Source organism: Sphaeramia orbicularis, chromosome 4, assembly GCF_902148855.1.
Source record: "Sphaeramia orbicularis chromosome 4, fSphaOr1.1, whole genome shotgun sequence".
In the NCBI taxonomy this organism is placed as follows: Eukaryota; Metazoa; Chordata; class Actinopteri; order Kurtiformes; family Apogonidae; genus Sphaeramia; species Sphaeramia orbicularis.
The window spans coordinates 59,036,961-59,181,139 of NC_043960.1; the positions used below are offsets into that span (position 1 = coordinate 59,036,961).

At 38.0% G+C, this 144,179-nt stretch overlaps 7 protein-coding genes across 7 annotated transcripts in view; 4 read left to right on the forward strand and 3 right to left on the reverse strand.

Moving 5' to 3' along the window:
- Window positions 1-11,178: 11,178 nt before the first annotated feature.
- LOC115417667 (calcium/calmodulin-dependent protein kinase type IV) lies at window positions 11,179-57,811 on the reverse strand. The gene is made up of 11 exons (XM_030131694.1): window positions 57,221-57,811; window positions 38,669-38,747; window positions 38,311-38,373; window positions 32,941-33,023; window positions 30,218-30,290; window positions 21,277-21,367; window positions 20,471-20,545; window positions 18,613-18,688; window positions 16,574-16,700; window positions 14,005-14,157; window positions 11,179-12,130 (listed from the first exon to the last, which is right to left on the reverse strand). The coding sequence occupies exons 1-11, from the start codon at window positions 57,325-57,327 to the stop codon at window positions 11,621-11,623; spliced, it is 1,437 nt and encodes a 478-aa protein (XP_029987554.1). The 5' UTR covers window positions 57,328-57,811; the 3' UTR covers window positions 11,179-11,620.
- A 3,342-nt stretch (window positions 57,812-61,153) lies between these two features.
- Window positions 61,154-74,561, forward strand: fam174c (family with sequence similarity 174 member C). Its single transcript, XM_030131707.1, has 3 exons — window positions 61,154-61,631; window positions 66,573-66,695; window positions 72,150-74,561. Exons 1-3 carry the CDS (start codon window positions 61,345-61,347, stop codon window positions 72,151-72,153), a joined length of 414 nt encoding a protein of 137 aa, XP_029987567.1. The 5' UTR covers window positions 61,154-61,344; the 3' UTR covers window positions 72,154-74,561.
- Window positions 73,683-74,898, forward strand: LOC115417672 (sporozoite surface protein 2-like). Its single transcript, XM_030131699.1, has 2 exons — window positions 73,683-74,686; window positions 74,750-74,898. The coding sequence occupies exons 1-2, from the start codon at window positions 73,720-73,722 to the stop codon at window positions 74,797-74,799; spliced, it is 1,017 nt and encodes a 338-aa protein (XP_029987559.1). The 5' UTR covers window positions 73,683-73,719; the 3' UTR covers window positions 74,800-74,898.
- Window positions 74,899-81,924: 7,026 nt separating this feature from the next.
- Window positions 81,925-84,830, reverse strand: LOC115417668 (interferon-induced protein with tetratricopeptide repeats 1B-like). The gene is made up of 2 exons (XM_030131695.1): window positions 84,632-84,830; window positions 81,925-83,380 (listed from the first exon to the last, which is right to left on the reverse strand). Exons 1-2 carry the CDS (start codon window positions 84,637-84,639, stop codon window positions 82,066-82,068), a joined length of 1,323 nt encoding a protein of 440 aa, XP_029987555.1. The 5' UTR covers window positions 84,640-84,830; the 3' UTR covers window positions 81,925-82,065.
- Window positions 84,831-101,032: 16,202 nt separating this feature from the next.
- Window positions 101,033-114,588, forward strand: LOC115417676 (uncharacterized). The gene is made up of 6 exons (XM_030131703.1): window positions 101,033-101,140; window positions 108,205-108,350; window positions 109,544-109,666; window positions 110,107-110,131; window positions 112,092-112,133; window positions 113,170-114,588. The coding sequence occupies exons 1-6, from the start codon at window positions 101,101-101,103 to the stop codon at window positions 113,454-113,456; spliced, it is 663 nt and encodes a 220-aa protein (XP_029987563.1). The 5' UTR covers window positions 101,033-101,100; the 3' UTR covers window positions 113,457-114,588.
- A 2,466-nt stretch (window positions 114,589-117,054) lies between these two features.
- Window positions 117,055-119,233, reverse strand: LOC115417669 (interferon-induced protein with tetratricopeptide repeats 1-like). The gene is made up of 2 exons (XM_030131696.1): window positions 119,144-119,233; window positions 117,055-118,421 (listed from the first exon to the last, which is right to left on the reverse strand). The coding sequence occupies exons 1-2, from the start codon at window positions 119,146-119,148 to the stop codon at window positions 117,113-117,115; spliced, it is 1,314 nt and encodes a 437-aa protein (XP_029987556.1). The 5' UTR covers window positions 119,149-119,233; the 3' UTR covers window positions 117,055-117,112.
- A 2,943-nt stretch (window positions 119,234-122,176) lies between these two features.
- The window catches only part of LOC115417665 (protein O-linked-mannose beta-1,2-N-acetylglucosaminyltransferase 1-like), a 22,895-nt gene continuing 892 nt past the window's right edge, over window positions 122,177-144,179 (forward strand). The window contains exons 1-21 of the mRNA XM_030131692.1: window positions 122,177-122,279; window positions 122,478-122,700; window positions 126,469-126,571; window positions 126,723-126,838; window positions 129,089-129,154; window positions 129,399-129,512; window positions 129,600-129,717; window positions 130,375-130,473; window positions 130,898-131,025; window positions 132,571-132,641; window positions 132,722-132,797; window positions 132,890-132,973; window positions 134,588-134,629; window positions 135,499-135,557; window positions 137,934-138,006; window positions 139,891-140,019; window positions 140,189-140,314; window positions 140,418-140,482; window positions 141,139-141,183; window positions 141,276-141,411; window positions 142,378-142,487. Of these exons, the coding sequence (XP_029987552.1) occupies window positions 122,581-122,700; window positions 126,469-126,571; window positions 126,723-126,838; window positions 129,089-129,154; window positions 129,399-129,512; window positions 129,600-129,717; window positions 130,375-130,473; window positions 130,898-131,025; window positions 132,571-132,641; window positions 132,722-132,797; window positions 132,890-132,973; window positions 134,588-134,629; window positions 135,499-135,557; window positions 137,934-138,006; window positions 139,891-140,019; window positions 140,189-140,314; window positions 140,418-140,482; window positions 141,139-141,183; window positions 141,276-141,411; window positions 142,378-142,487 (1,880 nt within the window). The 5' untranslated portion in view covers window positions 122,177-122,279; window positions 122,478-122,580. The remainder of the gene's footprint in view (window positions 122,280-122,477; window positions 122,701-126,468; window positions 126,572-126,722; window positions 126,839-129,088; window positions 129,155-129,398; window positions 129,513-129,599; window positions 129,718-130,374; window positions 130,474-130,897; window positions 131,026-132,570; window positions 132,642-132,721; window positions 132,798-132,889; window positions 132,974-134,587; window positions 134,630-135,498; window positions 135,558-137,933; window positions 138,007-139,890; window positions 140,020-140,188; window positions 140,315-140,417; window positions 140,483-141,138; window positions 141,184-141,275; window positions 141,412-142,377; window positions 142,488-144,179) is intronic.

The window sequence follows — 144,179 nt, forward strand, 5'->3', positions numbered from 1 at the left end:
TTATTAGCCCCTTAACTGTCTGGGACTTAAAGAGTTAAACATCAAATAACAGTGATCAACTCAGTGGATGGTGATCTGCTGATATGTGTCTGGGAGGAATTCTCTTATGGCACAGGTGTCAAACAGGCGGCCCTGGGGCCAAATCTGGCCCACGAGATGAATTTACAAAGTGCAAAATGCAAAAATTACCTTGAAGGTATTAACAGTCAAGGGCATCAAACTCAAAAATAACAGCATAATAACCTGGAAATAATGACTTCAAATTTTCTTCTTGGTTTAATGTGAGAAAAATAATGATATTATGCCTCTAAATAATGGCAACAGCAATGTTTTCTCTTTGATTTATTGCAAAGAACATTAAATTCTGATATCCTTTCACAATAAAATATCAATAACCTGAACAAATATGAACAACCTGGAATGTCTAAAGAAAAATGAGTGCAATTTTAACAGTATTCTGCCTGTTTTGTGCCTGAGTAGATCTGATCCATAATGCACATGTAGAAATCTTAAGTTGAGGCAGAATATTGATCAAATTGTACTTATTTTTCTTCAGAAATTTCAGGTTTTTTTCCAGTTATTCACATCTTTTTTGTTTTGGATAGAAGTAGTTTCGTCATTTAATGTAATTTTTTTACACTAAATAATTTGGAGTTGTCATTATTTATAGGCTATTATGCTATTATTTTATTGGTCCGGCCCACTGCAGATCAAATTTGGCTGAATGTGGCCCTTGAACTAAAATGAGTTGGACACCCCTGTCTTATGGCTTTAAAGGTGGGGTATGAGATCTTAGAATAAAGGTTCGAGCAGCTACATTTTGAAAATACTCAGTTCAGAAGTCCAAACCCCTTTCTTCAGACGTCAATCCGAAGCCACGCCTCCAGAGTACTGGCACACACAATGCTTGTTCCCGAGGGTTCCCGAGCGCTGCACAGCAACAGTTTGCCGGCCGAGGCTCTGCTCCGTCCACGGCTTGGGCTTCGACGCCGTCTACGGTCCGGCCCGGCTCGGCCCGGCCCGGCCCGGCCCGGCTCGGCCCGGCCCGGCCCTGGCCCCAGCTCCGTCTCCTACACGGGCTGAGGCTCCGTCGCCGGCTAAGGTCCCGTACGGCCGAGCCTGAGGCTCCGTCACTGGCTACGGCCCCGGCTGAGACTCCGGCTCGTGTATAAAGTACTTATACACACACTGAAATAATTTAACCAAGTTGTATTTAAAAAAAAAAAAAAAAGACAAAATAATAGTCACAATGTCCCTTCTGTGTCAGAAACATTCACATATTAACCCTTAGTGGTCTGAGTCTATTTTGTCCATTTTTCAGTCCTTTTGATTTTGCCTTTATATACTATAGAAACAAATGTTTACTATACCCATGTTTGGGATCTTTGTTTTTCAGCACAACTTCATTTATTTCATCTGTCTATTATTTTTTCACTTTAACCTACTATAAAAACATAAAAGGACAAAAAAACATAAAAGGACAAAAAAACATATAAAATGTGATTTGAAAAATGTATATAATTTTTTGCATAATTAACACACAGATGCTTAACGAACCTTTTCAAAGACTTCAGAAGTGAATATTGCTTCCAAACATTAGGTGTATAAAATCAAAATTGTAATAAACTAAAACTATACTCAAATATTTGACATAAAAGCAGATCTTTACATAGGGTTTTTTTTCCTCTTTAAGTGCGGTAATCAAACACAGTTATGAGAATTAGAATTTAAACGGTAATACTAACCGTCTGCAGTTTTACTGCGGTTTATCATTATACCGGTAATCATTACATCCCTAGTTTTTACCTTTTGTTATTTTTATTTATTTTTTGTAAAACTAACTAATCTGTCCTGAACATCCCATAATTCAAAGCCACTGTTGGGTGGATGTTGTGTTTCAGGCTCGGCAGCAGCAGAACAAGTCCACATCCAGCAACTGAACCCGGACAAACAGGTACAAAGTTTACCACAGAAGAAGAACCGAACCTCCAGCCGGTACCGGACCCGTCCTGTCCCGTCGGTGTTTGACTTCCTGTTTGTGTCATCCTGTTCACAGTCAGAGGGGATTATGGGAAGAGACGCGGCTGAGACTTCCTCTTCCGTTTTGACGCATGTGTTTTTTCTTTGATGTTTTTCTTGGATCTTCTCCTCGTTTTTTCGGGTTAGAGCTGCCGTATCCGATGGTTATGGCGTCGACCGGCAGCACGACCGCATCTGAGTTCGTGTTCCTGAAGCTTTGGGTTGGCTTCTGTTTGGTTTAACTGTTTTTGAATATGAAATGCAAACACCACCATCGCTTATTAAAAGAAAAGGTGGACGGCTTCCTGTTGTGCTTTTTATGTCTCTGTCGACTTGGATTTGATCCAGTAATTAAGATCCAAAGTTTGTTTCCTTTCAGTTTAACTCACAACAGGTACTTTTACTGTAAAACTGCGATCAAGTGCATATTTAACCATTTCATGCATGAAGTATGAGAACCTTAGTCCAGATTTTTTTCCTGTTTTTTTTATTCCTCTCTAGACATGAAACAAACAATGCAGTTGAATTTTTTTTATGAATCTATTTTTCACAGAGTTCCATAAATGTTCACCCAGCTGGAAGCAAAGAAATATGAGTGTTTCTATTAAACTGGTCCTAAGAACAGGACATGGGGCTAAAAATTCAAACCAGATGTAGACAAATGTTCTGAAGCAGGTTTGGAAGAACTTTGGGTCTATTTTAAAGAAGAAATATTTACTGAGATTAAAGAGAAACTATTTTGTCACGAATACATTACTTGAAATTATAAATGTTATACTTGTTAAATTATAAATGTTGAAAAGTTCTATAAAGTTTAAAAGAAAAAAAACTATTTTTCAGATAAAACACATTTTTATATTTTTTTAGATTTTTTTTTAATACAAAAATCTGTGTGTAACCCCTTAAAAAGGACACGAAAATTACACACTACTATTTTTTAAAAATATCTCTTTATTCTCTCACAGGTGCATTTTGGGAATTGAACTAATTATTCAAGGCAGAGCTTTTCACAAAAATGACCACTGTTGAAAAATCATTCACGATTTATTAGTGTTTAAATGTTCAGGTTCTGTGTGTAACATCAGTGGACACGATGGGTTCCACACCAAACCTGGAATGAGACTGAGATAGATGAAAAACCCACGTGTGGATTAGAAAACCCACTGGGATCCACACAGTGAACACAGTGTCTTTATGTAGAGTCTGTAGAAGAGCATGAAACCATTTTTTCATGAATACATTACTTGAAGTTATAAGTCTTATACTTGTTAAATGAAAAGTTCTATAAATAAAGTTTAAAAGAAAAAAATAAACTATTTTTCAGATTAAATACATTTTTATATTTTTTTATATTATTTTTTATACAAAAATCCATGTGTAACCCCATAAGAAGGACACAAAAATAACACTCTACTATTTTTTTGAATAGCTTTTTTCGTCTCTCACAGGTGCATTTTGGGAATTGAACTAATTATCCAAGGCAGAGTGTTTGACAAAAATGACTGCTGTTGCAAAATCCCTGATTCTGAAGTAAAACAGCATTTTCTTTGTCATTTCTTTTGTTTTCATTGTAAATTGTACCATCACCATCTTCTTCCTCTTCTCTGGGTCCTGGTGGTGGTGGTGGTGGGGGGGGGTAGCAGCCTCAGCAGTGGAGCCCAGACTCCCCCCTCCCCACCCACCCACTTCCTCCAGCTCTTCTGGGGGGATCCTGAGGCGTTCCTAGACCACAGATAGAATCCCTCCAGGAGGTCCTGGGTCGGCCCTGGGGTCTCCTCCTGGATGGACACGCCCCTAACCCCTCCCCAGGGAGGCGTCCTCAGTAGATGAACCTCCTCCATTGGCTCCTCTGGATGTGGAGGAGCAGCGGCTCTACTCTGAGTTCCTCCCCCTATCGCTCAGGCTGACCCCGCCCACCCTGCAGAGGAAACTCATTTCGGCCTCTTGTACTCGTTCTTCCACTCGTTACCCAGAGCTCATGACCACAGCTGAGGGTCGGAACGTAGATCCACCGGTAAATCTAGAGCTTCACCTTTCGACTCAGCTCCATCTTCACCACAACGGACCGGTTTAGGGCAAGGCTCTAATAGTTTGGGATTTTTCATTCTAGTTTAGTTTTATTTAGTTTTGACTTTTTTTTCTCTAATTCAGTTCGTTTTAATTAGTTTTTAGAGCAGGTTTGATCGTTTTTATTAGTTTTCATTTTTTTCTAAATGCTTAGTTGTAGTTTAGTTGTAGTTCAGTCGTCTCTTTTCTCTTCTTCTCTGTGGTCGTATTCAAATCAATCCCAGACAGGACTCTGCTGCTTTAGTCTCCATGTTTCCAGGTAGAGTGGGGACCAGAAGACGACTGGAAACCACAAGTGAACACAAGTGACGGAGCAAAAAGTGTCGTATGGTGCCGCTAGCTAAAATTGCTAGAGCGAAATAAATCAATTTTGTATCAATCTGACGTTGACAAAGATGAAAACGAAGGGAATTTTATCCACAATTTTTATACGTTTTAGTTAGTTTTGTAAACACACAATACAGTTTCAGTTCGTTATCATTTTTTCTTTTATACTTTCTATTTATTTCAGTTAAAAATGTTTTTTCAATTTTAGTTTTCGTCATTTCGTTAGTTTTCGTTAACGATAATAACCTTGGTTTAGGGTCCCCATCACAGCAGACTCCGCCCCGATCCGCCTGTCGACCTCCTGCTCCATCCTACCGTCATGAACAACACCCCAACATACTTAAACTCCTCCCCCTGAGGCAGGACCCCCTCCCCCCCCCACACACACACACACACACTCCACCCTTTTCCATCTGAGGACCTTGACCTCAGACGTGGAGGTGCTGATCTTCATCCCAGATGATGATCTAAACTGGGTCCCACCAGTAAAATAACAGCAGAGTAACTTATAAATAATGACACAAATTCTAAACTGCAAAATGTAACAGTATTCTGTTTGTTCCTAAATGTTTAGTGTGTTTGTAGATCCACTGTGATCTGTATGTTATAATGAACATGTGGAAATGATAAACTGAGGCAGAATATTGTAAAAAAAAAAAAAAAAAAATTGCATGTATTTTTCTTAAGAAATGTCAGGTTGTTCAGGTTATTCATTATTTTTTTGTGAAAGAAATGTTTGTAAATATAGACATTTTAACATTTTTATAATTTAATTTTACTTTTGTGCACTAAAACAAAATTTGGAATTGTCAATATTTATGGGCTATTTTTCTACTATTTTACTGATCCAGTATACTCACTGCAAAAATCTAAATGTTACTCAGTGTATTTGTCTCATTTCTGTTCCAAATATCTGATTACACTTAAAATCAGACAGAATCACCTAAAGAGGAACTGTTCAGTGAGATAGAAGAACTGATTTAGAGACAACAGATCTGGAAAATCTGATTTACACTAATCTGACCAAGATCATTTTCACTTGTTCCATTGGCAGATGTTTTTTGCTCAATTCAAGATTTTTTTTTTTTTGCTTAATTCATAAAATATCACATAAAGTGTGTGTTTAGTTCAATGCAGAAAGAAAAACAGAAGCCGTGGGTGGTTCTATCAACTATCCTTTACTGTACATGTGATGTCAAATCCTGCCTCGGCGTCGAACGGTGTCAGTCGAAGGCGTGTTCATTCCAGACTGACTCCAGATCCGCTGTCGGAGTGGCGCAGGAATCCGCTATGATCCGATATGATGAACAGAAATAAACCCAAGTGAACATGCAGATACCGCCAGCGTATATGTCAGCGTCCAAATAAAAAAAAGCTACGAGTTACTCAATCAAACACAAAACAAACATTTTTACAGGTAGCCCCGCCCACCTCAGACTACACCCCCTCCCTCCCCTCAGGCCACCCCTCCCCCCCTCCCACTTCACCCCACAGGCCGAGATAAATAGAAGCAAAATATCCATGTTTGTACATAATAGTATAGATGTAACTCAAATATACACATGCATGCGTTATCGTACGTCGACCAGTGTGACGCATTTGGCAAGAAGTTCAGACGTCTGCGACCAGGTGAACGAACCAGAACCTGAACCGGGTTATTTAAAGAGGAACCAGCCAATCAGAGAGCGGAAACACGGTCATGTGATGCACCTTTGTTTAGTCGGACAGAGGGAAGAACCTGTTTGTGTTATTTTACAGAAAGGAACTGAGCTTCAGATAAATCAGTTCTGTCAAACTCATTTGGGTTCAGTTCCACATTCAGCCCAATTTGATCTGCAGCGGGCCAGACCAGTCAAATAATGACTTAATAACCTGTAAATAATGACAAATCCAAGTTTTTCTTTTTGTATTAGTACAAAAAATCCCCAATTAAATTATGAAAATATTTACATTTTACAAAAAAGATGTGAATAACCTGAAAAAAACAGAAATTTCATTTGAAAAATTAGTGCAATTTTAACAATATTCTGCCTGGACTTATTATTTCTACATGTACATGTACACACAGTGTTCCATAAACATTTGGTAACAGGCAGAATATTGTTCAAATTTTGGAGTTTGGAACTAAAATTTGAACAATTTCTACAATATTCCATCTGTTATTATGAGCACGACTGCAGATCCCAGTGGATCCATAAATGCACCAAACATTTAGGAACAGGCAGAACATTGTTCAAATTACACATGTCGGGTTGTTCTTATTTGTTTTTATTTATGTATTTATTTGTATATTATTGTGAAAGAATAGTTTTGTAAATTAAATATTTTCACAGTGTAATGTCATTTTTTTATCTTCAATTTTTTCCACATAATTTTTCACAAAGAAGTTTTGTGGTTGTCATTATTTGTGGGTTATTGTGTTGTTCTTTTGACTGTAGATCACACTGGTCTGTATGTGGAACCTGAACCAAAAGGATTTGTTCAACCTGGACTGTTCACGTTCATTTATGCACTTTCATCCTGCAGGGCCGGAATGGAACCTTTGACGGGGGGGCCAGATTTAGCCCCCAGGACGCATGTTTGACACCTGTGCTCTAAAACATAAAGAAGTTTGGAGTTGACATTATCTCTATATTATTCTGTTATTATTTGGCTGGTTCGGCCCACTGCAGATCAAATTTAGCTGAACGTGGAACTGAACTAAAATGAGTTTTTACAGCCCTGCAAATGTGAAGCTCCACCCCTTTTGTCCAAATATGGAAAAAGCTTAAACACAGACTCTGAAACAGGTGTAAAACCAGAGGCTGATATTCTGGTTCTGGTTCTGGTGTCAGAGGAGTCGGGCTTTGACTGTTCTTTCTCTGTTTAGTCTGGTTGAAGCTGTTCTTCTGTGGACCCTCCTCTGGTCTTCTCTGGTGGGTTTTTGGGTTCTGGTTTGGTTCCTCTTTAAAGTAAAAGCTGTTCTGCTCAGTTTAAAACCAGGGATCTGACCGGTGGCCGAGACGACAAAACACTCAGTCTGAGAAAAACTACAGATCTACAGCCGATAGAAGACGTCTGAACACGACACGACTGTTGTGTTTGGGAATGAAAACTGTTTCAGCCTCTTTTTTCTTTCCAACGGTAACATTCTGACAGTTTTAAGATGATCTGTTCAAACCTTCAGCTTTGGGATTCATTTTTAATACGTACAAATGTGGACATATTTGATGGTCTCCTTTAAGTTCCTTTGATTCTCCTGGAAACTGATGAAATGAATGATCTGTACCTCCATTTCTGTTTCTATAGTTTGTGTTAAAGTAAACCGATCAAACTTTCTGGTCAAAACAAAGTGGATGAACTTTAAAAACCTCTTTCTTTTGCTAAATGTGAACAGTACGGAAGAGGATTAGAGCCAGTGAGAATAACAAAATGAATTTATTTGTTATTCTTCTGAGAAAAAAGTTAGAACTCTGAGGAAAACAGAATTGAGACTGTTTTTTTTCTCAGAATTCAGACTTTAATGTCAACAGAATAATGTAAAAAAAGAAAATGAAACAGTCAGAATTCAGACTGTTTTCTCAAAATTCTGACTTTAATCTCAAAACAATAAAAAAAAAATTTAAAAGTCAGAATTCTGTCTTTTTTCTCACAATAATAAAAAAATATATTGGACCTTGATTTTTTTTTTTTTTAAATGAATGATCTATACGTCCATTTCTATAGTATGTGTTAAAGGAAACTGATCAAACTTTCTTGTCAAAAGGAAGTGGATGAACTTTAAAAACCACATTCTTTTACTAAATGTGAACAGTATGGAAGAGGATTAGGGCCACTGGGGGGAAAAAATAAAAATTAAGGTCCAGTATATATTTTTTTATTATTATGGGAAAAAAAGTCAGAATTCTGTGGAAAAATAGGCCGAATTCTGAGAAGAAAAGTCAGAATTCTGAGATTAAAGTCAGAATTCAGACTTTTTTTCTCAGAATAATAAAAAATATATATATTGGACCTTAATTTTTTTTTTTTTTTTCCAGTGGCCCAATCCTCTTCTGTAGAACAGGAATGTTAGTGGAATATTTGTTTAATTATCTCTGTAGGATTTTTCAGAATAAGAGCAAAAACTGGCATATTTGGTCTGTGTAAAGCCCGGTTTTTTGTTTGTTTGTTTTTACTTGAGCAGAAGTTAATCCTTGTCGACAAAATGGAAAAATGTCTGATCGGAGCTTTGTAGGAATTAAGATTTTTCAGAATAAGAGCAAAAACTGGCATATTTTGTCTATGCAAAGATAGTTGGGTTTTTTTCACTTGAGCGGAAGTTAATTCTGGTCAGCAAAATGGAAAAATGTCTGATCGGAGCTTCATAGGAATTTAGATTTTCAGAATAAGAGTAAAAGCTGAAATGTTTTGTCTACATGAAGATAGTTTTTTTTTGTTTGTTTTTTACTTGAGAGGAAGTTAATTCTGGTCGACAAAATGAAAAAATGTCTGATCTGAGCTGCGTAGGAATTTAGATTTTTCAAAATAAGAGAATAAGAGTAAAAACTGGCATATTTTGTGTATGTAAAGATAGGGTTTTTTTTTTACTTGAGCGGGAATTGATCCTTGTCGCCAAAATGTAAAAATGTCTGATCAGATCTTCTGTAAAACATGTCGGACTCGGTGGTTCCCGTCGTACGTACATTCTGATTCTTCTGTTCTTTTTACGATCTCCTTTATCGTAACCACTGGACCTGTTTTTTCAGACCGTTGAGCCTTTTGGACTCTCTCAGCCACCGTAGACATTAACACATAATTTATTCTGTCACATGGGTCTCGACTCGTCTTTTTTTTTTTTTTTTTTTTCGCTTTCCAGAATGATCGGCGCGGTTTTTCGTTTTTGGAAGCCCCTGTACAAAAAGAGGTAGAACGTGTGGTTTCAGATCAGATGAAAGGGTTTGGAAGGTCAAAGGTCAAATCCGGTGTTTGGGGTCTGAACGCCGGCCGAGTGGAGCCGTCGGAGATCTTTAATCTGTCTAAAACCAAACTATTTACAGTGCGTACGGGGCAGTCGACGCTGCCGATTAAAATGTAAACAACACAAAGTTTAACTAGAAGTTCACGAACACAACACGATACTCACTGGAAGCTAAAGACGACGGATCCGACCGTCGCAGAATAAAGTCAGTGGAATGGACAGTAAAGAGTAGAAAGGATACAAAACATGAAGCAGATTGTCTCTTTAAGTTCTCTGTAAAGCAAACGCCACCTGAAATCCTCTGTCTGTCTGTCTGTCCGTCCTCTGGCAGTTTTACAGCAACGCATGCTCGAAAACAGAACGAAACGCAGAAGAAGAAGAAGCAGATAAACCAGCGTCCTCCACACCAGAGGGTCCGACACGTTTACCCACATTTAATAAAATACAATCAATCAGTTCCGGCCGACGGGTCCAGGACAGGAGCGTCCATCTGTCCATCTGTCCATCTGTCCCATAGCGACACCTGGAGGGACGATCAGGACGAGGACGCTTTGAGTAAATGAACGCAACCATGGAAAGACCTGGAGGAGGACGGAAGTGTGTGCAGAAAGAACCACCAATAACAAAACACCAATATGGATGAAGACCTGGATGTCCGATAAAGGCTTAGACCACAGGTGTCAAACATGAGGCCCGGGGGCCAAATCCGGTCCACCAAAGGGTCCAGTCCGGCCCTTGTGATGAATTTGTGAAATGCAAAAATTACGCTAAGATATGAACAATCCTTTAGTTCAGGTTCCACATTCAGACCAATTCAATCTCCAGTGGGTCAGAGCAGTCAAATACTATCAGAATAACAGAGAAATAATGACAACTGCAAATGTTTCTCTTTGTAAATGTAAATATTTTCATGTATTTACACTAAAACAAAGTAGAATTTCGCAAAAAAATGTGAATAACCTGAACAAATATAAACAACCTGAAATGTCTTAAGTACAAATGTAACGATATTCTTCTGCCTGTTCTTAAATGTTCTGTGTGTTCGTAGATCCACTGTGATCTGTAAGTTATAGTGTACATGTGGAAATGATAAACAGGGAGGATAAATAGGCAGAATTTTGTTACAATTGCACTTATTTTTTCAGTTTGTTCATGTTATTCACATCTTTTGAAAGGATAGTTTGTAGATGGAAACCTGTTCATAATGTAAGTTTACTTTTTTCGCTCTAAAACAGAAAAGTTTGGAGTTGACATTATTTATATGTTATTCTGTTATTATTTGACTGGTCCAGCCCACTGCAGATCAGATTCAGCTGGATGTGGAACTGAAGTAACATGAGTCTGACAGTCCTGGTGTAGACTGTTAGTGACCCCGTTCACACCACCATACAAATCTGATCGTTGGAATGATCAGATATGACGCGTTTACATGCACTTCAGAAATAATCCGTAAACCCAGGTTTAGACGTTTCAGTCCAGTCCGTGTATCATCCATGTTCAGTGTTTCTGTTCTTTTTAGGAACAAAACAAAAACTAGTTGTTCATTGAATTAAAATTGAATTTAAATTTTTTTCTGTGTCAAAACAGATAAATTAAATTTAAAACACGGTTTGAGTTTTTTGATTTCGCTTCCTAATAACAAAAAAATAGAGTTACTACTGACAGAAATGGAAAAACGGACCAAAAATGGCTGATTTTTTCATTTTCTGAGACTGGATGTTGTCATTGTTGTGGAGAAAATAAAGAAGTACAGTTCCAATTCTGGGTTTCGGATTGTTTTTTGTTTTTATTCAGTATGGACATAAATTAGGCCTTAAATTATTTTCAAAAATAGTGTTAAAGGTAGTAAAATGTCATATTTAAGCTGCAGAAACCTTGTAAAAGTAAATTATGGAGCAGTTTTCCAGTCGTGCTGAAGCTTTGTATTTGTGGTAAAATCTAGGCTAGGCTAAAGCTATGTTAGCAACTAAAACAAAAGATGTAATTAAATAGAAGATAAACATGGACATGTCGCAGGTCGTTTGTGTTGTTGGTGGTTTCATCTGTGTTCTACGTTCCTCTGAGTGTTTATACGGGACAGTTTATTTCAGTTTTGTTGGAGGATGCGTTAACATCCACAAATTGTCAGATATCTGTTAGCATGTTAGCATCACAGCGGAGCTACAGAACCGGAGAAAGGTGAAAGGTCAGAGATGTTTGGATCTGGTCCCAGTGAGCGGATGGAAGGCTGACGATGATGTTTTTAAGATTTGTGGTGCGTTTCCCAGGCAATCACTGGCAATGGGCGGTCTTATTGGTTGGCTCCGCCCCCGGGGTGAAGCCATTGCTCAGGCTGTTTGGACTTGGAGGTGTGGCCATTGTGGGCGGGGCCACTCCCTTGGAGGCGGGCTCTACCACAGAGCAGCTCTTCTGCGGTAGGCGGGGCTGGACCAGCATGCTTTTGGGGACGACAGACGCCTGCCGCGGTCCGTCCACTCGCAGCGGCGGCCGGACGGGGGCGGAGCTCGTGGCCCTGGCATCAGTGATTGGCGGTTTGGGGCTGCGTGGGGGGGTGGGGCTAAGGGTACTTTGGTCCACGGGCTTTGATTTGTCGCCCTGTGGCGGTTGATCCGGGGGCGGGGCTTCTTTATCTGAGGGGGTGGGGCTTGTGGACTCAGGAGGCGGGTCCTGCTGCATGCTGCTCTGCCTCGATGCCCCTGAGCCCGGAATCTCACAGCTGTCAGTTCGACGCCGAGAACCTTCATGCATCCGACTGGTGGCGACAACGGCCTTCATGGCAGCCTGTTTATACACAAAAATATACACAAAATATGTATAAAATACACAAAAATACACACAATATATGTAAAATACACAAAAATATACATAAAATATGTATAAAATACACAAAAACACACACAAAATAGGTATAAAATACACAAAAATACACACAATATATGTAAAATACACAAAAATATACACAAAATATGTATAAAATACACAAAAACACACAAAATTTGTATAAAATACACAAAAATACACACAAAATATGTATAAAATACACAAATACGCACAAAATATGTATAAAATACACAAAAATACACACAATATACGTAAAACACACAAAATTATACATAAAATATGTGTAAAACACAAAAATATACATAAAATATGTGTAAAATACACAAAATTATACATAAAATGTGTGTAAAATACACAAAAATATACACAAAATATGTGTAAAATACACACAAAATATACTCAAAATATTTGGAAAATACACACAAAATATGTGTAAAATACTCAAAAATATACACAAAATATGTGTAAAATACACACCAAATTATACACAGAATATGGTACATGGACTGAACTTATTTGGTGAATTTTCGACACCTTCATGGTGCCCAAGGTGCTTTAGAAGGCCTCACATTCACCCATTCACACACACACACTCATACACCAAAATATGTTTAAAATACACACAAATATATACACCAAATTCATGTAAAATTCAAATCAAAATATATACAAAATTGTGTAAAATTCATACCAAAATATATACAAAATAGGCACAAAATACAAAAAATATACAAAAATTATGCATAAAAGGTGTAAAATACACAAAAATATACACAAAATATGCATAACATACATAAAATATGCCCAATATACACACAATATGCATTAAATATACAAAAAATATGCAAAACATATATAAATTGCATAAAATACACACAAAATATGCATGAAATATACACAAAACCATCCATAAGATACCCACAGATCACTCACACAATACACACAAAATACAAATAAAAACTCCACATAATATGCAGTAAATACACAGTAAACACCCAGTAAATACTCAGTAAATACCCAGTAAATACTCAGTAAATACCCAGTAAATACTCAGTAAACACCTAGTAAATACTCAGTAAATACCCAGTAAATACTCAGTAAATACCCAGTAAATACCCAGTAAATACTCAGTAAATACCCAGTAAATACTCAGTAAATACCCAGTAAATACTCAGTAAATACTCAGATAAATACCCAGTAAATACTCAGTAAATACCCAGTAAATACTCAGTAAATACTCAGATAAATACCCAGTAAATACTCAGTAAATACCCAGTAAATACTCAGTAAATACCCAGTAAATACCCAGTAAATACTCAGTAAACACCTAGTAAATACTCAGTAAATACCCAGTAAATACTCAGTAAATACCCAGTAAATACTCAGTAAATACCCAGTAAATACCCAGTAAATACTCAGTAAATACCCAGTAAATACTCAGTAAATACTCAGTAAATACCCAGTAAATACTCAGTAAATACTCAGATAAATACCCAGTAAATACTCAGTAAATACCCAGTAAATACCCAGTAAATACTCAGTAAATACTCAGTAAATACTCAGTAAATACCCAGTAAATACCCAGTAAATACTCAGTAAATACTCAGTAAATACCCAGTAAATACTCAATAAATACTCAGTAAATACTCAGTAAATACCCAGTAAATACTCAGTAAATACCCAGTAAATACCCAGTAAATACTCAGTAAATACTCAGTAAATACTCAGTAAATACCCAGTAAATACTCAGTAAATACTCTTGGTTAAAGCCTGCTTCTGTCGTACTGTACCAGGTCCATATGTGGAAGTCTGACCTTGAGTTTGCGTCGGGCGTTGAACTCCTGCAGTTTCCTCTGAGTCGTGTCCATGTGGGAGAACCTGGCGGCTTTACCCAGAACCCAGGGGTGCTGCAGGGCCTCGCGGACGCTGAGGCGTTTATGGGGGTCCAGGACGATGAGTTTACTGACCTGCAGACCACACCCACGTTACAACATCAGCAAATCCAACACAACGCACGTTCAGATCGAAAACAAACGCAGAGAAGAATCTGAGGTTCATTCTTTTGACTCAAAAATCCTCCAGTTTAATAATCTGATCAAATATGTTCATGTTAGTGGATGATAAATGCCAAACATTGTTTCTTTACAGATTTTTAGTTCTGATGAGGTTGGACAAACGACACCATTAATTATAGTTTTAATAAAAGGTGTAACAACATTAAATAAGACAAAAAGTATATTTAATATTGATGAGACATGAGCCTAAAACACTCCTGTAGTCTGTGATTTAATGGTCTAATGCTTATTTTCTTTATTTTGTATCGTCTAATTAATTAAAAATAAAGACAGTGAGTTTGTTCTGAGTTCATAACAACATGACAGATGGTTAGTGTTTGGTCTAAACTCTTCTTTATTTTCAGAACTTGGAAAAAATTCAGAATATTTCACCCAAATCTGCTGAATTGTCATAATTTTAAAACATTTAAAACTATTAAAGGTACAGACCTGATCCAAATCTTCAGACCAGTTGAAAAACAGCTAGAATTTACCTTTTGCACGTTTGGATCTTAATGAGGTTTTAAGTAGAGCTACAATATACAAAAGCAAGAAGGGGGAGTGAGACAAAAAGCACTTTGAAAAAGTCATTTATTGAAAACAACAAGTAAACTGAAATAGGCTGTTTATCAGCTGATCAAAAGTTTAAGACCATCGCTCAAAAAATTACAAAAAACTCTCCAAACCAGAACAAAAAATGTTCTCAGTAGGACTCAGTAATGAGTAGCTCCACCGTTCTTGTTAATCACTTCATAAATTCGTTAGGCCATGCTTGATGCCAGTGTTTCCAGGAGGCTGGTGGGAACATTGCTCCAAGTGGTGAAGATGGCTTCACCAAGGGCATCAACTGTGTGGAACTGATGGCCATTTTTATAAACTTCCCCTGCCATCCATCCCCAAATGTTCTCTATGGGATTTAAATCAGGGGAACATGCGGGATGGTCCAAAAGAGTGATGTTCTTCTCCCTGAAGAAGTCCTTGGTCAAGCGAGCATTGTGACCTGCAGTGTTGTCCTGTTTTTAAACCCAGCTGTTCCCACACAGACCAGGGCCCTCAGTCATGAGGGACGCCCGCTGCAACATCTGCACGTAACCGGCCGCCGTTTGACCACCCTGCACCACCTGAAGCTCCAGTGTTCCACTGAATGAAAAAGCACCCCAGATCATGATGGACCCCCCTCCACTGTGCCGGGTAGAAAACATCTCAGGTGGGATCTCCTTGTCATGCCAGTAACGTTGGAAGCCATCTGGACCGTCAAGGTTCCATTTGTTCTCATCAGAGAATAAAACTTTTTTCCACCTTTCAGTGTCCCATGTTTGATGCTCCTGGCAAAGTCTAAACGGGCAGTTTTGTGGCGTTGGAGGAGACGAGGTCTTTGAATTGTTTTTTTGTTTTTGAAACCCTTTTCCCGCAGATGCCGTCTGATGGTTACTGCGCTGCAGTCGGCACCAGTAAGGGCCTTCATTTGGGTGGAGGACCGCCCTGTGTGTTGACGGACAGTCAATGGGATCCTCCGGCTCAGCACAGGTGTCATTTTTTTGGGTCTACCACTTGACGTTTTGTTCCATAATGCTCAGGATCTGTCCAAAAATGTAGAATGACTGTCGTACTGCGTCCAACCTCAGCAGCAATGGCACGCTGCCAGAGGCCTCGCTTATGCAGCTGGACGATCCGACCACGTTCAAGAAGAGAAAGCTTCTGAGCTTTAGCCATCAGGAGGGCATGACCGTGTGAATGCCCGACAGAAAATGAGAATTTGGAGCAGATTTTGGCTTTTATAGCCTGTGGTCTTAAACTTTTGATCAGCTGATAAACAGCCTATTTCAGTTTACTTGTTGTTTTCAATAAATGACTTTTTCAAAGTGCTTTTTGTCTCACTCCCCCTTCTTGCTTTTGTATATTGTAGCTCTACTTAAAACCTCATTAAGATCCAAATGTGCAAAAGGTCAGTTCTAGCTGTTTTTCAACTGGTCTGAAGATTTGGATCAGGTCTGTATAAAATGTTTTTTATACATCAAAATAAGCGTGTTGATTTATGCAGAAATGAAAACAAGAAACAAAACTGTAAGGCCTGATAATTATAATAATGAAAATTGTATTGTGATATTGATAATGAGTTAATTTAATGTTTAGGTTAAAGGTGAACTTCATGATCCTTATAGAGAAATTCAGCCTCTGCATTTTACCCATAATGCACCCAGCATTAGCATTAGCATTAGCACACATTATGGTCTGATAGAAAACAAACCCTGAAACAAATGATTTCAGTCACTTTGTGGAAAAACTGAGTGTCGACAGACGTTTTATCGGAGTCGTACGAAGAACTCACCAAGTCCTTGGCGTTGAGCGAGACCTCGTCCCACCATGGAGACACGAACTCGTAGTCGCAGTTGAGGATTCGACTGTACATGTACTGGTCCCCCCGAGGGTCGAAAAAAGGCTCGAAGCCACAGAGTCTGAAACAGGACACGGGTGGACCGTCAGAACCAAGGACGAAAAACAGCAAGAAATAAAAGAGAAAGAAAAATAGAGCAAAAGGAAATAAAACAGCAAGAAATAAAAGGAAATAAAACAAAAGGGAAAAAAGGATCAGAAAACAAAACAAAAGGGGAAAAAAAAGCACCAGGACATAAAAGATGAGGAAATTTAAAAAACAAAACAGAAAATAAAACACCAGGAAGTCAAAAATAAATAAATAAATACCAGGACATAAAACAGCAGGAAACAAAACACCAGGATGTAAAAGACGGAAATAAACAAAACAGCAGGAAAAGTTTCTGCTGTGTGTGAACTGTCAATCACATAAAAAGGAAACCTGCACTGAAGCGTCTGTCAATCATTGAAGAATATGATTTCTACTATAAGCCCTGGGCCCCCTCTGCTGTTTGTTTTGTTGTTTTTTTTTGGGGGGGGGGTCCTCCAAAATTTGTTGATGTCTATGTCTGTACTCCTGTTTGCATCCGTGCCTTTGGATATTCTGTAGTACTGATGCCATGTTTGAATATTTTCAATTTAAATACAACACCAACAAATACAACAGCAGAAAAAAAACACCAGAAAATAAAAGCCCATCCATCCATCCATCCATCCATTCTCTTCCGCTTATCCGGGGCCGGGTCACGGGGGTAACAGTCTAAGCAGGGATGCCCAGACTTCCCTCTCCTCAGACTCCTCCTCCAGCTCTTCCGGGGGGATCCCGAGGCGTTCCCAGGCCAGCCCACAGACATAGTCTCTCCAACGTGTCCTGGGTCTTCCCCGAGGTCTCCTCCCGGTGGGACATGCCCGGAACACCTCCCCAGGGAGGCGTCCAGGAGGCATCCCAAACAGATGCCCACAACCGACCGGTACAGCGACTGCATCACTGCAGACGCTGCACCGATCCGTCTGTCAGTGTCACGCTCCATCCTTCCCTCACTGTGAACAAGACCCCGAGATACTTAAACTCCTCCACTTGGGGCAAAGACTCCCCACCGACCCGGAGAGGGCAAACCACCTTTTTCCGGTTGAGAATCATGGCCTCGGATTTGGAGGTGCTGATCCTCATCCCGCTCGCTTCACACTCGGCTGCAAACCGCCCCAGTGCACGCTGAAGGTCCAGGTTCGATGAAGCCAACAGGACAACATCATCTGCGAAAAGCAGAGATGAAATCCTGTGGTCCCCAAACCGGACCCCCTCCGGCCCCTGGCTGCGCCTAGAAATTCTGTCCATAAAAATTATGAACAGAACCGGTGCCAAAGGGCAGCCCAGCCGGAGTCCAACATGCACCTGGAACAGGTCTGACTTACTGCCGGCAATGCGAACCAGGCTCCTGCTTCGGTCATACAAGGACCGGACTGCCCTTAGCAAAGGGCCCCGGACCCCATACTCCCGAAGCACCCCCCACAAGATACCACGAGGGACACGGTCGAACGCCTTCTCCAGATCCACAAAACACATGTGGACTGGTTGGGCGAACTCCCATGAACCCTCGAGCACCCGATGGAGAGTATAGAGCTGGTCCAGCGTTCCACGACCAGGACGAAAACCGCTTTGTTCCTCCTGGATCCGAGGTTCGACTATCGGTCGGATCCTCCTCTCCAGTACCTGGAATAGACTTTCCCCGGGAGGCTGAGGAGTGTGACCCCCTGTAGTTGGAGCACATCCTCCGGTCCCCCTTCTTAAAAAGAAAAATAAAAGCCCAGTGACATAAAGCCCCGCCCCCCAGGTCTAAACATGAAGCCCCTTAGTTTGAACCGTTAATATCAGAGGAAATGAGATGAACAGGAAACAGTGGGTAGGTGTGTGCATATGTGTGTGTGTGCATATGTGTGTGTGCGTGTGTGTGTGTATATGTGCATGTGTGTCTCTCTCAGTGTTGTCGTACTCACAGGATGTACAGGATAACTCCCACCGACCACATGTCCACTTCAGGGCCGTAGGCATTTCCCCGCAGGATCTCCGGAGCTGAGGGCAGAGGAGGCGGTTAGCCACCAGATGGACCGCACAAGCCTGAGCCGCAGCAGCCGTGAGAAATCCCACAGAGCAGCTGCTACAGCGAACGCACCGCCAACTGTCAGCGGACGTCACAGCGTCACAGGTGAAAACAGAACAAACTACAGCTATGGACGAAAGTATGTGGACGAAAGTATGTGGACAAAAGTATGTGGACACACAGGGGTGTTCGTGTTCTAACGGCTCTGGTAAATATAAGTATAATGGAAGTCAATTGGCTTGAGAGTCTGGTTTTGACCAGCTCGATCTGTAAAGTGTCGTGAGATAACTTTTGTTATGATTTGGCGCTATATAAATAAAATTTGATGGATCGGTTGAAGTACATTTATTCATCTCATTTGCATATTCTGATGTCACAAGGCGGCAGCCATATTGGATTGTGTAACTTTTAGTAAAATTGAACTGATTTGAACATATGTACATGGAAGTTTTTTGTGTTGTTGTTTTTGTGTCATTTTATCCTTAAAATAAATGAACTTAAATATTAGTAGGAAGTAAAATGCAGTAAGTTTTTGTATCTTTTTATCCAAATTTGTTCTTATTTATCCAAACTATTTAAATAAACTTTACTTACTAAACCACACCTTTAAACTGGATTTACTTCCTCACTATGAATACAAACCTGCCCTACAGTGTTAGGGTTGAAGGGGCACATGTCCGCCATCTAGTGGTGGGAGGTGGGAACAAGTTTTGGTAACTCTGGAGCTATTATCGCCTGGAATTCAAATTGGTCGTCTGAAATTTCAAGTAATTGATAAAAAAAGTCACATCCCTGTCTACTCTGCTCTTTTCTTCCTCTCTCCCTTGGCCACACCTCCTCATCTCTCTTTGCCGCTCCTGCTAACCAGCCTGACCCGGTCCAGCTGTGGTTCCAGCTGTGGTTTATCAGCTGGGGGTGGATATATTCACCTCCTCTGCTCTCGTCACTTGCCAGACTGTTTCTCCTGGTGTGTACTCTCCAGTTTTATTCTCCAAGCCTGTTTCTAGTTCCTGACCCTGCTCGTTCTGACCCCACCCGTCTGCCGCCTGGATTCGACCCCGCGTGCCTGCCTGACCTCGTCCCCGGTAAACGACCAGCCTTTGTTTCACCTCACCTCTCCGCCAGAACACATTAAAATTTGGTGTTAGAGCACCACCTACTGAACGATGGACATACTTGTACTGGACGAGGGCCTTTCAGTGCCGCTTGTGGCTTTAATTTGTTTTTGATCCTGTAATAGTTTTCTATACTATGTTGCAAATGAACATTAATTTTAGAGGACATTTAGTCTATATAATGTGTATTATTGTGGACGGAGGCAGCAAATCAGGTGTAGATTACTGCACAAAGGCTCAGGATCTGTCCAGTCAGTCCAGCTGGGATTTACAAGGAGGACAATTAATACTGAACAAACAAGAACTGAAACTATGAATTATGAAAGAGCTGCAGCATCTGAAACTGACCACAGTGAACATGTGACAGATAAACAGAACCACAGTGCTGCAGTTTCACAACCACAGTTTGTCTGTTATGGATTGCGATTGTCTCTGTCAACCAACCATATATTTTTATTAGTAAGTTTTGTTTTTTTCTGTTTTTTTCTTACTTTTTTTTAAAAATTTTTTATTTTTATCAATTACTAAATATTTCAGGTGACCCCATTTGAATTCCAGGTGACCCCATGTGGGTACCCGACCCCAAGGTTGAAAACCACTGGGTTAAAATCAGAGTGGGAGGAGCTGACGGTTCCTCACCACAGTATCCTGGAGTTCCACAGACGGTCTTCATGGTCACCTGGTCATCGATGATCTTAGAAAGACCAAAGTCAGCTGGAAAAACAGGAAACAGGAAGATTTTCTCAGCACACACACATATATGTAGATTATGTCTGTCTCTTTTTTTTTCAGATTTTTTTGTCTATTGTCATCAGTTTTTTTGTTTTGTTTGGGTTTTTTTTGTTTTTCCCTCATGGCTGTTGTCTTTTTTTTTGTTTGTTTTGGTTTTTACTTTTTGTTTTTCTTATCAAGTAATCGTATAACATTTATTTTTGCTTGGTTCAAGAGCAATTATAAATACACAAGAGAAAATAAGATATTTCACTTAATAATGAAGGACTGATTGGTTTCCTTTTTTTTTTTTTTTTTTTTACATTTTTTTTAATAATTAACAGTTTTATTTCTTACATTCATATTGTGCATACGCAACAAAATGTATTTTTTTAACTAGAAACATTTTCAGAGGCAATTGCAAATACAGATAAAAATAAATAAAATGTAATTACTTTCAACTTAGTATTTCTTGTAAGTATCAAAAATATAACGCATTCATAAATAAAAAAGGCATAAACATTGCCTTTTTGTGTGTGACATGCCGTGCTTTGAGCTTTACAATTAAAAAAGTGATTCCTCGAGGCAGAGAAAATTCCTTGATCATTTTTTGTAATGGAGGTACTCGAAATACTCGAGGGATCGTTTCACCCCTATTTTTTTGTATCTATCTCTTATGCCTCTTTTTTTTTTTTTTTTTTTTTTTTTCTTGTTGCAGGCGTCTGATTGGTTACCGATCTTCAGTGGTGCGTCCAGCGACAGGTCGGCGTAGAGCAGGTTCTCAGGTTTCAGGTCACGATGGACGACTCCGTTCTCATGTAAATACTGAAAAACACAAAAACCAAATCCTTTTAGTTTGTTGTTTCAGCTGCTGGAGCCCCCTACAGGCAGCACAGCTCATTACACCCATAATAATTATAGGTCATATATGTTGTTATATGTATGTATGGTTTTTAAGAACTTCTTTTTTATCTTATCTTATCTTATCTTCATTTTAGTTTTCTGTTTCAGCTGCTGGAGCCCCCTACAGGCAGCACAGCTCATTACACCCATACTAAGAGGCCAGGTGTGGGGGGGTGGAGGTGTGTGTGTGGGGGGGGTGGGGGTGGAGGTGTGTGTGTGAGGGGGCGGGGGGGTAGGTGTGTGTGGGGGTGGGGGGTGGAGGTGTGTGTGTGTGGGGGGGTGGGGGGTGGGGGGTGGAGGTGTGTGTGTGAGGGGGCGGAGGGGGTAGGTGTGTGTGGGGGTGGGGGTGGAGGTGTGTGTGTGAGGGGGCGGGGGGGGTAGGTGTGTGTGTGTGAGGTGGGGGTGGGGGGTGGAGGTGTGTGTGTGGGGGGGGGGTGGGGGGTGGAGGTGTGTCGGTGGGTTGGAGGTGTGGGGGAGGGTAGAGGTGGTGCTGATGGTGTGGATGGAGGCAGCCCACACTGACACACTGAACAGATCTGAACAGATGGCCTCTTCCTTCCTCCAGCTCCCAGCATGCCCTGCTGCTCTCTGAACAGGACTTCCTGTTCACAGATGAGCTGCAGATTACAGACAGGATCTGAAAGCAGCGGCGGCGGCCTGGCCCGTTCAGCCTCTGATTGGACGGTTACTGCTCATCAGCGGGTGGTTTGGACTTCAGACACAAATCCGTCTGATTCTCCGACAGTTTCTCCGACCGCTTCGCGTTTTGAATCGTTCAGATCTCACAGTTCCACAGTTTGACGAGTGAGTTCACAACACAAACACCTGATGTCTGCTGGTGGACGTCCAACAGCGGCAAAACAAAGACTGAGTTCATAAATATTTGAGCTCCACTTCCACATTCAGCCCAGTATGATCTGAAGTGACCAGCAGAACAACAACAGAAGGACCTGTCAATAATAATCCACAGTTTTATCTGTTTTACTGTGAAATTACAGGATGAAAATGTGAAGAACCTGACATTTCAAAGTGCACTTTCAACAATATTATGTCACAGCCTATTATTAAGGCAAACAGACTCAAGCACAGTTTTTACCCACAAGTGGTTTAATGTGCCCCCCCCACTCCCCCCAAAAAAAGAACAGTCTCCACCCCCAGAGTAATGGACAGTGCAGTACCCCCCCGCCTCCTACTTCCTGTATAGACCCTATTGGTTGGACAAACCCCTCAGACAGTTAGCTTTTGTAGATTCAAATTAAATCAAATTGTATTTATACAGCGCCAAATCATAACAGAAGTTATCTCATGTTTTCTCATGTCGCTATGTTTATGGAATGACTTCTCATGTCATCTCATGATAAGAAATAAACAAATCATCACATTTGTGATTTAATGGAAAAACCGACATTATACACTTCTGTTTTTTCCACATTTAGTAAATATCAGTAAAGTTTTGTGCAGATGTACAATGGAAAAGAGACTAGTGACGATAAAGATCTATTCTATTCTATTCTAGGCACAACTTCCAGATCTATTTAGTACCAGGCAGAATATTATTAAAATTGATCTTATTTTTAAGACATTTCAGGTTGTTTTTCTAATATAATTTTACTTCTTTCACATTAAACCAAGAGCAAAATGTGTATTTGTCATTACTTATCAGTTATTATCTTATTATTTTACTTTAGATCATACTGTCTGTATGTGGAACCTGAACGACACCCTTTTCTGTTCATATTTTCAGTGTAATTTTTACACTGAAGGGACAGACCAGTTTCAGCCCATGGATCGTATGTTTGACACTCCTGCTTTAAACACTCATCTGTTCGTAGCATTTACACCCTTTATTACAGTCTCTAGTGGCTTTTCCATTAGTCCATATTAGTTCATTAGTTGTGATTTTTGTAAATTTTCATGATAATAGTCAGATTATTATTTGTTTGTTGTGCAAAAGTTGAAGAAATCAGTTATTTGTGGTTTTGACGTATTCACAAAAGACAAAAACAGCACAAAAAGTCAAATACATAGAACATTGAAGAGTATCGTCGTGATAAACGTTTTGGTCAAAATTTAAATATATGTAGTCGCTTTTCCATCGTACATCTGCGCAAAACTTTACTGATATTTACTAAATGTTGAAAAAACAGAAGTGTATAATGTCGGTTTTTCCATTAAATCACAAATGCAATGATTTATTTATTATCGCAAGATGACACGAGCAGTCATTCCATAAACATGGTGACGAATGTAAATATGGTGTTGATTTACAGATATATTCATATTTCTGTCATAGCGCCCTCTAGTATAGAAGTAAATCTGTGTCATCAGATTTTGAATTATAAAAGACATGGAATTTGTTGCACTGAATTTTTTTTTGCACTGAAATTAAGTATCTGATTTTTTTTTCTTTTTTTGCAAAAAAATTAAAAAACGTAAAACGTATTCTGGGCTGAACGTGCAGAGCGGTATCAGCAGGAAACCATCACTAATTCTGTCTGTGTTTGACTTTTCCTCGTCTGGTTTGAACGTCAGACTGAGGGTTTTTGACAGAACACAGATCTGGATGGGCCGTTTCCATGGTTACCGGAGCCGCTTCACCGTCCTCACTCCTGACTTTTCTCTGCTTCTTCACAGTATTATTCGTAAAAATGCACGCCTCAGTTCAACATCTGTTCAGAAAATGCACGAATCACTTGAACAAAGTTCCTGATGCTGAACAGAAAACGACGATGTGCCCCCCCCCCCCCCCCCAGGAACAGGGAAAATATGTGGATGTGTTCAGGGGCCGCGGGAAGATTCAGCGCTGCAGATTAACAGCCAACACATCTACTACAACTGTAGAGTAATCCAACACACACACACACACACACACACACACACTGACCAGCACTGACCTACATCTGAGACGCACAAAAACATACGCCTTCACTGTGTGTGTGTCTGTGTGTGTGTGTGTGTGTGTGTGTGTGTGTGTGTGTGTCTGTGTTCTGTGTGTGTGTGTGTGTGTGTGTGTGTGTGTTAATCCTCTCTGGTTTTAATCTGTTCAGGATGGAAGCAACAGTTACATAAGAGGACTGCAACTGCAACTGCTGCTGCAACTGCTGCATTCTGCTGCCACGGGCAACCACGAACAGACAATAAGGCAACTACGGCAACATCTGTATCACCAGTATCCAAGGCAACTGTGACAACTACTGCATCTACACCAACACCTGCATCTAAGGCAACTACGACAACCACTGGTATATACCTGCAATTCAAGCTATTAGTGCAACATCTGCAACTACAGCAACACCTGCAACAAATGCAATACCTGCATCTAAGGCAACTACAACAACAACTGGTTTACCTGCAATTCAAGCTATTAGTGCAACACCTGCAACTACAGCAACAAATGCAACACCTGCATTTAAGGCAACTACAACAACAACTGGTATATACCTGCAATTCAAGATATTAGTGCAACATCTGCAACTACAGCAACACCTGCAACTACAGCAACACCTGCATCTAAGGCAACTACAACAAAAATCTGCAACAAATGCAACACCTCCAACTACAACAAACACCTGCAACTACAACAAACACCTGCAACAAATGCAACACCTGCAACTACAACAAACACCTGCAACGAATCCAACACCTGCATCTAAGGCAACTACAACAACCACTAGTTACCTACAATTCAAGCTATTACTGCAACACCTGCAACAACAGCAACATCACCAACTATAACAAACAGCTGCAATGAATGGAACACATGTATCTAAGGCAATTACAAGAACCACATATATACCTGCAATTCAAGCTATTACTGCAACTACAAAAATAACTGCAACAACAGCAATGACAGGAACAACTCCAACAACAGCAACTATTACAACATCCACGACCACAGCAACAGCGGTAGCAATTATAAGAACCAAAGCATCTATAACAACTTCGGTAATACGCAGAGCTAAAGCAACTATAGCAACTACAACAACTTGTACATCACCTACACTGACTGCAATGATGGAAACAAGCAGCAGCAACTATTACAACTTCCTTGACTAAAGCAATTTCAATATACTTCTATATCTATAGCAACCACAGGAACTGCAAAGACCTGGAGCTATGGCTACTACAGCAATAACAACTGTCTCTGCAACACCTGCAACAACTGATGCAATAAATTCTAGAAACTACTCCACGTACAACTATATAGTCACTAATTGCGAAACCTGCAGCTGCAGCAACTATATAAACTACAGGAACTAAAGCAACCACAACAACGACTATAAGAAATGCAGCCAATGCTACAACAGCAACTAAAACAACCACAGCAATATCTGCAACTACTCAAATGACACACTCTACTCCAGTCACAGTGATATAGTTGCTGTAGTTGCAACTGTTGCAGCTACAACCCACTGTAAACAAAGCAACTATTGTGAAAAATAGAAACATATTCAACACACTTAAACTACACAAAATAACTTACAACCACGAATATCCCTGCAATTAAAGAGACTTCTGCAACTAATGCAACCATGACAACCACTATGATAGTTGCAATTAAATCTACTACGGTGACTACAACAACCACTGAAACACCTGCAACATCTGCAACAACTGAAACGACAGCAACTCCAACTTACTGTAAGTATATTAGACACAGCAACCACAGAAAAAACTAATGCAACTAAAGCAACTACAAGACCTACTGAAACACAGACAACTACAGCAACTATTGAGGATAGAGCAACTACTGCAACACCAGTACCTATGACAACTACGGCAACTTCAAAAGGTCTTACAACACCTGCAACTATTTCAATAACAGGAACAACTTTAACTTAAATGTTTTTCGTTAGTTGAACAGAAGACGAATAAAACCCACAACACGTACGATAATTACACACATTTCCAGTCGATGGAATCAGTTTCTGATTTTACTTAATTTCCGTAGTGATGTCTTCCATTGGTTTGGTATTTTGATCACCACCATCTTAGATTTTGGAGTCACAAGTGACCATATTTGGAAAAAAGGGCGGTAATGTTGAGGAGCTAATGCTAACTCACTGAAGACACCATTGCATCGACAAACCAAGTTATTTTAGCTTCACATTAACAGTAATTTGAATTAGCGTTCCTAAGCTAACAGCTAACAGATCATATATAATCTACCAATGAAATAATGATAATATTAGCTGACGCGGTTATTACATCGTACTGTATCTGTGCTTTATGTCTGTTTTAGAACATATGGGAAACAATAGGATATTAGTTTTTTGTTTCCCTGTTTCATGGATTTATTTTTGCTAGCGCTGTTTGCCATCCACCTTTCGTTGACTGGAAAAGAGGCGGAGTCTTCTGTTAATAGGATTTTTTTGGGCAAATAGAAGGTTTAGTGCTTTTCGGTCTGTGATTGACAGGTGTAAGTTATAAGTATAAGTTACACGAAAAGGAGTATAAAACGACCAACGTTTGATGAAGTTTAAAAGCTAGCATTTAGCATTAGCTCAGCCCCTCACTCTCCTGCAGCTCCACCCCTTTTGTCCATATACGGTCACAATGGTTTCCTGGTTTCAAAATGGCATCTGATGAATAAACAGGTGGTTTCGCTATGGATCTGTTCACTTCTGCGACAATTTATGCAATACTGAATCAGCAGTCGCTTTTCCATCGGACATCTGCGCAAAACTTTACCGATATTTACTGAAGGTTGAAAAAACAGAAGTGCATAATGTCGGTTTTTCCATTAAATCACAAATGCGATGATTTGTTTATTTATTATTGCAAGATGACACGAGAAGTCATTCCATAAACATGGTGACGAACGTAAATATCGTGTTTGATTTACAGATATATTCATTATTATTATATATTACCCCTCTGTCTCGTACTAAATTAAAAAATAATTGGGTTTTCACACATACTGCAACATGTTTCGTTTAAAAGTCTTCTTTGTTTTTTTTTTGTTTGTTTTTTTTTTAATTAACATGACTCTAGTTGCGACAAAAAGTCTTTCCATTGCAATTTTGCTTGATATACCGATTGTGCTACGTCCGGAAAAAAAAACACCTCTTGCCAGCGCAAAAACTTTTAATAAAAAAAACAGAGTTTTGCCGAAATTGTCATTTTGTCCTAAATTTTTATGCGCAAATTATATTCACGCAATTTGAGGGTCAATGGAAAAGCAACTAATGACGTAGCTACATAGCTAACATAGCTGCATTATGCTAACAGGTCAAGTACTATAATAATATTACATTATCATTAACATTTACCTTATTGTTTTTAAAGCCCTTTTCTCTGATTATTTAGACAATTTAAAGAACATAAATTCTAAAGCAAATAAAATCAAAAAACTATGTCAAGTGTATAATCTTATTTAATTTGTAAAATTTCTAATTATACCTCGAGCATTTATACATATATATATATATATATATATATATATATATATATTTTTTTTTTTTTTTTTTTTTTTTTTTTTTTTTTTAACTTATATGTGTTTCTGTATATTTGAAATGTAAAATATATTGTGAAATTTTCTATCCTTTTTTTGATGTATACTATTACATATATATACTGTTCAATTCTTCATTGTTCAAAAAAAAAAAAAAAATTAGCATTTACCTTATTATCATTTTACCAGTGGAATAATTTACCTGAACATTTATTTGAGGAAATAAAGTTAATGAATACATAAAAAATATAACTTTTAGAAGAAAGTTGATGTTATATGAATGGAAGCTAATTGGAGTTAGCATTTTTAGCAGATGTCGTTAGTATTAGACTAATGTTCCTACGGCTTTTATCTCCAAAAAAGACTCTGCGTTCATTCATTTTGCTTATTTTATTGATTACTTTGGCTGTTCTGGTTCATTTTGTTGGCTATTTAATTAATTTTCCTTCATTTTGGTTACATTTTTGGATTATTTTGTTTGTTTTTCCAGTATTTTCTTGCCTATTTTATAAATTTTTTCTTCAGTTCTGTTCAGTTTGTGGATTATTTTGCTAATATTACTCATTACGTTGGCTGTTTTTGTACATTTTGTTGCTTTTTTCATTGTTTTGGGGTTTTTTTTGTGCTTTATTTTATTCATTTTTTTGCTTATTTTTTTAACATTTTTTTTTATCATATTACAATTTTTTTTTAAATTTGATGCCGTTTCCATCATAACTATGGAGCCTCTGAACGTCCAAATATGGTCATATCTGATGACCATGAAAAGATGAAGAACTGTATTTTAAACCAGTTACTTCAACATATTTCTTCAATTTTGTTCCGTTTGTGGCTTATTTTTTTTGTTCTTGTTGCTAATTATTTTCTCACTTTTTATTGATTTTGTTCATTTTATTGATTACTTTGGCTGTTCTGGTTCATTTTGTTGGCTATTTAATTAATTTTCCTTCATTTTTGTTACATTTTTGGATTATTTTGTTTGTTTTTCCAACATTTTCTCTCCTATTTCATTATTTTTTCTTCAATTCTGTTCAGTTTGTGGCTTATTTTTCTAATATTTCTTATTGTTTTGTTGATTTATTGTTAATATTCCTTTCATTCATTACATTGGCTGTTTTTGTTCATTTTGTAGCTTATTTTATTGTTTGTTTGTTTTTTTTACTTTATTTTATTCAGTTTTTTGCTTATTTTTTCACAGTTTTTTATCATTTTATAATTTTATTTATTTATTTATTTTTAGTTTGACGGTGTTTCCACGGCAACTACGGAGCCTCTGAATGTCCAAATATGGTCATATCTGATGACCATGAAAAGATGAAGACCTGTATTTTACACCAATTATTTACACGTATTTCTTCAATTTTGTTCTGTTTGTGGCTTATTTTGTTCTTGTTGCTGATTATTTTCTCACTTTTTATTGATTTTGTTCATTTTATTGATTACTTTGGCTGTTCTGGTTCATTTTGTTGGCTATTTAATTAATTTTCCTTCATTTTTGTTCAATTTTTTATTGTTTTTGTTTATTTTTCAACATTTTCTTGCCTATTTCGTTACTTTTTTCTCCAATTTTGTTGTTTGTCAGTTTGTAGCTTATTTTGTCAATATTATTACTTTGTTGATTTATTGTTAATTCATTCATCTATTTATTTATTCACATATCTATTAAAAAGAACCAAGTATAAAAACATTAAACTTTGCATTTACATTATGTGAAATGTGAAATTTTTATTCCTTTAATCCATTGTCTGTTTTCATTATTTTTTTTACTTTATTCAGTTTTTTGCTTATTTTTCCACATTTTTTATCAGTTTGTAAATTTTTTTACATCAGTTATTTCCACATATTTCTAAAATTTAGTTCAATTTGTGGCTTATTTTGTTCTTGTTGCTGATTTTTTTAAATTAATTAATTATTTATTTATTTTCTTTTTTTGTTGTTGTTGTTCATTTTATTGGTTACTCTGGCTGTTCGTTTGTTGGCTATTTAATTAATTTTCCTTCATTTTTGTTACATTTTTGGATTATTTTGTTTGTTTTTCAACATTTTTTTTTTTTGCCTATTTTATTATTTTTTCTTCACTTCAACTTTCCACCGTTAAACCTGTCGGACAGGCGGTTGATGAGCGGTGGTTTTGGTTTTATCTGCTGCAGATGGCGAACAGACCAGGAAGTGAGCGCTAATCCAATGAGCGGAGGGATGGATGCTCCTGTCGTCGGTACAGAGCAGGACGCCGTTTAATAAGAACCAGAAACTCAGACCGACGACGGGGTTTTTTCCGGACACTGAGAACAGACAGTGAAGGCAGCAGATGCATTTACCGCCACGGCCTCCAGGATCTGTTTGATGACGTGAGCGGCGTCTCGTTCGCTGTAGTATCCTCGCTCCACGATCCTGGAAACACACAAAAACGACAGGTAAAAGATCACATGACGCAAACAGAACAGGGGACACCTGGGAATGGAGCGTTTTTATCCGGTCGGTGTTCGGTCGGTGTGATGAGACAACAAGGACGCACGAAAAATCTGTGGAATAACAGTTAAAAACCATGAAGACTTCAAATAAATAAAAGATCAGCTGTATTCCTGCTTTAACCCTTACAGACCCAAACGTCCACCTTTAACCCTTTTTCTATTTTTAAACTTTTCTTAAGTGATTTATCATAATTTATTCTAATATTCTACTTCGTATTTTGCATTCTTAAGTGATAATCAGGTGTTTTCCTACATTTGTTCTACTTCCTCCTACTCCTTTTCAAAGTCATACTTTATTTTCATGTATATGTTTTTTTCATGTTTTCTTGCAATCTGTTTTATTTCTAACGACTAAGTAGGATTACTTTTGTTTTGAGATATACTTTATTGATTGAAATTCAGTTTTGTTGCATATTCGAAATAAACTAAACTGAAACATTTAATTTACTGTTTATGATTATTGTCCATAAAAGCTCAAATTAAAGTTGAGTAATTATATCAAAAACAGAGGAAATGGAGGAAAAAGTGACATTTTCAGTAAAATATATTATTAACCATATCATAACCATCCACTGTCAGTGATTCCAACTCCATGGGTTTGACTGGGGAATTAATGTTGTAGAAGATGACGGTGTTTCCACGGTAACTATGGAGCCTCTGAATGTCCAAATATGGTCATATCTGATGACCATGACAAGATGAAGAACTGTATTTGACACCAATTATTGACATGGATTGATAGAATTAGTGGATCAACAGGAATTAAACAGTTTAAGGATTAAGGGTTTTTAAGGGTTAAAGGTGGACGTTTGGGTCTTTAAGGGTTAAAGGTGGACGTTTGGGTCTTTAAGGGTTAAAGGTGGACGTCTGGGTCTGTAAGGGTTAAAGGTGGACGTTTGGGTCTTTAAGGGTTAAAGGTGGACGTTTGGGTTTTTAAGGGTTAAAGGTGGACGTTTGGGTCTTTAAGGGTTAAAGGTGGACGTCTGGGTCTGTAAGGGTTAAAGGTGGACGTCTGGGTCTGTAAGGGTTAAAGGTGGACGTTTGGGTCTTTAAGGGTTAAAGGTGGACGTCTGGGTCTGTAAGGGTTAAAGGTGGACGTCTGGGTCTGTAAGGGTTAAAGGTGGACGTTTGGGTTTTTAAGGGTTAAAGGTGGACGTTTGGGTCTGTAAGGGTTAAAGGTGGATGTCTGGGTCTTTCAGGGTTAAAGGTGGACGTCTGGGTCTGTAAGGGTTAAAGGTGGACGTCTGGGTCTTTCAGGGTTAAAGGTGGACGTTTGGGTCTTTCAGGGTTAAAGGTGGACGTCTGGGTCTTTCAGGGTTAAAGGTGGACGTCTGGGTCTTTCAGGGTTAAAGGTGGACGTTTGGGTCTTTCAGGGTTAAAGGTGGACGTCTGGGTCTTTCAGGGTTAAAGGTGGACGTTTGGGTCTTTCAGGGTTAAAGGTGGACGTCTGGGTCTTTCAGGGTTAAAGGTGGACGTTTGTGTCTTTAAGGGTTAAAGGTGGACGTTTGGGTCTTTCAGGGTTAAAGGTGGACGTTTGTGTCTTTAAGGGTTAAAGGTGGACGTTTGGGTCTGTAAGGGTTAAAGGTGGACGTTTGTGTCTTTAAGGGTTAAAGGTGGACGTTTGGGTCTTTAAGGGTTAAAGGTGGACGTTTGGGTCTGTAAGGGTTAAAGGTGGACGTTTGGGTCTGTAAGGGTTAAAGGTGGACGTCTGGGTCTGTAAGGGTTAAAGGTGGACGTCTGGGTCTGTAAGGGTTAAAGGTGGACGTTTGGGTCTTTAAGGGTTAAAGGTGGACGTTTGGGTCTGTAAGGGTTAAAGGTGAACGTTTGGGTCTTTAAGGGTTAAAGGTGGACGTCTGGGTCTTTCAGGGTTAAAGGTGGACGTTTGGGTCTGTAAGGGTTAAAGGTGGACGTTTGGGTTTTTAAGGGTTAAAGGTGGACGTCTGGGTCTGTAAGGGTTAAAGGTGGACGTTTGGGTCTGTAAGGGTTAAAGGTGGACGTCTGGGTCTGTAAGGGTTAAAGGTGGACGTTTGGGTCTGTAAGGGTTAAAGGTGGACGTCTGGGTCTTTCAGGGTTAAAGGTGGACGTCTGGGTCTTTCAGGGTTAAAGGTGGACGTCTGGGTCTTTCAGGGTTAAAGGTGGACGTCTGGGTCTTTCAGGGTTAAAGGTGGACGTTTGGGTCTTTCAGGGTTAAAGGTGGACGTCTGGGTCTTTCAGGGTTAAAGGTGGACGTCTGGGTCTTTCAGGGTTAAAGGTGGACGTCTGGGTCTTTCAGGGTTACAGTTCTCATAGTCACACAGTGGTAGTTCATGGATTTCCTTGGAACTGAATCATAACATACAGTAAATTTGGACGTAAACCAGTGTGTTGACGTCCACAGAAACATCAGGGACAGTAGGAACATGTGGAAGTACAGACGATAAACACAACCGCAGTAAAAAAGTCCAACAACCGTTAATACAGAAACAAATACAGCACAGAAAACAAAACACTGGAAACACACACCAAAAACCCAACGGTTACAGCCTTAATGGACTCCTACAGACACTCAGAGAGCTGGTTTCCATGGTTACCTGTCGAACAGTTCTCCACCGGTGACCAACTCCAGAACCAGAGCGATGTCTGTGTCGGTCTCAAAGATCTCCTTCAGCTGGATCTGAAGCAGGAGGAACCGAGAAGGAAACAGCGGTTTAACCCCAAGGACGACAAAAAAAACCAACAAAAACAAGTGAGCGAAAAATACACACTGACACAAGTAACATTTGACCTAGAACCAAAAAGAATATTTATGTATATGAACCAATGTTAGTGTTAATCATTGACGTATGAGAGGAGGAAAAAATAAAAATGAGTAATCAAATTTTTATGTAGAATTTTTTTCTTTTTTCTTTTTAAGTTTTTTGGTGTTTTTTTAATCCAAAAATATGGTTTGTGTACATTATAAACATGGCCTATAACCTCCTCAGACCCAGCTATGGGGTTTTCTGTCCACATTTGTGGACAAGAGTTTCACAACTGTGTACAAAACAAAAAAGAAAAGACAACTGTCCACCACAAAGAATATTCCATAAAAAATTTAAAAACTGCATCTGAAAAAACTGTTGCATCATGATGTTTCCTGTATAGGCACTGATTTAATAAAAAACAAAAGAAGTTTGTACTTTGTTGACATTTCCTGGGTCTTCAGAGGTTAAAGGGTTAAAAATATGACAGTTATTGAGTATTTGGTATTTTTGTTTATGGCTCAAGTTGATGAAATGTTAGAAAAAAAAGTTGAAAACAAACTATGAAAAACATGTTGACATTACTACGGCGCTGCGTAGATGATGCGCTTTTGGTGATTAGACGGACCTCTGTGGGCGGGAGGTTTGTTTTTACACTGGACCAGTTAACTTCTACATATTTTCCTCTTTATATAAATATGTAAAAACCTTGGGTCATACGGTCTGTGTCGTCAAACTGTTCTAAAAAACAAACGTTCTTCACAGAAAACTTTTTATGCCGTGCTGTTTCTTAATCCTGCAAAACTCACAGACGGACCTCAAACTGTCAGGAAGCATTACTTTAGAGACGTCGAATCAACTCAACATCCTGTGAACATGTCTGATCAAAGGCCTTCAGAGACACATATTTGGACGTTTGAGGACGGACACACACACAGGAGGGTCTGGATATGTCCATGGAATGACCTCCAGTATCTGAGGACACTGGCACACCTTCATACGTCTGAACTGTCAGAGTTTTCAGGTTCATCTGAACTAAATCTGCAGCACTGAAAAGGAGGTGGTCCAGGTCCTGGTCCTGGTCCAGGTCCTGGTCCTGGTCCTGGTCCTGGTCCAGGTCCTGGTCCTGGTCCTGGTCCTGGTCCTGGTCCTGGTCCTAGTCCTAGTCCTAGTCCTGGTCCAGATCCTGGTCCAGGTCCTGGTCCTGGTCCAGGTCCTGGTCCTGGTCCTGGTCCTGGTCCTGGTCCTAGTCCTAGTCCTGGTCCAGATCCTGGTCCAGGTCCTGGTCCTGATCCTGGTCCTGGTCCAGGTCCAGGTCCTGGTCCTGGTCCTGGTCCTGGTCCTAGTCCTAGTCCTAGTCCTGGTCCAGATCCTGGTCCAGGTCCTGGTCCTGGTCCTGGTCCAGGTCCTGGTCCTGGTCCAGATCCTGGTCCAGGTCCAGGTCCAGGTCCAGGTCCAGGTCGTGGACCACATGAAACCAAACAGATAAACCTCCATAACACCTGTCAGTTTCTGCACAGTCTGCGGTTCACATTCTGGTCGTTGCCATGTTGGTGTTTTGAAGCCAAGAAGTGACCATATTTGGACATAAGGGGAGGAGCTGCAGGAACATGGGGGCAATCATAGGTGAGCTAATGCTAAATGCTAGCTTACTGACTGTAAGACATGACATTTTATGAAAAAATGAGAAACAAGATGGAAGATTTTTATTACCTCTGCCAAGTGTAACGGCGGGTTTGTCTGTTTGTTTGTTTGTCTGTTTGTTTGACTGTTTGTTTGTTTGTTTGTTTGTTTGACTGTTTGTTTGTCTGTTTGTTTGTTTGACTGTTTGTTTGTTTGTTTGACTGTTTGTTTGTCTGTTTGTTTGTTTGACTGTTTGTTTGTTTGACTGTTTGTTTGTTTGTTTGACTGTTTGTTTGTCTGTTTGTTTGTTTGTTTGTTTGACTGTTTGTTTGTTTGTTTGTTTGTTTGACTGTTTGTTTGTCTGTTTGTTTGTTTGTTTGTTTGTTTGTTTGTCTGTTTGTTTGACTGTTTGTTTGTTTGTTTGTCTGTTTGTTTGACTGTTTGTTTGTTTGTTTGTTTGTTTGTTTGTCTGTTTGTTTGCGCTGTCCGAGTGCTTCTCTAGTTACTTTAGAAGTGTTTTAGTGAAGTTTAAGTGGTGTTTCAGTGGTGAACTCTTGTAAATAATTGTATGTTTTGTTTTGGAGGTTCTACTCGAGTGTTTTGATGTATTTTTGTCGAAATTCGCTGTTTTCTCGTCTTTTGTTTTTACTGTTTTTATCTGTATTTTTACAGTTTGTATAGCTGATTGATAGTTGTGTTTTGTCTGTAAATATTTTATAAATGTCTGTATATTTGTTTATATGTGTAAATATTCCATAAATGTCTGTATGGAAAATAGGTGAAAAGTTTATTTCTATAAACTCATAAAATTTCATTATGAACATGTTGTTTTTCATGATAAATATGATAAAAATTCCAGTCTGTTTTTTTGTTTGTTTGTTTGTTTTTGTTTTTTGTTTTTTTGCTATAACAAACTGTTTTAAGCATGTAATACATATAATAATGATAATTAACGGACAGATATTGAAAGTTAAGTTCTACCTGAAAAAATGTTAAAAAGTATTGACATTTTCTGACACTTTTGTTGCAAAAAGCGCATAAAGGAAACTTAGTCCTGTTCTAATGGAGGACCTTAAAGGGTTAAGTAACCACAGATACAACGGACAAAATGTGTTCTGAAAAATATTCAGAATCTGTGAAACTCAAATGATCTGTCAACCCAACTTCTGCGACAAATATATAAAAAAATAAATAAATAAAGACTCGAAAAAGTAAAAGTAAGTTATCCGACCACATGTATGGAACGTCCGAAATAGAACTGAGATGATGTCGTTGTTCTCAGCTTCAGATGTGTGTTTGTAATCTGTGCTCAAACCGAACACTGTATGAGCACAAAGAGCTCAGTTTAATGAAGACCATCCCACTGCGGTAATGTAGACAAACTACGGTGGCCCAGAGGGGCAACAGCCCCAGAAATGATCCACTGTAAGAAATACAGAGAACAGCCCCAGAAATGATCCACTGTAAGAAATACAGAGAACAGCCCCAGAAATGATCCACTGTAAGAAATACAGAGAACAGGCCCAGAAATGATCCACTGTAAGAAATACAGAGAACAGCCCCAGAAATGATCCACTGTAAGAAATACAGAGAACAGCCCCAGAAATGATCCACTGTAAGAAATACAGAGAACAGCCCCAGAAATGATCCACTGTAAGAAATACAGAGAACAGCCCCAGAAATGATCCACTGTAAGAAATACAGAGAACAGCCCCAGAAATGATCCACTGTAAGAAATACAGAGAACAGGCCCAGAAATGATCCACTGTAAGAAATACAGAGAACAGGCCCAGAAATGATCCACTGTAAGAAATACAGAGAACAGGCCCAGAAATGATCCACAGAGAACAGGCCCAGAAATGATCCACTGTAAGAAATACAGAGAACAGGCCCAGAAATGATCTACTATAAGAAAAAAAGAGAACAGCCCAAAAAAATTATCCACTGTAAAAACAGCCCAAAAAAATTATCCACTTGCCCAAAAAATTATCCACTATAAGAAATAAAGAGAACAGCCCAAAAAATGATCCACTATAAGAAATAAAGAGAACAGCCCAAAAAAATTATCCACTGTAAAAACAGCCCAAAAAAATTATCCACTTGCCCAAAAAATGATCCACTATAAGAAATAAAGAGAACAGCCCAAAAAATGATCCACTATAAGAAATAAAGAGAACAGCCTAAAAAAAATGATCCACTATAAGAAATAAAGAGAACAGCCCAAACAAATTATCCACGAGCCCCAAAAAATATCCACTATAAGAAATGAACAGAACAGCCCAAAAAAATGATCCACTATAAGAAATAAAAGAGAACAGCCAAAAAAAATTATCCACTATAAGAAAAAAAAAGAACAGCCCAAAAAATTATCCACTATAATAAAAGAGAACAGCCAAAAAAAATTATCCACTATAAGAAAAAAAAGAGAACAGCCAAAAAATTATCCACTATAAGAAAAAAAACAGAACAGCCCAAAAAATTATCCACTATATATGTATAAAATAACTTTATTTTTAGCACACTGAACTCCACTTCCCGTGGGTTACTTCCTTAGCATTAGCCACATTAGCTGAAGGGCTTCAAAATTTTCAGCCTATGTTTTTATTTTTCTGGTGGCCTTAATTTTAAAGCAAGAGACCTTTTGGGAAAACAGTACCCCTTAACTGAAAAGGTGGAGGATTTTTTTTTTTCTTATAGTGCATAATTTTTTGGACTGTTCTCTTTTTTTTCTTATAGTGGATCATTTTTTGAGCTGTTTTCTTTTTTTCTTATAGTGGATCATTCTTTGGGCTGTTTTCTTTTTCTTATAGTGGATCATTCTTTGGGCTGTTTTCTTTTTTTTTAAAGTGGATCATTCTTTGGGCTGTTTTCTTTTTTTTAAAGTGGATCATTCTTTGGGCTGTTTTCTTTTTCTTATAGTGGATCATTCTTTGGGCTGTTTTCTTTTTTTTAAAGTGGATCATTCTTTGGGCTGTTTTCTTTTTCTTATAGTGGATCATTCTTTGGGCTGTTTTCTTTTTTTAAAGTGGATCATTCTTTGGGCTGTTTTCTTTTTTTTAAAGTGGATCATTCTTTGGGCTGTTTTCTTTTTTTAAAGTGGATCATTCTTTGGGCTGTTTTCTTTTTCTTATAGTGGATCATTCTTTGGGCTGTTTTCTTTTTTTAAAGTGGATCATTCTTTGGGCTGTTTTCTTTTTTTTAAAGTGGATCATTCTTTGGGCTGTTTTCTTTTTTTAAAGTGGATCATTCTTTGGGCTGTTTTTTTTTTTTAAAGTGGATCATTCTTTGGGCTGTTTTCTTTTTCTTATAGTGGATCATTCTTTGGGCTGTTTTCTTTTTTTTAAAGTGGATCATTCTTTGGGCTGTTTTCTTTTTTTTAAAGTGGATCATTCTTTGGGCTGTTTTCTTTTTCTTATAGTGGATCATTCTTTGGGCTGTTTTCTTTTTTTTAAAGTGGATCATTCTTTGGGCTGTTGTACCTCTGATCCACCGCTAAAAACCCACAGAAAAGCTCCAAACAAACAGGAGGTGCAGTCTAAATGAGTTTAAATACAGAAACCAGATGAAGTCAAACATTTAATTCAGTGAGAAACTTACGATGTTCGGGTGTGAGAGACGCAACAGGACTCCGATTTCAGTACGAACAATTTTCTTATCAATCTGTAAAAAACAAACAAACACCAGAGTCAGTATTTACCCAGTATTTAAGGTTCTGTTTCCAGCAAATACACAGATCCAAGTTGTGTTAGCTTAGCTTAGCACAAAGACTGGAAATGAAGGGAAACGTTAGCCTCCATCAGAAATACCCACTTTCAGTTCGTACCCTCTTTATTTTCTGTTCATCTCATATTATTCTCATATGACGTCACATCCTGCAGCTGTGCGTGACTTTCAGTGGGTCTGCCCTGTTATGACCTCTGACCTTTGACCTCTGACCTTTGCAGCCTACACGTACCGTTTTCTTGAGGACTTTGATGGCGTACGGCTTCTGCGTCTGTTTCTCCTCACAGCGGTACACGATGGACGTGGCTCCTCTGCAGGTAAAACACACAACACACTTTTATTAATTAAAAAATAAATAATTAAATTTAAAAAAAAATAATAAAAATAAATAAATAATTTAAAAGAAAGAAGAAAAAAACAATAAAATCAAAATTAAAAAATTAAAAAAACACACAAAACACACCAGCTTTAGACATATACACACAGAGCAGGTGCATCATGGGAAATGTAGTTGCAGGCAAGGTTCTAATAGTTTTGGATTTCTCAATATAGTTTACTTTCATTTACTTGACTTTTTTTTCTCTAATTCAGTTATTTTTTTAAAATTTGTTTTTAGAGCAGGTTTGTTTGTTTTTATTAATTTTTTTTATTTTTTAAATGCTTAGTTTTAGTTTAGTTTTAGTATTAATTTTAGTTTTGTCGTATCTGTTCTCTTCTTCTCCGTTGTATTCAAATAAATCCCAAACAGGACTCTGAGAAGATTTTTTTTTTTTTTTTTTGCTTAATTCAAGATTTTTTTTTTTTTTTTTTTGCTTAATTCAAAAATATATATATATATATATTTTTTTTTTTTACTTGATTCAAGATTTTTTTTGGCTTAATTCAAGATTACTTTTTGCTTAATTCAAGTTTTTTTTGGTTAATTAATTTTTTTTTGCTTAATTGAAGTTTTTTTTTTTGCTTTAACTCAAGATTTTTTTTTTTTTTTTGCTTAATTCAAGCATTTTTTTGCTAAATTCTTTTTCTATATGCTTAGTTTTAGTTTAGTTTCAGTATTAATTGTAGTTCAGTCGTCTCTTTTCTCTTCTTCTCTGTCGTCGTATTCAAATAAATCCTAAACAGGACTCTGCTGCTTTCTCCTAACCTTAGTCTCCAAGTTTCAAACACGAAGGGAATTTTATCCATAATTTTTATACGTTTTAGTTAGTTTTGTAAACACACAATACAGTTTCAGTTAATTATGTTTTTTTTTCTTTTAATAATAGTTTTTATTTATTTCAGTTAATGAAATTTTTGGTACAATTCCAGTTTTGGTCATTTGTTAGTTTCGGTTAATGGTATAAACCTTGGTTGCAGGCCTGAGCTCCTGCCTGTGTCCGTCCAATAATCCGTACAGACAGTGAATCCCCCAGGACTGAGTTTAATGACTGAATGATTAAACCTCCATTAGCTTGTGCCGGGTGAATAGTTAATTATCTAATTGTTTCCGGACTGATGTGGCAGCTCCTGCGGTCTGTGGGACGGCGTCCAGGCTTCAGACCACGGCCTGCTGTATGAGCCTCCACCTTTTATTCTATACGTTTCGTTCAGTCGGTGGCCAATCACCGCCTGGTTCCTGTCAGAAGCATCTGATCTACGTCTCAAATGGACAATGTTCCAGAGTCAAACTGTGGGAGTTCAGTGTAGAGGACGCAGATGGAATAGTTGAACACATACAGACCCAGAGCTTCTTCTGTGACACTTCCCAAAGGATTTTTTCTCCATATTTAACCTTTTTATAGTGATTTATCACCATTTATTGCAGTGTCATCCTCTGTGTTCTGCATGTTTTTGTGTGAAAAACTTGTATTTTCCTGTATTTAATTCACTGATCATGCAGATGTTTGTAAAATATCAGGTTAAAGTCGAGGGTCATTTTATCAAAAACAGAGAAAACTGCAGAAAAAGTCACTTTTTTAACAAAGCCTGTCATTAACTGAACATAAACCCAGTGTGTTCGTCCACTGTCATTTCACTTTATATTTGATTTTGTTCATTTTATTGATTTCTTTGGCTGTTCTGGTTCATTTTGTTGGTTATTTAATTTTCCTTCATTTTTGTTCCATTTTTTGATTGTTTTTGTTAATTTTTCCACATTTTTTTTATCTTTCATTATATTTTCTAAAATTTTGTTCATTTTGTAGCTTATTTTGCCAATGTTATTACTTTGTTGATTTATTGTTCATTCATTCATCCATTTATTGATTCACATATCTATTATAAAGAGCTAAGTGTAAAAATGTTAAATTTTGCATTTACATTATGTGAAATTTGTATTCCTTTTATCCATTATTTGTCTGTTTTCATTATTTTTTACTTTATTTTAATAATTTTTTTGCTTATTTTTCCACATTTTTTAAAAATCAGTTTCTACATTTTTTCTTCATTTTCTCCACTGTCACTGATCCAACTCCATGGGTTTGACTGACGAATCGATGTTTAGATTTTTTTATTCAGTTTTTTTGCTAATTTTCTCCATGTTATTTATTATTATGTAATTTTTTATTCGCTTCTGTTCATTTTGTTCATTCTATTTATTATTTTACCTGTTTTTGTTCATTTTCTTGCCCGTATGAAAAAAAAATCTTCAATTTAGTTCAGTTTGTGGCTTATTTTGTTCATGTTACTTATTATTTTGTTACTTTATTATTCATTTGTGTTCAATTTATTCATTACTTTGACTGTTATTGTTTATTTTGTTGCTTATTTTTTATTTTTTTACTTATTTTAGTGATTTTGTTGCTTATTTTTTCACATTATTATTTTGTAGGTTTTTAATTCATTTTTCATTTTATCCACTGTCACTTACTAAACTCTATGGATTTTAATGAACAAATATGAACAACAATATATAGATAATATTATTATTATTATTATTATTATTATTATTATTATAAAAACATATCAATAACACATATTATAAAAACTACGCCTTGTCTGAACAAAAGAAAAAAGAGAACAGCATTATTACATGAACAGAAGACAAAATGAACGTCATAAGCAGAAAAACACATTATTTCTGTTCATTCTGTTTATGTTTCTCAATTTATTGTCCATTTTTTACATTATTTGTAGGTTGTTATGTCATTATTTGACTGGTCTGACCTGTTTGAGATCATATTGGGCTGTGAATAAAAAACATGAATAACCTGAACAAATATGAACAACCTGAAATGTCTTAATATAAATCAGTGTGTTTGTACCAGTATTCTGCCTGTTATTGAATGTTGTGTGTATTTGTAGATCTGCTGTGATCTGTACGTTATTATGTACATGTGGAAATGATAAACTGAGGCAGAATATTGTTAAAACTGCACTTATTTTTCTGTACATATTTCAGGTTGTTCATGTTTAAATGATAGTTTGTAGATGTAAACATTTTCATGAAGTACTTTTTTTCACTGTTATTATTTTACTGGGTCTGATTTATTTCATGTGGAACCTGAACTGAACTGAGTTCATGAAAACACTTCAGCTCAGATTCTACTTCTGTTTAGTAGTTTTTAATTCTCCTCAGCTCTGATTGGCTGCTTCCACACGGCAACAGCAGCTGATTGGTCCAAAATGGATAATAATCTACACTGTAAAAAAAAAAAAAAAAAAACTGTATTATTCCGGCAGCTGGATTGTCAAAAAAATACTGTTAAATAACAGAAAATAACCATCTCATAAAAATACGGCAATTTTCCATAATTAAAATACAGTTTTTTGCCCTAACTTTACATGAGATTTTGCTTTTTTTTTTTTTTTTTTTTGACTTTTTAATGTTTAATAAAGAATATTTACATGTATTAAAACAATCCAATTCCCTATAAATATATATATAAATAATTTTCAGTGAGACTCAGTTGTCCAATCCCCTGATAAAAACTGTATTTGGACAGTTTATCAGTGCTTATACATGTTATACATTCACAAAAATACATGTATTCAACATTTTTGTTGTGAAACCTCCTGTAATTACACAAGATATTTGTCAGTTAACAAACAAGTCTGGTTCAACTGACAGAACAAATACTTCTGTTACTGTTAACTGTCAGTAATTTTATCTAGTTTTAATTTTTTTTTTTTTTTTTTTTTACAGTATTAAACTTTAAATTAATAGTTTAATCTCAAGAATAGAAAAGAAATATTTGTGAAATTACGATACATTTGCAAATGTATTTTAACTGTATTTTTCTGGGAAAAAAGAAAAAAATTCTTTTAAAAAATGAAAATTTTATGGTTATTCACAGTTACAGTTTTTTCGTGTTATTTTCCATTTGACATGTAAAATCACAGTCTGTTTTTGTCATTTCATTGATATTTTCCTGTATCTTAAAAACACAGGAAAAATCTGTAAAATAAGAAGTAAAAATTCTGTTAAATTACAGATTTTTTTTGCAGTGCAGGAAGAATAGTTTATAAATTTTGAGGACGAACAGTTAAAATCAGTCATGGGGATAAAAAATAAACAAATCAGTGCTGATATAAATTCAGTCCAAATCATCTGTGAGTCATTTTAGAAACACAGAGAATAACTGAACCCAAACGAACCAATGCACTGATATCTATCCCATAATATAAAACTATATTCTGACATTAGTCCTTATTAAAATAAACAGTGAAAATTCGGTTAAATTACAGATTTTTTTTACAGTGTAAACAGTTCAAAACAAAAACAGATCGGACTTTCTATCGACAAACTCTGATTCTAAAGTTCAGACTTGGACACAGAAGAAGGAAACGCTCCTGACATTAAACCAAAAGCATTTTCAGACGCAGAAACAGCAGAAGAGCGACTCGTCTGCACTTCAGAAAGTCCAGTTGACATGAGATGAAGGTTTTTTTGTGTTTTTTTGTTTGGTTTTTTTTTCCCGGCTGTGAAATCCACTGAAATAGGAGCGAGTGTGGAGGGTGATCTGGTGTTCTGCTGGGACAGATGGAGCAAACACACACACGCACGGCCTCATGGTCCTGGCCGGTCTCCATGGCAACAGGACACCTGGTAACAGAGCTGGTGTCGTCGTCATGCGCTCACACGTCCCAGAATTCAGCCCTGACATGATTTCACTGTTTCTACAGCCGCGGACACACTGGGGTGTGTTTGTGTTTATATGTGGAGGTACAACAAACACACACAAACACACAAACACACACTGTCCACACAAACACACTGTCTACACAAACACACACTGTCCACACAAACACACAAACACACTCTGTCCACACAAACACACACAAACACATAAACACACACTGTCCACACAAACACACACAAACACACACTGTCTACACAAACACACACTGTCCACACAAACACACACAAACACACAAACACACACTGTCCACACAAACACACACAAACACACTGTCTACACAAACACACACTGTCCACACAAACACACACTGTCCACACAAACACACACAAACACACAAACACACACTGTCCACACAAACACACTGTCTACACAAACACACACTGTCCACACAAACACACACTGTCCACACAAACACACACAAACACACTGTCTACACAAACACACACTGTCCACACAAACACACACTGTCCACACAAACACACACAAACACACAAACACACACTGTCCACACAAACACACTGTCTACACAAACACACACTGTCCACACAAACACACACTGTCCACACAAACACACACAAACACACAAACACACACTGTCCACACAAACACACTGTCTACACAAACACACACTGTCCACACAAACACACACTGTCCACACAAACACACACAAACACACAAACACACACTGTCCACACAAACACACTGTCTACACAAACACACACTGTCCACACAAACACACACTGTCCACACAAACACACACAAACACACAAACACACACTGTCCACACAAACACACACTGTCCACACAAACACACACAAACACACAAACACACACTGTCCACACAAACACACACAAACACACACTGTCTACACAAACACACACTGTCCACACAAACACACACTGTCCACACACTGTCCACACAAACACACACCGTCCACACAAACACACACTGTCTACACAAACACACACTGTCCACACACTATCTACACAAACACACTGTCCACACAAACACACACTGTCCACACAAACACACACCGTCCACACAAACACACACTGTCCACACACTGTCCACACAAACACACACCGTCCACACAAACACACACTGTCCACACAAACACACACTGTCCACACAAACACACACTGTCCACACACTGTCTACACAAACACACACTGTCCACACAAACACACACTGTCCACACACTATCTACACAAACACACTGTCCACACAAACACACACTGTCCACACAAACACACACTGTCCACACACTGTCCACACAAACACACACCGTCCACACAAACACACACTGTCCACACAAACACACACTGTCCACACAAACACACACTGTCCACACACTGTCTACACAAACACACTGTCCACACAAACACACACTGTCCACACAAACACACAAACACTCAGGTACATACAGGTACACACATGTACACACAGGTACACACAGGTACACACAGGTACACACAGATACACACAAACACACAGGTACATACAGGTACACACAGGTACACACAGGTACAGGTACACACATGTACACACAGGTACACACAGGTACACACAGGTACATACAGGTACACACAGGTACACACAGGTACACACAGGTACATACAGGTACACACACAAACACACAGGTACACACAGGTACACACATGTACACACAGGTACAGGTACACACATGTACACACAGGTACATACAGGTACACACAGGTACACACACAAACACACAGGTACACACAGGTACACACATGTACACACAGGTACACACAGGTACAGGTACACACATGTACATACAGGTACACACATGTACACACAGGTACATACAGGTACACACAGGTACACACAAACACACAGGTACACACAGGTACAGGTACACACAAACACACAGGTACACACAGGTACACACATGTACACACAGGTACAGGTACACACATGTACACACAGGTACATACAGGTACACACAGGTACACACAGGTACACACACAAACACACAGGTACACACAGGTACACACGTACACACAGGTACAGGTACACACATGTACACACAGGTACATACAGGTACACACAGGTACACACACAAACACACAAGTACACACAGGTACACACATGTACACACAGGTACAGGTACACACATGTACACACAGGTACATACAGGTACACACAGGTACACACACAAACACACAGGTACACACATGTACACACAGGTACACACAGGTACACACAGGTACAGGTACACACATGTACACACAGGTACACACATGTACACACAGGTACATACAGGTACACACAGGTACACACAAACACACAGGTACACACAGGTACAGGTACACACATGTACACACAGGTACACACAGGTACATACAGGTACACACATGTACACACAGGTACATACAGGTACACACAGGTACACACACAAACACACAGGTACATACAGGTACACACAGGTACATACAGGTACACACACAAACACACAGGTACATACAGGTACACACAGGTACACACACAAACACACAGGTACACACAGGTGGTTTGGTTCATTGTACTGGTTACTCTGGCTGTTCTGGTTCATTTTCTTGGCGATTTAATTCATTTTCCTTCATTTTTTAAAAAAGTTTTTGATTATTTTGTTTGTTTTTCAACGTTTTCTTGCCTATTTTATTATTTCTTCTTCAATTCTGTACAGTTCGTGGCTTGTTGTTTTTATTAATATTACTTATTATTTTGTTGGTTTATTGTTAATGTTCCTTTCATTCATTACTTTGGCTTTTTTTGTTCATTTTGTTGCTTATTTTATTATTTTTTACTTTATTTTATTGGTTTTTTGCTTTTTTTTTCCACATTTTTGATCAGTTTATACATTTTTTTCTTCATTTTTCTTCATTTTCTCCACTGTCACTGATCCAACTCCATGGGTTTGACTGGGGAATCAATGTTGTAGGAGATGATGGTGTTTCCATGGTAACTACAGAGCCTCTGAACGTCCAAATATGGTCATATCTGATGACCATGAAAAGATGAAGAACTGTATTTTACACCAATTATTTCCACATATTTTTTCAATTTTGTTCCGTTTGTGGCTTATTTTGTTCTTGTTGCTGATTATTTTCTCACTTTTTATTGATTTTGTTTATTTTATTGATTACTTTGGCTGTTCTGGTTCATTTTGTTGGCTATTTAATTAATTTTCCTTCATTTTTATTCAATTTTTTGATTGTTTTTGTTTATTTTTCAACATTTTCTTGCCTATTTCATTATTTTTTCTCCAATTTTGTTCAGTTTGTAGCTTATTTTGCCAATACTATTATTTTGATTTACTGTTAATTCATTCATCTATTTATTTATTCACATATCTATTAAAAAGAACCACGAGTAAAAATTCTGTTTCTACAGCCGTGGACCCACTGGTGTTGTTGTTGTTGTTGTTTAATATGTGAATCAACAACAACAATAAACACCCACAGAAACACACACTGTCCACACAAACACACAGCAAATGTTGACATGTTTGTGGGTGGAGCTAACCCCTTCATACCAGATAATGTCATAGATTATAAATAATGGACGGAACGATCACAAGTGTCTTAAAGTGAAGCTAAAGTCTGTGGATCCGCTCTTTAAGCCCTGACGTCATACATGCACTTCTGTCCATTAGTCTTAATCTGATACAATATACACGGAATATACATAGAATATACAGAATATACATGTTTAACCCTTACAGACCCAAACATCTATCACAGACCAGAACCATCTACTGATCTAAACTGTTTAATTCCTGTTGATCCATTAATTCTATCAATCCATGTCAATAATTGGTGTAAAATACAGTTCTTCATCTTTTCATGGTCATCAGATATGACCATATTTGGGCGTTCAGAGGCTCCGTAGTTACCGTGGAAACACCGTCATCTTCTACAACATTGATTCACCAGTAAAACCCATGGAGTTGGATCAATGACAGTGGAGAAAATGAAGAAAAAATATATAAACTGATCAAAAATATGGAAAAAATAAGCAAAAAAATGAATAAAATGTAGTAAAAAAAAATAAAATAAAAATAAGCAACAAAATGAATGAAAGAAATGAATGAATGAATGAATGAAAGGAATATTAACAATAAATCAGCAAAACAATAAGTAATATAACAAAATAAGCCACGAACTGAACAGAATTGAAGAAAAAAATAATAAAATAGGCAAGAAAATGTTGAAAAATAAACAAAATAATCAAAAAGATTTTTAGAAAATGAAGGAAAATTAATTAAATAGTCGATAAAATGAACCAGAACAGCCAGAGTAATGAATAAAATGAACGAAATGAAGAAAAAATGAAATAAATAAATAAATAAAAATTGGCAACAAGAACAAAATAATGCACAAATTGAACAAAATTGAAGAAATATGTGGAAATAATTGGTGTAAAATACAGTTCTTCATCTTTTCATGGTCATCAGATATGACCATATTTGGACGTTCAGAGGCTCCGTAGTTACCGTGGAAACACTGTCATCTTCTACAACATTGATTCACCAGTAAAACCCATGGAGTTGGATCAGTGACGGTGGAGAAAATGAAGAAAAAAAATATCTAAAATGACAAAAAATGTGGAAAAAATAAGCAAAGAACTGAATAAAATAAAGTTTAAAAAAATAATGAAAACAGACAAATAATGGATTAAAGGAATAAAAAATTCACATTTCACATAATGTAAATGCAAAATTTAATGTTTTTACTCGTGGTTCTTTTTAATAGATTTGTGAATAAATAAATAGATGAATGAATTAACAATAACTCAACAAAGTAGTAATACTGACCAAATAAGCTTCAAACTGAACAAAATTGGAGAAAAAAATAATGAAATAGGCAAGAAAACGTTGAAAAATAAACAAAAACAATCAAAAAATTGAGCAAAAATGAAGGAAAATTAATTAAATAGCCAACAAAATGAACCAGAACAGCCAAAGTAATCAATAAAATAAACAAAATCAATAAAAAGTGAGAAAATAATCAGCAACAAGAACAAAATAAGCCACAAACGGAACAAAATTGAAGAAATATGTGGAAATAATTGGTGTAAAATACAGTTCTTCATCTTTTCATGGTCATCAGATATGACCATATTTGGACGTTCAGAGGCTCCGTAGTTACCGTGGAAACACTGTCATCTTCTACAACATTGATTCACCAGTAAAACCCATGCAGTTGGATCAGTGACAGTGGATGGACACACTGGGTTTACGTTCAGTTCAGGACAGACTGGACTGAAAAACAGACTTTTCTTCAGTTTTCTCTGTTTTTTATATAAGAACCCTTAACTTTAATCTGGGCTTTAATGAACATGTACAGGATCAGTGGGGGTCCAGACCCCATGGATGAAAAACACTGCTTTAGAGGGAAATAACCGAAAATACCTTCAGTGACTTTTACCGCCAGCAGCCATTAAACGCATCACTGTTGAGTGGCTGACACCTGAAGCGCTTACATATAACATTTAGACCCCAGAAAATGAGTGAACTCTGTCAGAGGGAGCAGATTACTGATGGTGCTTCTGTGAAACTGGGTTCATTTTAGTTTCTGTCACTTTTCCTTCTTTTTAGACCCAATAATTAAAGGTAAATGCAGACAGATTTCCCCCAGGATGGACCTAATGATGACCTCAGAGAAATGCACAAAAAATTATCCTCTTGCTCTGATCCATCCCATAATTAATGAATTGATAATCTAATACCAGGTCCCAAAATAGGACCCAAATATGGACACTAAATCTCCCTAGGTGTCAGTGCATTAGATGTGTAAACATGTGTAAATGCTCTTCTACAGACTCTAAATACAGACACTGTGTTCACTGTGTGTGGATCCCAGTGGTTTTTCTAATCCACATGTGGGTTTGGCATCAGTCTCAGTCTCATTCCAGGTTTGGTGTGGAACCCATCGTGTCCACTGGAGTTACATACAGAACCTGAACATTTAAATACACACTGAGGGGTCGGATTAAATAAGTTTAGACTTCTTCCTACTCCTTTTTCGACCATGCAAAATTCAGACTTGTATGTGCTCTAAGGTAGATTCTGTTCATTTAAATGTTATTTTGTTTTTGCCTTAATTTGCTTTGTTTTGTTTTATTTTGTTTCGCTGCATGTTCGAAATAAATAAATAAATAAATTGTGAATGATTTTGCAACAGCGGTCATCTTTGTCAAACATTCAGCCTTGAGTAATTAGTTCAATTCCCAAAATGCACCTGTGAGAGAATAAAGAGATATTTTTTTTAAAAAATAGTAGCATGTAATTTTCGTGTCCTTTTTATGGGGTTACACGCAGATTTTTGTATATATATAAAAAATAATCTAAAAAATATATAAAAATGTGTTTTATCTGAAAAATAGTTTCTCTTTTTTCTTTTAAACTTTATAGAACTTTTCAACATTTATAGACCTTTTAATTTAACAAGTAAAACATTTACAATTTCAAGTAATGTATGAACGAAAAAAGAGTTTCATGGTCTTCTGCAGACTCTAAATAAAGACACTGTCACTCTGTCTATCCCTCTCTCTCTCTCCCCCCCCCTCTCTCATCTCTTTCTCTCTCTCTCTCTCTCTCTCTCTCTCTTCTCCCTCTCTCTCTCCCTCCGTCTCTCATCTCTCTCCCTCTCTCTCTCCTTCTCTCTCTCATCTCTCTCTCCCTCTCTCATCTCTCTCTCATCGCTACTCTCTCTCTCTCGTTCGCTTCTCTCATCATCCATCTCTCTCTCATCCCTCTTCTCTCATCTCTCGCTCCCTCTCTCCCTATCTCTCATCTCCCCTCTCTCTCGCTCTCCTCCCTCTCTCTCTCTCTCTCCTTCTCTCTCTCTCCCTATCTTGCTCTCTCTCTTTTCTCCCTCTCTATCTCTCCCTCCTCTCTCATCTCTCCCTCTCTCTCTCTCTCTCTCCCTCTCTCGCATCTCTCCCTCGCTCCTCATCTCTCACTTCGCTCTCTCGCCCTCTCTCTACTCTCCTTCCTCTCTCCTCTCTCTTCCCTTCTCTCTCTCCCTCCCTCTATTCTCTCCTCTCTCTCTTCTCTCTCTCCCCCTCTCTCTCACTCTCCTCTTCTCTCTCTCTTCTCTCTCTCTCTCTCTTCTCTCCTTCCTCTCTCTCCCTCTCTCTCTCTCTATCTCTTCTCCTCTCTCCTTCCCCTCTCCCTCTCTCTCTCTCTCTCCCCCTCTCTCTCCTTCTCTCCCTCTCTCCCCTCTCTCTCTTCTCCCCCCCTCCCCTATCTCTCTCTCTCTCTCTCCCCCTCTCTCTCCCCCCCCCCCTCTCTCTCTCCCTCTCTCTCCCTCTTCTCTCTTTCTCCCTTTCTCTTTCTCTCCCTCTCTCTCCCTCCGTCTCTCATCTCTCTCCCTCTCTCTCTCTCTCCCTCTCTCTTCCCTCTCTCTCTCTCTCCTCTCTCTCTCTCTCTCCTCTCTCTCTCCCTCTCTCTCCCTCCGTCTCTCATCTCTCTCCCTCTCTCCCTCTCTCTCCCTCTCTCTCTCCCTCTCTCTCTCTCCTCTTCCCTCTCTCTTCCTCTCTCTCTTCTCCCTCTCTCTTCTCTCCTCTCTCTCTCTCTCTCTCCCTCTCTCCCTCTCTCTCTCCCTCTCTCCCTCCCTCTCTCTCCTCTCTCTCCTCCCTCTCACTCTCTCCCTCTTCTCTCTCTCCCTCTCTCCTCCTCTCTCCTCCTCTCTCCACCTCTCTTTCTTCCTCTCTCTCCTCCTCTCTCCTCCTCTCCCTTCCTCTCTCTTCCTCTCCCTTCCTCTCTCTCCTCCTCTCCCCCCCCTCCTCCTCTCTCTCCTCTCTCCTCCTCTCTCTCCTCTTCTCTCTCTCCTCCTCTCTCCTCTCTCCCCTCCTCTCTCCTCCTCTCTCTTCCTCTCTCCTCCTCTCTCTCCTCCTCTCTCCACCTCTCTTTCTTCCTCTCTCTCCTCCTCTCTCCTCTTCTCCCTTCCCTCTCTCTCCTCCTCTCTCCACCTCTCTTTCTTCCTCTCTCTACTCCTCTCTCCTCCTCTCTCCTCCTCTCCCTTCCTCTCTCTTCCTCTCCCTTCCTCTCTCTCCTCCTCTCCCCCCCCCTCTCCTCCTCTCTCTTCCTCTCTCCCTCTCTCTCTCTCCTCCTCTCTCTCTCCTCCTCTCTCCTCTCTCCCCTCCTGCTCTCCTCTCTCCTCTTCCTCTCTCCTCTCTCTCTCCCCTCTCTTTCCCTCTCTCTCTCTCCCTCTCTCTCTCTCCTCTCCCCCCCCCCTCTTTCATAAAGCTGGATCAGATGTATAGATGGTTTAAAGTGTCCAAATGTGTCAAACATTTCTTATTTTTTATTCAAAAGACTAAACATGAGTTCAACATCCAAACGTACAAATGAATAAAAACTAAACTTATTTGACTTCGAAGTGTTTCCGCTGAGAACATGAACAAAACAAACCCCAAAGACAAACGTATGTTCAGATAAATTGAATCATCCTGATCTGAAGTTGGATCAGATTTAATTCAACTCTGACTGTTTGAATGTGGCTCTGAACAGATGACGGCTGGGCCTCTGTTCGCTTTTCACTGACCGACGCCAAATTAAACTGATTTCATCCAAAAACACAAGTTGAGCTGCAGTTTTTCCTTTGGTTCTGTTCGTCGTCCACAGTCGGATGGACTGAACTGGACTCATTTTACAGCAACAACCGAGGAAATACACAGAAATCTGACCCATTTATTATTTCTTCTGTTTTTAGAGAAACGTGTCATTAAATAAATACCATCGAACTTTTCTCCAGTGATTTTGATTCTAAATGATCGGACTTAATGAGTGTCAGTGTTTTTACGTTTATACATTAAAGCGTTTAATGACCGGGGCTGTGGATCGGCAACAATCTGCTGACACAATACAGATTACAATACCATATATCACGATATATCATGATACTGTTTTAAAAAAAAAGCTATTTTTTGTTTCTGGGTTTTTTTAAGATTTTTTCCTGGAAGAATTGAATTACACCAGGAATATGAACAAATACTAAACACATTTTTATTTGATCACAGCAGGATCTAATGTTATATCTATGGAAGTAAATCTGTGCCATCAGATTTTGAATTATAAAAGCTATTGAATTTCTCGCACTGAATTTTTTTTTTTTTTGCACTGAAATTAAGTATCTGAATTTTTTATCTCTGGATTCAATAAAATTCAATAAAAAAAATCAGATGCAAAAAATTCTGATGCAAAAAATTCAGATGGAAAACATTCAGATGCAAAATATTCAGAAGCAAAAAAATTCACATGCAAAAAAATCAGATGCAAAAAATTCAGATCACACATCTGCGCTGACCGTCTTCCTGCATCGGTGTCACATGACCAACCTAAAGTAACTCGATTGGCTGGCTGTTGGTTCAACTTGAGATAGAATTGATTGCTTATCCTTGGTGTCCCACATGTGTGATCCAAATTTTTTGCGTCTGAATGTTTTGCGTCAGAATTTTTTGCTTCTGAATTTTTTACTTCTGAATTTTTTGCGTCAGAATATTTTTATTTCTAAATTTATCAACATAGTTAAATTGAGAGAGAAAAAATTCAGATACTTAATTTCAGCCCAAAAAAATTCAGTGCTAGAAATTCAGTGGCTTTTATAATTCAAACTCTGATGAAACACATTTACTTCGACTGATATCACAACATTTTTCTAATTCTCATTTCCAAATAAACTGACATCTGCCTCTCAGACAGAAAAAAGTCTTTTTAGGATGCTTCAAATAACCATTATTTAATAAAACAGAGTTAAATAATAATAAAAAAGATACAAAAAAACAAAAATGAACCTCCGCTATGTCTGCATTTGAATAAATACCTAAAATATCGATACAGTACTTTTTAATATCGATACAGTATCGTAAAACGAAATATTGTGATATATTGCAGAATCGATATTTTCTAACACCCCTATTAATGACTATGGTTGTGTATTGGCAAGAATCTGGCGATACGATTCAAATCACAATACTAGGATCACGATACAATATATCATGATATATCATGATACTGTTAAAAAGACAATTTTTTATTGGCTTTGTTTCTTTTTTTAATATATAGAAATATATATATATATATATATATATATATATATATATAAATAAATCTGCACAAATACTGAACACATTTTTATTTTATTTTAATTTTATATTCTATTAGTTCAGAACTAAACATCAGAACATTATTTTAGTTCAATCCCAACAAAGGAACGAACATTACTGAATAAAAGAGTGTTAAATAATAATAAATAAAATATTAAAAAAAACAAAAAAGAACCTCCACAATATCTGCATTTGAATAAATACCTAAAAATATTGATACAGTAATTTTTAATATCGATACAGTATCGTGAAATGAAATATCGCGATATATTGCAGAACTGATGTTTTCTTACAGCCCTAATAATGACGACTGTTTGTTTTCATTTGTCTAAATATTCCTGTTTCTCTTATTTCTATGTCCACTTGTAACAGAACCTTTTAGTTTTTAGTTTACGGCCGACAGGACGTAAGCTAACGTCGTCGTCTGTTACAAAAATTTCAATCGTCTTCTTCTCCCAAACTACAATTCCGATTGACTTCAAACTTGGTATACAGCTTCTGTATGATGATGTCAGCACAAGGGATTGAAATTATTTCGATCCAGATCTGATTCTGGATTTGGTGCCACTTTGAAAAATTTCCCCATTATAACAGATAGGAAGTGGATTGATCCAATAAATCAGTATCAATGATATGATTATTATTATGAATTTTTTACAGATCTGATTGGAATATGACCAAAACATGGGCTGTTTCTGTAATAGAATAAATACACAGAACTGGGGGAGAATAAATGACACCTGGATACATTTCCCAAAGCTTTGAATTTGGCCGCTAAGCGACAGGGCCATTGGTCCGATTTTCCTTTTTATGCGTTAAATAAACTGTATTTTCAGTTGAATTCTTACATTATTTTGAGTCCATCTGCGATATGACTCTACGCTTTAACCTGCAGGAGTTTGTGTTTCATGTTATTTGAGACAAAATTACACAAACTTTTTTTTATAACATGATCATTTATTCTGTTGTCTTTTTGGTTTATTTTATTCACATTCTCAATTAAAACACTTGAAAATATGTCAGTTTTTGTTGTTTTACTTCAGTTTATTCACATATTTTAACATCTATTAGTATTTTTATCATGATAATACTGTTGGATTTTCTATATATTTCAGTTTTTCTGTTGTTTTCGTCTTCTTTCATCACCTTCATTCAGTTTCTTCAACTTTAACTAAAAAAAAAATCAGCCTTTATGCTTTAAAAACATGACGATCTTACATTTATCAAGAAAATTTACTAAACAAGTTTTCATTTTGTTGAGTAAAAACTCAGAAAACAAGCAACTTAATAAAATAAATCATGAAATTAAATATTATAGATGTGCTTTTGTGTCTTTTACATATAATTTAAAACCACAAACAACCATATGTTTTCTTCAACTTTTGTAAAATTCAATTTATTGTCATATTTTTATTGTGATGAATATTTTTTATTGAGTCTGATTTTACAGATACTTTATCAAAACTTAACATTAGTGATGTTTTATGTCATTATGAGAAGAATATCATTATTTTTGGGGTTATTTTTAAGGCTGAAAACAGATTGAATGTTCAGTTTATTAATAGGAAACCTGAGCATGGCACACATTCAGTGTGGACGCAACAACTGATCAATTCTGATGTTATTTTCTGTTTAGTTTTATTGTTTTTGTCTCATTTTTCTCTTGTTTTCGGCATGTTTTCCGTCTGTATTAATAAACTGTGAACATCGTGGCCTGTCACAGTTATTACATAATCACTTTAATGCGTTTATTGGAGCTAAAACATCCTAATAGTTCTCATTCCGCTGCATAAAACTAGTTTTAATCTGACATTTCTGGACCGTTTTAAAGCCGTCATATGTGTTGATCTGACATTATCAGTGGTTAAACATTTAATTCAGTTTTTATGTTTGAGTCTAAAAGGTACAGAATAGGATTAGAGCCACTGGAAAAAAAAGGTCTAAGATATAATTTTTTTATTATTACTTTTCAGAATTTTGACATTAATCTACAAAATTTCTGATTTTTTCTCAGAATTTCTGACTTTTTTCCTCAAAATTTCTGACTTTAATCTCAGAATTTCTGACTTTTTTAGAATAATAATAATAATAATAATAATATAATAATAAAGGATAATAAATTTGGCTAAAATGAGGTAAAAATATTGAGTTTTTGGGGAATTAAACACTGAAAGTTATAGAGGAAACTTGTTCTGGTTCAATCAGGTTTTATTTAAACTGATAAAGGCGTGGTTCTGGACTTGTGCTGTTTTAGTCTAAAAGGGAAAAAAAAAAGGAGCAGTTTTTATTTATGTGATGATATTTTTTTTAATCAATAAATGTGCGTTCTTTAAATCTACTTTTAAATGGAAGAAAAGGAGGCGCAAAAGTAGAATGAAGTCATTAAAGATCATATTTGTTTCAAGTTTCATCAGCTTTTGCCAGAATACAACAACAACAACAATAATGATAATAATAATAACCCTCCGGTATCCCGTCCACCAAGGCCCTTACTAAGCACCAAGTGTGTCTTTTTAGCACGCTTGTGGAATAATGTCAAAAAAATTTTCATACAGTTTGTTTTTAATTCTTTTACACTTTTTTCTATTTCATCAACTTGAGCTGTAAATAAAAATACCAAATACTCAATAACTGTCACATTTTTTTAACCCTTTAAAAGCCGTGTTTGTAATGGAAACAAACCTTTTTTGGGGGGGATGCAAAAAAATACAAAAATACAAAAATACACACAAAAATATTTTTTTTTCAGTATACTACATAAACAGTGGATCACATATTATGAGATTTTTTCATCCTGGCATATGTCAGTGATTAACTCCAACATTGGTTAATTTGCATAATTATTTTTGGCGCTAGGTCAAATGTTCAAAAATACTAGCATCTGTCACCAAGTGTGCGTAAAATGCACACCTATAAATCAAACCATTAAATATTATATATTGATTTATTTTTCTGCTCTAATTTGATTTTATTTTTGTAAATCCAGGTCAGTCTTAATCATACAGATCAAATGTTAGAAATAGTGCGTTTTAGGCACACTGTGCAGACAGATGCTAGTCTGGTCATTTTCTTTTGTTTACAATGTGCACATTTGAGTTGGTGGACAGAATTTGAAAGATCATGTAAAAATGAACAACATTTGAATTCTAACCTTATTTAAATTGTGAAAAATAATATGAAGTTTTTTAACAGGAAGTGCAAAGTGTGCCTAAAAGATGCACCCGGATACCGGAGGGTTATTATTATTATTATTATTATTATTATTATTATTATTATTATTATTAATAATAATAATAATAATAATACATTTGGCTAAAATGAAGCAAAACTATTGAGTTTTTGGTGAATTAAACTAAAACAGAGGAAACTTGTTTTAGTTGAATCTGCTTTTCTAAAAGTGGACAGATCTGGTTCTGGTTCTGGTCTCTGATAAAACTCTATTTACTTCTGTTTGGTTTAGATCAACCACATCATCACGTGACACCACCCCCCCCCCCTCCCGGACCCCCACCTCCACCAGAACCCCCCCCCATAACCCGGTCCAGACCTGCCCAGTTCGGAGCTCAGGGTGTAGAACTCCTCCACGGTCCCGTCCCGCCTGGACCCGTCCACCCAGAACTCCACCGGCTCGGAACCAGGCCGGGACGTTGGCATGGCAACAGCAGCAGGACCACCACCAGTAGGACCAGAACTCCAGACCAGGACCAGGACCGGCGGTTCAGACCGGGTCAGATGTGACCCGATCAGAACCAGCGGGAGGCGGGTAATCCAGATCAGATCTGTAAATCCAGATTAGAGGATGTGGGGGGGGTGGGGGGGGTGATTCATGATCCTGATGGGCTCTAATCCAGACCAGGAGGAGCAGGATCCGACGCTCCCTCAAACTCTCAACCGGGACCGAATTTATTCCAATGACGTTAAAGGAAAAAAAAAACTCAGTGCTGCAGACCCAGATCCTGTCGGTTCCGCCTAGACCACCGGATCCGGTCTCACCAGGTCCAGATGTGTCGCAGCTTCCATGGGGCCTAGACCCCCACCCCCCAGTCCAGTCCAGGATCAGGTTCAGTCCATCGGGTTTAATCGTATTTCCGTGTTTTCACCGGCAGTGTCCGTCCGTCCGTCCGTCCGGGGAGCAGACGCACCGACACCGCTTACCGGGGCTTACCGGGGTTTACCGGGGCCCGGGCTGGGTTCGGAGCGGGGACGCAGACCCTGAAGCCCGGCTACTGGGGCCGTTCTGTGGGCGGAGGATGCGCGGGTGTCGGGTAGAGCTGCTCCAGATGTCCGCTGGATCTGCGGATGGAGACACCGACAACCGACAACCGGGATGAGACTGACGGTCCTGCTGTAATCCAACAGCCCCGCCCCTCTGACACAGCAACGGCCAATCACAGCCACGCACCGGAGCCCCGCAGCGCGCTGATTGGACGAGGCGGCTGTCAGTCACCGGAGCTGCATCAGCAACCTACATACAGAAATAAACCCCGAGATGAACGACATGAGGCTCAAAGGCAGAGGGAATTCAACCAGCAACCTCACAGACCACACGGCCCGGTCTGGAAGACTATTTATTTATTTATTATTATTATTATTATTATTATTATTATTATTATTATTATTATTATTATTAAATAAGGAAGCAAATAAAAAAATATAAAGAAGAATAAGAAGCAATATGATTAAAAAAGACCAGAGTAAATGCAGGTAAATCTAAGATCTATTAGTTGATATGGGATTAGTCCAAACCAGTATCAGATTAACAGTATTTTACTCACATATAGTTTAATACTGACCGAAACTTTTATTATAACACTCTTGAATATTCTACATGTTTCATTTTCTTGGGCTTTTTTTTCAACTTGTTAAATCTTTTTTGAATACTTTAAAATCACAAATGTCTGATTTCTTCAACTTTGTATACACACACACACACACACACACACACACACACAGTATATGCTATCTATGGAAGAGGATTAGGGCCACTGGAGAAAAAAATAAAATTAAGGTCCAATATATTTTTTTATTATTATTCTGGGAAAAAAGTCTGAATTCTGACTTTTTTTTATAATAATAAAAAAATATATTGGACCTTAATTTTATTTTTTTTTCCAGTGGCCCTAATCCTCTTATGTAACATTCTCATAAAACCTTGCTATGACTTTTCTGTTGGTATTTCACAGCTTTATTTTAACCCATAACGACCCAAACATCCACCGTCGACCAAAAACATCTGCTGATCTAAACTGTTGATCCTCTAATCCTATCAATCCATGTCAATAATTGGTGTCAAATACAGTTCTTCATCTTTTCATGGTCATCAGATATGACCATATTTGGACGTTCAGAGGCTCCGTAGTTACCGTGGAAACACCGTCATCTTCTCCAACATTGATTCCCCAGTCAAACCCATGGAGTTGGATCAGTGACAGTGGATGGACACACTGGGTTTATGTTCAGTTCATGATATGTTTTATTGAAAAGGTCACCTTTTCTTCAGTTTTCTGTGTTTCTGATCTAATAACCTTTGACTTTACTCGGAGCTTTAATGAACGTTTTCATGATCAGTGAATTAAATATAGGAAAATAGATGGTTTTCACTGGAAAAATGCAAAATTCAGAGGATAATATTATAATAAATGGTGATAAATCACTTAGGAAAGATTAAAGAGAGAGTAATTTTTATTTGGGAACTGACACAAAAGTAACTGGTTTAAAAAAAAAAAGAAAAAAAGATGCAAGAAATCAGAGCCTCATACTCTTCTGGGTCTCAGGAGGATACATGAAACAGAAGTCTGGATGTTTAAGTGCAGTTTTTACTGATACAAATCTGGCTGTTGCAGATCGTTTCAACCTTCATTTGGTTCCGTATTTTCATCTTTTTTAAATTTAAGGTTTTTTTGTGTCAAATGTGTTATGATGTGACAGAAATGTGGTATAATATTCAATATTCATGATGATGTATTTTATTGGTTCAAAATCACACAAGAAGTGATAAATGTGTTTGTGTTCCACTAGACTGATGGTGGTTTATATTTACAGCCACATTACAGAGAAGAACACAACTCTGAGATTAACAGCAGATTAGAACCACATGTCAAACAGAAATACATTCAAACACTTCTGGAATTCACAGGAACAGATCCACCACAGCACCCTCATGTGGACGAAGATGGAATAGCCTCAATTTAGGGAAAAAAAACAAAACAAAACACCAAGTTTATGAGAATTAAATATGAAGTCTGTATTCATGATGTGACTCATCAGAGTTTGGTTCATTGTAGCTTGGATTAAAAACAGGATGTAGACAGTGATGTGGTGGAATTTAACTAATGATACTGAGAAAAATCTGTTTCTACAACTGGTATTAAAAAAAGGTTCTAAAAGTTATAATAGTGACTTAATATCTGAAAATGAAGAGAAACTTTTTCAAAATAATAATGATTTAATATCTCAATAAATTCCAAGAATAATGATTTACTGCAACAAAATGGGAGACTTTTTCAGATAATTATTCAATACCTGAAAACTACTGACTCACAAATATCAAAATACTGAAATAATGTCTTAAAAACCTGAAAATAATGACGTATTTTATCAAAATCATTCATAAATATCTGAAAATGTTGATATTTTTGGTCGATATCTGAAAATTAGAACATTTGAAAATAAATAACCAATACATGAAACTATCCCATAATTTAAAAAAATGATTCTTTTTTTTTTTTAAATAGATAAATTCCCTGAATACTGACTTACATCTCAATACAATGACTGAACATGTTGAAATGAGATACATGAAAAAAGGATCGAAATATATTTAAGCACTGAGATTCTTCTCTAAAGATTAAATTAATATCTGAAAATACAAATATTTTTTAGATAATGACTTAATATGTCAAAATAATTGAAAAAATAATTACACAATATCTCAAACTGTTGAGAGATTTTCTCAAAATAATGGCCTTGTATCTGAAATAATGAAAGGGTATTTTATCTAAAAAACAATAATTTAGATATTTTCTCTAAACACTGAGTTAATGTCATGAAAAGGAGAATTGTGTTCAATAGGTGAATATAATGAAATAATTTGACAAGATAAGATGGATTTTTGTAAATAATGAGATAAATTCTCAATATTAGGGAAATATTAGAATGTGTAAATTTTGACTTTATCTTAACATAATGATGGAAATTTCACAATAATGACTTAATGTCATGAAGTATTAAGATACTTTCTCTGAAAATAAATAAATGGTCAAAACAATCACCTTTTGGTTCATAATAAAAATAATAATAATAATATGTTAAAACACAGACAAACCTGCTCAGATTCACTTACTTTTTCATTATTTAACTGAATAAATCCATCCTATACGTTTATAAAAAGAATAATCATTAATAAATCTGTTGATAAATCCTTTTTTTTTTTTTTTCCTGGACTGGACTTTGTTTCCGGTCTCGAGTCCACCTGAGAACCCGAAAGTCACGTGGTTTGCTGACGTCATCAGTGTATGGGTGGATGTGGACTTCCTGGTCCGGATCCACATCCTCACATCCGTCGGTGAAGTCCGGATTCCAGATACGGTTTTCAGACTCCCCGGTCTGTGTCGGTCCTTCGGCGGGTTTTCCTGTTTTTGTTTTTGTTTTTTCACACTTTTACGGATTAACATGTCACTTTTCGGAGTCGTGCTCGCGCTCCTTCTGTCCGCGTGCGGGAGTTTTGCGGCCGCGCCGGAAAACGTCACGCAGTCTGTGGTCCACGGACCCGCGGCCAGGAACTCCACGGCCCAACCCCCCGGGACCGTGTCCACCGGGACCCGGGCCGCTAACGGAACCGTCAAAGGCCTGGACAGGGGGGACTTCGGCGTGACCAGCTCCATGATGCAGCGCGCGCTCTACGTCCTGATCGGCATCACCGCAGTGGGGGTGCTCTACTTCCTGGTCCGGGCTGTTCGGTGAGTGGGTCCAGGGGGGACACCGGGTCCGGGTCCAGGTCCGGGTCTAACAGCCCACCGTTTAAAACACTTAAACAGGCTGAACCGGGTCAGACCGGGTCCAGGAGAACCTTTAGAAACTCCATTTACATCCACAAACTTCAGCCTATGGGGTTAGTTTGGGTCAAAAGTGACAAAACTGGCATTTCACTTTAGAAAATAATAATCTTAGTTATTTATGGGTAACTTTTTAAAGGAGGGGGGTATTTTTTATGTATTTACTTTTAATCAGTACTTTAGTATTTTTATCAGTATTTTATAGGGATGTAACGATTACCGGTATAATGATAAACCGCAGTAAAATTGCAGACGGTTAGTATTACCGTTTAAATTCTAATTCTCATGATAACTGTGTTTGATTACCGCACTTTTAGGAGAAAAAACCCTATGTAAAGATCTGCTTTTATGTCAAATATTTGAGTACAGTTTAAATTTTATGACAATTTTAATTTTCTATACCTAATATTTGGAACCAATATTCACTTTTAAAGTCTTTGAAAAGGTTTGTTGCGCATCTGTGTGTTATTTATGCAATAAATTATATACATTTTTCAAATCAGATTTTATATATTTTTGTGTGTTTTTTGTCCTTTTGTGTTGATATAGTAGGTTAAAGTGAAAAAAAATAATAGACAGATGATATACAGGGTGTCCCATAAGTCTCCATACATAGGAAAAATAAACGTTTCTTGACATAAACCATTTTTATTTATATAATATGCTCTATATGACTGCCATTTTGTCGGGAACACATTTCAATGCGCATTCTCCATTGCTGAAGAACTATAAAAAAGAAATATAAAGAAATACATGTTAGAACCATATGTATCATGTCTCCTATGTATGGAGGCTTATGGGACACCCTGTAGATGAAGTTGTGCTGAAAAAACAGATCCCAAACATGGGTATAGTAAACATTTGTTTATATAGTATATAAAGGCAAAATCAAAAGGACTGAAAAACGGACAAAATAGGCTCAGACCACAAAGGGTTAATATTTGAATGTTTCTGACACAGAAGGGACATTCTGCCAATTATTTTATTTATTTATTTATTTATTTATTTATTTTTCAAAATACAACTTGGTTAAATTATTTCAGTGTGTGTATTAGTACTTTTTGAACATTTTGAGCACAATTTCAATAATACTGTGATGATAATGATAACCGTGATAATTTTGGTCACAATAACAGTGATATGAAATGTTCATATTGTGACATCCCTAGTCTTTTATAGTATTTACTTAATGCCGCTGACATTCAGAGCCTGAGTACAGTGTTTCTTTTCTGTGTATTTTATATGATGAAATGACAAATAAATTTGAATCTGAAAAATATTAATGTGCATAAGGTCAAAATGTGTGCATATTATGCTGCGTTCAAGGCCACCCGTAACTCGTGTTTTTCCATCCTTCTACCGGTGTAAATGCACTGGAATGTCTGTCAAACCTGTGACTTCCACCTGTGAACTCGTTCTAGATCCATGTTCTCCCAGTTCCGAGTTCTGACTTCACATAGCAATGGTGCCCCCCCCCATGGATGTGGTGTTTATGCAGATTTTTTATTAAAACAAGGTATTGCTCTGACGTTATTTATCTGCAAATGTTCTGTATAATCAGCAGTTGCTCTAGTGTTAGCTAGTTTTCAGTCCAATGAGTGGAAGAATAAATTAATACAAATCCACATGTACAAATATTATGACCTGAAAGTTAAAACAACTTCTCTTGCCTTATGCGCCGTTTTTCCTCCTCTGTTTCCCTCAAATAAGCAAAGAACAAACACCTTTAGCGATAGAAATGACTATAAATGAACATAACGTACGGTCCACCATGTTGGTTTGTTTACATCTAGCTCCCACAATTCCTTGCGCTCAGGCAGTTTGGCGTGACTTGCCTGGAACGTTGCAAAGTCGTGAGTCATGGTGTGAAGTTGTAACTTACAGGCTCAAAAACCGGCCTGGAACGCAGCATTTGGTCAGTGTGTATCTTTTGGTAATTGGATTTTGACTTTTTTTTTTTTTTTTTTTTTACTTTGAGTTTAGTTTATTTCAGACACAAACATAATTCAAAACATAAGGGGAAAAAATAAAACAAAACAAAAAAAAAAAACAGAATAATAGAAAAAAGAACAAATATTGTGCCTGAAAGGGAGTAGGAAGAAGCCCTCGCTTATCCAGTCCCACCCCCCTTCTTTTCAGAAACAAAAGAAAAACTAGCGGTTCATTGATTTTCGTTTTAAAATAGATGCATTAAAATTGAATTTCAAGGGATTTTTCTTTGTCTCAACAAATAAACCAAAATTTAAAAAACGGATTGATTTTCGCTTTCTCTTTCTAATAACAAAAACGAAAGTTACTACCTAAAAGAAATGGAAAAACAGACCCAAAATGGCTGTTGTTTTTTTATTAATTTTCTGCAACCGGATGTTATCATTTTCAAGGAAATAGCGCTAATGCCTCAGTCTCAAAGATTCAGTTGATGGTCTCAAAGATGCTGTTTTTGTTCATTTTGTTGTTGTTTCTCTTATTCCACCTGTTTTTGAACGTAAAACACAGGAAAGCAAAACCACTGAAGAAAAGGAACACAAGCACACACTCACAGCAGCTTTAATGAACCTAAAACAGATGCACATTCACAGCAGCTCTTTTACCTGAAACACTGTCTCGGGGGTTAGAGGGTGAACTGGTTTTCGTGCCATGTGTTTCCTTGTTTCTCCATCCTGTGGTTGAAACCTCAGTCTTATCTGTAGACGTGTTGACACAGGAAACGGTGGTGGGTTTGTTTGTTTGTTGGATGTTTCTTCTCACCTTTTCAAGCCTCTGTTTGATTGGGCTTCCACAGAGGTTTTAACTTTAATTGGGTCACAGACTAATCCGGTCCCACTGCACCAGTTCTGAAAACTGTCTAAGACTTTATGCCACTGTTGCCAAAGCAGAGGCGTTTACAGAAAGTACGGATGTGGATTCTGACAACGGTGAATTCCCCTGAAACCAGGTCAAAGTCATTTGAGTTCAGGGGTCACAGAAGAAAAGTTGTACTTAGGGATGTAACGATACGAAAATTTCATATCACAGTTATTGAGACCAAAATTAGCACAGTTATCATTATTATCGCGATATTATTGAAACTGTGCTCAAAATGTTCAAAAAGTACTAATAATTTAAATAATAATAATTTAACCAAGTTGTATTAAACAAAAAAAAAACCAAATAAAATAATTGGCACAATGTCCCTTCTGTTGCAGAAACATTCAAATATTAACCCTTAGTGGTCTGAGTTTATTTTGTCTGTTTTTCAGTCCTTTTGATTTTGCCTTTATATACTATATAAACAAATGTTTACTATACCCATGTTTGGGATCTTTTCTTTTCAGCACAACTTCATCTATATCATCTGTCTATTATTTTTTCACTTTAACCTACTATATCAACACAAAAGGACAAAAAACACAAAAAAATACAAAATCCGATTTAAAAAATGTATATAATTTATTCCATAAATAACACACAGTTGCTTAATGAACCTTTTCAAAGACTTTAAAAGTGAATATTGGTTCCAAATATTAGGTATAGAAAATTAAAATTGTAATAAATTTAAACTATACTCAGATATTTGACATAAAAGCAGATCTTTACATCGGTGTTTTTTCCCCTAAAAGTGCGGTAATCAAACACAGTTATCATGAGAATTAGAATTTAAACGGTAATACTAACCGTCTGCAATTTTACCGCAGTTTATCATTATACCGGTAATCGTTACATCCCTAATTGTCATAATGTAATTGTTCTTTTTTCACATTAAACCAAGGAGAACATTTGAAGTTATTTTCATCATTTATAGAGTATTATGCGTTTATTTTGGTAGAGATCCCATCAGACCTCTGAACTAAAACCACTTCAACACCTTTAATGTTTAATGTGTCAGATTCATCCCATGGCAGAATTGGACCTTTTGGGGGTCCAGGTTTTGTCCCTGGGGCCATATGTTTGACACCCCTGCCTTAACCCGCCGGTATCCGGCTGCGCCTTTTAGGCACACTTTGCACTTGGTGTTCAAAAACTTCATATTATTTTTCACAATTTAAATAAGGTTAGAATTCAAATGTTGTTCATTTGTGCAGGATCTTTAAAATTCTGTCCACCAACTCAAATGTGCACATTGTAAACAAAAGAAAATGACCAGACTAGCATCTGTCTGCCAAGTGTGCATAAAACACACTATTTCTAACATTTGATCTGTATGATTAGGGCTGACCTGGATTTACAAAAATAAAATCAAATTAGAGCAGAAAAATAAATCAGTATATAATATTTAATGGTTTGATTTCTAGGTGTGCCATTTTGGCACACTTGGTGACAGATGCTAGTATTTTTGAACATTTGACCTAGCGCCAAAAATAATTATGCAAATTAACCAGTGTTGGAGTTAATCACTGACATATGCCAGGATGAAAAAATCAAATAATATGTGATCCACTTTTTATGGAGTATATTGGAAAAAAAAAATAATTTTTTTTGCATCCAAAAAAAATGGTTTGTTTACATTACAAACACAGTATTTAAAGGGTTAAAAAATGTGACAGTTATTGAGTATTTGGTATTTTTATTTACAGCTCAAGTTGATGAAATTAAAAAAAAGTGTAAAAGAATTAAAAATAAACTGTATGAAAATTTTTTTGACATTATTCCACAAGTGTGCTAAAAAGGCCCACTTGGTGCTTAGTAAGGGCCTTGGTGGATGGGATACCAGAGGGTTAAACGTAGATAAAAGTTATTTCCAAAGCACGTTAACCCCTCGCAGACCGGCCGATGTTTCGAGTACAGACAGTGGATGAAGGACAGGCTGTAAAAAAAACCTCCCATGATGCTCCTGTGATAAAAGGTCTGGTGTTTGTGTTTGTTCAGGCTGAAGAAACCCGTCCACAAGAAGAAGTACGGCCTGTTGTCCAACTACGACGAGACTCTGGACATGGACGGGGACGACAGCGAGGAGGACGACACACTGTACGAAGCCCGAAGCCTCCGAAGGTCAGAGGTCAAACACACGGCTCCGCTTTCAGAACCCAACATATGATCCTTTATCTACGAACCTCAGTTCATTCAACTCTGACTAGGGCTGTGTATTGGCAAGAATCTGGCGATACGATACAAATCACAATACGAGGACGACGATACAATATATCCCAATATATCATGATACTGTTAAAAAGGCAATTTTTTTGTTTGTTTCTTTTTTTTTTTACTTTTAATTCAGTTTATTTCAGACACAAACATAATACAAAACATAGGGAAAATAATAGAATAATAGAAAAAAGAATAAATGTGCCTGAAAGGGAGTAGGAAGAAGCCCACACTTATCCAGTCCCACCCCCCTTCTTTTCAAAAGCAAAAGAAAAACTAGTGGTTAATTGATTTTCGTTTTAAAATAGACAAATTAAAATTGAATTTCAAAGCGTTTTTCTTTTTCAGTGTCAAAACAAATAAACCAAATTTTAAAAAACGGATTGATTTTCATTTTCTCTTTCTTTTTTTTTTTTTAATTATCTTTTTATTGAACATTATAAAATAAATTCCACATACAGCTGGTACACAATGGCTGAGTTTTTTGTTTTTTCCATCTCTTTCCACTCTCCTCCAAATTTAATATATTTAAATTAATCATGACAATCAAAAAATAGAAAATATAGGACAAAAAATAAATAAATAAATAAAAATAAAATAAAAATAAATAAATAAATAAATACATATATATACATACACATACACACACACATATATATATATATATATATACACACATACATACACACATACACATACATATACACACATACACATACATACATACATATATAAAAACATCCTCATTCTTTGACTTTAAATCAAATTTGGGAATTACCATTCCTTTCCAAGTACAAAAATAAAATTGTGCCCGGGACTTCGTGGTTCTATACCTCCCACCATACATTTTGCCTGATTACACTAACAGGGTTTTACTATGTTACCAGTGCAGGGAATATATTAAACCAAAACAAATATACAAATATAATTAACAAGAAAAAACTAAACCTCTGTAGCTTGAACTAGGGTTTTGTTTTGTTTTTTTCCCACAATATACATCTCAGATAAAATCAGACCTAATTGGTTTTATGTACTCTAACCAGTTTTCCCATATTCTTTTAAATCTATCCACTTCCAGTCTCAGAGAAAAAGTTAGTTTTTCCATCACATAAATATTGTGTATTACCTCAACCCAGTCCTCAACCTTAGGTACCTCATTCTTCATCCATTTTCTGGTAATTGCTTTTTTTGCTTGCAATCAGCATTATTCTATAAATATGTTTGTCCCCAGATCTAGAAAAGTTTACGTCCAGTTTCCCCAGATATAGTACCTCAAATGTACATGGAAGGTCGACCTTCAGTACTTTTTCCATACAATTCTTAAGCTCCTGCCAGTAACTACCAATGAAAGGACAACTCCAGAATACATGGAAATGGTCAGCTTTATCAGCCCCACATAATCTCCAACACTTTGTGTCATGATACTTTGTCTGTGCTGGTGTTCTAAAGAGTCTTATGATGTTCTTCCACCCGTGTTCTCTCCATGATAATGAGCAAGTTGTTCTCCACTGCTGTTCATTTATCTCATCCCATTCATCCTCTGATATGACAATATTTGCCTCCCTCTCCCACCTCTTTTTTATATACACCGTGTCATTTCCCTTTAAGTCTTCCACTCCCTTATATAATTTTGAAATCAATTTATTTTTCAGTTTTGACTCATATGCTAAAGTAAACATTTTAATGAGTTCTAACCCCTTCCCCCTAGTGGTTCCCCTCATTGTTTGCTCTAAATAATGCCTTAATTGCACGTATCTGTATTGATCCAGATTCGTTAGACTATATTGGTCTTTTATCTCTTGAAAACTTTTAATCTCCTTCTTTCTTAAAAGCTCCCAGAGTATCGTAGGTCCTCTATCCCAGTTTTTAAAACTATTATCTGTTCTATTTGGTATGAATTCTGAGTCAAATCCAATCCATCTTAATAGTCTACTTTTTATTCTCAAGTCATTTTTCACAATTAATTCAAACCAAATCTTCAATGATACATCCAACCATGGGTTTGTCCCTTCTCTAATATGTTTTCTTAAGTCATTGTCCCCTATTATAGCCTGTATAGGAATTCCATCTGTTGTGCTGGCCTCAATTTCTTTCCATCTTGCTGAGTAGGAAGGGTCGTATATATTCAACAATGTTTTTATTTGTGCGGCTTGATAATAGCTCTTCAGGCAAGGAAGTGCTAGCCCTCCTTTGTTTTTAGGTAACTGCAGTGTTCTGTACCTGATCCTCGGTCTCCGCCCCTGCCAGATATATCTGGAGATCATTTTATCCCAGTCCCTGAATTCATTTTCTGTTACCTCCACTGGTAGACTCTGGAACAGGTACAGAAGCCTTGGCAGCACGTTCATTTTTATCACCTCCGCTCTTTGTGTAATGCTCATATAAGGTGTCAGATTCCATCTGCTAATGTCAGATTTAATTCTGTTGAGCAATGGATCGTAGTTGATGGATTTTAATTGTCTTAAGTCTTGAGGTAGGTTAACTCCCAAATATTTTATTGATTTTAAATCCCAACTGATCTTGTACTTGTCCCTAATCGCTTGGTTTTCATTTTCTCTTTCTAATAAAAAAGAAAGTTACTATCTGACTGAAGTGGAAAAACAGACCAAAAACGGCAGTTTTTTTTTTTTTTTTTCATTTTCTGCAACCGGATGTTGTCATTTTCAAGGAAAGAGCTCCAATGTTATTGAGGTCACGAAGATTCTTACTAACGATGGGTTTGTACGAATCTTCCAGTTTGTACAAAATCTGGACATCGTAGACATGCTCCTTCCACGAATGTCTATGAACTCCAGATTTCAACAACTAAAACTGCTAGACCCAAATTCAAATTTTTGTTGCTTGTTTTGTTTTTTTAACTTCATTTTTGTAAATTTTTTGCACATTTTTTAATTATTTATTATTTTGTAAATATTTTATTCATTTTTTGTTCATTTAGTTGTTTTTTTCTTTATTTGCCTACATTTTGTTTGGCTTTTTTTTCCAACTTTGTTCACTTTGTGGCTTATTTTGTTCATGTTACTTATTATTTTGTGTGTTTATTATTCTTTTTTGTTAATTTTATTCATGACTTTTGCTGTTTTTGTTAATTTAGTTGTTGTTTCTCTTATTCCACCTGTTTTTGACCCTAAAACACACAGTAAAGCAAAACCACTGAAGAACTTCGGATACGATACAATATATCACGATATATCATGATACTGTTAAAAAGACAATTTTTTGTTTGTTTCTTTTTTTTTAAATGATTTTTTCCTTGAAGAATTGAATTACACCAGAAATATGCCCAAATACTAAACACATTTTTATTTGATCCCAACAGAATCTAATGTTCTATCACAAAATGTTCAAACTGTATTCAAACTGAAATTCTGTTTTACAGACATTCCAGTTTCAGATCCTGTTCAGAACTAACATCAGAACAGTATTTTAGTTCAATCCCAACAAAGGAATTAACATTATTGAATAAAACAGTGATCAATAATAATAAATAAAATAGAAACAAAAAAGAAAAACAGAAATGAATGTTAAATCACGTCTAAAATTGCACTTTTTCTCGTTGGCTTTTAACCAATGAGTGACGTGATTCTTTATGTATACACACACACACACACACACACATATACATATATATATATATATATATATATATATATATATCAATTAATGCATATATATATTTTATGCTGTCTTTATCAGATTTTAATGTCTTTGTTGTTATGATGGTTGTATTTAGTTGTTCTTAGCCCGCTTTACACCCTGTGTTATCACTGTTTTTTTATTTACTTATTTAATCCCTTGTTTTATGTTTCGTGTACGGCACTGTGGTCAGCTGTAAAGTTCTTGAAGTGCATTATAAGTAAAGTTAGTATGACATGGTATGGTAACCTCCGCAATATCTGCATTTGAATAAATACCTAAAAATATCGATACAGTACTTTTTAATATTGATACAGTATTGTGAAATGAAATATCGCGATATATTGCAGAACCGATATTTTCTTACGGCCCTAATTCTGATGTTTATCTAAAGACAAAACACGGTCACATGACCACTGATTCCAGCGTTTTCCTCAGATTTCTGCATTAATTTTCACACATTTCTAGATTAAAACAGTATAAATCTGCTTTTCCACAGACATGATCACAGATTTACCCTCATGTTTCATCCATTACACTGATCTGAAGGATTTTATGTCACATGTAGCATCTTTTCAACATAATAGAGATAATATGTAGTGGTTCCTAATGTTCTTTGTTCTTATGTTATAAAAATGAAAAACAAAAAGAACGTCATGACACGTTGGCGAGTTGCGCTGCAACCAACGGTGAAGAAGCTTCTAACATGGTGGTTCTTATGCTCAGCTAATGATTTATTTGACTGAAAAAGTCACTTGTCACAGTTTTTTATGACTTGAACTTTATTTAGTTTTTCTTTTTTAAAATAAAAAAAGGTGAAAATAATAACAAAAAATAATAATAACTAGAAGCACTCGGAGAGCGCAGACCTCCGCCAAGGCTGATCAGTGGCCCCCCCCACCCCCGATCACCACCAAAATTTAATCATTTCTTCCTTATCCCATTTCCAACAAACCCTGAAAATTTCATCCCAATCTGTCCATAACTTTTTGAGTTATGTTGCACACTAACGGACAGACAGACAGACAGACAAACAAACAAACCCTGGCAAAAACAGAACCTCCTTGGCGGAGGTAATAATAATAAAAAATTAGGCCATACATGATATATGTTTCCACACCTTAAGCCAGTTATCAATGCCAGTACACTGAAGAGATGTGGATCATCTCAAACAAGACAAAACCTGAAATAATAATCAAAACGATGCCGACACTGCACATATACACGGTTGCATCATTCGTTACTTATCACTAAATCCAGTTCAGATTCTTCACTTGTCATAGTTTTGCTATAATAACCATTGTATTTACTTTAAAAATACAGGATTTACACTGAAAAAAATGTAACATGCAGAGGATTATATTATAAAAGGGAAGTGGACTCTGTGTGTTTTGGGTATCACACTAACTCTGTACACAGCTGACTGCTGCAGTTTGTCATATTTATGTATTTTTGGTCAATGAACAGACTAGTGAAAACGGTAAGTTGATCGGACCAATATTTTGGCAGACATTAGTAATTTTGGAATACAACAGCCTTACAATAGCCTGGCCTAGAATCATATTCTATTCTATTCTGTTTTGTTCTGTTCTGTTCATAATTTGGGAAAATGTGAATAAAATGAATCTAAAGACAAAAGAAGAACAAGTGTGAACCGTTCCTTTCAGACTCTGCTGTCGTCCACGTGTCTTTATCGATCGTCTTTTTGTTTTTGTCTCTGTTCAGATGAGTCCGGTCAGAGTTCCTCACCTGCTGCTGTTTACCAGGACGATCAGCTGATATTGATTATGGATCAGAAACGGAGTGGATCAATCAAAGCAGCAGGAGGAGTAGAAGGAGGAGGAGGAGGAAAGCGGTCGTCTGCTGAGTGTAAACGCCAAAGCTTCTCGCTGCTCATTCGCCTTTTATCCAGCTCTTAAGACGCCAAACCATTCCACTGCTGTGTATTCATTTTCTGTCGTTTTTTTTTGGGTTTTTTTCCTGTCGTCTTTTTCACTCTTGGCTGAACCTTACAATGAACCTCCACAGTCAGATTAGTATTCACTGAAAGACAGGAGACGGGGTTAGCATAGCTTAGCACAAAGACTGGGAGCGGAGGGAAACTGTTAGCATCCTGAAACAGACGACAGAGTCAGAAAATAAATCACAGAACAAGTTATTCTGCATAATTCAATGATGCTGCATTTGATATAATAGAAGAAATATTTTTGGATATATTTTCAAGTATTTGTAACATTTAATGAAACGGTGTGATGACATCCTGTTTGGATGGATTTTTTTTTTTTTTTTCGGACCAAATAATCGTTTGTTGAAGAAAAAAAAAATCAGCAGATGTTTGTCTGAAACGCACATCCTTTCACTTCAAATTGACTTGAACGTCTTACGGAAGCTGATCCGAAACTTAGCGAAAAGCTGCTGAGTTTGGTTTCCATGGCAACACAAATGCATTTATTTCCCTTGAGCACCTTCTCACCACCAGTGGCTACTTAAACGTCAAAGAAAAAGTCCTGAACTGCTGACAGGAAGTTGGAGTGAATGTTTTGAAGTTTTTTGTTTTTTTTTAAGACTTCCTCTTTCGTGCAATGACATTCCAGTGTAAAATCTGAGTGGGAGGAGCTTCCTGAGCCCTGTTATATTCCCTTTAAACGCCGTTAGAGACAGGAAGTCTTCAACAGATGATCAAATGATGCATTCAGCGCTGAAACTACTGAATAAATTTAAAAATACATTCAAAAACCAATATAAACGCTAGAGCTGAAATGATAAATCGATTAATTGCTTTGAATAGATTACAAAAACTCACAATTCAATTAATCGACCTGAATTGGTTAAAAAGAAATATTCTATTACAGTTTTCCTGAATTGAAGCTTCTTTGTGCGTCACAATAAGCGTCCGTGTGAAACACAACAGTGGAACCAATGTTTAACAGCAGAGAAATTAAGGAAACTAAGCTTTGATTCAGGAAGAATGTAACTGAATAAATGTTTTTAAATTAATTCGAGTCGATTAATCGTTTCAGTTCTAATAAACACTGAGAAGTGAACTACAGCTCCCATGATGCATTTCGCCAGCAAACATCCAATCACAGGAAAACAAAGCCTTAACGGTGGTGATTATGATCCTTAAAAAAAACACTTAAATTGTCGTTCAGACGTTAAAAATGAGACCGAAGAAGAAGAATGACCTTTAAGCTCCTCCCACTCTCTGGGCGACATGTTCCCACCATCCACTGGGGTCACCAGGGGGCGGGGCCTGTCGCTCTTAACAAGCCAATGATGAGCAAGTGTGGAGCTGATGACTGATAAAAGGACTCGGCCAATCAGACAGTCCCAGGAACGAGAGGCGGTCCCAGAGGAGGACGGAGATCGGGTGTCACAGGGACCAGAACCTTTAGGACCATCAGAACCTTTGGAACCATTAAAACCTTTAGGACCATCAGAACCTTTCGAACCATTAAAACCTTTAGGACCATCAGAACCTTTAGAACCATCAGAACCTTTAGGACCTTTAGAACCATCAGAACCTTTAGAACCATCAGAACCTTTAGGACCATCAGGACCTTTAGAACCATCAGAACCTTTAGAACCATCAGAACATTTGGGACCTTTAGAACCATCAGAACCTTTAGGACCATCAGAACATTTAGGACCTTTAGAACCATCAGAACCTTTAGAACCATCAGAACATTTAGGACCTTTAGAACCATCAGAACCTTTAGAACCATCAGAACATTTAGGACCTTTAGAACCATCAGAACCTTTAGGACCATCAGAACCTTTAGGACCTTTAGAACCATCAGAACCTTTAGAACCATCAGAACATTTAGGACCTTTAGAACCATCAGAACCTTTAGGACCTTTAGAACCATCAGAACCTTTAGAACCATCAGAACCTTTAGGACCTTTAGAACCATCAGAACCTTTAGAACCATCAGAACATTTGGGACCTTTAGAACCATCAGAACCTTTAGGACCATCAGAACATTTAGGACCTTTAGAACCATCAAAACCTTTAGAACCATCAGAACATTTAGGACCTTTAGAACCATCAGAACCTTTAGAACCATCAGAACCTTTAGAACCATCAGAACATTTAGGACCTTTAGAACCATCAGAACCTTTAGAACCATCAGAACATTTAGGACCTTTAGAACCATCAGAACCTTTAGGACCATCAGAACCTTTAGAACCATCAGAACATTTAGGACCTTTAGAACCATCAGAACCTTTAGAACCATCAGAACCTTTAGGACCATCAGAACATTTAGGACCTTTAGAACCATCAGAACCTTTAGAACCATCAGAACCTTTAGGACCATCAGAACCTTTAGGACCGTCAGAACCATCAGAACCAGAGGACGTTAGTGTTCAATGACACCGGATTCTTTGTCACTTTATGGAAAAAAACCAAATGTCTGAAATTTTACCTGAATTTGTATAAAATCAGTCAAATAAAGTGAATTTTTGTTTTTCATCCAGTGTTTGGTGACATTTACTATGAAACACGTTTTCTTCTGATTTTCTTAATTTTTTGTTTATTTTGGTGATTGTTCTTTTTGCTCGATGCTTTTAGTTAGATACATACTAGATTGTTTTTTGTTTTATTTTGTAATTTTATTAATTTATTCATTTTTGGTTGATTTATTTTGCAGTTTTTTGTTGGTTTTGTTATTTTTTGTGAATTGTTTTTATTTTGTTTTTTGTTTTTTTTAGATTTTGTTCATTTGTTGTTGGTCACTGTTTTTTGTTTTGCTTATTTTTGTGCAAATTTTTGTTCTTTTTTTATTTTGGTGATTATTTGTTCTTTTTGCTAGATGCATTTAGTTAGATACATACTAGATTGTTTTATTTTGTAATTTTATTAATTTGGTGGATTTATTTAGCAGTTTTTTTTGTTGGTTTTGTTATTTTTTGCAAATTGTTTTTATTTTGTTGATACACTTCTTTTTTTAGATTTTGTTGATGTCTTGTTGGTCGCTGTTTTTTGTTTATTTTCCTTATTGTGCAAATTTTTGTTTTTTTTTATTTTGGTGATTATTTGTTCTTTTTGCTAGATGCATTTAGTTAGATACATACTAGATTTTTTTTTTTTTTTGTAATTTTATTAATTTATTCACTTTTGGTTGATTTATTTTGCAGTTTTTTGTTGGTTTTGTTTTTTTGCAATTTTTTTTTTGTTTTTGATTTTCTGGATTAATTTGTTGTTGGTTGCTGTTTTTTATTTTGCTTATTTTTCTGCAATTTTTTTTTTTTTTTTTTTGCTTTTTTGTTGATCATTTTGTTCTTTGACATTTTTGTTTTTCATTTTATTTTTGAACTTTGTTGATTTCTTTGTTCAGTTTTGCAGATTTAATGACAAGAAAATATTTAACAAACACGCAGAAGATGGAACCAGGTCAAAATGACAAAACCGAAAGATACGAGATGAAAATGATGCAAAAGATGTAATGAAACAAATGTAACATAGAGACAGTGATATTAAAATGAAACATATCGTGCCTGTACTTGAAAACTCTCGGCCTTCAGTCCATGACAAAGCTTTTGCACAGACGGACGATGAACTGTTGATAATAACCTGTGACGAGGGCCGAGGGTAAAAACTTTTTTTTTTTCAACTTTATTGAAAATATTCAGGTGTACAGAAACATAAATTTTGAACAAACAAAGATCAAGATTTCAAAAAGATAAAGAATTTGAACAAATAAATTTATGGGGAAAAAATGCATAGATTTAAAGACACAAGGCAGAATAGACAAATAATAGTATATAAAAAAAAAAAAACAATGCATCAGAGAGTTCAGTCTACTTTAAAAAATTCTTTATAAATTTTTAAGGTGCTGGGCTGAGGGCAAAAACTAAAGGATGTAACAAGATGTACATGACAAAACAAGAAAAATATAAGATAAAAAATGAAGATGTCAAACATGAGATAGTAATATTTAAAATGATGAAAAACCGTATATCAGAGCTAGCCACGGCAGAAAGATTCAATTTGTCTTTTTTTTTTTTTTTTTTTATTATAACACTGTTTTAAGTATTTATTACATATAAGAATAATAATTAATGGTCAGATGTTGAAAGTTAAATTCTTCCTGAGAAAGGTACAAAAAAAAGAGGAAATTTTCCGACACTTTTATTGCAATAATAAAATCTTTGTGGCCTGTTAAAATAGTAGTATGTGTAGGGTTAAAGAAAGAAAACCTGCCTTGTTTAATGCTTTTATTAATATAATTATACCGTTGATGTAACATGATAACAGAATTATTCAGAACAGTTACCTTTAACCAAACACATTTCCTCATATATGTTTCATTTCATGCTACACTTTACATTTCTACTGAAGCGTATTGCATTCACACAAAAAATAAAATTCAGCTCTGTTTTTCCGAATTAACGAGATACTGTTTTCTGAAAAAAATAAAAATTCAGCTCTTTTTACAAGATAGTTACCTTGTTAATTCAGAAAAACAGCCAAATTTAAGTTTTTTCAGAAAACAGTGTCTTGTTAATTTAGAAAAACAGAGCTGAATTTTTTTAAACTTAATTTTTTCTCGTAATTCTGAGATAATTATCTCATTAATTTGGAAAAACAGAGCTGAATTTTATTTTTTGTGTGAATGCAATCCGCTTCGGTACATTTCTATGTGAACACTGACATTCACTGACGCACATTCATCCATGAACATGCAACAGTTTATGAAGCAGCAAATGGAAGACGTTAAAAGTCATTAGCGGATAATTAGACAAATGTGCAACAGTCAATACAGACCGTCGCAATTACAGGTTCTGACATTAACGACACAAAAACAAAGTGCTCACATTCAATCATTCAGTTCCACATCGTCACACCAGGGGTTCATAAGCCACGCCCCCTCTCAGGTTAAAGGTTAAACCCAGTTCCCTGATACTGGGTCAAACAAACCTGATGAAGGTCTCACTGTGTCCACGTACGGGTCCGATAAAAGCAGGAACACAAGAACCAAACCATCAGTTTACTCCTTACCTCTTTAAAAAGTAATCCATTACTTTACTTAGTTACCCTCTATGGAAAGTAACTTTTTAAGTTACTCGTTACTTTTACATTACTTTTATATTGCTCAAATTTGTGCAAAACCACATCTGTTCCTAAATGTGTTCTTGATTTTTAAAAATGACACAAAACAGGAACTAAACTGGAAAATACTGGACTGAACATGAGGTTTAGGACGGTGGCCCAGAGGTGCAACAGCCCCAAAATGATCCACTATAAAAAAAAAAAGAACAGCCCCCAAAATGATCCACTATAAAAAAAAAGAACAGCCCCCAAAATGATCCACTATAAAAAAAAAAGAACAGCCCCCAAAATGATCCACTATAAAAAAAAAGAACAGCCCCCAAAATGATCCACTATAAAAAAAAAAAAAGAACAGCCCCCAAAATGATCCACTATAAAAAAAAGAACAGCCCCCAAAATGATACACTATAAAAAAAAAGAACAGCCCCCAAAATGATACACTATAAAAAAAAAAAGTACAGCCCCCAAAATGATACACTATAAAAAAAAAAGTACAGCCCCCAAAATGATCCACTATAAAAAAAAAAGAACAGCCCCCAAAATGATCCACTATAAAAAAAAGAACAGCCCCCAAAATGATCCACTATAAAAAAAAGAACAGCCCCCAAAATGATCCACTATAAAAAAAAAAAGAACAGCCCCCAAAATGATCCACTATAAAAAAAAAGAACAGCCCCCAAAATGATCCACTATAAAAAAAAAAGAACAGCCCCCAAAATGATCCACTATAAAAAAAAAGAACAGCCCCCAAAATGATCCACTATAAAAAAAAAGAACAGCCCCAAAATGATCCACTATATAAAAAAAAGAACAGCCCCCAAAATGATACACTATAAAAAAAAAAGTACAGCCCCCAAAATGATACACTATAAAAAAAAAGTACAGCCCCCAAAATGATCCACTATAAAAAAAAAGAACAGCCCCCAAAATGATCCACTATAAAAAAAAGAACAGCCCCAAAATGATCCACTATAAAAAAAAAGAACAGCCCCCAAAATGATCCACTATAAAAAAAAAGAACAGCCCCAAAATGATCCACTATAAAAAAAAAGAACAGCCCCCAAAATGATCCACTATAAAAAAAAAGTACAGCCCCCAAAATGATCCACTATAAAAAAAAAAGTACAGCCCCCAAAATGATCCACTATAAAAAAAAGAACAGCCCCAAAATGATCCACTATAAAAAAAAAAACAGCCCCAAAATGATCCACTATAAAAAAAAAGAACAGCCCCAAAATGATCCACTATAAAAAAAAGAACAGCCCCCAAAATGATCCACTATAAAAAAAAAGAACAGCCCCCAAAATGATCCACTATATAAAAAAGAACAGCCCCCAAAATGATCCACTATAAAAAAAAAGAACAGCCCCCAAAATGATCCACTATAAAAAAAAAAGAACAGCCCCCAAAATGATCCACTATAAAAAAAAAAAGAACAGCCCCCAAAATGATCCCCTATAAAAAAAAAAAAACAGCCCCCAAAATGATCCACTATAAAAAAAAAAAAAAGAACAGCCCCCAAAATGATCCACTATAAAAAAAAGAACAGCCCCAAAATGATCCACTATAAAAAAAAGAACAGCCCCCAAAATGATCCATTATAAAAAAAAAGAACAGCCCCCAAAATGATCCACTATAAAAAAAAAGTACAGCCCCCAAAATGATCCACTATAAAAAAAAAGAACTGCCCCCAAATATGATCCACTATAAAAAAAAAAGTATAGCCCCCAAAATGATCCACTATAAAAAAAAGAACAGCCCCCAAAATGATCCACTATAAAAAAAAAAAAGAACAGCCCCCAAAATGATCCACTATAAAAAAAAAAGAACAGCCCCAAAATGATCCACTATAAAAAAAAGAACAGCCCCCAAAATGATCCATTATAAAAAAAAAGAACAGCCCCCAAATGATCCACTATAAAAAAAAAGTACAGCCCCCAAAATGATCCACTATAAAAAAAAAGAACTGCCCCCAAATATGATCCACTATAAAAAAAAAAGTATAGCCCCCAAAATGATCCACTATAAAAAAAAGAACAGCCCCCAAAATGATCCACTATAAAAAAAAAAGAACAGCCCCCAAAATGATCCACTATAAAAAAAAAAGAACAGCCCCCAAAATGATCCACTATAAAAAAAAAGAACAGCCCCAAAATGATCCACTATAAAAAAAAAGAACAGCCCCCAAAATGATCCACTATAAAAAAAAAAGAACAGCCCCCAAAATGATCCACTATAAAAAAAAGTACAGCCCCCAAAATGATCCACTATAAAAAAAAAGAACAGCCCCCAAAATGATCCACTATGAAAAAAAAAGAACAGCCCCCAAAATGATCCACTATAAAAAAAAAGTACAGCCCCCAAAATGATCCACTATAAAAAAAAAAGAACAGCCCCCAAAATGATCCACTATAAAAAAAAAAGAACAGCCCCCAAAATGATCCACTATAAAAAAAAAAGTACAGCCCCCAAAATGATCCACTATAAGAAAAAAAAAAGTACAGCCCCAAAAATGATCCACTATATAAAAAAAAGTACAGCCCCAAAAATGATCCACTGTAAGAAAAAAAAAGAACAGCCCCAAAAATGATACACTATAAAAAAAAGAACAGCCCCCAAAATGATCCACTATAAAAAAAAAGAACAGCCCCAAAATGATCCACTATAAAAAAAAAGTACAGCCCCCAAAATGATCCACTATAAAAAAAAGAACAGCCCCCAAAATGATCCACTATAAAAAAAAAAGAACAGCCCCCAAAATGATCCACTATAAAAAAAAGAACAGCCCCCAAAATGATCCACTATAAAAAAAAAAAGTACAGCCCCCAAAATGATACACTGTAAGAAAAAAAAAGAACAGCCCCAAAAATGATACACTATAAAAAAAAAAAAGTACAGCCCCCAAAATGATACACTATAAAAAAAAAAAGAACAGCCCCAAAAATGATCCACTATAAAAAAAAAAAGTACAGCCCCAAAAATGATCCACTGTAAGAAAAAAAAAGAACAGCCCCAAAAATGATACACTATAAAAAAAAAAAGTACAGCCCCCAAAATGATACACTATAAAAAAAAAAGTACAGCCCCCAAAATGATACACTATAAAAAAAAAAGAACAGCCCCCAAAATTATCCACTGTAAGAAAAAAAAAAAAAGAGAACAGCTTCACGTTAGCATGCTAACGCCAGCCTCTGTGGCGGACCATGTGGAATGACAGATCGTGACTCTAGCGCAGTCGCAGCTGTTTCACTACTGGACGACTACGGAGCTAAAAATTGTACGTAATAGCAAATCTGTCCTTATGAAAAGTAACGTTTTGCTGAATTTAAAAAGGAACTACGTTTTGTTACCAACTTTTCAGTAGTACCACCTTATACTAGTTTTTCCCCCAAAAAAGTAGCTACGTTACTGTAACGCGTTGACTCCATTATTATTACCGCTGTTATCTGTTGTTTCCATTAGTACTTTCCAAAGTGCAAATGCTGTTTTTTTCACTGCTGTTTTTATAGATATTGTTATGACTATTTTCTTATAATGTTTCTTATATGTGTACATTCAGTGTTGTGCTGCTACTGGAACCAAGGTTGTTATCGTTAACAAAAACTAATGAGATGACAAAAACTAGAATGGAAAAAACATTTTCATTAATTGAAATAAATAAAAACTACAATTAAAAGAAATAAACGATAACTAACTGAAACTGTATTGTGTGTTTATAAAACTAACAAAAACTGATAAAAATTATGGATCAAATTCCCTTCGTTTTCGTCTTTGTCAATGTTGGATTGATAGGAAATGGATTTATTTCACTTGAACAATTTTAGCTAACGGCACCATACGACACTTGACAGTCCGTCACTTCTTGTCACGTCATTTAGAGTCAGAGACTAAAGTTGGGAGAAAGCAGAGACGTGCACGGGATTTATTTGAATATGACAACGAAGAAGAGAAAAGATATGAAAAAACTAAAACTAATACTAGAACTAAACTAAAACGAAGCATTTAGAAGAAAACAGAAACTAATAAAATCTATCAAACCTGCTCTAAAAACTAATTAAAACGAACTGAATTAGAGAAAAAAAAAGTCTAAACTAAATAAAACTAAACTGTGATTAAAAATCCAAAACTATTAGAACCTTGACTGGAACCTCAATGTCCTGAGGGAACAATACAGTTCCATCTAACCTAACCTAACCAAACCTAACCTAACCTAACCTAACCTAACCAAACCAAACCAAACCTAACCTAACCTAACCTAACCTAACCTAACCAAACCAAACCAAACCTAACCTAACCTAACCTAACCAAACCAAACCTAACCTAACCTAACCTAACCTAACCTAACCTAACCAAACCTAACCTAACCTAACCTAACCTAACCAAACCTAACCTAACCAAACCTAACCTAACCTAACCTAACCTAACCTAACCTAATCTAATCTAATGTGATGTAATCTAATGTAATGTGATCTAATCTAATCAGTTTGATAGTGTAATGACGTGGCAGTCTAAACCAGTAATCTGAACCGGTACCAGTTCCAGGCCAGAACCAGGTCTAGGTTTGCACTGATGGAGTTAATGTTGGAACTACAGTTCCGGAAGCCGATCCAGAAACTCTTCGATCTCTTTGCACCGTTTGTTCCGGCATCTCCCTCGGATCTTCTCTAAGTTTTTGATGCTGTCTCGTCTGTAAAAGGATTCCAGTGGGATCGCTGCTGCCTTCATCAGATACGTGATGGATTTGCCGTTTTGTTCTCGGTCAAAAAACAGATACTTCGCATAGTGGTGGTACAGCATCTGTTTGTCTACAGGTTCCAGAGATCCAACATTCTGCAGAAGGTTCTTGTAGATCCGGTCGGCTTCGGGAACACTGTGGTTTGATTTTGCGTAAACGTCGGCCAGGTCCAGTTCTTTGACCAGAGACGAATCGGGGTAAAGATGGATGACCTCTGTGAGCAGACCGACTCCTCTGTCTATGGTGCTTTGGTCTACGATGCCACCCTTGTGGGACATGATCTTCCATTTATAACAGAGCGCCGCACATCTCTTCAGGTAACGGTTATCGGGATGTTTTCGCAGAGCCTCTTCGGCCAAATCGATGGCTTCGTCATCGGACACACATCGTCTGTAAAGCCTCAGAACGGCCTTAATTCCGCTGTAGCTGCCGACGGGGTTCAACAGTATCTTGGCTGCCAGTTCACGAGCCTCGTCCTTCACGTCTTCTTCTTTCTTGGCGCGTTGACTCAGATACAGAACGGCGAGGTACAGGTTCTCAGGGTCTTGTTCTTTGGCCATCTTCATTTTGTCCAGGATGTCGTCGTCCAGCGCCGCGTCGCTGTGTTTGTGAGCGCTCGCTAAAGCTAACACCTGGCTGGTGCACCACTCCGCCCGGTCCGGCTCCACCGTGACGGCCTCCTCAAACAAATCCACAGCCAGAAGCTTCTTGTCTTTACTGAACTTCATCAGGGTCCAGGCTTTTTCCGCACCGACCTCCGGGTGGAGCCGGTCCTGCGACGGACGTGGATATTTAGCCTTGAGGGAGTCCACCTTCGACAGGTAAGACTCACTTTGTGCTCGGTCTCCCAGGTGATGGTACAGCCAGGCCAGGTTCCCGTAGTTCACCACCAACCAGGGCCCCTCATCAGAGTCGCTGGTTCTGGTCTGACGAAAGGTCTCTGCAGCTCTGGTGAAGAACCGCAGGGCCTCTTGGACCAGGTCCAGCTGGTGGTGGATGTAGCCCTGAAGGTTGTAAATGTGGCCCGACCACACGTTCCCGTCCTCGGTACCGATGTCCCTCAGCTTGTCTCTGAGGCTGAAGAGGTAGGGTCTGTTTGGGTCCAGATCCCAGGTGAAGTGACACTCCAGGACCTCCAGTCTGGACTCCACTGACGATGGATCTGCACTGATGGACGACAAAAACAAACATGATCAGTCTGGGAACAAACGAAAGAAGAACAAGTCACTTTTCCTTTGACCTTCAAACTGTGTGAATAAAACTTATGCATACAAATTTGTCTAATGGAAAAAATGACGATTTTGCCAAAACTCGTTACGCAATGAAAAGTTTTTCACTTGCAAGAGGTGGTTTTTCAGGCGCAGTGAAATAAAACATCAAAAGTGTAAAACTGGAAACAGGCTGTAAATACTGCGGTCAAACCAGCCCCTGGTGTTTTTCATGTGCACTGTTTATCCGAAAACTACGGTAAAATAAGTCGGCTCCATAAATATTTCACGAATCTGGTATTTTTGGTATTAGTACTTGACATACTATTAGCACGAACACTATGAACTACTTTTACTGTGTACTTTTGCAGTAATCCTACTCCAAAATCCCTTCCAGGCTACAAGTGTTTTCATCTGAAATAGTGTTAAAGACAAAAGTCAATGACGAATACAATTAATTTTTCCACTAACTACCTGACGAATCTAGTATATTTGGAAGTATGATTACTCCAAAAGTACACAGTAAAAGTAGTTCATAGTATTTGTGCTAATAATATGTGAAGTACTAATAACAAAAATACCAAATTCATGAGGTACTTATTGGAAAAATTAAGTGTATTCATCACTGAATTTAGTCTTTAACGCTATTTCAAATGAAAACACTTTAGCCTGGAGGGGATTTTGGAGTAGGATTACTCCAAAAGTACATAGTAAAAGTACTTTTTAGTGTTTGTGCTAATAATAAATGAAGTACTAATAACAAAAATACCAAATACCTGAGGTACTTATTGGAAAAATGTATTTCATTCATCACTGAATTTAGTCTTTAACACTATTTCAAATGAAAACACTTTTGCCTGGAAGGGATTTTGGAGTATGATTACTCTAAAATTACACAATAAAAGTAGTTTATAGTGTTTGTGCTAATAATATATGAAGTAATAATACCAAATATACTACATTTATGAGGTACTTATTGAAAAAAATAATTGTATTCATCATTGAATTTAGTCTTTAACACTATTTCAGATGAAAACACTTTTGCCTGGAAGGGATTTTGAGTAGGATTACTGTAAAAGTACACAGTAAAAGTACTTCACAGTGTTTGTGAGTTCATGTCGTTGACTGGACTGCAGTGTCTCTTTAATATTTAATGTTTAATAAATGATTCTTTGTGTTCTGAATGTGATGGACATGAAACTGGACTCACCTCATCATCAGTGTCAGCTTCAGTTTGGTGATTTTGGTTGGTTTTTGTTTTTTTCTCTGACGTTAATTTAATAAAAATAAAGCTAAATGTGAACAGACCTTCAGTCACGTGACCCTCAGTTCGCCTTCAAGTTAAACCCGGAAGTGCAGTCCGACTCCACAAACACTGAGATCTGATGAGTTTGAGTCTGAACCTGGTCCAGTTTCCACCAGAACCGACAGTTTCAGTCAGATCCTCCGACACTGAAGCAGAAGATCCGGGTCTGGGTCTGGGTCTGGGTCTGGGACTTTACGTGTCTGGCTCCGGTTAGTTCCGACTGTTACGTCACTTCCGTTAATGACTATTTAATAAAACATGGAAACACTTTAATATGACTGTAAACACTCATCCTTAAACATGTGACTCCTTTGGGTCCAGACATGTTCCAGTGGTTCTACTCTAATTCTGTTTCTGAGTTTTCAGCCCAGAATGAACAGAACACAGAAGAAAAACACACTGAAGAGTTTAGTTTCGGTTCTGCAGAAACTGAAACCGACTGAAATTAAACCTGACAAAAAAAAAAAAAAAAAAAAAAAAACAATAAGAGGAAGTAGTATAACCTGGTTAAAAAGAAAACAAACAAACCTTGATATGAGGAAAAAAAAAAAAAAAACTTGTTAAAAAAAACGGACATAAAATAATAAAACTTGTAAAAACCTGGGAATGTTTTTTTTTTTTTTTTTTTTTTTTTTAATTTACAATAAAAAAGATAAAATGGCTAAATCTGACTCGTACTGTTCAAAGAACCTACAGATATTTATTCATTCAAAATTATGATGTTTCTTTATGTTTTATTTGTATTATTTTACTAATGAGAACAAATTGTTCATAAAGTAATAAAACAAATAGTATCAGTTATCAATATCTGTTTCTTTTGATCACAGTGTGTTTAATATATTACATCTTATTATTCATTTATTTTTTGTTTCAGTGTCTTTTTTAGTTTATTTTCTTCATTATTCGATAGTTTTTGCTCATTTTGTTAAATACTTTCACATAAAAACAGGCCAAGAAAAAAGAAGTGCAAAATGCAAACAAGCAAAATGACTCATGGAGGATTTGAACATTTTAATGCAGTCAGAGGACAATGCCAGTTCTGTCAAATCCCTTCTCGCCACATTCATTCAATGTTATCAAAGCACAAATGATGTGCACGACCATTTCACTAAACTGCCCTAACCCCCAGATGAACTTAAAAGACAAAATGAATATTTTGCAAATAAAACTAGAAGCACTCGGAGAGCGCAGACCTCCGCCAAGGCTGATCAGTGGCCCCCCCCCGTGGGCCCCCCCACCCCCGATCACCCCCAAAAGTTAATCATTTCTTCCTTATCCCATTTCCAACAAACCCTGAAAATTTCATCCAAATCTGTCCATAACTTTTTGAGTTATGTTGCACACTAACGGACAGACAAACAAACAAACAAACAAACCCTGGCAAAAACATAACCTCCTTGGCGGAGGTAATGACTCTTTTCTGTGGATTTACTGATCGTGTCAAATGCTGGTTGTGGGACGTAAATCATCCTTCTGTGCCGCCAAGCACAAACACTACTGAGGATCCAAATGTTGTTGATCTAAATCCAGAGGACAGTGTGTCAGATGTGTTCACTGGACAGTCCGGTGCACAGAAACTCACTCCTGTCTCCTCCACAACTTCATTGCACCTAAAAGGCTGTGGTCGATAAAGCAGCATGTGATGGAACGTGTTTCTGCTCTGGAGAAAAAACATCAAACTGAAGCACAGGAGGAAAAAATAAAAATGGAAAGTGAAAGGTTGAAAAGACAAAAGGAAAGAGCTGGAACTTCAAACCCAACTTGCTGTTGCTAATGCTAAACTGTGTGTTTTGGACATCAGTGCGTGTCAGTGTGGCTCCAAATGTTCTGATGCATGAACTCTGACCTTAACCCTTTCATGCACAGTGGTCACTCCAGTGGTCACTCCAGTGGACAGTTCTTCTCCAGCTGTTCTCTTACATATTCATGGGTTTTGTTGTTTTAGTTCCATGTCAGCCAACACACTGGACACTTACACACCATCCCATACAGTCCAGTTCAAACTTACTGTATCTCTGCTGTTCTTGATAAACCTGATCTGCACTAACATGTTTTAGTGTAAATCCACAAACAAAACAGAGTCTTTTTCTGCATATTACCTCTGGTGATGGGACCTTTGGTTCTTTGAAGGGAGTCGTTCAATCAGGAGTCGTTCACTGAAAAGAGTCGTTCAACAGACTGGCTCTTTTATATTTTTTGCATTATTTTGAAACACCAATGTTGTAATGACTAAATAGGCTACATGTGATGATTGACATTACATTTTAAAGGTGTTTATTTGGCGCAGCAGTAAATATTATCCTACCGTAAAAAAAGAATCGTTAGTTTAAATGTGTGGAATAAATCCATGACATGAGAGGTGACATTAGACAAATGATGGAACTGGAGCAAAAACATCCCAGTCCATTCTGTGGACTAGTCTGTAGAATAAAAACGAAGAAGAAAAGAAAACATTTTCTTATGAAATAACATTGTATTCTCCTCAAAACAAGAACAATAAATGTGTGGAAACATATGAAAAAACTGCACAAAACACATCAGTGATTAATCAGAGCAATTACTTAAATACATTCTCCTCCTGCCCAGTGCTTCCCCAGTAACGCTAAATTGACAGGCAATCGGACACTCCCTCCTTAAAAAAAAAAAAAAAAAAACTATATATATATATATATATATATATATATATATATATATATATATATATATATATATATATATATATATATATACAAATAAAAAATGAATGGCTTTTTACAAAGACTCAGTTCCCATTGTTCATTTCAAAAAGCTGTTCAAAAGATTCGATTTGTTCGTGAACATCACATCACTAATTACCTCCATGGAGTGAATAATAACTAGCATTAGAACATGTTAAAATGTGGGAAAACATCTGATTAGCAGCATTAAAAAGGTTTTTATTGCATAGTATTCCATATCACTTTCTAATCTTAGGTTTTAAATGCACATTTCTTTGCTTCAAAAATTAAATACATGGGGTCCAGCTGAGTGAACATTTTTCTAACTCCTTAAAAAAAAAACTAAATTGCATGTTTTTTTTTATGCCTAAAGAGGAATAAAAACACTCAGGAAAAATATCTTGACCAAGGTTCTCATAATTCATGCATGAAAGGGTTAATAAAGGCACTATTGACAAAGCCCTGCCATTAACTCCATGTGTGCAGATTTTTTGTGCCAGAGTGAACTGACTGTAAACCTGAAATGCATCTTCCCACCACAGTGCCACCATCAGCTGTACGACCTAAACAAAGGCCCACAGTTCAAAGTACTGCGTCTCAGAAGGTTGACGCTCATACAACTGACATGATGCAAAGGCAAAATGAAATCACTGCCGTGTCGGTTCAACACAATTCCAGCTCTGTCTTGCCTCCTCGAAAATATCCCTGTTTTTGATGGTGATCCCCTTGAGTATAAATCATTCATCAGAGCTTTTGAAAATGGTGTCGAGGTCAAAACATCTATTGGAGTGACTGTCTGCACTTTCTGGAACAGGACACCAGGGGGCAGAAAAGACCTGGTCCAGAGTTATGAGCACTGACCTGTGGAGCATGGATAGCATCTGAGGATCTTCTGGCAGAACATTTTGGAAATGAACATAAAATTGCCCGTGCATATATGGAGAAAATTAACGTGTCCACAAATAAAAGCACTCCTGTTCTGCAGACACAGGGGGCTGAAGGAATTCACAAACGTTGGGACACCTGGAGGAATTGAACCACCAACTTTCCAGACCTGATCAGCCTCCATTGCTGCAGAACTGCTTTAAGGTGTTCACCCATTTCTTATTCGCCTTTCTGTATAATTCTAACTTCACCCTTTTTTTTTCACCTCTGGGAGTTCACTGTTTACCTTTGTACCATTTACAGCTGTTCTTTGGACTGGAACTGCAGGAATTTCCATACAGAACTAGAAAAATTAGGGTGTTCTAAAACTGTAGTGTATGTCATCAAATTCACTTCCCTGTTGAAGGTTGAGAAAAATGACAAATATCAGTGCCAGCTGTGCAGTTCAGTCTCCAGATGTGTCAGCTAAACTGTTACACAATCCTCCAATTCTGGTGTGAAATGTTAGTCAACAAACCACTGACACTTTAAACCACCTGATAACGGCGGAAACTGCAGGAGGAAGACAAAGTCTGTGCAAGTGTGTCCGTGTGTGTTTTTGAGTCTTGCTCTATCTCACACATCCTGTTACTTCCAGCTGTACTTCCTTCATCATGTTTTTGTTGAACTTGTCCCAAAGGAACATGTTTGCCAGTGTCACTCATATTTTCAGTGTTCTTTGCACTTGTGGCTTTTTGCAAATCAAGCCTATTTTATTTAAAATCATTGCTTCCTGGTGCTTTTTAAGGCTAAAAACTCAACAAAAAAAGACTGTCCTAGCTAATTTGCAAATGACTTTAATAAAAGAAGCCTCAAATTATCGTAACTTTCACCATAATTCTTTGGAAAAGCTGCAGCAAAATCAACAATCAAAAAAAAAAAGACTGTGAAATCCTGGAGGGACTAGAAAGGCACATTCTGTCATTTGTGCATGGCTTTAAATAAAGGTGCACTTTTTAGCAACAAATTTTGGTTAAAAAAAAAAAAAAAAAAAGAATAAAAATAACAGACTTCTAGGCAATGTTCTCTTTTTGTTCTCAGTAGAATTATCTGACACCCTCCATAACTCTAAAGACAAACCTGTTTTCCTCTTCCTTCTGTCCAAACCTCTGTCTGCTTTGTTTGATGATATGATTTTAAAGTAGTTGTACGGTGCACCTTTAATAATAAAAACTTATTTCTGGAAAAATAGAACTCACTGATGAAGAAGTGTGACTGTAAGCTGGTTAGGCCATGTTCTCATAAGGTCAAACAGAGTCATGGGTTAGGTTACATTTAATCAGAATGTCATTTGTTTTTATTGTGTCAGACAAAAGAGGTCAGGACGAAGTAAAGTCAAACAGGAGAACTGTAAATTACACAGAGAAATTCAAAAATGACAGATTAAGTCAACAGTGAGAAACCTCAAAACCCCTCCAGAGACTAGTAAGACACATGTACCATCGATCAAAACCACAGAGAAAATAAACCCAGCATTACAGGAAACGACCAAACAGGAAACAAGCAAGAAAAGATTTTCTAAAGGGTTTCAAAGATGAATCATTTATTTAACAATGTGCTAACGGAGACGGTTTTCAACCAAACCCCTTGGTCCTCCGTGCAAGAATTTACAGACAGACAATAAATCTCAGTAAAACAACAAATATGAACCTTTCATATCATTTCTATTATCCTCTCATTTCTTTTGATAGTATTCTTTTTTACTTACTCTTATAATATTAGTTCACCTGCTCTTCTATCTTTTCTATTAACCTTCTGTTCTCTGCTTTATGAAGTTCCTGTTTTTTTAACAGGCATTTCTTAAACCATTAGTCACCATGGTCTGCTCTGATATTTCATGTTTTATTATATCCTCAATGGGACAGTGTTTATTATATAATGAACTAAATGTAGTCAGTCATTTTCCATCCTTTTCATTCTATATTCCATCCCAGTCCTGTGTCTTTATTTCATGCTTTAAAGTAGTTCTTCCTTCATCCGTCCTATGGATGTAAATTATCGATTAATCCATTAATCATTAGTTGGTTGACCTTTTTGATCGATTAAAGATTAACTGATAAGTGGCGATTTTCCTGAGAACCTGAATTTGTCTTTCAATATGATTTATAAGAATAAAAGCTAAATATTGTTCATGTATAAAAATAACATGTCCTGTTCCTGCAGAAGGGACTTCCTGAAGCTCTGGTTGGTAACCACATGCATGTGAGGGCCACTTTGACTTCTATTATAGAACAGTCCCTACCTCTTTTCTTTACCTCCTGAAGCTTCAGAACTGCCCCCCCCCCCCCCCCCCCCCCCCCCCCCATGACTACAGGACATAATGCTTTACATCCCTGTGTTCTGGATCAGGAGCCTGAGGATGTTTTCAACTTCTGTCTCACTGACTGTGGACTAGACCAACCTGCAGGAAAAACACTCTGATCCCATACCGACCCCACATTTATTCGGGGGGCGGGGGCACCGCTCCCACAGACAGATGGGCTGGTCTGTGTTTGGTCCACCATGTCCATAAACACATTCTAACTCATCAGCACCATGATCCGGTTCAATGACAGCCACAGCAGCGCAGCGTGGACAAACCCACAGCCTTCAGACAGGTGTGGACAAGTGGACAGGTGTGGACAAGTGGACAGGTGTGGACAAGTGTGGACAGGTGTGGACAAGTGTGGACAGGTGTGGACAGGTGGACAGGTGTGGACAAGTGGACAGGTGTGGACAAGTGTGGACAGGTGTGGACAGGTGGACAGGTGTGGACAGGTGGACAGGTGTGGACAAGTGTGGACAAGTGGACAGGTGTGGACAAGTGTGGACAAGTGGACAGGTGTGGACAGGTGTGGACAAGTGGACAGGTGTGGACAGGTGGACAGGTGTGGACAGGTGGACAAGTGTGGACAGGTGTGGACAAGTGTGGACAGGTGTGGACAAGTGTGGACAAGTGGACAGGTGTGGACAAGTGGACAGGTGTGGACAGGTGGACAGGTGTGGACAAGTGTGGACAGGTGTGGACAAGTGGACAGGTGTGGACAAGTGTGGACAAGTGGACAGGTGTGGACAGGTGTGGACAAGTGGACAGGTGTGGACAAGTGTGGACAGGTGTGGACAAGTGGACAGGTGTGGACAGGTGTGGACAAGTGGACAGGTGTGGACAGGTGTGGACAGGTGGACAGGTGTGGACAAGTGGACAGGTGTGGACAGGTGGACAGGTGTGGACAGGTGTGGACAAGTGGACAGGTGTGGACAGGTGGACAGGTGTGGACAAGTGGACAGGTGTGGACAGGTGTGGACAGGTGTGGACAGGTGGACAGGTGGGGACAGGTGGGGACAAGTGGACAGGTGTGGACAAGTGGACAGGTGTGGACAGGTGTGGACAGGTGGACAGGTGTGGACAGGTGTGGACAAGTGGAAAGGTGTGGACAGGTGTGGACAGGTGTGGACAGGTGGACAAGGGCAATTAACCAACAAGTAATAATTTAATAGAGCAAATTTTTTATCGACAATTAATTGTTAGTTGATTAATTGCTTACATCCATAATGTGTATATTTGTATGTATGTATGTATGTATGTATGTATGTATGTATGTATGTATGTATATTTCTATGTGTGTGTATGTATATTTGTATATATGTATGTGTGTATATATGTATATGTATGTATGTTTGTGTGCATGCATATATATATATATATATATATATATATATATATATATATATATATATATATATATATATATATATATATATATATATATATATGTATATGTGTGTGTGTGTGTGTGTGTGTGTGTGTGTATTTGTGTTTATATATACATCTGTGTATATTGTGTGACTGTGTGTTCCAGTGCAGGTTGATCTGTTGTTCTTCTATAATCTTCCTTTAAATCTCACTCTCTCTTGTTCTGAATCAGTTCAGTAGAACACACGGACTCTTTTCATGGTCTGTTCAGTCCAGTGTTTCCGTCCGCGGCTCATTAGTGTGCTGTAAGAACCCATCAGGTGTGCTGTGGAAGATGATCCAGTTTGACCTGACTGGTTCTGGAAGAACAGTGGGATATAGATCCATACGACTGTACGCACTAATGATGCACTCACCCACAACAGTCTCCTGTTTACCTGTGCAAAAATAAAAATAAAAGTGAAAGTGAAAAAGCCCCGATGTGGTGCGTTCTGCTGATAAAGCCCCCCCCCCCCCCCCCCAATAGACTGCGGTCAGTCCAGCTGACTCTCCTTTTTACGAAGTCAGTCCAGCCGCTCCAACATTTCCAGTGCTCCCGTATTACAGACTTTACGGTAAAAACACGGAGGTGGTTGAGAAAGTCAGCGCAAGGATGCTACAGCGTGGATCATCTTCCGGTTTTCAAAATAAAATGTGGGTTATTGATGGGCAATAAACAGACATGTCAGTGTGATTCTTCACTGGTTTTTAACCATTCTATCGTCCGCGGTGACTTGCCGCACGTGTTTGCCGGCAGCGGTGATTCAGGATACACCCCAGACCCTTTGAACAGATTAAAACATTTTGTTTCAATCTCTTCAATGAATATTTATCTTGTATTGAGCTGCAATGCTAACATTTACAATGTTAATTTCATTAAAAATAGGGAAATTATTCAAATGTAATAAAAAGAGGTGTAACTCAACCAGCCCATGGAGTACTACGATCCTGCAGTGATTTGGGGTCAATAGGTCACATGACCTGCAAGCTATTGAGCTAAAATGCTAATATTTACATTAAAAAAATCATTTAAAATTGCAACAGTGTTAAAACGTCACAAAAATGACCGTAACTCATTCATCCAGTATCCTATTACAATTCTGCAGTGATTTTGGGTCAATAGGTCACATGACCTGAAAGCTATTGAGCTAAAATGCTAATATTTACACAAAAAAATTCCTTAAAAATAGCAACAGTGTTAAAACGTCACAAAAATGACCGTAACTCATTTAGCCAGTACCGTACTACGATCCTGCAGTGCTTTTGGGTCAATAGGTCACATGACCTGGAAGCTATTGAGCTAAAATGCTAATATTTACATTAAAAAAATCATTTAAAATGGTAACAGTGTTAAAACGTCACAAAAATGACCGTAACTCATTCAGCCAGTACCGTACTACAATTCTGCAGTGATTTTGGGTCAATAGGTCACATGACCTGAAAGCTATTGAGCTAAAATGCTAATATTTACATTAAAAAAATCATTTAAAATGGTAACAGTGTTAAAACGTCACAAAAATGACCGTAACTCATTCAGCCAGTACCGTACTACAATCCTGCAGTGATTTTGGGTCAATAAGTACCATGACCTGGAAGCTATTGAGCTAAAATGCTAATATTTTCACTAAAAAAATCATAAAAAATAGCAACAGTGTTAAAACATCACAAAAATGACTGTAACTCGTTCAGCCAGTACCGTACTAATATTCTGCAGTGATTTTGGGTCAATAGGTCACATGACCTGCAAGCTATTGAGCTAAAATGCTAATATTTACAATAAAAAATTCCTTAAAAATACCAACGGTGTTAAAACGTCACAAAAATGACCGTAACTCATTCAGCCAGTACCGTATTACAATTCTGCAGTGATTTTGGGTCAATAGGTCACATGACCTGCAAGCTATTGAGCTAAAATGCTAATATTTTCACTAAAAAAATCATTAAAAAATAGCAACAGTGTTAAAACATCACTAAAATGACTGTAACTCATTCAGCCAGTACCGTACTACAATCCTGCAGTGATTTTGGGTCAATAGGTCACATGACCTGCAAGCTATTGAGCTAAAATGCTAATATTTACACTAAAAAATTCCTTAAAAATAGCAACAGTGTTAAAACATCATAAAAATGACTGTAACTCGTTCAGCCAGTACCGTACTAATATTCTGCAGTGATTTGGGGTCAATAGGTCACATGACCTGCAAGCTATTGAGCTAAAATGCTAATATTTACACTAAAAAATTCCTTAAAAATACCAGCAGTGTTAAAATGTCACAAAAATGACCGTAACTCGTTCAGCCAGTACTGTACTACAATTCTGCAGTGATTTTGGGTCAATACCTCACATGACCTGCAAGCTATTGAGCTAAAATGCTAATATTTATATTTAAAAAATAATTAAAAATAGCAACAGTGTTAAAACATCACTAAAATGACCGTAACTCATTCAGCCAGTACCGTACTAAAATCCTGCAGTGATTTTGGGTCAATACCTCACATGACCTGGAAGCTATTGAGCTAAAACGCTAATATTTACACTAAAAAATTCCTTAAAAATAGCAACAGTGTTAAAACATCATAAAATGACCGTAACTCATTCAGCCAGTACCGTACTAATATCCTGCAGTGATTTTGGGTCAATTGGTCACATGACCTGCAAGCTATTGAGCTAAAATGCTAATATTTTCACTAAAAAAATCATTAAAAATAGCAACAGTGTTAAAATGTCACAAAAATGACTGTAACTCATTCAGCCAGGACTGTACTACAATCCTGCAGTGATTTTGGGTCAATAGGTCACATGACCTGCAAGCTATTGAGCTAAAATGCTAATATTTACACTAAAAAATTCCTTAAAAATAGCAACAGTGTCATTTTTGTGACGTTTTAACACTGTTGCCATTTTAAATGATTTTTTTAATGTAAATATTAGCATTTTAGCTCAATAGCTTGCAGGTCATGTGACCTATTGACCCAAAATCACTGCAGAATTGTAATACGGTACTGGCTGAATGAGTTACGGTCATTTTTGTGACATTTTAACACTCTTGCTATTTTTACGGAATTTTTTAATGTGAATATTAGCATTTTAGCTCAATAGCTTGCAGGTCATGTGACCTATTGACCCAAAATCACTGCAGAATTGTAGTAGGATACTGGCTGAATGAGTTACGGTCATTTTTGTGACGTTTTAACACTGTTACCATTTTAAATGATTTTTTTAATGTAAATATTAGCATTTTAGCTCAATAGCTTCCAGCTCATGTGACCGATTGACCCAAAATCACTGCAGGATTGTAGTACGGTACTGGCTAAATGAGTTACGGTCATTTTTGTGACATTTTAACACTGTTGGTATTTTTAAAGAATTTTTTAGTGTAAATATTAGCATTTTAGCTCAATAGCTTCCAGCTCATGTGACCGATTGACCCAAAATCACTGCAGGATTGTAGTACTGTACTGGCTAAATGAGTTACGGTCATTTTTGTGACATTTTAACACTGTTGGTATTTTTAAAGAATTTTTTAGTGTAAATATTAGCATTTTAGCTCAATAGCTTCCAGGTCATGTGACCGATTGACCCCAAATCACTGCAGAATTGTAGTACGGTACTGGCTAAATGAGTTACGGTCATTTTTGTGACATTTTAACACTGTTGGTATTTTTAAGGAATTTGTTAGTGTAAATATTAGCATTTTAGCTCAATAGCTTGCAGGTCATGTGAGCTATTGACCCAAATCACTGCAGGATCTTAGTACGGCACTGGCTGAATGAGTTACGGTCATTTTTGTGACGTTTTAACACTGTTGGTATTTTTAAGGAATTTTTTAGTGTAAATATTAGCATTTTAGCTCAATAGCTTTCAGGCCATGTGACCTATTGACCCAAAATCACTGCAGAATTTTAGTAGGATACTGGCTGAATGAGTTACGGTCATTTTTGTGACGTTTTAACACTGTTGCCATTTTAAATGATTTTTTTAATGTAAATATTAGCATTTTAGCTCAATAGCTTCTAGGTCATGTGACCTATTGACCCAAAATCACTGCAGAATTGTAGTACTGTACTGGCTAAATGAGTTACGGTCATTTTTGTGATGTTTTAACACTGTTGCTATTTTTAATTATTTTTTTAATGTAAATATTAGCATTTTAGCTCAATAGCTTGCAGGTCATGTGACCTATTGACCCAAAATCACTGCAGAATTGTAGTACTGTACTGGCTAAATGAGTTACGGTCATTTTTGTGATGTTTTAACACTGTTGCTATTTTTAATTATTTTTTTAATGTAAATATTAGCATTTTAGCTCAATAGCTTGCAGGTCATGTGACCTATTGACCCAAAATCACTGCAGAATTGTAGTACTGTACTGGCTAAATGAGTTACGGTCATTTTTGGGATGTTTTAACACTGTTGCTATTTTTAATTATTTTTTTTAATGTAAATATTAGCATTTTAGCTCAATAGCTTGCAGGTTATGTGACCTATTGACCCAAAATCACTGCAGGATTGTAGTACGGTACTGGCTGAATGAGTTACGGTCATTTTTGTGATGTTTTAACACTGTTGCTATTTTTAATTATTTTTTTAGTGTAAATATTAGCATTTTAGCTCAATAGCTTGCAGGTCATGTGACCTATTGACCCAAAATCACTGCAGAATTGTAGTACTGTACTGGCTGAACGAGTTACGGTCATTGTTTTGATGTTTTAACACTGTTGGTATTTTTAATGATTTTTGAAATATAAATATTAGCATTTTAGCTCAATACCTTCCAAGTCATGTGACCTATTGACCCAAAATCACTGCAGGATTGTAGCAGTACACTGGCTAAATGAGTTACGGCCATTTTTATGATGTTTTAACACAGTTGCTATTTTTAAGGAATTTTTTAGTGTAAAAATTAGCATTTTAGCTCAATAGCTTGCAGGTCATGTGATCTATTGACCCAAAATCACTGCAGAATTGTAGTACGGTACTGGATGAACGAGTTACGGTTATTTTTGTGAGGTTTTAACACTGTTGCTATTTTTAATTATTTTTTTAATGTAAATATTAGCATTTTAGCTCAATAGTTGGCAGGTCATGTGACCTATTGACCCAAAATCACTGCAGAATTGTAGTACTGTACTGGCTAAATGAGTTACGGTCATTTTTGTGATGTTTTAACACTGTTGCTATTTTTAATTATTTTTTTAATGTAAATATTAGCATTTTAGCTCAATAGCTTGCAGGTCATGTGACCTATTGACCCAAAATCACTGCAGAATTGTAGTACTGTACTGACTGAACGAGTTACGGTCATTGTTTTGATGTTTTAACACTGCTGGTATTTTTAAGGAATTTTTTAGTTTAAATATTAGCCTTTTAGCGCAATAGCTTCCAGGTCATGTGACCTATTGACCCAACATCACTGCAGAATTGTAGTACTGTACTGGCTAAATGAGTTACGGTCATTTTTGTGATGTTTTAACACTGTTGCTATTTTTAATTATTTTTTTTAATGTAAATATTAGCATTTTTGCTCAATAGCTTGTAGGTCATGTGCCCTATTGACCCAAAATCACTGCAGGATTGTAGTACGGTACTGGCTGAATGAGTTACGGTCATTTTTGTGATGTTTCAACATTGTTGCTATTTTTAATTATTTTTTTAATGTAAATATTAGCATTTTAGCTCAATAGCTTGCAGGTCATGTGACCTATTGACCCAAAAATCACTGCAGGATTGTAGTACGGTACTGGCTGAATGAGTTATGGTCATTTTTGTGATGTTTTAACACTGTTGCTATTTTAAAGGAATTTTTTAGTTTAAATATTAGCCTTTTAGCGCAATAGCTTCCAGGTCAAGTGACCTATTGACCCAACATCACTGCAGAATTGTAGTACGGTACTGGCTAAACGAGTTACGGTCATTTTTGTGATGTTTTAACGCTGTTGCTATTTTTAAGGAATTTTTTAATGTAAATATTAACATTTAACTCAATAGCTTCCAGGTCATGTGACCTATTGACCCAAAATCACTGCAGGATTGTAGTACGGTACTGGCTGAACGAGTTACGGTCATTTTTGTGATGTTTTAAAACTGTTGCTATTTTTAATTATTTTTTTAGTGTAAATATTAGCATTTTAGCTCAATAGCTTGCAGGTCATGTGACCTATTGACCCAAAATCACTGCAGAATTGTATTACTGTACTGGCTGAACGAGTTACGGTCATTGTTTTGATGTTTTAACACTGTTGGTATTTTTAATGATTTTTGAAATATAAATATTAGCATTTTAGCGCAATAGCTTGCAGGTCATGTGACCTATTGACCCAAAATCACTGCAGAATTGTAGTACTGTACTGACTGAACGAGTTACGGTCATTGTTTTGATGTTTTAACACTGCTGGTATTTTTAAGGAATTTTTTAGTTTAAATATTAGCCTTTTAGCGCAATAGCTTCCAGGTCATGTGACCTATTGACCCAACATCACTGCAGAATTGTAGTACTGTACTGGCTAAATGAGTTACGGTCATTTTTGTGATGTTTTAACACTGTTGCTATTTTTAATTATTTTTTTAATGTAAATATTAGCATTTTTGCTCAATAGCTTGTAGGTCATGTGCCCTATTGATCCAAAATCACTGCAGGATCTTAGTACGGTTCTGGCTGAATGAGTTATGGTCATTTTTGTGATGTTTTAACACTGTTGCTATGTTTAATTATTTTTTTAATGTAAATATTAGCATTTTAGCTCAATAGTTGGCAGGTCATGTGACCTATTGACCCAAAATCACCTCAGAATTGTAGTACTGTACTGGCTAAATGAGTTACGGTCATGTTTCTGATGTTTTAACACTGTTGCTTTTTTTAATGATTTTTTAAAATGTAAATATTAGCATTTTAGCTCAATAGCTTGTAGGTCATGTGACCTATTGACCCAAAATCACTGCAGGATCGTAGTACGGTACTGGCTGAACGAGTTACGGTCATTTTTGTGATGTTTTAACACTGTTGCTCTTTTTATTAATTTTTTAAATGAAAATATTAGCATTTTAGCTCAATAGATTGCAGGTCATGTGACCTATTGACCCAAAATCACTGCAGAATTGTAGTACGGTACTGGATGAACGAGTTACGGTTATTTTTGTGATGTTTTAACACTGTTGCTATTTTTAATTATTTTTTTAATGTAAATATTAGCATTTTTGCTCAATAGCTTGTAGGTCATGTGCCCTATTGACCCAAAATCACTGCAGGATTGTAGTACTGTACTGGCTAAACGAGTTACGGTCATTTTTGTGATGTTTTAACGCTGTTGCTATTTTTAAGGAATTTTTTAATGTAAATATTAACATTTAACTCAATAGCTTCCAGGTCATGTGACCTATTGACCCAAAATCACTGCAGGATTGTAGTACGGTACTGCCTGAACGAGTTACGGTCATTTTTGTGATGTTTTAAAACTGTTGCTATTTTTAATTATTTTTTTAATGTAAATATTAGCATTTTTGCTCAATAGCTTGTAGGTCATGTGCCCTATTGATCCAAAATCACTGCAGGATCTTAGTACGGTTCTGGCTGAATGAGTTACGGTCATTTTTGTGATGTTTTAACACTGTTGCTATGTTTAATTATTTTTTTAATGTAAATATTAGCATTTTAGCTCAATAGTTGGCAGGTCATGTGACCTATTGACCCAAAATCACCTCAGAATTGTAGTACTGTACTGGCTGAATGAGTTACGGTCATGTTTCTGATGTTTTAACACTGTTACTTTTTTTAATGATTTTTTAAAATGTAAATATTAGCATTTTAGCTCAATAGCTTGTAGGTCATGTGACCTATTGACCCAAAATCACTGCAGGATCGTAGTACGGTACTGGCTGAACGAGTTACGGTCATTTTTGTGATGTTTTAACACTGTTGCTCTTTTTATTAATTTTTTAAATGAAAATATTAGCATTTTAGCTCAATAGCTTGCAGGTCATGTGACCTATTTACCCCAAATCACTGCAGGATCGTAGTACTCCATGGGCTGGTTTAGTTACACCTCTTTTTATTACATTTGAATAATTTCCCTATTTTTAATGAAATTAACATTGTAAATGTTAGCATTGCAGCTCAATACAAGATAAATATTCATTGAAGAGATTGAAACAAAATGTTTTAATCTGTTCAAAGGGTCTGGGGTGTATCCTGAATCACCGCTACCAGCAAACACGTACGGCAAGTCACCGCGGACGATAGAATGGTTAAAAACCAGTGAAGACTCACACTGACATGTCTGTTTATTGCCCATCAATAACCCACATTTTATTTTGAAAACCGGAAGATGATCCACGCTGTAGCATCCTTGCGCTGACTTTCTCAACCACCTCCGTGTTTTTACCGTAAAGTCTGTAATACGGGAGCACTGGAAATGTTGGAGCGGCTGGACTGACTTCGTAAAAAGGAGAGTCAGCTGGACTGACCGCAGTCTTCAATCTGGGGGTTCACCCCCCCCCCCGAAAAAAGAGAGAGACTCAGAGCTGTTGAGGAATATTTGTGTGTGTTCAATTCCTGTAAGAATATGAGCTTTGTGTTCAGCTGAACAGGTCCAGGTTTCACACCCAGTACACTGAGACTACATTTGAATAATATTTCAGTAAATACACTTTTTGTGACATTTTTGTTTGTTGTTTTGTTTGTTTTGTTTGTTTGGTGGTGTGCCTGGTGATTTTTCTAAAGTTAAATTTGTGCCGTGGCTCAAGAAGGTTGGGAAATTACAAGTCAACTGGGAGTTTGTTAGCCCCGCCCATCCCTCAAGCCTGTGACGTAATGAAGCTTCATTTGGTGAGTCAACGTTCCCATGGCTTCCAACGGCAAGTTGTTCAGATAGAAGAAAAAAACAGAAGTTGTTTAGACCGTCCCTCCCCTCCCTTTTCTACTCTACGCACACGACCCACCCCTCCGACATACTGCTGTATAAAAGCAGGACCTGTGAGCAGAGCCGGTCACAGCTGATCTGGATCTGAGGAGCTCAGACACCACAGACACCACAGACACCACAGGATGGACTTCACAGACAGGACTGTGCGCATGTGCTGCAGCGGTGAGTTGGATGTTGTGTGTTTGAAGTGGTTCAGATGTGAACGGATCTGGAGCAGACTGCAGTTTACTGAGAGAGTTTAAAGAGTTCAAAACAGTTTGTGTCACAGATGAATCTGACAGTCTGTGCAGAAACTACAGAAGGAGAGAGAGGTCACATGGAAAAGAAAAACCTGCTTTTAGGAATGAACGAAGTCATTAACAGAGAGGATATATATATATATATATATGTATATATATATATATATATATATATATATATATATATATATATATATATATATATATATATATATATATATATATATCGCAGTCCATAAAAACTACATCTGTGACAAAAAAAAAAAAAATACATGAAGAACCATTAAAAACTGGACCTGATGTCACTAACAGGTCAGAACTGGAAGGACTAATGACTGTAGGGGGACATTCAGACACTTCTGTGATTTTCATGAGTTTAGAAAATGTTTGTGTCAAAGGTCATTTACTGTGAGTTCTGCATTCATTCATTCATTCATTCATTCATTTGAATGAACTTTGTACTGAACACAACAGGTCCAGTCTGAACCCAAACACAAGGAACACAAGGAGAAAAGGACAGGAAGACCAGGTCTGGGTCCGGGTCCGGGTCCAGGTCTGGGGGACATTCATGAGTCCGGGTCTGGGTCCGGGTCCAGGTTTGGCTTCAGGTCCAGGTCCAGGTTGATGTGGCGGTGTGTAATGGGGGGGGGATTACTCGGCCGCACGCGCGCCGGGGGATGCGTGCGTGTTGGTTTGTAACCGCGCGCGTGCGTGTGTCCCTTCGCGTCCGCCTTGTAATCCTCTGGGTACAGAGCGGTGCAGTCTGTGACCCCCCCCCCCCCCCCGTAGAAGGTCATGTCAAACTTTTCACTCATTTCTTGTCGCTCCTTCCATTCGGTCTATAAGAATAAAAGCTAAACACCGTTTATACACTTCATAAACACACATGTCACATTTCCAACCGAAGGGACTTCCTACAGCTTTGGTTTAACCGCGTGCGTGCGTGGGCCCGACCGGTCTATAAATAGACAGATGCGAGTACGTGTGAACAGCCCAGTGTGTGTGTGTGAACAGCCCAGTGTGTGTGTGTGAACAGCCCAGTGTGTGTGTGTGAACAGCCCAGTGTGTGTGTGAACAGCCCAGTGTGTGTGTGAACAGCCCAGTGTGTGTGTGAACAGCCCAGTGTGTGTGTGTGTGAACAGCCCAGTGTGTGTGTGTGTGTGAACAGCCCAGTGTGTGTGTGTGAACAGCCCAGTGTGTGTGTGTGAACAGCCCAGTGTGTGTGTGTGTGAACAGCCCAGTGTGTGTGTGAACAGCCCAGTGTGTGTGTGTGAACAGCCCAGTGTGTGTGTGAACAGCCCAGTGTGTGTGTGTGAACAGCCCAGTGTGTGTGTGAACAGCCCAGTGTGTGTGTGTGAACAGCCCAGTGTGTGTGTGAACAGCCCAGTGTGTGTGTGTGAACAGCCCAGTGTGTGTGTGTGTGTGTGTGTGTGTGAACAGCCCAGTGTGTGTGTGTGAACAGCCCAGTGTGTGTGTGAACAGCCCAGTGTGTGTGTGTGTGAACAGCCCAGTGTGTGTGTGTGAACAGCCCAGTGTGTGTGTGTGTGAACAGCCCAGTGTGTGTGTGAACAGCCCAGTGTGTGTGTGTGTGAACAGCCCAGTGTGTGTGTGAACAGCCCAGTGTGTGTGTGTGAACAGCCCAGTGTGTGTGTGTGTGAACAGCCCAGTGTGTGTGTGAACAGCCCAGTGTGTGTGTGAACAGCCCAGTGTGTGTGTGTGTGAACAGCCCAGTGTGTGTGTGTGTGAACAGCCCAGTGTGTGTGTGAACAGCCCAGTGTGTGTGTGTGTGAACAGCCCAGTGTGTGTGTGTGTGAACAGCCCACACAGAAGGTCAAGTCAAACTTTCACTTCATTTATCTTTTCGCTACCTCCTGAAGATTCACATGATGTAAATTGCTTTTGTGCATTAATATTTATTTATTTGCACATCACAAACAACAGAAGAAAAAACAAGAAATAAATAAATAAATTTTGTGCGTAACACCATTGTGCAGGAGAGGACAGAAGCCAGACCTCCCTGGAAATAAACAATGCACATAAAGAAATACAGAATAAAAATACGATATAACTGAAAAACTTTAAAAAAAATAAAAAATAAATAAATTTTAAATCCACATCCAAATCAAATGCATCATCCTGACATTTTTTCATAAGTGACCGTCCTTTTCAGATGGTTTTTAAATAATGATAAAGAAGATGTTGATTGAAGTTCAGGGCGTAGATTTTTCCAAAGATGGTTTATTTCATGGATTTTTCCCAGAAAATGTCCCATACCCACTGGGGTTGTTCCAGGTACCCCTGGGGCTACGCAGACCCCCTGTGGAAACCCCTGCATTAACGGAACTTCCTGATAGAGTTTATGTGACGTTTTTGTTGGATTTTCAGAGAAAATAAGAGAAACTGAGGAGCTGTTTTTCATGTTTGTTTGTTTTTTTTTGTGATGAGCCTTTCTTCAGTGTTGCGCCTACTGTTAGCGCAAAAACATGAGTTTAATATCCATAAAAAACACTAAAATGTTGGATTAAGGCAGAGGTTTCTGAAAGGTCGAACTAGAGGAACTTCAGTCATCTGGTGTTCTGTTCTGACAGTCTGTCCTGTTGAAGTGGGTTCAGTTGTTTACCTGTTGCCTCTCCTATCATATTCCTTTGTCATCTGAGCAGAGGTTTCTCTGTTAGTCATCCGTGCCCAGAGGCTGCTGCTGTTAAACTGCTGTTGTAAACTGTCACACATACAGCAGCAGAAACACTGGGAACCTTGTGAAGGGTGTGTCTGTGGCAAGGTTATTATCATTAACGGAAACGAACGAAATGACGAAAACTAAAATTGAAAAAACATTTTCGTTAACTGAAATAAATAAAAACTCTAATTAAAAGAAAAAAACGATAACTAACTGAAACTGTTTTGTGAACTTACAAAACTAACTAAAACGTATAAAAATTATGGATACAATTCCCTTCGTTTTCGTCTTTGTCAGTGTCGGATTGATATGAAATTCATTTCTTTGGCTCCAGCAGTTTGAGCTGGTGACACCATAGGACACTTCACAGTCTGTCATGTGTGGTCACTGGTGGTTCCCAGTGGTCTTCTGGTCCCCACTCTACCTGGAACATACAGACTAAAGCTGGGACACAGCAGCACAGTCCTGTCTGGGGTTTACTTTAGTGATACATGGGTCAGGTTTTTTTTTTTTTTTTTTTTTTTTTTTTTGGTGTACCGTGTGTGTGCGCGTGAGTGACAGAGACAGAGCAGAGCTAAAGGACAGAGTCAGTGTTGAACTAGCATCCAGGTTAAAACTGGAGAGTTTATCACCATGAAAAGGCCTTCCAAGCCCTGAACTGCACAGTTTAGAAGAGGAGAAAAGAGGAGGATGAAAACTAATCCAATTACAGAGGTATGGAACCTGTTAGAATGTTCAAAAACGTTTGATGTTACTAGCTACAGCTAGCTGAACTGAACTGAAGCAAAGTTGGCTAATAATGGAACTGGAGATGATTAAGAGATGAGAGATCTGCTAAGGTGTGGTTTACTGCTGATGAACTGGGTTATATATGTTTATAAGTGGTTTATATATGTTTCTGTCTGCTTTAATTCCTGGTTAGCTGGTTTATATATGTTTCTATCTGCTTTAACTGCTGGTTAGCTGGTTTATATATGTTTCTATCTGCTTTAACTGCTGGTTAGCTGGTTTATATATGTTTCTATCTGCTTTAACTGCTGGTTAGCTGGTTTATATATGTTTCTGTCTGCTTTAACTGCTGGTTAGCTGGTTTATATACGTTTCTATCTGCTTTAACTGCTGGTTAGCTGGTTTATATATGTTCCTATCTGCTTTAACTGCTGGTTAGCTGGTTTATATATGTTTCTATCTGCTTTAACTGCTGGTTAGCTGGTTTATATATGTTTCTATCTGCTTTAACTGCTGGTTAGCTGGTTATATATGTTTCTATCTGCTTTAACTGCTGGTTAGCTGGTTATTTATGTTTCTATCTGCTTTAACTGCTGGTTAGCTGGTTATTTATGTTTCTATCTGCTTTAACTGCTGGTTAGCTGGTTTATATACGTTTCTATCTGCTTTAACTGCTGGTTAGCTGGTTATGTACGTTCCTATCTGCTTTAACTGCTGGTTAGCTGGTTTATATATGTTTCTGTCTGCTTTAACTGCTGGTTAGCTGGTTTATATATGTTTCTATCTGCTTTAACTGCTGGTTAGCTGGTTATATATGTTTCTATCTGCTTTAACTGCTGGTTAGCTGGTTATATATGTTTCTATCTGCTTTAACTGCTGGTTAGCTGGTTTATATACGTTTCTATCTGCTTTAACTGCTGGTTAGCTGGTTATATACGTTCCTATCTGCTTTAACTGCTGGTTAGCTGGTTTATATACGTTTCTATCTGCTTTAACTGCTGGTTAGCTGGTTTATATATGTTTCTATCTGCTTTAACTGCTGGTTAGCTGGTTATATATATTTCTATCTGCTTTAACAGCTGGTTAGCTGGTTATATATGTTTCTATCTGCTTTAACTGCTGGTTAGCTGGTTATATATGTTTCTATCTGCTTTAACTGCTGGTTAGCTGGTTATATATGTTTCTATTTGCTTTAACTGCTGGTTAGCTGGTTATATATGTTCTATCTGCTTTAACTGCTGGTTAGCTGGTTTATATATGTTTCTATCTGCTTTAACTGCTGGTTAGCTGGTTATATATGTTTCTATCTGCTTTAACTGCTGGTTAGCTGGTTTATATATGTTTCTATCTGCTTTAACTGCTGGTTAGCTGGTTATATATGTTTCTATCTGCTTTAACTGCTGGTTAGCTGGTTATATATGTTTCTATCTGCTTTAACTGCTGGTTAGTTGGTTTATATCTGTTTCTATCTGCTTTAACTGCTGGTTAGCTGGTTTATATATGTTTCTATCTGCTTTAACTGCTGGTTAGCTGGTTATATATGTTTCTATCTGCTTTAACTGCTGGTTAGTTGGTTTATATATGTTTCTATCTGCTTTAACTGCTGGTTAGCTGGTTATATATGTTTCTATCTGCTTTAACTGCTGGTTAGCTGGTTTATATATGTTTCTATCTGCTTTAACTGCTGGTTAGCTGGTTATATATGTTTCTATCTGCTTTAACTGCTGGTTAGCTGGTTTATATATGTTTGTATCTGCTTTAACTGCTGGTTAGCTGGTTATATATGTTTCTATCTGCTTTAACTGCTGGTTAGCTGGTTTATATATGTTTCTATCTGCTTTAACTGCTGGTTAGCTGGTTTATATATGTCTGTATCTGCTTTAACTGCTGGTTAGCTGGTTTATATATGTTTCTATCTGCTTTAACTGCTGGTTAGCTGGTTTATATATGTTTCTATCTGCTTTAACTGCTGGTTAGCTGGTTTATATATGTTTCTATCTGCTTTAACTGCTGGCTGCTTTGTGCATCTCCTCTCATGCTTTGCACATCTTCGCATTGTTTCACGTAAGTGACGTGTATGGATTGCACCCCCCCTCAACCTGCTATAGGGAATTTATACATTGTACGGTACATTGTGTCTCTGCTCAGTCCATGAGCCGCCCTAACCCCACGCCCAAATACAGTGTCCAGGGTAACCCATATCCGCGCCTCACTAATTTCTTTGAATAGGATGATGAGGAAGATAAAATATATGAAATAACTAAAACTAATACTAAAACTAAACTAAACTAAACCAAAACTAAGCATTCAGAAAAAAACAATAACTAATAAAAACTAACAAACCTGCTCTAAAAACTAATTAAAACTAACTGAATAAGAGAAAAAAAAGTCAAAACTAATTAAAACTAAACTATAATTAAAAATTCAAAACTATTATAACCTTGGTCTGTGGGAGTTCAGCAATTTTATACAGATAACAGCAAAAGAACATCAAAGACTGCCTTAAAGAATCTGTCTGGGATGTAAAAAGAGATGATTCTGTTTGTTTTATGATTAATGTCATTCAAGTTTCATCAGATCCCACTCATTTCATTTATTCCCTCACACAGAAGGTGGGTTGGAGCGTTAAAAAACACCTAGAAATGACAAAAACTATCAAGCCGTAATATGGACACTGAACGCATGTTTGAGCAGACGTAAAATAGCTGAAAGTTTATTTTATTCAATCTGAAAAAGTTCCATTATGGACATTTTACAGTTGTTTCTGATAATAAATATGTGAAAAACTTCAAGTGTTTTTATACTAAAACACAGAGGAACAGAAAACAGCAGAAGATTCAGAAAATGGACAATAAAGCCAAACATCCACATTATAAACCCAGTAAAAGTCAGTGTTAACACCAAACTAAGAACAGACACTCAGAACAAAACCAATGAATTACCTGTTCTTAATTATTCTGTTTGAGATTTGCTGATTTTAGTTGGAATTTTATTTTGCTATTTTATGTTTTCCTTCATTATTCTTTTTATTTTTGTTGCTTTTCTTTACTCTTATGTTCTTTTTTTTTTGCTCATTTTGATTTTAATTTTATTTTGCTGGATAAAAAAAACATAAAAATCTAATTATTTGTCATTTAAAGCTGAGTTTGACTTTTATCACCAGTCTGATCCTCAGTATCTGTAATCTGTTCATGTGTCATTACTCAGCTGAATGTGTTTCCTCATACTGTACTCCACCATAAACAGTCCATGTGTTTATAGACTGTAGGTCACATGGTCATGTTCAGACATGTGTCACAGCGTGCATTGTGGGAAGTGCAGTTCCACTCAGCTGCAGTAGTCAGAGGAAATGAAGCTGTGTGTGTGTGTGTGTGTGTGTGTGTGTGTGTGTGTGTGTGTGCGTGTGTGTGTGTGTGTGTGTGTCCTCAGGGTTGACTATCAGTCAGGTCTGTTTTTTTGAACCTGCACAAATGACTGATGTGATGTGGAACATGGACCAGTCCACGCCATCCTCTGTCTTCATGTCCTGACCTGAACCCATCATGTTGCCTTCACTGACCCACTTCTGTCTTTGTTTCCAGTTGGGCTGATGCTGATGTTGCCGTCGGTCTGGGCGGTGTTCAGTCTCCACTGTAACGTCACTCAGACTTCTGATGGGATGTTCAGGCTGTGGTTGTCAGAGCCGCCGCCGGCACCGGACTGCAACTGGTTGTGGGAGGACTCCAACGTAAGCAGGTTTAATTTACTAATGAACATCTGCATGATCAGTGAATGATCCATCCATTTTCTTCTTCTTATCTGGGGCCAAGTCACAGAGTCAACAGTCTAAGCAGGGACGCCCAGACTCCTCCCTCTCCTCAGACTCCTCCCCCAGCTCCTCCAGGTGGACCCCGAGTCGTTCCCAGTCCAGTCCGCAGTCATAGTCTCTCCAGTGTGTCCCAGGTTCTCCTCCAGGCCTCCTCCTGGTGGGACATGACCAGAACACCTCCCCAGGGAGGAGTCCAGGAGGATCTGAACCAGATGTCTGATCCACCTCAGCTGGTTCCTCTGGATGTGGAGGAGCAGCGGCTCTACTCTGAGCTCCGCCCCTGGTGATTGAGCTCCTCTCCCTATCCCTAAGGGTGCGCCCACCCACCCTACAGAGGAAACTCATTTGGACCGCTTGTATCTGGGATCTGGTCCTTTGGGTCCTGACCCAAAGCTCATGACCACAGGTGAGGGTCTGAACGTAGACTGATGGTAAATCCAGAGCTTGGCCTTTGGGCTCAGCTCCTTCTGAACCACAGACTGATACAGCGACTGCATCACTGCAGACGCTGCACCCATCCACCTGTCAATCTGATGCTCCATCCTTCCCTCACTCATGAACAAGACCCCAAGATACTGGAACTCCTCCACTTGGGGCAAAGACTCTCCACCGACCCGGAGAGGGCAGACCACCTTTTCCGGTCCAGAACCATGGCCTTAGATGTGGAGGTTCTGATCCTCATCCCACTGTCTTCACACTGGGCTGCAAACCGCCCCAGGACACGCTGAAGGTCCAGGTTCAATGAGGTCAACAGGACAACATCATCTGCAAAAAGCAGATTTTTGTCCAAATGAATGTAAAGATAGTTTATCAGCAGCTGGAGGGTTCAGACTGAAACTGTCTGAACTATGAGAGTCCAAATACACAAAGAAATGAAGCACAGACTAAGAACAGAGGAGTTAGACAAATATGAACCATTGAACTGTTCTAGTTTGTGTTCGTCTACAGGACAACAGACCCAGATCAGATCTCAGTGGTATCTGAGTAGCTCTGAAACACAGAGGACCCCCCCACACACACACTGTTCCATCCTCTGAGGCCCCGCCCACTACCGCTGCTGGTGACAGAGCAGGAAGTTTACGACTGAATCATGTTTGTTTGTTTATTTACAGAAAATAAATCTGGCTGTCAGTGTTGACAACTTCAGCGATCAGGTGTTCAACGTATCGGACCAGTACCTCATCCTGAAGACCTGCAGCAACTACACCACATACCAGCGGGGCTGTCTGAAACTGGTAAACAACACCTGACTATTACCCATCACAAAGAGAATGTCACCAACTATGAGGACTGTGGACGGTCCCAGCTGGAGGCCTTCTGGTGCCACCTGCTGGTTTAGACAGGAAGTAAAAGTTAGAGTTTGAATGAGCAGAGAACAGAGCTCAGTGTGGTAAACAGACTCCAAACACAGGTGTCCACAGAACACTTCCACCTGTCATTTCACGAACAGACTCAGGTTTGAGTTTAAATCTGACTTTGACTTGGATCAGATCTGTTAAACCTCAGTCTGATCCAGTTATCTGTGATCTGTTCATCTGTCTGTCATTACTCAGCTGAATGTGTTCCTCATGTCAGTTCAAACATGTGTGTGTGTGTTTGGACCACGGCCTGCTTTTAACATACGTGTGTGTGTGCGTGTGTGTGTGTGTATGTGTGTGTGTGTGTGTTTCCTCAGGGCTGGACTGCAGTTGTGTGTTCATGTAAGTATCTGATAAAAACACAAACTTCCATAAAGTCTGTGTCACATTAAAGTCAGTCCTCAAAGTCATCATCTGTCCAAGAGACGCATCACTTCCTGTTTGACCATCACAGTTCATCCTACACAACACAGTAGTAGTAGTAGTAGTAGTAGTAGTAGTAGTAGTAACAGTAGCAGTAGTAGTAGTAGTAGTATTTAGGGTCAGGTTACTTGGTTCAGAGTGTATTTTGGAATAAATGTACTCAGATGGTACTTAAAGGTCAGAGGTCATTCAGTTGTCCATAGTATTGACCCTTTGCATGTTATGTCCCTCTCTGTTCACGCTGTAATGGAGCACCATGACGGACGGCAGAAGTGCCGGACTGCACACTGGACGGCAAACCGGCTAATATTGGAATGTCCTGGTTTTTATTCGTTTTTTTTTAACCCTGCTTTACACATCCAGTGGTGGCACACAACAGTTCCATCCATGGTTTCAGCTGGTTCCAGACAGAGCCTGGATCTGATGGACCTGATATTACAGATAGAACAGACTCTGTTTGTGTCCACAGCATTAGCATTAGCTCTACCAAATGCTAGCTAGACTGGGTTAACTCCTATGATCCACTGTGTTCCAGTGTGTGTCATCAGTCCCTTCAGTATTAGTTCTGTTGTTGGAGTGTCTGCCTTTGGACCAGCTCCACTCTGTTCTATGTCCTACTGTTCTTGTCCTGATGCTGTTCCATCTGTTCTAGTGGTGGAACTGTACATATGACTGTGTGTAGACAGTACAAAGGCAGACACTTCAACAGAAGAGCTCATACTGTAGGATACTGAGGACACACACACACATTATTACACAGTGTTGGTTCATTAGAGCTGCTTTTGGTTCCAGTCTGTTTGAGTTTGGATGGCATGATGAGGAAACATGTTCAAAACATACACAGCTAGCTAACTAACGTTAGCTGTATCTGACCTTTACCATTTTGAGATCCATTCCTCTGCTGTGAGTGCAGTACAGCCACTGGGGAATCTAACCTGAGACTACGAACTGGGATCATCCAGACTGTAGTCTGCTTTAGATCACACCTGTGTATGGGGACACTGCATTTAGAACAGAATGGAACAGATGGTGTGCTTTAAACTCCAGTAGACTGGAGGATTTAGTCAGATCTGTAAACACACCAGGAGGCAGAAGGTATGGGTCTGTAGCTAGCCTTGCTATCGCTAACTTCTCCAAACAGCGTTCTTTGTGCCGTCAGTAAGGTGAGTCACTTACAGGACAACTCCAAAACTTTATTTTCAGTGCTGTAGACAGAATCTGTCGCTCATTCGTTTGTTTGTTGTGTTGCTTTTGCCGTCCACCATGGAACTGCAGCCCTGGTCACATGATAACTGTGACGTCAGTGCAAAGGGTTAATAAATATATGTTTACTACAAAATATGGTGTAGTATACAACCAATAGTAGTACTACTGACTGAAGTAGAATTTGTGTATTAGTACTTCTGCTATAGTAGAATGTGTGTATTAGTACTGCTACTATAGTAGAATGTGTGTATTAGTACTGCTACTATAGTAGAATGTGTGTATTAGTACCGCTACTATAGTAGAATGTGTGTATTAGTACCGCTGTTATAGTAGAATGTGTATTAGTACCTCTGCTATAGTAGAACATGTGCAATAGTACTGCTACTATAGTACAACATGTGTATTAGTACTACTACTATAGTACAACATGTGTATTAGTACTACTACTATAGTACAACATAATACTTCCTTCTGTAGTAGTACATGTATAATATTAAATTAGTTTTTGGAGTCAGAGTTTATGAATGAATTTGATTGGATTCACTTCTTTTTTTCCTTGTGAATGAAAACATATTGTTTTACACGTTCTGTATTTAAGTGAATACTGGTTTGAACTGGGAAGGATGGACTCCACATTAAGGGACTTTTTTTTTGTTTTTTTTTATTTTTCTAGTTAACTGCAGCTCCATTGTGACTCCGCCTCCTCCTATTCTGGGTGAGTTTCTTCTCCATCTTCTTATTTGTATTAGTGCTGAATTCTAAACATTCACCTAAAAAGTCCTTCAAAGCAGTCGTGCAGTACTTTCTACTTTCCTCAACTGCATTTCTGTTCAAGTACAGATACAGCGTTTAGAAAAGCAGAGAGAGAAAAAGAAAAGAAAATATCATGAAACAGGGATTTTCAAGAAAAAAAACAAAGAAATACAAAACAGTTCAAGACTGAGTTTGTCACATTTAAGATTAAATCGAAAAAACCTGAGGCTGCACCAGGGGAAGGTCCCCTCATCATGGAAGACAGCCTGTATTATCCCTGTTCCCAAGACGAAAAATCCCAGGAACTCCAACGACTTTCGTCCCATAGTTCTGACCTCACGGGTGATGAAGTCGATGGGGAGGCTGGTACTGCATCGTCTGAGGTCACTGGTGTAGCGTGTTCTAGACCAGGGCTCTCAAACTCCTGTTCTTTCAGGTTCCACATTCAGCCTGATTTGATCTGCAGTGGACCGGACCAGGACAATAAGAACAGAAGAACCTGTAAATAATGACAACTGGCAATTTATGTCTTTGTTTTAGTATAACGAAAAAAAACAAAACAACTGAAGACCCATAAAAACCCAAACGTCCACCTTTAACCCTTAAAGACCCAAACGTCCACCTTTAACCCTTAAAGACCCAAACGTCCACCTTTAACCCTTAAAGACCCAAACGTCCACCTTTAACCCTTACAGACCCAAACGTCCACCTTTAACCCTTAAAGACCCAAACGTCCACCTTTAACCCTTAAAGACCCAAACGTCCACCTTTAACCCTTACAGACCCAAACGTCCACCTTTAACCCTTAAAGACCCAAACGTCCACCTTTAACCCTTAAAGACCCAAACGTCCACCTTTAACCCTTAAAGACCCAAACGTCCACCTTTAACCCTTACAGACCCAAACTATATACTCACCTGGACACCAGAGGGTTAAAGTGTGTTTAATACGTTCACCTGGTTAGCAGAAGGTTCACTCTGTGTTTTGTGTCTCCTCAGTGGTTCCTCATATCCCTGGGCTTTGGCTTTGGCTGACAGTGGCTGCATCGATCCTTTTTGTGCTCAGCGTCTTTGGCAGTTTGGTCCACTGGTGCAGAAAAAGGAGTCTGGCCAACAAGAGTCATCAGGATCAGACTCGAAGGGTGGAGGAGGAGGTGATGGAGAGGATGATGCAGGACCAGGACCAACGCCTACAGGCAGATCAGATGTGTGATGTTAAAATCCCACTGGCTGAAATCCAACCACTGGATCAGTGTGTAGATCTAGAAGACGGAGCATCAGTTTGAACACAGAAGTAGTTGGACTTATTTTTAATCAGGAGGTTTTGATGACAGTGCCACAGCATTAGAAGACTGGTCTGCTTTGGTGGAGGTCTGCGCTCTGAATGATTTTCTAGTTTTGGATGTTTTTCATCTAAAAATATTTAAACTAAATGTTGTCCTTTGAGTCTGTTTCAGATGGCATTTAGACCTTTACAATTCTGTGGAATATTTGTCTGAAACTGGTCTGGTTCAAAAGGTATGAATCAAAAAGTAGTGGGCGGTCCATCCGTGATGCCCTTGACCCTGCCCACTTATAAAATATAGACTCACATTTTTTCATAAAAGTCAACTCTTCTCACCATAAAATCGACCACATCTAGAACCCATGGTTCCCACGGGTCAACGCCAGGGATGCAAATTATCGATTAATCCATTAATCATTAGTTGGTTGACCTTATTGATTGATTAACGATTAATTGATAAGCGGTGATTTTCCTGAGAACCTGAATTTCTCGTTCAATACAGTCTATAAGAATAAAAGCTCAATACTGTTTATGTACTTCATAAGAAAATCGTGTCACATTACTTAATGATTGATTTATTGAACCATTGGATACAGTCAGTGTTTCCAGTGGAATTCATCTGTTGGTGTGGTGGTGTGGAATGGGGGGTGCACGTGCGTGCACACAAAAGGGTTAATAGTCAGTCTCTGCTAGAAGTCCCGCCTCTAACCTAATTATCACTCTCTGATTGGCTCTGCGGTTTTGCTATCGTACATGTGATTGGCCGTCCCTGCTGTTCCTCCATCTACTTGTAAAAGCTACAGTTATCTGCTAGTGGGACAGGACAGGAAAAAATAAATAAATAAAAGAGTTGGACCGGACAGGAGGGAGTTCGTATCATCAACCGCTTAGCGTAAGTTGTCAACATGTTTGCATTTGTTCTGTCCGGGTCACGTCAGTTAGACAGATTTGAATATCACAGGTGTCATTTACATGTACATTTGTTCATGTGTCTGTTTGAATATCACAGGTGTCATTTACACGTGTCTGTTTACTTGCATGCGCATGCATATGTGTGTCCATGTGTGCAGGGCCGGTTCATGGCATAGGCTGATAACTGATAACATGATAATTTCTCATTAATTGTCTTAAAAATAAAGAAATGAGAGAAAATAAAACCAAAACAACAACCCCCCCTGTAATTTCTCAGGTGAACTCTCCCAGACCGGTGCTCACTGAGCATGTGCAGGAGTGACAGAGACAGAGTGGAGCTGAATGACAGTCAGACAGGTGTAGAACTAAACATCCAGGTAAAGGATGGAGAGTTTATCAGCATGAAAAGGCCTTCCAAGGCCTGAGCTGCACAGTTTAGAAGAGAAGACGAAGCAGAAAAATAATCCAATTATAGAGGGATGGAACCTTTTATAATGTTAAAAAACGTTTGATGTTACTAGCTAAAGCTAGCTGAACTGAAATGACGCAAAGTTGGCTAATAATGGAACTGTAGATGAATAAGATATGAGAGATCTGCTAAGGTGTGGTTTACTGATGAACTGGGTTATATATGTTTATATATGTTTCTATGTGGTTTACATATGTTTCTATGTGGTTTTTATATGTTTCTATGTGGTTTACTGCTGGCTGCTTTGTGCGTCTGCCGCATTTCCAGTACGTGGAACTGGCTCAACTCGACTCCACTCTGGTACCAGGTCCTATTCCAGACCGTTTCCATTACAGGAAACTACAGACTGTACAGTACCTGGTCGTCATAGCGATGCTGCATGTTACTTCCTTGCCATCTGCTCAGAGTTGCTGATAAACTTGTTCGTTGTGTGTTGTCTCATCAAACTCATGCTGAAGTTTTATGTTGGCCACCAAAGACTGAGTCTCCTGACTGAATGGTGTAGTTTTACAGACTGTCGTCATGTGGATTAACCTACCGCTACATTTACTATAAAACTACTGCACCTGTTTTTTGTAAAAGGGCGGGTCACAGAGACGACTCTGACCAATCAGTGGTCTGCAGTGTTTACACAGTGTCACCTTTTAGTATCTGGTCCCCAGTCCTGGAACCTCAACAGAGGTGATACCAAAAAACTAGTACCTGGTACCAGATTCCAGGTCCTTTTTCGTAATGGAAACGCAAAAAGACCGAGTTGAGTCAAGTCAAGTCGATACTACGTAGTGGAAACGCGGCATAAAGGGCCCACATGGTTTGGCTTTCATGGGGCCTCAGCACAGAATCAAACTGAACACAGAGTTTAGTTCCAACACACTGTGTACTGCGGTACTGTGGTTTTGTTTGTTTTTGTTTGATTGCTGCTATTGTTGTTCATTTTGTCTTATTTACTTTATTCTGTATTCAATTTGTGTTGTCTTCAAGTATGTATGTGTTTATTTACTTTTCTGTACGTCAGTATAAGTGTGTGTGTGTGAATATAAGTGAGGTTGACTATTTAATTTGTTCATATATTGCGCTGATCAGAGGCTAAAGGATTGACTCATGTGGAAAAGGGGCGGGGTCAAATCAGTGCTAGTTCCTCCCACTCCTTTTCAAACGTACAAATGAAGTCATACTTTGTTTTCATGTACATCTATAAGTTTTTTCATGTTTTTTCGCATTCTGTTTTATTTGTAAGGACTAAGTGGGATTACTTTTGTTTTTTTTTTGTATATTCGGAATAAACTGGAACTGAAACATTTAACCTGAAAAAGTTGCTGTTAAATGATTGTGATTCTGGTTTCGTACATAACCTGTACATGTTATTACAAATCATGGTATTAATTTTCACTATTATGCAAACGACACACAACTGTACTGACTGATTAAACCTGATCAGACCAAGCACGTGGATAAACTGTCTGTGTCCAAGACATAAAAAAAATTCATAAAAAACTGTGAACTTTGACCTACTTTTCCCAAAATGTAATCCCATTTATTCTGGTCACTGACAATATAAACCCAATCTGGTCTGAAATTAACCAATAGTTTTACAGCTAAAGTGTAAACAAAGAAACAAATCAAAAACAAAACCCCTTCCCTCCCCTTCAGGCGGTGGGGTCATAAAAATAAATCAGTTTAAAGCTGGGCATATGGAAGTAAATCTGTCTTCCATATGGGCAACATTAAAGTTGTGCAGTAAACGTTGTGTTTGTGGATCCGTTTATGTGTCTGTTTAGACGTCAACGCCCCCGTATGATCGGTCAAAGGTTAAAGGTCAATAATGCATCTGATATCTGATCGGTCTTAGGATCCAAAATTAATGACACTTTATATAAATGATATTTTTTCTGTATCAAACCTGAGAAAATGTATTATGTTTGCTGATGATATGCATTTATTTTGTACTGAAAAAGATATATTTGAGTCATTACAAGAAACAGAAAAAGAACTGGTATTGATAAAGAAATGGTTTGATTATGATAAATTATCTTTAAATGAAAATATAACAAAGTTTATGATCTCTTAGGTTCAATGTGTTAATAAAACATGTCAAAGGCAAAGAAATAACTAAAATCATCCAGCTGAGAAAACGACACCAAACAAGGCAACGTTTATAAGAAATATGAAGGAACAATTGAAAGTGTCCAGAAACGTCCGAATCTGCTCCAACTCAGAGGAACTGACTGGTTTTGTGATTCGTCGGAGGTCGGTTTGGGAATTGTTCGTTTACGGCGTCAGAGCTGCTGTTGTAACAGGAAGTCGCGTATTTCCGGACACCTCTGGTTCCTGTTCCGATCTCGGATTCTCTCCAGTGTTCGCAGACTGTGTTCGCCGTAAAACGTGAGCGGACGGATCTCCGCTGCCGCCATGTGGAACCGGATGGACTCGTCGCTCCGGTTCATGTAGAAGTGCAGGAATTTGGCGTAGTAGTTGTAAACCATCTGAGCCTCTTCTGGGTCCAGGTCCGTGCGGAGCAGGTCGTCGAAGATCTGCTGGCCTTCGGCCAGGTTAGTGTTCGTCTTAGCGTAAATGTTTGCCAGGGATATTTTCCTCTTGAGCGAAGAGTCGGGGTAAAGCGCGATGACATCTTTGAAGAGGCTGATGGCTCTGTCCACCAGGCTTTGGTTTGGACGGTCCTGGTCCTGGTCCCGGTCCAGGAGGATCCTCTTGTTGTAGCAGTGTGCAGCGCAGTCCTTCAGGTACCGGTGATCTGGATGCCTCTGCAGGGCCTCCTCCGCCAGGTCAGTGGCGTCGCTGGTGGAGATCTTCATGGTGTAGAGCCTCAGTAATGGTCTGATTCCGCTGTAGCTGCTCGCCGGCTTCTTCAAAACCCTGGTGGCGAGTTCACGGGCTTCAGATTCAACATTCTGCCCTCTGCTCGCCAACGCCTCCAGGTGAAGAGCGGTGAGGTACAGGTTCTCCGGATCGTGGGCTTTTGCGATTCTCATCCTGTCGATGATGTCATCGTCCAGTGTCGGTGCGGCCTGAACCAACGCCAGCACGCGGCTGGAGCACCACTCCACGTGGTCCGGCTGCATCCGGATGGCGCTCTGGAACAGATCCGCCGCCGCTGGACTCCTGCCGAACTTCATCAGGGTCCAGGCCTTCTCGGCGTAGACGTCCGGGTGGAGGTCGTGCTGCTCCGGAGGTGGGTGCTCGCTCATCAGCTCGTCCACTTTCAGCAGGTAACGGCGGCTTTGCGCCGGTTCCCCCAGGTGATGGTGCAGCCACGCCAGGTTCCCGTAGTTCACCACCAACCACGGCCCCTGGTCCGAGACGGTGTTCCGGATCTGGCGGAAGGCCTCTGCGGCCCGGCTGAAGAAGCGCAGGGCGTGGTCACAGTCGCCCAGCCGGTGGTGGATGAAGCCCTGCAGGTTGTAGATGTGGCCCAGCCAGACGTAGCCCTCCTCCGAACCAATGTCCGTCAGGTTGTCGCAAAGGCGCAGCAGCCTGGACCTGCTGGAGTCCAGGTCCCAGGTGAAGTGACACTGCAGGGCCTCGAGATGGACCTGGAGTCGGTGTTCAGGTGGAGGCGGAGCAGCACTGAGGAGAAGCAAACATGAGGGTCGAACATGAGCGCAGATCTGAACCCTAAAAGACCCAGAACCATCTACTGATCTAAACTGTTTAATTCCTGTCGATCCACAAATCCTATCAATCCATGTCAATAATTGGTGTAAAATATAGTTCTTCATCTTTCATGGTCATCAAATATGACCATATTTGGACGTTCAGAGGCTCCATAGTTACCATGGAAACACCGACATCTTCTACAACATTGATTCCCCAGTAAAACCCATGGAGTTGGTTCAATGACAGGCTTATAAATATTAAATAATGAATAGAAAATGTACAAAATACAAAATAATATGCAAAAAATTGACTAAAATTAAGTAAAAAAGTATAAAATAAGTAACAAAATGAACAAAAAATAATAAAATATGAAGCAAAATGAATAAAATAAGATTGTCAGTGTCTGTTTTTTTGTTCAGTTAATGATAATATTTTGATGAAAAAGTCACTTTTTCTTCAGTTTTTCTCTGTTTTGATAAAATAACCTTTGAATTAACTCTGAGCTTTAATGAACATCTACATGATACAAGAGAAAAGAAAAGACACAAAAACAGACGATACAATACGAAAAAATACTAATAAAATAAATCCAAGCAGAATGAAGAGAAGAAATTAAAATAAATAAAAGGAGGATTTAACATCAATAATGAAGGATCGGAGGCTGTTTCAGTGAATATTTAATACAAACTGACCTCATGTTTCAGTCGTCTCCTGTTCGTCTTCGTCTGTTTCAGGTTTAGTGTCGAAGGCGTGGAACCATAAAGTCAAAGTCCACATCCACGTTGGACCGTCTGTCAATATTCACCGCAGATTTAATCAGAACGCAACAGACCCTTTACCGCAGGGGTGTCAAACATATGGCCCGGGGGCCGAAAGGGGTCTGATCTCGTCCATCAAAGGGTCCGATCCAGTCCGCCAAATGGCACGATCCACTCTGCCAAAGGGTCCAATACAGTCCGCCAAAAGGGTCCCATATTTTTCAATTCAGGTTTATAATCAATCGTGCTATGTGTGTAGTTTGATGCCACACAGCTCACATGAAGATACTCTGTTCGCTCCTTATCCTCTCTCGATCAATCACACACTATTGACAATGATAAAGTGGACAGTGGCCGTCTGTTCGTCTGTCACGGCGTACCCCTGGCTGGGGTTGAGACCCAACGTGACCTTCCTTCAGAAATCCAAGAAATTTCTCTAGAGACACTAATACTACTATGGTACAGAAAAATGTTGTTTTTCGGCTCAGAGATCTGTCTAATTTTTTTTTTTTCATTCCACAGTTGTGCTTCCATTCCCCAGTCACAGAACACACACGGTATAATTTGGGACACATCTGGGTGTAACATTACTCTCAAGGTAGCATGCGGGTTAGCAAATTGTGAAAACAGGGCTGATAAATTTACTTTTCTCCAGTTATAGTCCTTTACAATCTCACGGCATTACTAGGTACACAATCCCCACTGACACATTATGATGCTAAGACCTCATATTTTTATTTTATTTTATTTTATTTTATTTTTAATGTTACTACCACATATAATGGCACCGTAGCTCTAACTCCTTCTGATTATGGGTATGGCTGTCCTACAGATATGGTGTGGACGTGTGGTCAACACTCTTATTTGTATTTCCCAGCATGATGGGCAGGTACATGTCACCTCTCTTATTTGGTTCCAGCTATCTCCAAATTGACCATCAGCCCAGTTATGTCACCGCCTCACACCTGTGTAAAACGGGATCGGATTTCAGGTGGCCATAAGTTTGTAATCAGTATTATTCCCATGTACGGCCCTGCTCGCTTAGCCTCGTACATAGAAGAACTTTCTGTGGAGCTAGAGAATCTCACTGCGTCTGTTGAACAGGGGTTTAATGACCAGTGAGATGAAAGCTCTCCGCACTGTCGCATTACAGAATAGGGCAGCTTTAGATCTCCTATTGGCCGAAAAGGGAGGTGTCTGTCATCTTATTGGCGACCAGTGTTGTACCTATGTACCTGATGTTTCCACAATCAGTTTGATCACCCTAGACGAGTCCTACATGAGGAAAACACTGCATACACTACAACAGGCTGGGATTTTTGGGGCTGGCTGCTGTCTGGGGGATGGAAGGCAATGTTGATGAAAATTATTGCTGTGATTTTTGGTGTGTTTGTATTACTCCTCGGATTATCCTGTTGCATCATTCCAATAATACGTTCAATGATTAGCAGTGTGATTGGTACTTTTAGTATGGTATAGCATGAAGTGATTGATGATGATGATGATAATTATGATTTTGATGACTTAGATGATCTTGATGATGATTTGATGGTGTATGAAGAAAGCAACGTGTAATCCTGTCAAATTAACAAAAATTGTGAAGCTGGAAATTACTGTTCTGACTGATGTCCAAAAGCAGATAGATCATGGGTGGATGTTTATAGTATTTTTTTCATAGTATTTTGCTATTTGTCCTCCAATGTCAAACCTGATCTAAAAAGAAAAAAGTTGGCTACATATAATTTATCTGGAAAATATCTGGAGAAATATGGCTTAATTAGGTTGTCTATGGGTTGATAATCATTTATAATCATTTATTGATACTCGTACGTAAATTTTATGTTTTTGCATGATTGATTCGGTTGAATAATCAAAAGGGAGGAAATGTGGTGGAAAAATTTACTTTTTATATTTTATACTCTTTATATTTTATACTGTTAGTACATCTTCTTTTAATGCTGAGTCATTATTCATTATGCGTGATGTTTACCACTCTGTAACACCCCCAACCCAGGAACGGAGTTCTTGCCTTGAGTTAAAACCCAAACACCTAAATGTCTGAATGTGTGGATAGAGGATGGCGCCTGCACTCCAGATTGGATCCAAGCAAGGTTAGAGTGGAGAGGTCATCATGACCTCTTCACGGAGCAGAGAAGGAGTAGTATGGGGTGGTACGATGTACGTAAGGAATGACATCATAGTTTGAGGGGGTTGGATTTGGTTCTATATAATCTTTAGTTTTCTCTTGTTTAATCAGACTTCACTTACAGAGTTTCTCTGTGATTGACTTCTCAATAAAGGCATTTATTTATTTTAACTCTAACTTTCTCTCCTCCTCTTTATGTGTGGGTTATCAGTTGAACATTTCCATAACACCACCAAAGGGGTCCAATGCAGTCCACCAAAAGGTTCAGTACAGTCCGCTGAAAGGGTCCGATACGGTCTGCAGGATGACGTTCCAAAATGAACAAATGACCCTGAAGATGTTAACAGTAAAGGATGTCAAATAGCATAATGAAAATATTTACATTTATAAAGTATTTATAAAGTCACAATAAAATATGAATAACCTCAACAAATATGAACAACCTGAAAAACCGGCCCGTCAGAGGGTCCAGTTTAGCCCTTGAGGGCGGCCCATGTGAAATAAGCGCAAAAATTTCATCAGGATCAGAATACTTTATTCAACCCAGGCGGAAATTATTGAGTTTTACAGTCGTTGCATTCAAGTAGAATAAAAAAAAGCGGGAAAGAAATGATCAACACAACAAAAAAAGACAAAAAAAAAACTGTACATAAAAAATATAAACGAATAAACAATGTATTTATTTAATCAAACAAGAAAATAAGTGAGTAAATAACTCCATAAGTCCATATGTTGTGTTTCAGTGTTTGTGTTGTTCCTCCGCTCCTGCAGGGGGCAGCACTCACACTATAATAGAACAGCAGCGGCAGCAGATGAGTGACGTCATTAAAGTGCGACTGGACTGGAGTCTCCTGTACCTGTAGCATGAAGCGGTTCTGCGGGGGTTCACGGCTCTGAAACGGGACCATGAGCGACCCGGACCCGGTGAGACTTGGTTCTGAGTGTTCGTATCCAGACGGACGGAGAGGAGGAGCGGTCTGACGGGGCCGAACCGGCTCCGCTCCGCCCCGCCGGCCGGCCGGACCCAGCCGTCCCAGGCTAGGCTGAGCTAAACTTGGTGCTGAGCTAACTTCACTTCAGAGCCGAGCCGTGCCGTGCTAACCGTAACCGTGTGTGTGCCAGGTGAGGATGTGAGCCGTGTGTCCGTGGAGCTGTGGAGGAGGAAGGCCGAGCCGGACGGTCTGAGCTCTGAGTCCGGAGCCCGGAGCACCGAGCCCGGTCCGGGATGGAGACGTGGACCCCGAACCCCCGAGCCAAGCCCTTCATCCCGCGGCAGCAGAGGAGCCTGTACCTCACCTGGAAGTACAAGCTGACCAACAAGAGGACGATCCGCCGCTTCTGCCAGGTCAGACACCGGGGGTAGCGGGAAGTGTCCGGTTCCGCTGCTCCGAACCGGGTCATATTAAACCTGTGTAAAGCTCCTCTAACGGTCCGGATGGAACCCGTTAACTCGGCTCCGCATTAAACCGAGTCGAACCGGTTCATCCACAGTAGTGTAGGAACCAAAACAAAGATGGCGGCCAAACCCAGACCCATAGAAACAGTCGGTTTTATCCGGTACCAGCAGAATTTCACCCTCTGGTTCTGATATCCAAGTCCAGTGGCTTTGGTAGAAGTTGTGGTTGGATTTTCATGGTGCGTTTTACTCCGAGTTCAGGTCCAGATGTGATGACTGTGGGTCTGTATTCCTTCATCTTCAGTCTAAATCAGATATTTTCCTATTCTTAATTCACAAACACAGAAAACTGAAGGAAAAGACACTTTTTCAGTCAAATCTATTGTTAATGAATAAATCTACCCTTTTACGCTGATGATCCCGTCATTTCTGTTCCATTCATTATCATTTATTTGTGTCCATTTCCTTTTGTTTTAATTTCTTCTCTTCATTCTGCTTGGATTTATTTTATTAGTATTTTTTCGTCTTGTGTCATTTGTTTTTTGTGTCTTTTCTCTTCTCTTCACTTCATTTATTTTGTATTTTATGTCGTTTTATTTGCTCCATTTGATCGATTCAGTTTGGCGTTAGTTTGTTTTTTAATTCACTGATCATGTAGATCACAGGTGTCAAACATGTGGCCCGGGGGCCAAATCCGGCCCCCCAAAGGGTCCAGTCCGGCCCTTGGGATGAATTTGTGAAATGCAAAAATTACGCTAAAATATTAACAATCTTTTGAGTTAGGGCTGTGCAATTAATTGAAATTCAATTACGATTTCGATTATTACACGCAATGATTACAAAAATTATGTAATCGAGAAAAAAACGATTATTAATTTTGAGTTGTTTTAATTCACACGCACGCAAGCTCCCATGAGCTGCTCTGCCCCGCCCCCCTCTAAGCTACTGCTGCCAGCTAGCCGGCAGGTCCACCCCAAGAGGAAAGTTGTACCTAGCGGTCTGGAAAAATGGCAGGAGAATCACAGCAGAAGTGCTTGGTAAACAAAAAAGGCAAGTCCAATTCAATTGTATGGAATCACTTTGGGTTTGATGAAGAAGACGAAGAGCAAAAACACATCACGTGCACAAAGTGTTTGGTAGTTGTGTCCACACCGACCAGTAACACAACAAACCTTTGTAACCATCTAAAGTTTAACCACCGCCACCTTTATCGTAATCTTATGAAAAACTAAACACATAAAAACAACTTCGTCCGCAATGCAATCTTCAGTCTCCAAATCTCTTTATGCTGTAACTCCCGTATTAACCTAACCTAACCTGTATAATCCTAACGTGCGTATTCTAGGTGGCTGATGTAAACAGAAGGCCTGAACTGAAACCTCACGGCACGCCACTGAATTTACTATGTTTCATACTGCATTGAACATACTTGAATTTATAATTTGCACTTTATGTGAGTTTTTTTTTTTTATTGCTACAGTTCTATGGCAAGTCTATAGCAGTTTAATTCCAGTGCACTATTTATTTACAAAAGGAAACTTACTTGAATTTACAGTACACTTATTTGCATTCAAAGATTTTTTTGTTTCATACAAAAGTGAACATACTTTGTTTTAGTGGTTAAAAGCTTTATTTATGTTTAAAGAGTATATTTTACATTGCTTTGCAAGAAAAAAATAAAACAACTTTAAGGTTAACAAATAATCGTTTTTAATAATCGTGATTTCAATTATTGCTAAAATAATTGTGATTTTTTTTTTTTTTTTCTATAATTGAGCAGCCCTACTTTGAGTTCAGGTTCCACATTTAGACCAATTCAATCTGAAGTGGGCGGGATTCAGTAAAATACTATCATAATAACATATAAAAAAGGACAACTCCAAATTTTTCTCTTTGTAAATGTAAATATTTTCATGTATTTACACTAAAACGAAGTATAATTTCATAAAAAATGTGAATAACCTGAACAAATATGAACAACCTGAAATGTGTTAATAGAAGTAAGTACAATTTTAATAATATTCTGTCTGTTGTTAAATATATTTGTGTGTTTGTAGATCCACTGTGATCTATAAGTTATAATGAACATGTGTAAATGACAAACTGAGGCAGAATATTGTTAAGATTCTACTTATTTTTTCAGTTTGTTCATGTGATTCACATCATTTGAAAGGATAGTTTGTAGATGCAAACCTCTTCATAATGTAAATTTACTTTTTTCACTGTGAAACATAGAGAAAGGTTTGGAGTTGACATTATTTATATATTATTATGTTATCATTTTACTGGTCCGGCCCACTGCAGTTCCAATTCAACTGAATGTGGCCCCTGAACTAAAATGAGTTTGACACCCCTGATGTAGATGTTCATTAAAGCTCAGAGTTTATTCAAAGGTTCTTTTAGCAGAACAGAAAATTTAAGTAAAAGTGACTTGTTCAGTCAAATTTATCATTAATGAATAAATCTACCCTTTTATGCTGATGATCCTGTCATTTCCATTCCATTCATTATCATTTATTTGGGTCCATTTCCTTTTGTATCAATCATATATTTAACGAATCCCTCATATTCTTTGTCATTTTCCAAACAGGTTTAAGTTTTAATACATTTCAGGTGAATTATCCATTTTTTAAAATTTTACATCATTGTGTGTCTTCACAACATCCAGATTGAATTAACCCTTAAAGACCTGGAACTATTTATATGGAGACTTCCACATACATTTAACCTACAACTGAACCTTTACTAAGTCATTTATCAGCATTTATCCTAATATTATCCTCTGTATTTTGCATTTTTTCAGCGTAAATCCTGTATTTTTCTATATTTAATTTAATTCGCTGATCATGTAGATGTTCATCAAAGCTCAGAGTAAATTCAAAGGTTATTTTATCAAAACAGAGAAAAACTAAAGAAAAGGTGACTTTTTCAGTCAAATCTGTCATTAACTGAGCATAAACCCAGTGTGTCCATCCACTGTCATTGATCCAACTCCATGGGTTTTACTGGTGAATCAATGTTGTAGAAGATGACGGTGTTTCCACAGTAACTACGGAGCCTCTGAACATCCAAATATCTGATGACTATGAAAAGATTAAGAGCTGTATTTTACACCAATTATTGACACGGACTGATAGGATTAGTGGATCAACAGGAATTAAACAGTTTAGATCAGTAGATGGTTTAGGTTAAAAGCGGACGTTTGGGTCTTTATGGGTTAAAGGCGGATGTTTGGGTCTTTATGTGTTAAAGGTGGACGTTTGAGTCTTTATGGGTTAAAGGTGGATGTTTGGGTCTTTATGGGTTAAAGGAGGACGTTTGAGTCTTTATGGGTTAAAGGTGGATGTTTGGGTCTTTATGGGTTAAAGGCGGACGTTTGAGTCTTTAAGGTTAAAGGTGGATGTTTGGGTCTTTATGGGTTTAAAGGAGGATGTTTGGGTCTTTATGGGTTAAAGGAGGATGTTTGGGTCTTTATGGGTTAAAGGTGGATGTTTGGGTCTTTATGGGTTAAAGGAGGATGTTTGGGTCTTTATGGGTTAAAGGAGGACGTTTGGGTCTTTATGGGTTAAAGGAGGACGTTTGAGTCTTTATGGGTTAAAGGTGGATGTTTGAGTCTTTATGGGTTAAAGGTGGATGTTTGGGTCTGTAAGGGTTAATACGTGGTTCTAAAATGTTGTGTTGATGCTGATTCTGTTGATGTCAACTCCTCTGTTTCAGGCCGCCGCCGTCTTGTTCCTGCTCGTCACCGTCATTGTCAACATCAAACTGATCCTGGACACGAGACGAGTCGCCAACGAAGACGCAGCAGCTCAGGAATACGGTGAGAAACGCTGAAATGAAACCAGAAGGATTGTTTCATTTCCTCCTAGTTTTTTTTTTTTTTTTTTTTTCCTGGCATAATCTCTTAAAATCACCACGGTGACCTTCTGTTGCTAAGTGATGAACCATATGACGTCTTCTTTTCCGTTCAGAGGATGCCGTTCCCAACATGGAGACCCCGCGGCGTCAGGCCAACGGGCGGAAGGTCCTGGACATCGAGGTCTACTCCAGTCGCTCCAAAGTCTACGTGGCGGTCGACGGTACCACGGTGAGTCCGACACAACAAGCCTGAGGTAACAAAGTCCAAGCCTCTGAGTTCACACCAGAGGCATCTAATGCCGCATTTCCACTACATGGAACCAGCTCAACTTGACTTGACTTGACTTTACTCTGGTACCAGGTCCTATTCCTGTAGACCGTTTCCATTCCAGGATACTACTGACTTTACAGTACCTGGACGTCATAGCGATGTGGCGCGTTACTTCTGTGTCGTCAGCTCAGAGTCACTGATAAACTCACTCGTTGTGTGTTGTCTCGTCAAACTCGTGCTGAATTTCTACGTCAGCCACCAAAGACTGAGTCTCCTGACTGAATGGTGTAGTTTTCCAGACTGTCATCATGTGGATTCACCTACCGCTATATTTACTGTAAACTTCTGCATCTGTTTTTTGTAAAAGGGCGGGTCACAGAGACAACTGTCTGACCAATCAGCGGTCTGCAGTATTTATACATCACCTTTTAGTATCTGGTCCCCAGTCCTGGAACCTTGGCGGAGGTGATACCAAAAAACTAATACCAGGTACCAGATTCCAGGTCCTTTTTCGTAATGGAAACGCAAAAAGGCCGGGTTGAGTCGAGCAGATACCACGTAGTGGAAACGCGGCATGATGGGAGGAAATGTCCCACACCCACACTGGGATCATATTACATTATTATTGTTCAGATTATTCACCTGGTCTGGTTTTTTTTTTTTTTTTTTTTTTTTTGATCAGTGTTTTTTATTCATTTTCAGTTTTTCAAACATACAAAAAGTAAGAAACACTGAGACATATAACAGAGGAATAAGACACCACAAAAAAAAGGGTCTGTTTTTAACTTTGAATTCATTATGTGGAGCAGGGGTGTCAAACATAGCCCTGTGGACCAAAACTGGCCACCAAAAGGCCCCAGTCCGGCCCCTCAGTGTAAAACTGACACTGAAGACATCAGCAGTCAATGTGATCACTTGAAATAATAGTACAATAACCTATAAATAATGACTTAACTTAAAGCTGCGGGAGACTTTCGTGACCGATTTTTCATCAGATCTGTCAAACCTCAGTCATATCATGAATCTGTCAGTCTGTCTGTCATTACTCACCTGAATCTCTTGCATTACAGTGAACAGTTTCTTAGTCCCATCCACCAGAAACAAACCATGTGTTTACAAACAGAGCCAGGAGGGAACTCGGGCATCTTCGGAATTTTGTTGCAACGTGCATTGTGGGAAGTGAAGGCTCACGCAGCCGCCTGATTGTATTCCAAAATTACTAATATCTACCAAAATATTGGTCCTATCAACTTTCCGTTTTCATTCGTCTGTTCATTAACCAGAAATACGTAAGTTTGACAAACTGCAGCAGTTCGCTGTGTACAGAGTTAGTGTGATGCCCCAGACACACAGAGTTCACTTCCCTTTTATAATATAAAATAAAAAAAACAGTTGTGAAAAAACAGGCAATTGCACATTAGAAAGTACTAGTAAAAATCACAAATAACAGAGCAGTAATAATAATAATAATAATAATGATAATAAATTATTCATTCATTCATTTTCTGAATCCACTTTATCCTCACTAGGGTCATGGGGGTCGCCCGGAGCCCATCCCAGCTACATAGGGGCAAAGGCGGGGTACATCCTGGACATCTCGCCAGTTCATCGCAGGGCTGACATACAGAGACAAACAATCACTCTCACATTCACACCTACGGGCAATTTAGATTAATCAGTTAACCTATCAGTGCATGTCTTTGGATGGTGGGAGGAAGCCGGAGTACCCGGAGAGAACCCATGCAGGCACAGGGAGAACATGTAAACTCCACACAGAAAGGTCCCACCCCTCGTCGACTGGTGTTGGAATCGAACCCAGGACCTTCTTGCTGTGAGGCATGAGTGCTAACCGCTGCACCACCGTGTCGCCCGATAATAAATTATTATGTTATAATATTATAATACGCACTATATATGCATGTGTGTGAATAATAGCCCCACAATGTACACAAAATGGACAAAAATGACTAATAATGAGCAAAATTAATCCAAATAAAAAAAAAAACTTGCCAAAATATTTAAGAAAAAGAGTCAACGCACATAATTAGTTAAAAAGTTAAAATGACTCACTTTGAGATAATGAGTGGAAACGGATTCTTGTTGAACAAGAAAGAGCTAATGTGTGATTTACACTGATACGTCACTGATTTGAGTCCGTGTGCAATGCATGATGGGAGTGTAACTGTACGGTGTTGGTGTTTTGTGCAGGTTTTAGAGGACGACATGAGGGAACAGGGTCGAGGAATCCACGTCATCGTTCTCAACCAGGCCACGGTGAGAGAACCGGGCTGTGTTGGGTCTCAGGGTTTGGGTCATGGTGGTTTACGTTCAGACCGTGGGTGGGGGACTGGTCCAGTTAAAGATCCAACCCCACCCGGTGCCAGGCTGTGTTGGGTCTCAGGGTTTGGGTCATGTTGGTTCATGTTCAGACCATGAGTGGAGGACCGGTCCAGTTAAAGGTCCACCCCCACCCGGTACCGTCTAACCCGGAGTAAAAGCCACCAACGTTGTGTTTCAGGGTCACGTCATGGCCAAGAGGATCTTCGACACCTACTCTCCTCACGAGGACGAAGCCATGATCCTCTTCCTCAACATGGTGACCCGGGGTCGAGTCCTGATCTTCACCATAAAGGTGGGTCCCGCTCTGCCCTCCTCTCCCATGAGGCCGAGCTCCTTAGCGCCGGGTTTGGATTGACATGTTGAAGCGTTTGCGTTGCAGGACGAGGGGACGTTCCACCTGAAGGACGCCGCCAAGAACCTGCTTAAGAGTCTGGGCAGCCAGGTGTCTCTGAGCCTCAGCTGGAGGGACATGTGGACCCTGGTGGTCAAGAAAGGAGGTGAGGACGCCCCGGTAACGACCTTTGACCTGTGGACATCAGAGTAGGAGCAACACTTCCTCACTCACTGACCCCGTTTATATCCACATGAAAACCCTCATCAGTATCTGATTAGTGGAGTTATCAGATTATTATTATTATTGATCATAAGTCTGTGTTTCAGTGGGGTCCCTCAGGGCACCGTCTTAGACCCCATCATTTATATGTTTCTATTAATGTATTTTCAGATGAACGTCTACAGATGGACACTGATGACCCCGTTTATATCCACACTAATACTCCAATCAGTATCTGATTATTATTGATCATGTAAACGGTCTAATCTGATTATAATCAATCAGATTAACACACCTGGATTTGTCCTCAGTACTCCGATGTCTTCATGCATGTTTACAGGTTAATCTGATAGACTCACAGATCTTTACTGGTTCTGTAGGTCAACCAGGGTTCTGAACCTAAAGCTGTTTGGATGCTGGTGGTTGTTGAGTTCCTGTACAGCCTGTAAATCTAACCCAAGTCCTGTTCCTGTAGACCCTGTAAATCTAACCCAAGTCCTGTTCCTGTAGACCCTGTAAATCTAACCCAAGTCCTGTTCCTGTAGACCCTGTAAATCTAACCCATGTCCTGTTTGTCATGATTGGCTGTTTGTGTTTGCAGGTCAGGTATACGGAGAGAAACACTCCAAATCTCCGGCTCTATCCACATGGGGAGACCCGGTTCTCCTGAAGACTGAAGTCCAGCTCACAGCCTCCGAAGGTAACGCAGTATTAAACAGACCTTTAACCTGGTACAGGTTCTCTGAACAGGTCCTGCTCCTGTAATGTCACATGTTGGTCCTCTATCATGCTCTGGTGGTCCTCTACCATGTCCTGGTGGTCCTCTACCATTTCCGTGTGGTTTTCTACCATGTCCTGGTGGTTTTCTACCATGTCCTGGTGGTTTTCTACCATGTCCTGGTGGTCCTCTACCATGTCCTGGTGGTCCTCTACCATGTCCTGGTGGTCTTCTACCATGTCCTGGTGGTCTTCTACCATGTCCTGGTGGTCTTCTACCATATTCTGGTGGTTTTCTACCATGTCCTGGTGGTCTTCTACCATGTTTTGGTGGTTTTCTACCCTGTTCTGGTGGTCTTCTACCCTGTTTTGGTGGTTTTCTACCCTGTTCTGGTATGTTCCTGCAGAGGCTGAGTGTCACTGGGCTGACACTGAACTCAACAGGAGGAGGAAGCTTTTCTGTAGTAAAGTGGAGGGATACGGCAGCATCTGCAGCTGTAAAGACCCGGCTCCCATCGAGTTCAACCCAGACCCGGTATGACCTTGACTAGAACCCCCTCTCTGACCCGATAAGACCTCGACTAGAACCCCCTCTGTGACCTCGCAAGACCTGTAATCCATCATGTAAAAACCCTCGCCCTGTTAGGACCGTAAAATAGACCCCTGATCTGATAAAACGCCATCTACAACCCACAAGCAGAGCCAGAAGGTTAAAGCTGTGGGAGACTTTCGTCACCAGTTTTTCATCAAATCTGTCAAACCTCAGTCATTTCCTCAGTATCACAAATACGTAAGTCTTTCTGTCAGTACTCACCTGAATCTCTTCCCTCACGGTGAACAGTTTCTTAGTGCCATCCACCATAAACAAACCATTTGTTTTCAAACAGAGCCATTAGGTAACTCATGCATCTTTGGAATTTTGTCGCAATGTGCATTGTGGGAAGCGGAGGTTCCTGCAGCTGCCTGGCAGCAGCAGTGCAGCCATATTATATTATATGGATGAAACAAACACGACGCGGAAGCAGAGCTCCAGTTTCTGTGTCGTGTTTGTAGCTGCTGGAAAGTCTGATGATCCTGTCCTGATGGATCCGATCACTCAGACGACTGATTGTACTGCAATGCCAGCGCAGACGGTGAGTGATTTCACCACTCACACCTGTGCATAAAATGCCAATGGCACGTTCTTTCTGTTGTATTGTAAGTCGTGGCATTTTGAGCAAAAACATTTGGGTGTTTTTTTTTGCTGCCTTTATATCTGCTATTGACCACACCTAAAGTTACCAGTCAAGCATGACTCTGTACAAGAGATTAGTCCAAATGCCGACTTTGTGCGCGTCAGGAATGAAAGAAATACAGCTGTTAACTGTGTTACTCATCTGCGAGCAACATATACAAAATAAGCACCTGAGCAAATAATTTTCTGGAAATTACACCACATGTTTGGAAAACGCCCGACAACCTGATCGCTGTCTGCCCCGAGAAGAAGATCCCAGTGGTGTTCAAACTGCAGCTGGGCTACGACCACAGCTACTTCTTCATCTACTTCTTCATGAACAACCACATAAAACATCACGCCAAGTTCCTCAACGCCTGAAGTGCGTTTTAATGGCGCTAAGTATATATATACAGATATTGATGAACTATACACACCACAAAAATACAAGTATAAACAGTGAAAAAAAACATTGGAACTCGACAAAAACGTGTCAAAACACAGTAGTACTACACTCCAGAACAGCACAGTAACTATTATATACAATTATTTACCAGAATTCACCACTAAAACACCAGTGAAACGCTGCTAAAAATTAAAATAATAAAAATCTTCCATGTCTCTCTCACTGACTGCACTCTACTGCTCTCTGCTCCGCCCACTTTCACCTCTCCCCCTCAGTCATTGCAGACCTCTATCCTTATGTGTTACAGACCAATAGAAAGAACCCGATCTCAGCTAAAAGATTACGGTTGGATTTGGTCAATAAACGGTTCCAGTTCCAGTTGTTTGAATGACGTGGCACCGGTGACACAGTCGTCTTAAAAGGGTTTGAGTCACTAATGTGAGTTTTTTTTTTTCTTCCAGCTGCTGAACAATAACGTGTTTAACGTCCCGGTGGCCGTCATCGCCGGAAACAGACCCAACTATCTGTACCGGTAAGATCAGAAACTGAAGGTTTTAATGTGGAATAGATGGAGCAGGTCCTTGGATGTGAACGTTCTGCTGTTGGTTCCAGGATGCTGAGGTCGCTGCTGTCGGCTCATGGCGTCAACCCTCAGATGATCACGGTCTTCATAGACGGGTACTACGAGGTACGTACACATATACAGTGTCAGCCTGTTGGTAGGGTTCAAAGGTCAGACTTGACCACCTGTGTCCGTCCGTCCATCTGTCTGTCCGTCAGGAGCCCATGGACGTGGTGGAGCTGTTTGGACTGAAGGGAGTTCAACACACGCCGATCAGCATCAAGAACGCCAGAGTGTCCCAGGTAAACACACACACACCTGAGCTCAGCTTTAACCACTTGTACTGCGTTTTCCTCACTAACCCTTTGAAGACGGTTGTGTCACCGGTGACACATTTCTGCATCTGCTGGTCTGCGCTCTACCAGTACTTCTAGTTATTACTTTTATCAGCGTTTTAGTGGTGAATTCTGTAAATAACTGTACATAATAGTGATAGTGCTGTTTTGGAGTGTTCTACTAGTGTGTTTTCATGTGTTTTTGTTGAGTTTTGCTGTTTTTCTCTTTATTTTTGTGGTTTCTATAGTTCATTAATAGTTGTATTGTATCTGTCAATCTTCTCTAAATATGTGTATATTTGTATATATGTGTAAATCTATAGTCAGATCTCTGCAGTTCATTCACAGATCCAGTGTGTGTATTTGAATCAGCTGATGGATGTTTTTGTCAGTGAAATGAGGGGCTCTGTCTACAACTAGACACAAAGTGAACACAGACTATCAACAGGATCCAAATGACACCAAAGAACCAAAAAGAACAAGAACAACATGGACACACAATGATCCAGACCAGGGGTCCCAAACATGCGTCCCCTCAAAGGTTCCAATCCGACCCCTGGGATGAATTTGCAAAGTGCAAAAATTCCACAGTCAAGGCTGCGGAACTCATTTTAGTTCAGGTTCCACATACAGACCAATATGATCTACAGTCAAATAATAACAGCAGAAGAACCGACAAAAAAGAATGACTCCAGATTTTCTTCTCGGTTTGATGTGAAAAAAATTTTACATTCTGCCTATAAATAATGACAACTTCAAATGTTTGTCTTTGTTTTCGTGCAAAAAATAACATCAAATGATGAAAATATTTACGTGTACATTAAAAAAAATGTGAATAATCTGAACAAATACAGACAACGTGAAATGTGTAAAGAAAATTCAGCACAATTTGAACTCTTTTCTTCCTGTTCCTCAGTGTTCAGTGTCTCTGTAGATCTGATCCAGAATGCACATGGACTAATGAGAAGCTGAGGCAGAATGTTAAAATTGCACTAATTTTTCTTAAAAAATGTCAGTTTTTTAAGGTTATTCACATCTTTTTTGTTTGGATAATTTATAAAAGTAAGTATTTTCATAATTTAATGGGGGGTTTTTTGCACTAAAACAAAGACAAAAATTGGGAGTTGTCATTATTTATAGTTCATTCTGTTATTATTTTACTGGTCCGGCCTAGTGGAGATCTAATCGGGCTGAATGTGGAATCTGAAAGAAAATGAGTTTGAGAGCCCTGATCTAGACCAACTACAATGGATCAACACATGGAAAAATAGAGGAAAGGTTATTTATATAATCTCATAAAGTTTCGTTATGAACATTTACAGTTTTTCACAATAAATATGATAAAAATTCAAGTCTGTTTTTATTTTTTACAATAACACACTGTTTTATGCATTTATTACGTATAAAAATGATCATTAATAGGCAGATATTGAAAGTTAAGTTCTTCCTGAAAAGAGGTGCAAAAGAATTGGTTAAAAAATTACATTTTTGGACACTTTATTACCAAAACAACATAAACAAATGTAGGCCTGTTGTAGTGGGAGTCCTTAAAGGGTTAATGGAGTGTTTTCTGTGTCTCAGCACTACAAGGCCAGTCTGACCGCCAGCTTTAACCTGCATCCGGTGAGTATCAACCACAATGGGAATGATGATCAGGGTCAGGTTCAGACCCTTTTCCACCAGTGTTCCCAGGGACGTTTATTTTCCTGGTAAATGAATCCTGTTCCTCTGTGGTTTGTGTTTGTGTTACATTTATTCAGATCAGACTCGGTCGTTTCCAGCCGTCGACTCCAAGTCCTGCTGAATTTGTTTTGATCATATTCTGTAAATCTGTAGTTTTTGGGTCCAGGTTTATTATCTAGACTGGATTCAGATTATTACACTGACCACTAGAGGGAGTCCACCCACAAAAAACTCACATTCTATATATTCAGCTGGTAGATTCACAAAGAAAAAATGATTCAGATGTAAAATTTATAAGAAAAAACTCATTTATCAGAACTAAACTCTGAGTTTATGAAGAAAAACAAATAATTAGCTGAAAAACTGAAAGTAAAGCAATAAACAGATGATAAAAACCTGGATTTTCTGACGATAAAGAGGGAAGTTTTTTTCATAAAATGTTAATATTCTCTGAAATTACAGTAAAAATGCAGATTCTGTCAGATTAAAGTTGAATTTACAACTAAATAAAAAAAAATCAATTAGTTTTTTTTTCTATAACACTGTTTTAAGCATTTATTACACATAATAAAGATAATTAATGGACAGATACTGAAACTTAAGTCAGTATATAAATAAAAAATATAAATGAATCTCTGTTCTAACAGAGTCCTTAAAAGGTTTTTGACGTCCATGAACCTGTTTCCTGTTTGTTTTCTACTTTCACCTGTTTGTCATAAATACTGAGTCGGCGCTAAACCCCTCCTCTTCACCTCCATCCAATCACGTGACCTCTGAGTTTGACCTGAACATCTCTGTTTGTCGTTCAGGAGGCGAACTACGCCATCGTCCTGGAGGAGGACCTGGACGTCTCCATTGACTTCTTCAGGTACGACTTGAACTCACAGACACAAAAACATCTGAATCTGCAGAGCTCAAACCAACGTGGACGCTCATTAGCTGATGTAATTTGACCATAAATTGTGCAAATAGTCAGAAGTTTTTTTTCCCAGGAGATGAATGTTCAACTCTGCAGCAGCACCTAATGAATTGTTTTTAATAGTTTTTTATAATGATGTCCCAATCTGGATTTTTTTTGCTTCCAATCGGATTTTTTTTTTAAGTATTAGTTTTGCCGATACCGATCTGATACCGACTTTATACAATTAAATTTTGATTTACATTTGGAGTCATTATTTCTAGGTTATTATTCTATTATTTTACTGTAGATCCCAGTTGATCTGAATGTGGAACCTGAACTAAAACAGCTCTGACACCTTTGAATCTGAAGAACTTAAGGATCATTTTTGCACTTTCTAAATTCAGACTGTGGGTCCCATTAGAACCTTTGATGGGCCGGTTTTGGCCCGTGCACCGTATGTTTACCACTGCTGTAGCCAGTCTATGGACAGGTCCGTCCAGATGTTATATGGGGGTGCGTTCTGCGCCGTACGTTAGTGATGTGCACATCAGCATGTTACTTGCGGATCAGGTTTGGAGCGGCTCAAATAATTCCACAAAAGCCCCACGGGTTGGAAAAAAAAACCCGACTTGTACATCATGTTAAAGCAGGGGTCTCAAACTCATTTTCTTTCAGGTTCCACATTCAGCCCAATTTGATCTCAGTTGAGCCAGACCAGTAAAATGATAACAGAAGAACCTATAAATAATAACAACTGCAAATTTTTGTCTTCGTTTTAGTGCAAAAAACCCCCATTAAATTATGAAAATGCTTTTATAAACTATACAAACAAAAAAGATGTGAATAACCTGAAAAAAAAGAAATTTCTTAAGAAAAATAAGTTCAATTTTAACAATGTTATACCTCAACTTATCATTTCTACATGTGCACTTTGGATCAGATCTACAAAGACTCTAAACACTTAGTAACAGGCAGAAAATAATTATTAGTTTTAGTAAAAATAAAATAACATTTTCTGCCCTGTATTATCAGTACATTATCTTTTGTAAAACAGTGTCTTTGATCAACAGTTTCTCTGATATTTTAATTTGAAAATGTGGAAAAATCAGTAAAAAACATTAACATGAACAGAGATAAAGCCACAGTGTTTTTGGGTGAAAGACGACCTGCTGGAACATGTTAGTTCTGCAGATCCGGGGTTCAGGGTCATAAATATTTGTGTCCACTAGGTGGCACCGTCTCCTCAGTGACAGACCTCAGTTTTATCTGATTCAGATTTAAATGTCAAACTGCAGACGTTGGTTTGTTTTTAACGTGTCATAATATTTTATCATCCCAATAATGAATGAAATTTTAACATTATGGACAAAGAATAAAACAGGAAAGGAATCAGATACTTTAAATCTTAAATGTAAAGGATGATTAAACTGATCAGGTTTATGGATTAACCAGGTCTTACTTTGATACATTTGTTCACAAATGAAACAAACTGCACTTTAAACCGGAAAACACAGAAATAAAGTCTGATTATGGAACTAAAAATGAACACATCCAGGTTTATTTATGTCCATAATGTTGGTCTGTTTAAGTTATGAACCATTCATCATCAGAAATAATAATAATAATAATAATAATAATAATAATAACAATAATAATAACAATAAGGATGATGATAATAATAATTATAGTAAGAATAATAATAATAATAAATTAGTAATAATAGTAGTAGTAATAAAAATAATAGTAATAACAAGGATGATGAAAGTAATAATGAAGATAATAATTATTATAATATTAGTAATAGTAATAATAAGGATGATAATAATAATACAATAAAGATGCACTGAGTGTAAAAGTCTTACCCCATACTGATATTACTTCCTGTTTCTTAATTTTGTTTTTCTTTTGTTTCCATCTTTCCACAGAAATCTTCGATATAAATACAAAACTGTTGTTATGTTTCAGTCTTTCAGTTCTTTATCTATGAGTGAACATGAATTTAAAACGTACACATTTATGTAAAAACCTTCAATATAAGGACGATTAAATATTGACAGGCGTGTGATTGGATGAACATCAGCTGATACCATGCGTCAGTGAAACACAAGCGAACAATAATTCTGATTCTATAATTATACCATAGCTAATATTAAATGTCAGAAAATTGAAAAAAAAAAAAAAAGTTAAATCAGACAAAGGGTTAATATTTATTCCATCATGTATCAAAAGTAATGAAGGAAATGTCAGACTTTCGCATCAGCTTCATTGGTCTGAATTGGTTTCCATGGTAACGGGCCTCTTTAATAATGTGTGCTTTTTCTTTTCTTCTCTTTTGTTTTCCAGTTTTCTGAGTCAGACCATCCACCTGTTGGACGAGGACGACAGTCTGTACTGTATCTCAGCCTGGAACGACCAGGTGAGTCCATCTGAGCCTGGTCACATGATCACATGATCACATGGTCACATGATCACATGAGCCCGTTTTCATAACATATAAAACTATATTCTGACATTAGTCATTATTGTTTTGTATCCCAGACCCCTGCTAGAAAAGAAACACCTGAGTTCAACATGTCCACAGACTTTTGTCCATATAGTGCAGGGGTCTCAAGCATGCGGCCCGGGGCCCAAATGCGGCCCCCCAGTGGTTCCAATGTGGCCCATTGGATGAATTTACAAAGTGCAAAAATTCCACAGTCAAGGCTGTGGAACTCATTTTAGTTGCAGTTCCACATACAGACCAATGTGATCTACAGTCAAATAATAACAGCAGAAGTACCGACAAAACGAATGACTGCAGATTTTCTTCTTGGTTTGATGTGAAAATAATATTACATTACACCAACAAATAATGACAACTTCAAATTTTTGTCTTTGTTTTTGTATAAAAAGTAACATTCAATTATGAAACCGATCTGCCTCGGCGGAGGTCTGCACTCAGTGCTTTTCTAGTTCACATCTTTTTTGTTTGGATAGTTTAAGTTTAAAAAAGTAAGTATTTTCAGAATTTAATGGGGTGTAAACACGTTCATAGAACTGTACTTTTTTTAATACTAGGGTCATGCGATCTCCGTTGTGTAAGTGGGTTCTTATTTTAGCTGGTGTTGATGTCGTCACGGAGCTCAGTTTTCGTCCGAACCTCAGGGTGAAACCGAACATGTCGAAGCCGTGGGCGACTCCACATGATCCCAGGTTATTATGGGATGGTTTAACCTTCACGTCTGCGCCAACAACAATACACCACAGGAGACGAAATGGAAGGAAAACACGACCAGTGTGTTTACGAGTCCGAACATGATGTAATATACAAGGTTATAGTAGTTTTGGATTTTTCATTATAGTTTACTTATATTTAGTTTTGACTTTTTTTTTTCTACTTCAGTTCATTTTAATTCGTTTTTAGAGCAGGTTTGCTAGTTTTTATTAGTTTTTGTTCTTTTTCTAAATGCTTAGTTGTAGTTCAGTGGTCTCTTTTCTCTTCTTCTCTGTGGTCGTATTCCAATAAATCCCAGACAGGACTCTGCTGCTTTAGTCTCCATGTTTCCAGGTAGAGTGGGGACCAGAAGACGACTGGAAACCACAAGTGAACACAAGTGACGGAGCAAAAAGTGTTGTATGGTGCCAACAGCTAAAATTGCTATAGCAAAATAAATCGCTTTTGTATCAGTCTGACGAGAGACGAAAGATGAAAACGAAGGGAATTTTATCCATAAATTGTATCTGTTTTAGTTAGTTTTGTAAGCACACAATACAGTTTCAGTTAGTTATTGTTTTTTTCTTTTAATTATAGTTTTTATTTCTTTCAGTTAATTAAAATATTTTTTCAATTCGAGATTTCGTTAGTTTTCATTAACAATAATAATCTTGATGAAGACATGGGAGGACAGGGGACAAATCCAGGTGTGTTAATCTGATTGATTATAATCAGATTACTGCTGTTATCTGATCAAACAGATCAGATTAGACTGTTTACACGATCAAGACCCACATGTGAAAATACATGAATGTAAACAGATAAATGACGGGGTCGAAGATGGGGCAATGAGGGATCCCATTCTCACTTTAAGGAAACGCAGACTTATAATCAATAATAATCGGATAACTCCACAAATCAGGTATTGACCAGAGTATCAGTGTGGATGGAAACCGGTTCAGAACAGGAAGTTTGATTCTACCGTCACTATGGTCATCCGAACTCTGAAATAAATCCGATAAGGGACCGAAACGTTTCGATTCCTGTATTTCTGAAGTGTAAGTAAAGGTGTCTGATACGACTGTCTTGTTTATTTGCCGTTGCCAGGGTTACGAGCACACGGCTGAGGACCCGTCCCTCCTCTACCGGGTGGAGAGTATGCCGGGCCTGGGGTGGGTTCTGAAGAAGAGCCTGTACAAGGACGAATTGGAGCCAAAATGGCCGACGCCGGAGAAGGTGGGAACCATTCACATATGTCCTACTGTCACATGTCCATACGTCCTACTGTCACATGTCCATACGTCCTACTGTCCTTTTTCCGTTTGTCCTCCTGTCCCGTTCCCAGTCCTCCCTCTCATGCTTTGCGTCATTGTGTTGAATTGTCGTGCGTTTTGTCCTCTGTCAGCTGTGGGACTGGGACATGTGGATGCGAATGCCGGAGCAGAGGAAAGGCCGCGAATGCATCATCCCGGACGTCTCCCGCTCGTACCACTTTGGGATCATTGGCCTCAACATGAATGGATATTTCCACGTAAGTAAGACACGGCACTTTTATCGCACGAACCCGCCGTCATTTCAGAGCAGAACAGAACCAGGGATGAGCCCGTTGTGTTGTGGTCTTTTCTTCTCTACAGGAGGTTTACTTCAAGAAACACAAGTTCAACACGGTTCCCAACGTTCAGCTGAAGAACGTGGACAGGTACCGGCTTCAACCCTTCAACGTCCAACCAACCACAGCTCAACCTGCTTTCAACTTCAGATCAGTTTCTTTGATGCAAAACATTCGGATGATGAAGTGACACTATGGAAGTAAATCTGTCTCATCAGATTTTGAATTATAAAAGCCATTCAGTTTCTAGCACTGAATGTTTTTGCTCTGAAATTGAGTATAAAAATTTTTTTGCAGTGAAATTAAATATCTGAATTTTTTTGTTTCTGATTTCAACTATTTTCATAAATTTGGAATAAAAAAAATTCAGATGCAAAAAATTCAGATCACACATCGGGACACCAAGGATAAGCAATGGATTTTATCTCAAGTTGAAACAACAGCCAGCCAATCGAGTTACGTTTGGTTGGTCATGTGACGCCGATGCAGGAAAACGGTCAGCACAGATCTGTCATCTGAATTTTTGCATCTGAATTTTTTTGCTTCTGAATTTTTTTTTTATGCTAAATTTATGAACATAGATGAATTCAGAGACAAAAAAATCAGATACTTAATTTCAGTGCAAAAAAAATTCAGTGCTAGAAATTCAATAGCTTTTATAATTCAACATCTGTTGAGACAGATTTACTTCTATATTAATGGCGGGTTCATGCTTTTACCCATAATCCTCTGCTTTCCCATCTTAGCCTGAAGAAGGACGCGTACGAGGTGGAGATCCAACGGCTGTTGAAGTGAGCGAACGCTGACTCTCAGATTGATCTACTACGTGGACGGTGGTTGCTCCTGAAATAACAGCGGTGTGTGTGTGTGTGTCATGTGACAGGGAGGCGGAGCTTCTGGACCACAGTAAGAACCCGTGTGACGACTCGTTCCTGCCCGACTCGGAGGGAAAAACCTACGTCATGTTCATCAAGATGGAGGCGGAGACAGATACGGCGACCTGGACCGAGCTCGCAAAGGTACGACGCCACGGGTTCGGGTTTCAGTCAGGTCACATGACCGTGACCATGGCAACATTATTTGCACCACAACACAACAATTTAACAAATAAGATGCACACATGACAAAAAACACTGTAAAGAGATGAATATTATAAAAAACACTAATAGACAGTAATTAAAGTACACTGTAAAAAGGGTAAATAAATATAAAAAACTAAAGAAATTAAAACACTGTAAAAAGGGTAAATTATAAAAAAAAACACTGAAATGAATAAATACTGACAAACAGTGAAAACCTGTAAATAATAAACAAGACATTGAAAAACGGCAAATATTTAAAAAAAAAAAAAAAAACACTCAAAGTAAAATGTATAAAATAAAAATACTGAAACTAAATGAATATAAAAAAAACTGAAAAAGTGCAAAAAAGGTCTGAAAAAGTAAAATATTAGACATTGATAATCTACAAATATTAAAAAAGGACATTAATTAATCATTAATGAAATAAACGGTTGATGTAGGACATGTTGAAATAATTTATGCAAATGATCCAGTTAGAAATAATTAATCTGAACTAAAATGACAAATAGAAACAGACAGAAGTGAAACATTAAACTGTTTCTGTCACAGTGTAAATGTTTAAATGTCATTTATTCAGTGTTTGGACTTTTTAAAGAAACATTCCAAAATAAAGTTTCATCAAAATAATTTAAAAATTCAATGACATTATTTTACTGTAGTTTTTACCGTTAAATTCACTTACTAATGTTCATTATTTATTGTGTGTAATTTTCACTGTAATTCAAGTAAATAAATTAAATATTATTTGTCAGTTTTCAGTGCATTTTTACATGTATTTTCTCAGATTTAAACCTGCGTTTGGTTCAGTTGTCAGTTCATCTCTGATGTAAATTGTTTTTCTTTGTTGTTGTTGTTGTCGCTGATGCCTCGGCCCTGCCCTGACCCTTGGCTCCGCCCCTCCAGTGCCTCCATGTCTGGGATCTGGACGTCCGGGGGAACCACCGAGGCCTGTGGAGACTCTTTCGGAAGAGGAACCACGTCCTGGTCGTAGCCGTTCCCATCTCGCCGTACTCGTAAGTAAACTTTAACCACGAACACGACTGGGTCTCATGAATCAGCCCACGTGTTCTACTGTGTTCTGGTGTTTTAATCGTCACCTTCAGACGGACTATTTTTATTTATTTATAAGTTAATTTGTTTAGGACAGCGCGCATTAACGGACATCTGTATTGGACAACATCTGATGTACGAGGGCTGTTCAATAAATTCATGGCCTCACCCAGAAATACTGGTTGTTATAATACAGGATGTTACATTCTTTCGTGATGGGATAGTGATGCTTGAACATTGATGGACCAAGTGCATTGCTGTAAATGGAGATTATGTTGAAAAATAAAATATAAATTACCAGTCTGTGTTGTCCTGTTCTGGGTGAGGCCATGAACTTATTGAACGGCCCTTGTAAATATGTCGGATTATGTATGGAAGTAAATCTGTGTCATCAGATTTTGAATTATAAAAGACATTGAATTTGTAGCACTGAATTTTTTTTGCACTGAAATTAAGTATCTGAATTTTTTTTTTTTTTTGCACTGAAATTAAGTATCTGATTTTTTTTTTTTTTTTTTTTTTGCACCGCAATTAAGTATCTGAATTGTTTGTCTCTAAATTCAACTATGTTTATAAATTAGAATTTAAAAAAATCAGGTGCAAAAATTCAGATGCAAAAAATTCAGATACTTAATTTCAGTGCAAAAAATTCATTGCTAGAAATTCAGTGGCTTTTATAATTCAAAATCTAATGACAGATTTACTTCCATAATTATGTTTAAAATGCTAATTTGCCTTTCCATAGTCCATAGGCAAGTAAAAGAAAACATCAGATTTAAAATATAGAAATATAACAATAAATGAACACATTAAAAATACATGGAATTATCATGAATATTAGTATGGACGTAAACAGGATTACTAGTCACTTTTCCATTAAGCCTCAAATTGCATGAATATAACTTAAGCATAAAAATTTACGTAATGGAAAAGCAATGATTTTTGATGAGTTTTTTGCGCTGGCAAGAGGTGGTTTTTTGGTCGTAGCGTAATTGATATATCATGCAAAATTGCAATGGAAAGATTTTTTTCTGCGTTTAGAGTCATGTGAATTAGAGCTGCAACCGATTAATCGACTCAAAGTGATCCATATAAATCATTCAACCACAATTCTCCTGAATCAAAGCTTTGTTTCCTTCATTTCTCTGCTGTCAAACATTGGTTCCACTGTTGTGTTTCACACGGACGCTTATCGTGGCGCACAAAGAAGCGTCAATTCAGGAAAACTGCAAGAGAATATTTCCCTTCAATCAATTCGAGTCAGTTAATCGAATCGTGAGTTTCTGCATTCGTTTCAAACACCGAATCGATTAATTGGTTGCAGCTCTAATGTGAATAAAAAAAAATGGATGTTGACGGACATTACAACAAGAGAAGAAGAGTTTTAAAAGAAACGTGTCGGTATGTGTGGACACACCAGGAAACCACATCATTTTAGAATTTATTAGGAGATAGAGGGGGAATATAGAATAATAATGAATATATCTGTAAATCAACACATTATTTACGTTTGTCGCCATGTTTATGGAATGACTTCTCGTGTCATCTCGCAATAATACATAAACAAATCGTCGCATTTGTGATTTAATGGAAAAACCGACATTATGCACTTCTGTTTTTTCAACATTTAGTAAATATCGGTAAAGTTTTGCACA

Excerpts from the sequence above, each read along its gene's own strand:
- LOC115417676 (XM_030131703.1), top strand. The coding sequence starts at position 101,101 with ATGGACTTCACAGACAGGACTGTGCGCATGTGCTGCAGCG. Across the intron at positions 101,141-108,204 it reads TGTGCGCATGTGCTGCAGCG|TTGGGCTGATGCTGATGTTG; the intron begins GTGAGTTGGATG and ends CTTTGTTTCCAG. Across the intron at positions 110,132-112,091 it reads GACTGCAGTTGTGTGTTCAT|TTAACTGCAGCTCCATTGTG; the intron begins GTAAGTATCTGA and ends TTATTTTTCTAG.
- LOC115417667 (XM_030131694.1), bottom strand. The coding sequence starts at position 57,327 with ATGCCAACGTCCCGGCCTGGTTCCGAGCCGGTGGAGTTCTGGGTGGAC. Across the intron at positions 30,291-32,940 it reads GGTGGAGAACTGTTCGACAG|GATCGTGGAGCGAGGATACT; the intron begins GTAACCATGGAA and ends GTGTGTTTCCAG. Across the intron at positions 18,689-20,470 it reads TGGAACTCCAGGATACTGTG|CTCCGGAGATCCTGCGGGGA; the intron begins GTGAGGAACCGT and ends CTCTGCCCTCAG.
- fam174c (XM_030131707.1), top strand. The coding sequence starts at position 61,345 with ATGTCACTTTTCGGAGTCGTGCTCGCGCTCCTTCTGTCCGCGTGCGGG. Across the intron at positions 61,632-66,572 it reads TTCCTGGTCCGGGCTGTTCG|GCTGAAGAAACCCGTCCACA; the intron begins GTGAGTGGGTCC and ends GTGTTTGTTCAG.
- LOC115417672 (XM_030131699.1), top strand. The coding sequence starts at position 73,720 with ATGACTGATAAAAGGACTCGGCCAATCAGACAGTCCCAGGAACGAGAG. Across the intron at positions 74,687-74,749 it reads ACCTTTAGGACCATCAGAAC|CTTTAGGACCGTCAGAACCA; the intron begins ATTTAGGACCTT and ends GACCATCAGAAC.